The 144,179-nt window shown below is 46.8% G+C and overlaps 1 protein-coding gene across 1 annotated transcript; it reads left to right on the top strand.

The window, feature by feature from the left end:
* Positions 1-67,371: 67,371 nt before the first annotated feature.
* On the top strand, positions 67,372-120,385 carry MRPS22 (mitochondrial ribosomal protein S22). Its single transcript, XM_063915640.1, has 8 exons — positions 67,372-67,537; positions 86,098-86,261; positions 86,887-87,051; positions 89,333-89,476; positions 89,558-89,641; positions 89,712-89,857; positions 90,494-90,596; positions 120,076-120,385. The coding sequence occupies exons 1-8, from the start codon at positions 67,459-67,461 to the stop codon at positions 120,166-120,168; spliced, it is 978 nt and encodes a 325-aa protein (XP_063771710.1). The 5' UTR covers positions 67,372-67,458; the 3' UTR covers positions 120,169-120,385.
* The last annotated feature ends 23,794 nt before the right edge of the window (positions 120,386-144,179 follow it).

The raw sequence follows: 144,179 nt of genomic DNA, 5'->3' as shown, positions 1-144,179 counted from the left end.
TTGATTTTATAGATATTAAAAATATCATAAAGTAATTAATGTATTGAGTACATTCATGTCCTGTTGCCTCAATTTTATTTCATTAGTGCGAGGGATATAATATTTTTTTTGCAGTTTTACATCTGGTTTGTATCAGGTGGAATTTTTTGGCTATATCCACAAGCCAATTTACCTTCGCTGCTTTATGTGATTTTTAGAACATAAGGGTTTTTAGTAAGGTGTATAAATCAATATTTATATTGAAGTTGTTTGTATGTATATGCGAGTCAGGTGTATGTGTGGTTTCATACGTATACCTATACGTGTATATACATATATATATATATATATATATATATATATTTAGTGATTAGCGCCAGACTCAGGTAGTGTTTTCTAAAGATACTCATTTCAGCCTGAGAATGACCTTTGTCAAGGCATATATCTATATATCACTAATTTCTTTGTTCTAGAATCTGCAACTGGAAGCCCAAGTCCATGTAAGGAGGGAATGGGTTATGCGTGTGCATAGGCAATATGGAATTCTTGCCACTGCCAACTGAACATTACTCAGCTGTTGCGGCAAAGTTATTTTGTTAAACTGTCTGGAAAAAAACAGTCCATGACTGCAATAAGCTTTGATAGAAAATCCTTCTTATGCTCAGAGCCGGTCATAGGCATAGGCAAACTAGGCAATTGCCTAGGGCATTTGATATGCCTAGGGGCATCAGCAGCTTCTGCTGATTAAAATGATATGTGGCATGCATATATTCTGTATGTAACATTTCATATACAGATACAGCAACAGTCATACACAGTATATAGGCATGCTGCATATCAGTTTAATCAGCAGAAGCTGTTTGTGCATCCTAGCCACATAGCAATGCAAATAAGATGCATTTTCATAAAAAAAGGTGCCCGACGTTAGCATTGAGGCAAGATTTATGAGGACACGTCTGTATCCAAGTAGAGGCAGAGGACACAGTGTTAGTGGTAGTGTGAGTGCTGTGTGCATGTGAGTGGGTTGGTTGTGCAGTAGTGTTCGGAATATGTGTAAGGAGCATTATGTGTGTCATGTAAAAATGCATTAATAATGTGCAACATATGTGTAAAGGGGCACTATGTGTGTCATGTGTATAAGATCATTAATAATATGCGGCATATGTGTAACAGGGTACTACTGTATCTGTGTCATTATGTGTATAGGGGCACTAATAATGTGCGGCAAATGTGTAGGGGGCACTATGTGTGTCATTATGTGTATAAGGGCAATAATAATGTGCGGCATATGTGTAAGGGACATTATGTGTAAAAGGGCATTAATAAAGGTTGTCATAATGTGTAAGGCACATTATGTTTATAAGGACATTAATGTGTCTCATATGTGTAAGGGGCATTACTGTGTGGAATTGTGTATAAATGCATTACTAATGTGTGGCATTATGTGTATAAGGTGCTCTACTATGTGGCGTTGCATATAGAAAGGGCACTACTGTGTCGCCTAATGTGAATAAAGAGCAATAGGGTGTGGTGTAATGTGAATAAGGAGCAATTCAGTGTGATGTGATGTGAATAAGGTGCTATACTGTGAGGAGTAACGTTTATACGGTAAAGTGATACTACTGTGGGATGTAATATGAATTATGGACACTATCGCATGATAAAATATGAATAAAGTTGCAGTACTGTTTAGCGTAATTGGAATTGGGGTTACTATTGTGTGGCCATGCCCCTTGCCAGCAAAAACACACCCCTTTTTGGGCTGTGCGCCAAATGTGCGAACTGTTCCTATTTAAAATATAGGGGGTACAAACACCAAAATAAGGACTGCTATGGGTGAGGGGTGATGGTGCTGGGAAAGAGGTGCAAGGTCAGAGGCGGAACCAGCGGTGGTGCTAGGGGGCACCAGCCAAAATCCTGCCTAGGGCATCATATTGGTTAAGGCCAGCTCTGCTTATGCTTACAATACTATCTCTTTAAACAGGGCCACTCATGAATTACACAGGTTCTGTGACTGGCTGACTTCAAGCCTGCATTTCATCTGGTTTTAATCAGCCACAGAACCTGTGTGAATTCATTATTACACAGTAACATAGTTAATAAGGTTGAAAAACAGACAAGTTGTCCATCTAGTTCAACCTAATTTTAGATCCTATACTATTCTGTAACTAACCATATCAGGGACGTGCAGTGAGCTAAATAGCTCAGGAGGCACTGGTTAGCACCAGAGCCAGATTTACATGCAACATATGAGCCAAAGCGTACATCTGGGCATTATACACAGGTGCAGCAGTATAATCTCCTGGAAATTTGGCAGGGGGCACTGCCTCCCCTGCCATAGACTTTTTACTCCAGAGTTTTGGCTATAAAAATTATTAGAATAATGCAAAGAAGATATTTCAAACAAATTATTAATATTTTTCATATACTTTATATAGTCAAAACTCTGGCACAAACGTTAGTATGACAGGAAAGGCTCTGCCTCACCTGCCTCACCCCACCGCACGTCACTGAACCATATATACCTGTAGTTATGCAATACAATATTTTTAGATGCTATATCCTTGGATATTTTTTTCAGTTAGAAATTTATCCAACCCATTCTTAAATTTAATGACTGTGTCCGCCATTAAGACCTTCTCTGGTAAAGAATTCCAGATCCTTACTACCCTTACTGTGAAGAACCCCTTCCTTCTTTGGGTATGACATTTTCTCTCCTCTAACCTCAGCGGGTGTCTGCGTGTCCTTTGTAGATATCTCTTAATAAACCGATAGCTCCATGTATTGTCCCTTACTCCCTTTATATTTGTTAATAATGTCTTCTCTTTGACGCCTTTTTTCAAGTGTAAACATATTTAACCTAGTAAGCCTTTGCTCGTATTCCAGTGCCTCAAACCCCTTTATCAATTTTGTAGCTAGTCTCTGAACCCTTTCCAGCTCTAGTATATATTTTTTATAGTGTGGTGCCCAGAACTGTACACAATATAACCTACCCCCAAATCTTGTTCTATTACCGTTTCCCCTATATTCACTCCATTTAATTTGTAGGTTGCATGGTTATTTTTAGTGCCAAAGTGCATGACTTTAAATTTTTCAATGTTAAACCTCATTCTCCATTTAGTTGCCCAAACTTCAATTTTAAGTAAGTCATTCTGTAGGGACTCTGAATCCTTGGCTGAGTTAATTACCCTACATAGTTTGGTATCATCTGCAAAAATTGATACCGTGCTGTCCAGACCTATTCCTAGGTCATTAATAAATATATTGTACAGTAGCGGCCCGAGTACTGACTCTTGTGCTATTCCACTGAATACAGTGGCACAGTTGGAGAACAACTCATTAACCACAACTTGCTGTTCCCTGTTATCTGGCCAATTACTTACCCAAGTACAATTGGTGTTTCCTAGGCCAAGCTCTCTTATTTTGAAAATCAGCCTCTTTTGAGGCACTGTGCTAAATAGACCAAGATAGGTCAAGATATTTGCTCACTTTTTTTCGTAGAACCTAATTAAGTTGTGCTGTTTATACCTATATACCTATATTGATCGCTTGGCCTCTTAATATACAGCAGTGGTTCCCAACCTCAACCCTCAAGTTTTCCCAACATCTCTTGATTTGAGAACTCCAGTCTGTGGAAACAGATAGGATAATTACTGACCCAGCAAAATAGATTAAGGGGTATATTCAATTCCTGTCAGATCCTTTCTGACGGAAAGGATCCGACAGGTCAGTATTCAATAAGCGGCCAAATCCAGCAGTCGGATTTGGCCGTTCCCGACAACTATCACAAGTACCTGGGGAGACAGACGCCGCTCATACCCCGTGCTGTCATCTATTTCTGACCCATCCGGCGGGTGGGTCCTCTAATGCTGAGCGCTGGGGTCCCATCCGTGCAGCTGCTGTCCTGGAATTTCCCGTCACTGACCCACTCCTCTCCTCACCCGTTCCCGCTCCTCTCCTCACCTGCAACACTCCTCTCCTCACCCGTCCCCGCTCCTCTCCTCACCTGTCCCCGCCCCTCTCCTCACCCGTCCCCGCTCCTCTCCTCACATGGTCCCCATCCCCTCCAACCTGTCCCCACTCGCCCTCACGACGTATCCCCACACCCCGTCTCATCTCCCCGGTTCCGACAATGTCAATCCGACTTTAAAAAACGTTGGATTGACATTGTCGGAACCGGTGCCAAAGCTGTAGGATTTGACTGCGGAACCTTTGGATCCGTGGCTAATCCGCAGATCCACATGTTTTCCAACAAGTCGGAATTGCTGACTTGTCGGAAAGGATTGAATAGGTTGGAACAGTTTCCGTCTAAAAAAAGTCGTAAACTGACATCTTTCCGACAAGACAACAGTTTCCTACTACAACTGAATATCTACCTAAAGGGGGGTACACATGGGTAGATGTTTGCTGAGTGACTGCTCAGCACAAATCTCTCCCTCTGCTCAGCACACAGCGTGATATGTGATGAGCAGGGTGGGGGCGCTCACTTCACACTGCAGTGAAGTGAGCAATCTACTAGATTGTGCCTATCTAGTAGCGGCGCGGTGATATCACTATGGATCTAGTCAGATTGCTTAGAAATTAAGCACGGATCTCTCCGTGTGTACCCCCCTTTACTCCCCAGTGCATGATAAAAAAATCCACAAAACATGATATGTTGGTGGTATTTGAGGACTGGAGTTGAGATCCACTTGCCTACACTGAGGACATTGGGCAAAAGTAATCAAACCTTATATCACATTCCTTAAATACAACTTTTGTATTTTCTCCTTTTCCTCAGCCTGCCCACACTCTGCCCTAATCATCTTCCTGAGCCAACCCTCACTATGCCCACTCCACTCCCTGAGCGAGCCTTCACTGTAACTCCTCTCCTTGAACAAGCCCTCACTCTCCCCAACTCCTCTCCCTGAGCCAGCCCTCACTTTCCCCAACTCCTCTCCATGAGCCAACCCTCATTCTGCCGAACTCCTCTCCCTGAGCGTGCTCTCACTCTGCCCTAATCCTCTCCCTGAGCAAGCCCTCACTCTGCCTACTGTAATTCCTCCCCCTGAGCGAGCCCTCACTCTCCCCAACTCCTCTTCCTAAACCAACCCTTACTCTCCCCAACTCCTCTCCCTGAGCCAACCCTCACTCTCCCCAACTCCTCTCCGAGCAAGCCTTCACTTTCCCCAACTTCTCTCCCTGAGCCAACCCTATATCTGCCAAACTTCTCTAACTAAGCCAACCCTAAATCTGCACAATTTATGTCCCTAAACCAGCTCTCACACTGCCCAACTTCTGTCCCTAAGCCAACCTTCACTCTACCAAACTCCTCTCCCTAAGGCAACCGTCACTCTGCCCAACTTCTCTCCCTAGAGCAACCCTAACTCTGCCTCTCTATCAGCCTGTGCCAGATTCTGCTCTTCTACAAAACACAACATCTTGCTTGGGAAATCTATGTGAACATGGGCAAATTGAAAGCCTCCATCAATGATTTTGCTTAACAGGTTGGATATATTGCGCTTTGTAAATGTCTTCATCTGCAATAGGCTCTATTTAAAAATATAAAAAATTATTATTAAAAAGTGTTAGGTTCTCTTTAAGGAAGACATATGACTCCATTTTACACCATATATTGGTTATACTGCCATGGTATTCTCCAGTATATTAAGGATGTGGTTTTGGGCAATCTAACATATCTGGGGCCATGCATACACTGTGGTTCTAGTGTGGACTAACCCCTTAAACACTGCTGCACATTAAGTGTATCTGGGATTTCCTGACAGATAACTGTACAATGGGATTTGTAAGGTGAAAGCCTCAGGGTTTAATGTCAGCTGATCCAGATTCTCTCTGTATTTTTCTTACAGATTTTATCTAAAGAAGAAACACATGGCTGCAAATTGAGCAGAGTCAGAGACTAGCCCAGGTTGTTAGTGTTTCAGGCAGAGGAGATAATGGATCCTGACCTCATTAGCACTAATCTTTATCAACAAGTCGAGGTTTTAAAGATTTCACTAGTAAAAAGAAACATTTGAGTCTGCACCTCGTAGAGATCTAAATAATGAGTGTGGAGAGGGGAATGATCCAATCTCTTTGTATCTGCAGGAAAATGGAGGAAACTCTAATTGGATTAATTGTTTGTAATAAAGGTAATGACTACCATGCCGGAGAACATATCCTGATGTTTGATGTAGCTGCTTTCTTTATATTACATTTACATTCCGTTAATTTAAGTGTTCTTGTTAGTATTCTTATTATATAGCTCTCTCATGATTACCGTTTTCAGCTTTATGATACTACCGTACCATGTTCAGCCACAAATACAAATGAAGTTAGATTTGCAGTATCCCAACATTATAAGCGCACTTTAACTTCCATCCTTCTGTATTCCTTTAGACGGGTCATCATGAAACCAACATTGACAAATTTTCTGTGCATCCATTCTCTTTTCATAAAACCTACTTTAAAAGCATGTTCATTTGTTCCCCTGATTTCCTACTAAACCCTCTACAATATGTCTCCTGCTCTTACTGCATCACATAAACATGCTCTTTTAAAGTATACAATAAGGGGTAAATTGGTATTACCATAACACAGCTATGGGATGCTTTCCTATGTGTGAACACCTGGTTTCTGCCCCAGTCTAAATGACATGCACAGTCAGTGGTGCCGAGAGAGGGGGGGAGAGGGTACAAATTACCCGGGCCCAGGTCTGATGGAGGGGCCCAGTGAGGGTCCAGTAGGGACCCACTTCCCCCCCCCCCCCTCCCCCTTACCTAGCAGCAGCAGATGCAGCTCTTTTCCTCAGCCCATCACACGCCGCTGTGTACTGGCCATGGAGGTGTTTAAAATACTATTCTTTTTCAGTATTTTTTTCTAAGGGTGCACGACCACACCTCCTGTGATTAGGCCACACCCCTTGAAAAGTACCTGGGCCCATCCTGGCTCTCGACTGCCCTGTCCACAGTCTCCTGTAAGCTGCAAGATGTATCCACATCTGGAATTACTCAACACAATTTCACTGTCAGTTTGTGCATTGGCTCCCTATAACGTTCAATGTACTGTTCCAAATCCTAGTTTTAACCTACAAAGCAATCCTGTATCTTCCTACATCTCTTCCCTAATCTCCAGGTGCTCTCCCTAAACAGTTCCATCACTGTATACATGACCTCCTCTACAACTCAATCTATGGACTGGATCCAAATGTTTCCTTCCCCCTCCTGGCCGCGTTCGTGCCAGCCGGCAGTATTCTAATGTTACTGCCGATCGGAGCAACAAATTAATTTCAGCTCGTTACCCCTGGAGGTAGCGAGCTGAAATGCGCGTAAAGAGACTTGTTTGGGTGCCAAACGGGTCTCTTCACGATCGCGCCCATTAGTTTAGTCGGTTTAGGTGCTTTGCGTGCCTAAACCCGACTGTACTAGACGCCATCAGCGCGATAACGGGGGCCATTTGAATAGACGGGAGATAGGGGGCATGTGTACATCTGAATACCCATCTATATGTACTGAACAGTTCTTCATTTTCTTACCCCCTTGGGACACCCCAGAAACTTTGCCAGCCCAAGGTCTTCCACAAAGCCAGGTCTATATTCAGCAATCTGTAGCAACACAGTCTACAGCCCTTGAAGCCTTTAACTAGGATATTGGTTCCTCTTTTAATTAAAAACTTGCTGCCAATCTTCCATTCCTCTCATCCATGTCTGTCCCTTCCCTGTGCAAAATAAATGATATATATATTTATATATATATATATATATATATATAATATATATATATATATATATATATATATAATATCAGTAGATCATTGGGAGATCCCAAGGATCCACATTCCTTGACTTCTGAGAAGGCAGGATATTTGTGGTGATTAAAACATCATCATCCCAGACACGCTCCTAGACGGTTTTTCTTCTATACCTGCTGCCAGCTGGCAGTACATGGGCTGTAGAAATAGTTTTATTTGTAATCACTTCATACCACTTGATATTAATATAACCAGTAAGCCTTAGATGCCTGGCTCACTGCAATATACAGCAACAACAACATATTTCCAAGCCCTAATTCAGTGCTGTCACACTTTCACCTCTAAGTTCAGAATATTAGAACGTAAGCTCTCATGAGCAGGGCCCACTTCGCTTGTGTGCATTTTCTCCACTTACTTATCCCATCATTTACTCCATACTCCCTACATCACACCTATTGGGCAGTACACACGGGGAGAGATGTGTGCTGTGCTGAGTGATCTGGCACAGAGCTCTCAGCGCACATCTCTCCCCTCCGCTCAGCACAGGGAGTGAAATGAGCGATGTGCTAGATTGTGCCTGCGTGCAGACCAATCTAGCACCGGCGATAGCGCCACGCGGGGCCGTGCATTGCTAGTCAGATTTAAGAACGGATCTCTCCGTGTGTACCCCACTTAACACTTGGTTGCTGCCGCCCTGATGCTAATTTGAGTGTTATGCAGTGGCGTAACTACTGCCCCCGCAGTCCTCGCGGTGGCTTGGGGGCGAGGGGCTGCGGGGGCGCCACTGATTTACAGCAGACTGACATGCGGACGAGCATCCGCATGTCAGTCTGCAGTCTCCTTCCCTCCGCCGCTTGTTGGAGGGACACGGAGGGCACACAGCGCGCCTCCCTGTGTCCCTCCTGCTGCATCATCTCCGGCGGCCGCGGGTCTAATAGGGGGAAGTGCCGTCCGTGAGCTCTAATTGGCTCACGAACCGGCACTTCCCCCTAATAGACCCGCGGCCGCCGGAGATGATGCAGCAGGAGGGACACAGGAGAGGCGAGCTGTGCCCTCTGTGTCCCTCCAAAAAGCGACGGCGGGTGGGGGGGGGGTAAATATCTGGCACTGAGGGCATATATGGCACTGGGGGGGGGAGAGGGAGGAATATCTGGCACTGGGGCATTTCTGGCACTGGGGGGAATATCTGGCACTGGGGGCATATCTGGCACTGGGGGGGAATATCTGGCACTGGGGGAATATCTGGCACTGGGGGGGGATATCTGGCACTGGGGCATATATGGCACTGGGGGGGAATATCTGGCACTGGGGGCATATATGGCACTGGGGGAGGGATATCTGGCACTGGGGGCATATATGGCACTGGGGGGGAATATCTGGCACTGGGGGCATATATGGCACTGGGGGGGGATATCTGGCACTGGGGCATATATGGCACTGGGGGGGAATATCTGGCACTGGGGGCATATATGGCACTGGGGGGGAATATCTGGCACTGGGGGCATATATGGCACTGGGGGGGATATCTGGCACTGGGGGCATATATGGCACGGGGGGAATATCTGGCACTGGGGGGGAATATCTGGCACTGGGGGCATATATGGCACGGGGGGAATATCTGGCACTGGGGGGGAATATCTGGCACTGGGGGCATATTTGGCACTGGGGGGGAATATATGGCACTGGGGGCATATCTGGCACTGGGGGGGAATATCTGGCACTGGGGGCATATGTGGCACTGGGGGGGTATATGTGTACCTGGCACATGGGGGGGGGACTTGATAAAGCTAAATATTTATCTTATATATTACCCTTTAAGAGGTCTAAGAACACTGTACGCTATCTACGTAAGAAGTACCGTAAGGGTACGCAAGTTGCGTAACGATCGCTCAACCGTAGTCGAGACGCTCAAGCGTCACGTTCGCTTACGGCCCAGAGATCACAGGCAGGCACGCTATTGCAGACGCTTATAACGTTAAACCTTTATATCTATACCTTTAACAACGAAATATACAGTAAACCTTAGTGTGGTGATAGAGTGTAAATGCAACCTGGTGTAACCTGATTAACTACAAAGCTGCTTGGGCGTCACCGACGCTCAGGGAATACTTAACACTATAAGAAATACACAGATACCTGGGCTTAGGGTCCAAAACCTATTGTATGTATTATGACTATTATACTTGCAAAAGAATCACATTACAAAGCATACACTACAATATAACATAGACTAACTAACCAAATAACTACACAGGAAATACCATACAATACAATACAATACAATCAAGGGAAAATAAGGGAAAAAGAGAGGAGAGAGAGATGGCTTACAATAACATCAAGACAATATGATTGCGGAGAAAACTTACGCACAAGGGGAAACGATCGCAAGCGCCTCTGGACATCCAGCTCCCGATTATCAGCAATGAGAACCGTTTGAAGAGAAGTGAGTGCTGGATGCCACAGGCTTGTCTTATTTATGCTCCACACACAATACAATTCAATGGTCCCTACAATCTCATTGTTCATTGGACACAGGAATTCGGCTTCGCATTATAACAAAAGGTCATAGGTTGATTCATACAGGTGGGCTGTGACTGTTTCCAACTGTTCAGGTGGGTGGGATACTGGGTTTCCCGCCGCATGACTAAGTAAGAACAAATAATAGTAAATGGACATAAACTTCTTATGTCCATAACTATTCGCACGAGCGACTAATCCGCTCCAAACCAACACCGGAATATTGCTATTTAAATACTCTTCCGATGGGTACCAAACACTACTGTATGACCCCTGTTAGACCCTTCGTACAATACAAAGAGGGATCTCTCTGTTCAGGAACATGCTATGTTAACTAAACTTTCCGAATCTATCAAAGGGACCATGATCTACAAAATACATTATTACTGAAAATATGTAACGATCGAGTCGCACGCTACGATCACATAAACTCTACCGTAAATACGCATACCGTGCGCCTGCGGGTGCCCGCGACTGTGAGTATGCGCACGCACGGGAGAGCGTACGCATGCGCAGCACGGACCTGTGTGAGGTGCAAATATGGTAGTGTGCATAGAGATATTTTTCTGACTTTGACAGTCCACCCTTTGGCAGTCAATAATAACTGCCACCTTCTAAAACATTTCAAAAGGAGAAAAATATATGTCAGGGGTTAATTCATTTCCATGGTTGGGTAAGGGAGGAGAGAGGAGTAGGTGGGAAGAGGGTATGACCTAGTGAGATAGCAGAAGCATGTGTGTATGAGTCCATGTTTGGGGGGTCATGTATCATCGTGCCGTACGTGTTGTAAATCAAGCTTCGAGGTATTGCGAAGTATACATGTGAATTCCTTCTTATCCCGTGGTATGGGTCTGTGGATGGGCTGTCAAACTTTACCGAGCTCTTTTCGGCTTTGGTTGTAACAAAATGGGGGAGCACATTTTAGTTGATGATACATGAATGGGGGAGATATGTGACTGCTGATATCTGTGCCTGTATTCCCTATCGACTATGTGTGTCATTACCTGAGGGTTGTAGAGATGAAGATAAAGAACACTTATGGAAAATGCAGTGGTATTCTATGTCAGGTTAATGTACATCTGTCGGTTGAAGTTTTGTTCGGTATCAGTTGAAAGTCGTCTTCTTTGCGCTGTTTTGCCCATTAGGTGCGAGCAAAAAGCTTTGTCAATGCCATTAGATTTACAAAAAAAATGTTGGGCTAGCGTAAGTTTAAGAATTCTAGGGAAACTGGGGATCCATGGCAAAGTTCATCAAATGTCCGTATCTACAGTGGTCAAAACTTCTTCTTTAATCCCTCTGTTGTCTGTATATCGGCTCATCAAATTCCTCGTCCAAGTGGGTCTTTTTACCTTGGAGGAAACGGAAAAACAGGTGAAAGAAACGGACCGTAGAAATCGCATTTTCATCACATCATTGTTTCTACATTTTGGTCGTAAATCAAGTCCATTGGAATTACAGTTTCCTCACTCCTTAAACTCATTACCCTTGTACGATGTTTGCACTTCATTAAAGCCTGACCGCATCTAAATATCAATCCAATCGATATGACAACACCTAAGATACATAGGAGAAACTTCCCAACATCCATTATGACTCCTTGAGCCCAGTCTCCTAAACCAGAGAACCAATTTCGCGGGTTCAACCATGACACCCAACCAGTCAGCTCATTACCTACAGCAGCAAGAGTGAGATTGTGTTTTCGGCGAAATTCCCACTTCAATTGGAGAATATCGTCCATCTTTTGGTCTATGACCTCGACCGGATCCTCGGTGCTATTCGTAATATACGTGCAACACTTCACGCCGTACTGTGTTGCCAATGTAACACAATATCCGCCTGTCACTGCTGTGAGGTAATTAAGAACCATTCTATGCGGCACCAGTTCTGTTTTATAAGCTTGAAGTTCCCTTCCAGTATATCTAAACGTGTCATCATACATTTCAGTGATATTATCTAACAAATTTGCAAGCGCAGAGATGTATCTATAATTCATCACTCCTCGAGCGGTGCGAGTGAAATCTAACGCCACCAGAACCTGAATCCCGGTGGATTCATGGATCAGATCAGAGGCCGGATGCTCTAACCTTTCTGTCAGTTGCCTTTTAACAATGTGCTCGTAATGAGTGTGAGTATAAGGAGCTTGGGCAACACGGTGTATGTCTTTCATTTTGTCATGTGGCACAGTCATTACTTCAGGCAATACTTTTCCAATATAACACAATCCTTCAGAGTTTGGGGCAAGCCACTTGTACGCCTTTCTCCCGCATATGAAATATGCATCATCGGGGAGAACATATGGGACGGAGTAGGACATAACCATATTACACACCTTCCATGTGAAATCTCCTGACCCTAATTCTTCCATCTGCTTAGTACACGTATCAGGTTGTACGATATGTGCACAGTATCCTGGTGATACTTCTCCAACTCTCGTAATTCTATTTCCTAAGGTGTACCTATACCGGAAAGATTTTCCTCTACTGGCTATGTGGCGTACAAGCTCTGTATCTGTAGGCATTCTATCTGCTCTATGCGAAAAGGTCATGGTTTGGTTACTCCATGACACTTCCCAATTTCCCGGCTTTCTGGGATTGGAGATGTTGAAACATAATAGGGACCTATCCACGTGGTATTGGTGGAGCTTTAAACTAGGAGGACTGGAGATGTTAAACCTCCTGTCCACCGGTCTCCCACCACTTAACTCAAGTACCTCCCCTAACGTTAAAGGAAATGGTACTAGCCCTGATTTGCTATGACCCTGAGGTACTTGAGAGCATACCCAACAATCTGTTTTGTTTAGCACATTACCCACTAAGGAGTGATAGTCACTCAATGGATGCCGGTCCATATGGATATTAAAACTGGATTGGCATTTCTTAATGCACCCGTCCTCAATGACATTGTTACAGAGCCTACAGATTCAGTTTTCTTCAGCCAACAATCCTTAAAAGAAAAATGTTTACAGATAACATGGCTGCTGGATCGTTTCCGGTACTCGCCTTTGCTTGGTGATTGGGTTGCTCTTGGAAAACTACGCCTCCATCTTTATCATCAGAACCCATTCCAGAACCTCTCTCGACCTCCATGGTACTCTCACCGAAACAGACTGCTCTGGTCAACATCAGGGTCAACATGAAAATCCATATCACAGTCTCTTGGGGCAAGTCCATCTTACAGGAGGAGAAAAGAAGAAATTTGTGAAGGGGGTATAAGAAAACAGTTTGTGGGGGAGAGAACTTGTTACGATAATAAGTTCTCTCGTCTTGTTGTTCTTCTTGTTCTGCTGTCCTCTCAAAAGGTGCTGTCTCTTCAGTCTTCCAAATGAACATTCTGGTGATGCAATATTCCTTCCTAACCGACGATCTTTCTGTAAGGAGCGAAAATCTGGCATTACCATTGGTCCAACTGAGGGGTGACATACCATCTTTAAACCATAAAAACATGAGTGAGAAGAGAGAGAGAGAGTCAAAAAAACAAAAGAGAGGGAGAACGCTTCATGTGCATAACTCAACAACAAACAACAATAGGAAACGAGAAACGAAGCATTTTTATCAAACATTTTTCAACATTAAGAAAACATTGTTAGCATTATCAGGCTGTCATATCTACGTGTCTAATGGTCTCCTTGAACAGTCCCTCCCCACCAGCACCTGCATTACTCCACTGTTTGTATCTGGCCAGAAATACATTGTGGCGGATAGGTCATGCTGGGGTTTGGTAGACTTCTGCAAGGACCAAGTGGATATGCAATGTGTGAATTCTTACCAATATTCGTCAGAGATGGGGATAGAGAGAGAGAGAAAAACATTTTTCTTCACAAATACATTTACAACGTTTCACCTGGTCATTCCTGTGTCTTTAGTGAATGACCTCCCAATTTATTAACCGTTACCTCAGGCTTACCATCAGTCCTAATAATCACCTTTCCTGACTATATCTCATGGGTGTGGGCCAAAATTCTTCCTGTCTGATCTCTGATTATAATGGTGTGTGTTATAATTTTGCTCATTTCTTGGTCTAGGGGGTCTGACTTTATGTGGGTTATTACAGTTGCTGGCATAATGCCCTTCTCTTCTACAATGATAACAAATCCTTGGCTTTCTCCATGTGCTAGGGGCCTGGGATTCCGGTCGACTTGATGCATCCTCTAGTGCTTGGATGTTCAGTGCCATCAACCGCTCTCCCTGCGCTTCCCTGGTTCTTTGGATATTTCGGTCATGCTCGATAGCGGACTCTCTTAATGCCGCCACCGAGATACCTCTCCAATGTGGTATGGAAGTTTGTACCCTAATTTTTAGTGTGTCTTTTAAGTTGTTCATTAATACGGACACAGCTACCTCTCTGTGGTGTACATTAGTTTCAATGTCATCTATACCAGTGTACCTAGCCATATCCTGCAGAGCCCGGTGAAAATACTCTGATGCGGATTCACCTTCTTTTTGTTTTATTGTAAAGATTTTATTCCACTTTACTACTGTAGGAAAATATTCTTTCAACTGTAGATTGATTCTTTTTACATTATCTTGGTTATACTCGTTTGTTAGTGGCACTTCCTCATCTAGCTTACAATCAGCGATAAATTTCAATGAATCAACATCGGGGGGTAAACATGCCCTCAAAACTGTCCTCCAATCTTTGTTATTTGGCTCTGCAGTGTGTCCTAGCACTCTAATGTATCTTTGACAAGCAACTAAGTCTTTCCTGGGATCAGGAAATTCAGACAGAATTGTTCTTAATTCTGTTCGGGAAAAAGGGCAGTACATGGCGATGTTCCTGACGGGGGTGACTCCTGAAGAGTCAGTTTTCCCATTTGGTACTGCAATTACCCTGACAGGATTAAGTCCAGTAACGTCATTCTGAATTGATTCTACAATATGAGGTACATTTGTTTGTGCGTAATGTATAATACCATACGTACCTGTGGACACGACCTCACCTGACCCTCCGTTAGGGGGTTTGATTACAGTCTTTACCGATTTGGTCGTGTCCACCTGGATGTCTTGTGTGATGGCTGCTGGAAAAGGTGCCGACATCGTTCTGGGCTCGATTTCTTGTTGGTGTTCCTGAGGAAAGTTTAACATGGGGTGCGACTTGCGTGGGTTAATAGTTGTACATTCAACAGTATTACAATTAGCATTGTTACATTTATTACACTTATTCTTATCATCTATACTACAGTTGCTAAGAGCGTTTTTATTGTTCACCCTTGTGCTTTTCTCCGCAACCACAATCCCCTCCATTGCCATGTCTCTCCTCTCAAGATGAAAGTTAGGTATGTAAGTTACATTTCTTTGCATTTCACCTTCCTGTTGCCATAACTGTAAACAATCATAATGCTTGATTCGTCTCTTTGCTGATTTAATGAGACATATCCTTCTCCTTAAATTATGCAACACCTCTGAGTTAAAACTACCTATCCCGGGAAATGGTGCCTTATCCCCCGCAGTCATTCGTGTCCATTCATCACAAAAGGTCTCAGTGTGGGGACCATATTTCCCCCACATTACTAACCGAGCAGACCCTCGGGGTCTGCAAGCCTCTGGAGTCTGAATCCTGACTGCCGACCGTCTCTGTGTTGTGCACTTGGCTGCCATTGTGGACCTCTTTAACACAGAAAAACTTCCTAAAATGCACCAAACACAGAACTTTGTTGGAAATCCTTAAAGCTCTTCCACTGAACTTCTTCTGCTCCGGGTATCTCCGATCCGCCTTCTAGCAGACACGTGTAGCCGTTGCAGGCCCTATCTCTAGAGATTTTCCTGAGAAAATTCCCTTCCTTTTTCTTTACACAAATCACGCTTGCATGTGCTCCCTACAACACGTATGAGGGCAAGATTTACGCATGGATATACGACCTCATATCACGTTGCGTTATTGGTCACACATACAACCGTGCGGTCCAATCGTACCACTTATAGACACTTGTTGCCCATAAATGGTAGGATCATTGGAGTCTCCCTACTGTGCTCCAAAACAGCCAGAGCGTAACACAACGAAAACTTTATCACACTCTGTTGCACGTTTTCACTTCAGGCCGTGCTCATAGATCACACAGATCACAAAGTCCACAAAGCGGGATTTAATACCGTTTTATCACATAGACCACAAAGTCCACAAAGCGGGATTCAATACACTCATACCGTTTTCAACCCACTATCATTCTTATAGTTTTCTGATCAGAAAAATAATTTCCCGTAGTCTGATAGCTCTCCCCAGAGGTATTACAGTAAAGTAAGGTATTTAAACTAAGTTTTGGAAAACTGAAATCAATTTGTGCTATTTATCGCCTTGCGCTATTTACCGCCTGTTAAAATCAACTTGTGGTTTGAGTTACGTGGGCGTACACAGACGCTCCGTTGCATAATATACGCTGCGTGCGTCGGCCTTTGGATTGTGTACGCAAGTCTTTGTTAGAGACACGTGTACGCAAAGCAAAGATCCACCGTAACACAATTTATACTTTTATCAATGTAGATTGATCCTTGATCATCTACCACACAACACACTGACTTCGCCTTATCTCCCAGGCAAAAACTGTGTGTTTGTCTATACTTTAACTATATTACCTCTATTCTTAAACTATGAAATAACGGCAAATCTCTTTTAGCACGTTTATCAACTATAAACCTGGCAAACAGGAGAGTGATATACGAAAATACATAAATGAAAAAGAAATGCAGATATATATGTGTGCGTGCGTGTGTACGCAAGACAGAAAAATAAACAGTTTAAAAGACACTAGCGTTTTGCTCTTACCTCCGGTTCCCGGATTCCTTCAGCACCCTTTACCTAAGCGAAGCAGACGCTTATCCCGTCAGCACTACGAGGGATACAACCTCCCGCCCTTTGCTGATGGATAATGTCTGCTGATCTACCTAGTGCAGATATGTGAAGGACTGGACGGCCCCCAATTGATAAAGCTAAATATTTATCTTATATATTACCCTTTAAGAGGTCTAAGAACACTGTACGCTATCTACGTAAGAAGTACCGTAAGGGTACGCAAGTTGCGTAACGATCGCTCAACCGTAGTCGAGACGCTCAAGCGTCACGTTCGCTTACGGCCCAGAGATCACAGGCAGGCACGCTATTGCAGACGCTTATAACGTTAAACCTTTATATCTATACCTTTAACAACGAAATATACAGTAAACCTTAGTGTGGTGATAGAGTGTAAATGCAACCTGGTGTAACCTGATTAACTACAAAGCTGCTTGGGCGTCACCGACGCTCAGGGAATACTTAACACTATAAGAAATACACAGATACCTGGGCTTAGGGTCCAAAACCTATTGTATGTATTATGACTATTATACTTGCAAAAGAATCACATTACAAAGCATACACTACAATATAACATAGACTAACTAACCAAATAACTACACAGGAAATACCATACAATACAATACAATACAATCAAGGGAAAATAAGGGAAAAAGAGAGGAGAGAGAGATGGCTTACAATAACATCAAGACAATATGATTGCGGAGAAAACTTACGCACAAGGGGAAACGATCGCAAGCGCCTCTGGACATCCAGCTCCCGATTATCAGCAATGAGAACCGTTTGAAGAGAAGTGAGTGCTGGATGCCACAGGCTTGTCTTATTTATGCTCCACACACAATACAATTCAATGGTCCCTACAATCTCATTGTTCATTGGACACAGGAATTCGGCTTCGCATTATAACAAAAGGTCATAGGTTGATTCATACAGGTGGGCTGTGACTGTTTCCAACTGTTCAGGTGGGTGGGATACTGGGTTTCCCGCCGCATGACTAAGTAAGAACAAATAATAGTAAATGGACATAAACTTCTTATGTCCATAACTATTCGCACGAGCGACTAATCCGCTCCAAACCAACACCGGAATATTGCTATTTAAATACTCTTCCGATGGGTACCAAACACTACTGTATGACCCCTGTTAGACCCTTCGTACAATACAAAGAGGGATCTCTCTGTTCAGGAACATGCTATGTTAACTAAACTTTCCGAATCTATCAAAGGGACCATGATCTACAAAATACATTATTACTGAAAATATGTAACGATCGAGTCGCACGCTACGATCACATAAACTCTACCGTAAATACGCATACCGTGCGCCTGCGGGTGCCCGTGACTGTGAGTATGCGCACGCACGGGAGAGCGTACGCATGCGCAGCACGGACCTGTGTGAGGTGCAAATATGGTAGTGTGCATAGAGATATTTTTCTGACTTTGACAGACTATATTTGGCACTGGGGCATGTAAGTATCTGGCACCGTGGGGGAATATCTGGCACTGGGGACATATGTGGCACTGGGAGCACAGCCCTAGCAACAAGGACTACCTCCTAGCAACGAGCATGACACCCAGTGCATGAAACACCTGGCAACGAGCATGACACCCAGTGCATGAAACACCTGGCAACGAGCATGACACCCAGTGCATGAAACCCCTGGCAACGAGCATGACACCCTGAGCATGAAAACCCCTGGCACCGTGCATGGAACCAAGAGCATGAAACCCCTGGCAACGAGCATGACACCCAGTGCATGAAACCCCTGACAACGAGCAGGTAATTGAAAAGTAATTAGAAGCCTTACTGTAGGACTTAATGTGTAATGGGCATTACGGTGTGTGGCATAATGTATCACGGACATTGCGGTGTGTGTCATAATGTGTCACAGGCATTACGGTGTATGGTATACTATATCGCGGGCATTGTGATATGTGGTATAATGTCTCAGGGTCATTGCAGTGTGTGGCATAATGTATCACGGACATTGCGGTGTGTGTCATAATGTGTCAGGCATTACGGTGTGTGGTATACTATATCACGGGCATTGTGGTATGTGGTATAATGTCTCAGGGTCATTGCAGTGTGGCATAATACATAACGGGCATTGCAATGTGTGGCATAGGGTATAACGGGCAGGGCATTGCGGTATGTGTCACAGGCATTACGGTGTATGGTATACTATATCACGGGCATTGTGGTATAATGTCTCAAGGTCATTGCAGTGTGTGGCATAATGTGTCACAGGCATTGTATGTGCTATAATGTATCGGGCATTGCAGTGTGTGGCATAATGTATCACGGACATTGCGGTGTGTCATAATGTGTCACAGACATTGTATGTGCTATAATGTATCAGGGGCATTGCAGTGTGTAGCATAATGTATAACGGGCATTGTGATTCCTGTCATAATATGTCACAGGCATTACGGTGTGTGGCATAATGTGTCACAGACATTACGGTGTGTGGCATAATGTGTCGGGGGCATTACAGTGTGTGCATATTGTGTCGTGCATTATTGTGTGCGGCATAATGTCTAAGGGCCATTGCAGTATGTGGCATAATGTATACTGGGCATTACTATAAGGAGGAAAAATTACAAATAATGTAAGGGGCATGAATCAGGATTATTTTTCTTTCCTGTGGTGGCCAACGTATGGGCGTGCAGGTTGCAAAACTGGGGTATAAGGTAGTATTTTCCTGCAATGACACGCCCCTTTATGTGAAACCACGCCCACTCCAACAAAACCACGCCCCTTTTTTGGCGCGCGCGCCTTCGATGAAGGGGGGGGGGGCGCCGAAGAATTTTTTGGCTTGGGGGAGAAAAATTTCTAGTTATGCCACTGGTGTTATGACCTAAGATACAGCAATGCTATGGCTTATCCTGCAATGTCTTTTGCTGTAATTAATTGTTTTCTTGTTCTGCTCATTTATTTTTATAATTTTGTTGTTTGGTGTTGTTGCCCATAGCAACCAATCAGAATCTATCTATTATCTTCTAGAAGCAGCTAGATAAATATTAAGTAAATCTTACTGGTTGCTATGAGCAACATCACCAGTTCTAAAAAAAAAAACCTCTCACCTTACTAAATTTACCACCTTACTAAATTTACCACTATGAATTCTCCAATCTGGTTCCATTATAATCAGTTTGTTTGGGGCCCATGGTTGTCATAGGCAGGGCCGGTTCTTGTCCTTGCGGCGCCCCGGGCAAAAGTTAGGGGCGTGGCTTAACATGGGGGCGTGGTCAGTCACGCCCCCCATTTGTAGCGCCGCTGAAAAAAAAAAGAAAAAAAAAGTATACTTACTGTACCCCGCTCCTGTTTCCAGACCCTGCAGACCGGCGCCGCTCTTCTCCTCGGATCTATGGGAGAGACGTCAGTCATGACGTCTCTCCCATAGTACAGCATAAGCGCTAGAGGTCAATTATGACCCCTAGCGTCTATGCCACAATGCTGTGCGGTGCGCGATGACGTCATCGCGCACCGCACACCAAAGGTCCTCTCCATGAAGGGAAACTAGACGCTTAGCGTCTGATTCCCTTCAGAGCGGGGGAGGACCAGCGCCACGAAGGGAAACCAGACGCATAGCGTCTGGTTCCCTTCTCACAGCGGGAGGGGGGGCACAGCGGGGGGACACTGCTGGGGCGCACACTGACAGTGGAGGATCTTGCCATGGTGCGGCGCCCTCCGGATGGCGCCGGCGCCCTCCGGAAGGTGGCGCCCCGGGCAAAAGTCCTGCTTGCCCGTGGCAAGATCCGCCACTGGTCATAGGTACAGATTATTATTATTATTCTTTATTTATATGGTGCCACAAGTGTTCCGCAGCACCTAACAAATTATAAAAACAAATGAGCTGAACAAGAAAACAATTAATTACAGCAAAATACATTGCAGGATAAGCCATAGTATATAAGTATTGCTGTATCTTAGGTCACTCAAATTAGCATCAGGGTGGCAGCAGCCAAGTGTTAAGAGGGGTACACATGGAGAGATCCGCCTTACTAAATTTACCCCATATAGGGGGTAATTCCAAGTTGATCGCAGCAGGACATTTTTTAGCAATTGGGCAAAACCATGTGCACTGCAGGGGGGGCAGATATAACATGTGCAGATAGAGTTAGATTTGGGTGGGTTATTTTGTTTCTGTGCAGGGTAAATACTGGCTGCTTTATTTTTACACTGCAATTTAGATTGCAGATTGAACTCACCCCACCCAAATCTCTCTCTCTGCACATGTTATATCTGCCCCTCCTGCAGTGCACATGGTTTTGCCCAATTGCTAACAAAAATCCTGCTGCGATCAACTCAGAATTACCCCCATAGTCTTATAAATGATATGAGGTTCTGTAAATTGTCAGATGCAGAGATCCCATGCCAGTACTCAATCAGGAAATCTTATATATAATATTAGTGATCATTATATCACAGGACACTATTTACCATCAGCATGGCATATTGATAGCTAAACCTAAATCTATCCAGTCCATGCTACAAAACCGTGGGGAGCATAGTCCTATACAAACTGTGTGTCCCTTACTGCTGTAAGGTGCCTCACATATCCCATATAGCGTCACACTTACTACAACTACCCACTGCTACCCTATTAATATTTCTGACATATTCGTATCCCCATTTAATAGAGGCTTATCTGACTTGCCTCATTGTATTCAGCATATACAGTATCTAAATGCGCAAATGCCCACAAAGAAAGTGTATCTTGCTGAATTCCTTACTGTGGCAGCCTGTGCTAAACCTTTCCACTAATGGCTCAGACACTTACCTTACACAGGACACAGGCCCAGATTTATCATGCCTTGGAGAGTGATAAATTTCATGGTGATAAAGTACCAACCACCCATCTCCTAACTGCCATGTTACAGGCTGTGTTTGAAAAATGACAATTAGGACCCGATTGGTTGGTACATTATCATCGTGTTATTTATCACTCTCCAACCACCTTAACAAAGACACCCGGAAGGTGTCAAAACGTGTCGGTAAGAGGAGAGTCTGTAGTTGGACTGAGGACTTTGGACTGACATCGGGACAAGGGCATTATCCGGGGATGCCTGTTGAACTTCTATTCTATGCACTATTGTCTACCGGTGTTTGTAGACACCTCGAGCCGGTGAGGGTCCAATTTGCCTTGTTCCACCTGTTTTTAGGAAATACATTTTTTTATATTTATTGTCCTTTTTGTACCTGAGAAAATAGGATTTTGATAACCTACCGGTAAATCCTTTTCTCCTAGTCCGTAGAGGATGCTGGAGACGACATCAAGACCATGGGGTATAGACGGGATCCGCAGGAGACATGGGCACTCTAAAGAATTTTCAGTGGGTGTGAACTGGCTCCTCCCTCTATGCCCCTCCTCCAGACCTCAGTTGTAGGAACTGTGCCCAGGGAGACTGACATTGCGAGGAAAGAATTACTTAACTAGTGGTGAGATATCTACCAACTCACACCCTCAACCATGCCGCACACAGGCATGAACCAATTGCAACAACATGCTGAAAACCAAGATAACACAACTTGTGTAACTCTAATAACTAAACTGCAGGTAAAGTACGCACTGGGACAGGCGCCCAGCATCCTCTACGGACTAGGAGAAAAGGATTTACCAGTAGGTTATCAAAATTCTATTTTCTCATACGTCCTAGAGGATGCTGGGGACGACATCAAGACCATGGGGTCTATACCAAAGCTCCAGTACAGGCGGGAGAGTGCTGATGACCCTGCAGCACCAATTGAGCAAACTTTAGGTCCTCATCGGCCATGGTGTCAAACTTGTAGAACTTAGCAAATGTGTTTCACCCTGACCAAGTAGCTGCTCGGCAAAGTTGTAATGCCGAGACCCCCCCGGGCGGCCGCCCAGGATGAGCCCACCTTCCTAGTGGAGTGGGCATTTACCGACGTCGGTAACGGCAATCCAGCCATAGTATGAGCTTGCTGAATCGTATTTCTGATCCAACGTGCAATAGTCTGCTTGGAAGCAGGACAGCCAATCTTGTTGTGAGCATACAGGACAAACAGAGCCTCTGTTTTTCGTATACGAGCCGTTCTAGCAACATAGATTTTCAAAGCTCTAACCACATCTAGAGATTTTTAATCAGTGAATGTGTCAGTAACTACTGGCACCACAATAGGTTGGTTTATGTGGAAATATGAAACCACCTTCGGAAGAAAATGTTGTCGAGTCCTCAACTCTGCCCTATCTTCATGGAAGATCAGGTAAGGGCTCTTGTGAGACAAGGCCCCCAACTCAGACACCCGCCTTGCGGATGCCAAAGCCAAAAGCATCACCACTTTCCAAGTGAGAAACTTCAACTATATCTTTTGTAGAGGCTCAAACCAATCCGATTGAAGGAACTGCAATACCACGTTAAGGTCCCATGGTGCCACTGGAGGCACGAATGGAGGCTGGATGTGCAGAACCCCTTTCACGAAGGTCTGAACCTCTGGAAGAGAGGCCAATTGTTTTTGGAAGAACACTGACAAGGCCGAAATCTGGACCTTGATTGAACCCAATCTTAGGCCCGCATCCACACCTGCCTACAGAAAATGGAGAAAACGTCCTAACTGAAACTCTTCTGTAGGAGCCTTCTTGGTTTCACACCAAGATACATATTTTCTCCAAATACGGTGGTAATGTTTAGACGTTACTCCTTTCCTGGCCTGAATAAGAGTGGGGATGACTTCCTTGGGAATACCCTTTCGGGCTAGGATCTGACTCAGCCATGCCGTCAAACGTAGCCGCGGTAAGTCTTGATACACACACGGCCCCTGCTGTAGTAGGTCTTCTCGAGGAGGAAGAGGCCGAGGATCTTCTATGAGCAACTCCTGAAGATCTGGAAACCAAGCCCTCCTTGGCCAGTCTGGGGCAATGACGATTGCTCAAACTCTTGTTCTTCTTATTATTTTGAGAACTTTTGGAATCAGTGGAAGTGGAGGGAAAACATATACCGACCGAAACACCCACTGGGTCACCAGTGCATCCACTGCTACTGCTTGAGGGTCTCTCGACCTGGAACAATATCTCTGAAGCTTCTTGTTTAAACGAGATGCCATCATGTCTACTTGAGGAACTCCCCAAAGACTTGTCACCTCTGCGAAGACTTCTTGGTGGAGGCCCCACTCTCCTGGATGGAGATCGTGTCTGCTGAGGAAGTCTGCTTCCCAGTTGACCACTCCCGGAATGAAAATTGCTGACAGAGCTCTAACATGTCTTTCTGCCCAGAGGAGAATCCTTGTCACCTCTGCCATTGCCGCTCTGCTTTTCGTTCCGCTTCGCCTGTTTATGTACACGACTGCTGTTACACTGTCCGACTGGATCTGCACGGGATGATCTTGAAGAAGATGTACCGCTTGTAGAATGCCGTTGTAAATGTCTCTCAATTCCAGAACGTTTATGTGAAGGCAGGCTTCCTGACTTGACCATTTTCCTTGGAAGCTTTCCCCCTGTGTGACAGCTCCCCAGCCTCGGAGACTTGCATCCGTGGTTATTAGGACCCAGTCGTGAATCCCAAACCTGCGTCCCTCTAGTAGGTGAGAACTGTGTAGCCACCACAGGAGCGAAATCCTGGCTTTGGGGGACAGGATTATTTGCTGGTGCATGTGTAGGTGGGATCCGGACCACTTGTCCAACAGGTCCCACTGGAATACTCTGGCATGAAATCGGCCAAACTGTATGGCCTCGTAGGCCGCTACCATTTTCCCCAACAACCGAATGCATTGATGGATCGACACGCTTGTTGGTTTCAATAGTTGTTTGACCATTTTCTGGATTTCCAGAGCCTTTTCTATTGGAAGAAATACTCTCTGTACTTCTGTGTCCAGAATCATCCCTAAAAAGGACAATCTTGTTGTCGGTTCCAACTGCGACTTTGGAAAATTCATGATCCAACCGTGTTGTTGGAGTATTGACAGGGAGAGTGCAATGTTCTGCACCAACTGTTCCCTGGATCTCACTTTTATCAGGAGATCATCCAGATAAGGAATTATATTGACTCCTTTTTGACGAAGGAGGACCATCATCTCCGCCATCACCTTGGTGAATACCCTCGGTGCCGTGGAGAGTCCGAACGGCAATGTCTGGAACTGGTAATGGCAATCCTGTACTGCGAATCTCAGATAAGCTTGGTGAGGAGGATAAATGGGAACATGCAAGTAAGCATCCTTTATGTCTACTGACACCATGAAGTCCCCCTCCTCCAGACTGGAAATCACTACCCTCAGGGATTCCATCTTGAACTTGAACCTTTTCAGGTAGAGATTCAGATTTTTCAGGTTTAAAATCGGTCTGACCGAGCCGTCCGGCTTCGGAAATACAAAGAGGCTTTAATAAAAACCTTCTTCTTGCTGTGACAAGGGTACCAGGACAATGACCTGATCCTGACATCATTTTTGAATTGCCATTGTTAATGCCTCTCTTCCTGGAAGAGAAGCTGGCAAAGTCGATTTGAAAAATCGGCATGGGGGACGTCTTGAAAATCTAGTTTGTACCCATGGGACACTATTTGTAAGACCCATGGGTCCAGGCCAGATTGAATCCAGATTTGGCTGAAAAGTTTCAGACGTGATCCCACCCGAGCGGACTCCCGCAAGGGAGCCCCAGCGTCATGCTGCAGATTTGGCAGGAGCAGGGGTTGACTTCTGCTCCTGGGATCCTGGAGACGTTGCGGACTTCTTTCCTTTTCCCCTTCCCCTACCTGCCAAGAAGGGGGAACCTTTGGCCTTTTTGTATTTGTTGGGTCGAAAGGACTGCATGTGGGAGTGATGTCTTTTTTTATTTATTTTTTTGGTGCAGGAGCAGAAGGCAAGAATGTCGACTTACCTGCGGTAGCCACCGAGACTGACGCATCCAGCCCATCACCAAACAAGGCCTCACCTTTATACGGGAGAGCCTCCATATTTCTTTTGGAATCTGCATCAGCATTCCACTGGCGAATCCACAACGCCCTCCAAGCCGATACTGCCATGGTAGCGGTTCTTGATCCCAAGAGACCAATATATTTCATGGTTTCTGGTACATACGCAGCAGCGTCTTTGATATGACCTAACGTTAGGAGTATCTCGTCTCCATCTATTGTGTCAATGTCTAATGACAAGTTTTCTGACCACTTTTCAATAGCACTACTCACCCACTCACAGACAATGGTAGGCCTGAGTAGTGTCCCATTGGCCACATCAATAGATCACCTCACTCACTTGCGGTCTGTCGGCTCCTTAAGTGAAGCCATTCCAGGCGCAGGGAGAAACACCTTTTCTCTTTTATGACAGGGCCCTGTCTAAAATGCGGGGTGACTCCCACCTTTTGGAAAAAGGTAAGCTGCCTGAATTCCTTTTGGGAACCTGAAATTTCTTTTCAGGTTAAATCAGACTCCATCCAAGAGACTGTTCAACTCCTGAGGTGGAGGGAAAATTACATTACTTCTTTACTAAAGTAAACCCTCTCCTTGTGGTAAAAGAGGGGGCTTCGTAACTTCTAACACCTCCTTTATAGCTAAAACATGTTTTGAATGCTTTTTGCTAACTTAGAACCTATTCCCCTGGAATCACTAGTGTCGACACAGGAATCAGAGTCTGTGTCGGTATCAGTTTGTACTACTTGTGCAAATGACCCAGAGGGGTCCCTGTGAATCAAAGGCAGAACTATTAAAAATCACATCTTCAACAGATTATATTCAGTTTTCTGTATGAGATTCAGTAGTGATTCACACTTTCATGTAACCTTTCACCCAGTCAGGCTCTTGGTGTCATATTACACCTCTGTGTCTCTAACATGTCTCCCACAGAGGAAGAGTTCACTGCCTCAGACATGTCACATGCACAACCACACCACAGACACTCCGGGTATAGGGGACAGACCCACAGTAAAATCTGTCAGAGGGACACAGATAGGATTTGCCAACTCACAACCCAGCGCCAGTAACACAATGTCTGTGAACACAAAATGCCCACTGACATTGTCTCTGCAGCCTGAGGAGAGAGAAAATGGCGCTGAGCAGTGTGCTGGCTGACTGAGGAGGAAGCTCCCCTCTTCAATGGCGTGTTTCTCCTCAGCTTTTATGAGGTAATTTTTTATACTGGCGGGGGTAAGGACTGTGCATCAGCAACTTATGCCCCTTATTTATGCCAGTTTCCATAGGTTTCATGCTGCCCAGCCCCACCCCCACCCCCCAGCGCCCTGCACCCTGCAGTACCTGTATATGTGTGGGCAGCATGGCGCGCAGCGCTCCCGCCAGCAGCGCGGTACCTTTAGCCATCACTTTCTTGACTGAAGATCTGTCTTCTAACACTCACCTGTCTTCTGACTTCTAGCTCTGTGAGGGGGGTGACGGCGCGCTGTGGGAGTGAGCATCTAGGCATGGCTAGCGTTCAGTTCCCTTCAGGAGCTAATGGTGTACTGTCAGCCAGAAGCAGAGCCATGAAACTCTTTAGGAAGTTGGTTCCTACTTCTGCCCCCTCAGTCCCACGAAGCAGGGAGACTGTTGCCAGCAGTTCTCCCTGAAAATAAAAAACCTAACATAAGTCTTTTCAGAGAAACTAAGTAGAGCTCCTCTGGAGTGCATCCAGTCTGCCTGGGCACAGTTCTAAAACTGAGGTCTGGAGGAGGAGCATAGAGGGAGGAGCCAGTTCACACCCAATGAAAAGTCTTTAGAGTGCCCAAGTCTCCTGTGGATCCCGTCTATACCCCATGGTCTTGATGTCATCCCCAGTATCCTCTAGGACGTATAAGAAATGTGGATGTTGGCATCCTAGAGGCATTGAATCCAAAAATGCGCAGTTGTCTACTTTAGATATGTAGACTGTGCTCACTGGTGAGAGTTCATTTCTTTCGGTCAAATATATCGTCATATATGTGAATAAAAAGAAAGTTTTTACACTATTGGGAGCGTTTCTTCTTCTCTCTGAGGTGGCCTGTTGGGAGTAACCCATAAAGAAGAGGCGGTGGAGCATTTGACTTCCTTGGGCTATATTGTGAGACTTGATTGTCTACTAATCTATGTAGACCATTTCATTGGGTACGAGTTTTTAGAGAAATAAGTTATTGTTTAAATTTGATTACAGTATTATACTATGGTACTGTTTTTATTTCTTTGAGGTACTATGATCCATCAAACCTAAGTTAGGATTTCCGCGCCGGAGGAATTGGTGATATTTTTTTGATTTGATAAATCTGGACCACAGTATCTTATTACATGGTCCATGTTTTTTAAAGAGGAGAGAAGCTAATTTAGCAGCATCACATTGGAATGGGGAGGCAGAGGACACTCAGGGTATAGTAGCCAGTAACATGAAGTGATTGTCTTTGTGATGGAAATGTGTAGACTGCTTTCTGCAACAGTGGTATATGCATCTCCTTAGTAATGGCAATGCCTGCTGCATAGACTGCTGTGCTGCAGCACAGGTGCATGTGTCTCCTTTGTTATGGCAATGCTGGCTACATAGACTGCTGTGCTGCAGCACAGGTGCATGTGTCTCCTTTGTTATGGCAATGCCGGCTACATAGACTGCTGTGCTGCTGCAGACGTGCATGTGTCTCCTTTGTGATGGCAATGCCGGCTGCATAGACTGCTGTACTGCAGCACAGGTGCATGTGTCTCCTTTGTTATGGCAATGCTGGATACATAGACTGCTGTGCTGCAGCACAGGTGCATGTGTCTCCTTTGTTATGGCAATGCTGGCTACATAGACTGCTGTGCTGCAGCACAGGTGCATGTGTCTCCTTTGTTATGGCTATGCTGGCTACATAGACTGCTGTGCTGCAGCACAGGTGCATGTGTCTCCTTTGTTATGGCAATGCTGGCTACATAGACTGCTGTGCTGCAGCACAGGTGCATGTGTCTCCTTTGTTATGGCAATGCTGGCTACATAGACTGCTGTGCTGCAGCACAGGTGCATGTGTCTCCTTTGTTATGGCAATGCCGGCTACATAGACTGCTGTGCTGCTGCAGACGTGCATGTGTCTCCTTTGTGATGGCAATGCCGGCTGCATAGACTGCTGTGCTGCAATAGAGGTGCATGTGTCTCCTTTGTGATGGCTATGCCGCCTGCATAGACTGCTGTGATGCAACAGAGGTGCATGTGTCTCCTTTGTGATGGCAATGCCGGCTGCATAGACTGCTGTGCTGCAATAGAGGTGCATGTGTCTCCTTTGAGATGGCAATGCTAGCTGCACAGACTGCTGTGCTGCAGCACAGGTGCATGTGTCCCCTTTGTGATGGCATTGTCGGCTGCACAGACTGCTGTTGTGAATGCCAAATTGCTTTCTCACAAATATTTAAAATGCCAGCTCTAATATATATTGCAGACGCCAGGCGCATCTTATTACCATATATGATAAAAGTGTGCTGTACATCACAAAAAAACACTGCATCCCATAACAGAAAACAATACACCCACACATTGTCTGAGTTCCAAAGCACATTGATGATTTGTTATTAAAAGGATATGGATTCAATATATATTACAATGTACAGTATACCTATAATTACATGATTACAACTCACACAGTAAGCAGTTAATACATACAGTTACATACAGTTACAGGCCAGCGATACAATTACCATATCTTTCTCATATAAATTTGTCCCTCCATATGACTCTCTCTCTCTCTCTCTGTAAAATCATGCAAGAACTCCATCATCGTCTGGGACCGAAAAGCAACTGCCCTACTGTGTGGTCAGTAATGTGTTATCTAGTTTCTGGGGGAGGGATTCATGATGAGTCACTAGTCTCTTTGTATGTGCTAATCAGGTTCAGCCTTGAAGACATCCAAAGGGGCTGGCCTGAGCTTCCTGTCCACTGTCCTAATAAGAGTGATTTTTTTTAGCTTTCATACATGTAATCATAACTATTTGTTGCAATGTCCCACAACTTCACAACAAGCATCAAATGAATCTACACATCAATCTGGTTGCTTCAATAGTAAACATGACCGGTCTATCTTGTTTCATTCAAATAATACACATACATGACATTACTTCTTTATATATAATTTTAAATCATCATGATGTCTGGCGCTTGATATTATTATAGTTATGTACTGTATGAAATAAGTGTCGAATCCATCTCTGTGGCATGTCCGTGTAAATGCGTGTGTTACCATATATGGCTGTGCTCGCTGCGCGTATTTGCAAGTATAGCGACTTATATGTGTGTAGTTTGTATGTTCTTTTTATGTAATATTTTTGACTTCGACAGTCCACCCTTTGGCAGCAAACAATAACTGCCATCAATTATTAGCATAAGAAAATATATTTCATACCATAATCGGTGACCAAGACACAAGTATGTATGCATTTCGCAAATCAGACACTTGACTATATTTGGGGAAGACAGGGAGGAGGACGAGACATCCTCTATATGCACTCGGCGGTCACGGGACCACTGGTTGGGTGTGGGACAACATTCAACCTATGGAGTATGCTGGGACAGTGCTTTGGCCTATAATGTCTGATTTGCGACGAACATTTCACACATACATGTACCTACGTCTTTGTACACTGATGTTTGGATTCGATTGAGGTTCTGCTGGGTAGATGAAGAAGACACAAACAAATCGTGACAGTGACATAAAATTTTCATGATCTACATATTCCTATAATTTTCTGAACATTGTTTCAATTTCTGGAACGTATGCTAGGTCTGTTTAGTCATTGAACAAGGGTTATAAGTAGTGTCCTTCCTAAATAACATAAACCTTCGGAGTTCGGGGAGAGCCACTCATAAACCTTTCTTCTACATATATTAATGAGCTCTTTATCTGCAATGTGTGAATAGCCATTGTCTGATTGTTACTGATTACCTCTGAACTCCATAACTACTAGAACTTTGATTTTTCTCTGACTTTAACAAACTGATCGGCTAATCCTGGGATCCTATAAGGAAATCACTCCTTCCTCCAGAACCAGTTCCAGTCCCACACTCGACTCCTCACAAAAAAAACCTCGCAAAAATAGAATATCCTGAAAGAAAATGTTTGTCAGCGGGAAAGAGAGAAAAGAGAAATAGAACAAAACAACTCTTGTTCTTAACAAATCAATTACAATGACTGGTCTTTCGGCAATCCTTTAGTACGCTCAGGTAGTGTTCAACAGTGCCGCCTCTCAGTCTTCACGTAACAGAGTCTCTAGTGATACGAGGTTCTCTTTGCCTTGCTGTTTGAACACACAGTTCACTTGGAACACACAGTTAACTTTGCTCTCCACCTTGCTCTTTGAACACATAGTTCACTTGGAACACACAGTTACCAAACTACACAAACTCGATGAATGTGAGCAATAAACTACTTTGTCACGAGTTCTCTCCGGGTCAGCGACCTTCTTGCAGTGGGACGAGTGGACCCAAGTCTCTCTTTCGGCGACCTTTAGTGCTGTCAACAAAACTTGGTATGGTCCTTCCCACCTGTCTATTAGGCAACCTGAGCGTAAGAACAATCACACAGTCTCTTGGTTCACAATCAAGACAGTTAGTATTTGGCATACCAACAATCAACAGTTTCAAGTTCTTTTGTCAAGTTCTCAAATGCTGGCTCATCTCAATAAGGTACTGTACTGTCACCTATTTGGTGTATTTCTGATCACTGTGCGGATCAATCATGACATGAGGTTGTCTTCCAAAAACAACCAAAAAAACACAAATACCAAAACCAAAACAAATTTCGAAGAGCGTGATTCGTTAAGTAAAGATCTGGGAGTGGTTCCGAAGCTACATAATACTAGTGGCAGTATCTATGATCACAATAGTACAATTTCAAGCTTTGCTCCTACTTCTAGGGGTACCATTATCTACACACAAATTTCTGCGCAATTTTTCTTTGTGTTAACCATAGCAGCATCCGTGGCGGCAGGAAATGCCTCTACCCAGTTTGAGAAAACATCAGTGCACACCAATACATAACAATAATTCCTAAAGGGTGTTAACTGTACGAAGTCGACTTGTATTTCCTGAAAAGATCCGTCTGCAGGAGGGATATGGGATGGCTCTGTGGTATTGCTTTACCAATATTCTTCCTCAAGCAAGCAAGACAGGTCATTGCTCTCTTACCTGCATGAGAATAGAATCCTGGCGCACACCAGTAGGCTCTCATCAGCCTGCACCTACCCTCTTTGCCTAGATGAGTCAGACCGTGTTCCACCTCAGCTAGACTTGGAAGGTATGTTCTGGGGGCTGCCCACAGTCCTGAGGACTCCTGGCCATACCCCTTTGTCCTCCAGACTGCCTTTTCCTGTAGGGAACACACATTTTTTTGTATCTTAATTTACTATTGTGTGTTTGCAATGTAGAGTACCATGAGCATAACTCAAAAAAAGAAAAAAAGAAATATCTCTAGAGGAGAGAAAGAAGAAGAAAATGAAAAAGAAAATGTCAGGTTTGCCATTCACCAACAGGCATATCAGTGTCTATACAAAATTTCCCTTCACCAGTATTCCCACTCTCCACCCTTTGTGCATGACAAGGCACACTGCAGTAATACTGGTGTCATCGTGCTGTTGAGATATACTGGGTTCGGGCAGAACTCTGAAGGACCTAGGCATGTGGAGTTTGAACTGTACTTGGGTCCATGTATTGTACCACCCTGTGTGAACGCAAAAGATGAAGAGGAAACTGTAGAGAAACAGAATAGAGGTTGGTGACAGATGAGTTTGTAGAGGTGAAGAAGATTTTATAAAAATTTGACAACTGGATTGGGCACTACGGGGAAGTGATTCTCTACTTGGTCTATACCCCTAAAAAAAAAAATTATGTGTGTCTTATCTCTACTGGGACTATTTCAGCCATCAATCCAGTGTCCTGTCCATCCTAAGTTCATAGGGAACCCGGTATCTGTGAGATAATTTCCTCTACCTGTGATGGACATGCATCTAGAACAGCAGAATGCGACATTAGTCTTCAAGTTTTGTCAAAGGGTAATGTTGCATTTATTTTGTTCGTCCCATTAGCCGAATCTGTGTTTTCTATATGGCTTATGATTCCTTAATATATGTCCCTTGGTCCCGTCTATGTGTTTAATAATGTGGCTTGTGTTTTCTGTGTAGGGGATCTATATTGACTATGTGTCCTACTACTCCTACAATCTCTGGCAAAATGCCCTTCCTTCCTACAAGTGTAACATATTATTGACCATTAGGGATCTGGGGTTTGGACTGATGGGTCTTTCCTGTATGTGCCAGTATACTTACCGTCCTCAACCTCTCCACCTGTTGTTCTCTGAGCCTAGCACTATTCTTGTGATGTTCAATAGCAAACTATCTAAGATTAGCTACTGTGACCCCTTTCCAATTTTGCAAAGAAGTCTGCACCCTGACACTCAATGCCTTATTGAGCCCGTCCATTTGCACAGAGACAGCCACCTCCCATTTGCCAAATTAGTGTTTACCAGTGGTCTTATCCAGATGGAGTTTTCTATTACTGCAAGAGACAAAAAACAAAAAAAATTAACAAGCTTCTAGGTCATGCAAAGTATTCATTCAATCCTTCTCATCCCGTATTAAGGGTCTGTACATGGTCCAACAAACATTTCTGAGCTCATCTTTACTAGGGGCATTACTAGGAATGAATACTTCTTATATGGTAACTGAAAGAAATACCCTGGGGTTACCTTGTCTCTGTCCGCTTTCCTACCGGCAAATACTAATGTGCGGACAGGTTTTTTCTCCATTTCCAATGTTACTTTCTTGATTTTTTTTTTTTACTATATATGTACACGAATGATACCATACTTACCTATTCCACTGGTCTCAGCTACTTCCCCCACAGGCTACTGCTCTTCTTTTACCAGTTGGATACTCCTCTGGGTGCATGAGAAATGGCTGAAAATGATCAGGTCACCTTCTCCTCCTAAATAAAACTTCAACATTCATTAGTACATATATAGGTTACAGTCATATTTTTCATATTTTCTATAGTTTGTATGCTGGCCGTAACTGCTTCCACATCTACATATGGCGGTGTACTTGCATTCTTTTTTTTTTTTCCTACTTGTTTAATGTTGCTACAAGTTCAAACAGTTCTTATATTTCCATTCTTGTCTTATTTGACTTTGGTTAAACATACCACCTGCAATACCTTAGGATCAAACTCACCAACCCCTCTTGCTGCCACAGGTTTAAACAATTTGTATGTCTGACCCTTTGTTTTTGGGATTTAAGAAGACATATTTTACTGCTTAAGTTCTGCAGTACCTCTGGTTCAAAGCTGCCCACCCTAGGGAATGGTTCCCTATCTTTGTCAGTCATACGTTCCCATTCAGACAAAAAGTCTACAGCGTGTGGACCATATTTCCCACACATAATACTTTTTCCTTTAAACTTCGCTGACCCCCTGGGCCGCGACTCTTCAACCTGAACCCTGGTTAAACGTCCCTTACTTGAGCAACTGGCTCCCATAATTGTGGGCCTTTTCCCACAAACACCAAAATACTCAACATAAGGTGACAGTGAAAGTTCTCCGAGCGCTCTTCACCCGCTCACGCCCACGTTGGCCAGTACTACCATACACTGTCAATAGCGAAGGCAATGTACCCAACTTAGGGCCCCTATTGACCTATATTTACTGGAAGTTTTTAGGAATAACTTACCCTTTCCAGTAAAGTATCTGTCGTTGGAGATTTTCCTGAGAGAGACCAGCGAAAACTCCCTATGCGCTTTATTATACACAAATAACGCTTGCGTATGCTCTATACAGCGCTAATGATACCGCGATTTTACGCAAAAGCTCGTAAAAATGATATCACGTTGCGCTATATATCGCACCCACAAACGTGCGGTCCAATCGCACAGCATATAGGTACTTGTTACTTATCTGCCGTACGACCACTGGAATCGAATCACAAGCTGCGAAACCTCAGCCGGAGCGTATCAAAAACTATATGGGTCACAACACAATTCACAATTCCCTACCATGCTCCTGTGTAAGTCTCCTCACGACTTACGTATTAAACCTTATACTAACGTGAGTCAGCCGCCTCACGCCACCAAGCCTCCACTCACTCGGTGTACCACACGACGGGATCCCGAATTCCCTGGGTTCGAATATCCACTCACTCCTACGTTCGCTCACTGAAATACACTTTGGTTTTTCTGTACAGAAAATTTTAATTCATTCAGATAGGCAGCTTTACCCCAGAGGCAATACAGTTTTTAAACTAAATTTTTTTTATACTAATCTGCTTTTGAAATCCGATAGTTATGTGCTATTGTATTAAATGTCTACTATCCCACCTTTGAACTAAACAACACTATTGTGTAATTTGTACTCAGCGCCCGCATTCTTACGCACTTTGCGCAAACACGCGACCGTGCGTGTCTCTTACGCTGCGTGCGCAGTTCTTTACTTTGTCCGAGACACGTGTACAAAACCCTGCGTCCACAATAAAACAAATGACACAGCTCTATAAATGTGAACAATACTAATTACTATTGCCCAATAGACACAACTTGTTCTGTATAAACTTTTATGCAGACCTGCGTTTGTGTCTTTACGCTTACTTCCTTAAAATACTGTTATTTCAAATTTACCTATATAGCAACAAATGTATCCTATTTCACACAGATCTATAATGACTCTAGCAATAATCAATAATTCAAATGATATGATTCAGATTGGATAGCTATCTTGCAGAACATACACTGATATAAATATACACATAATTATAATAATATTATACATATGTACCATTCACTGGTCTCCTATGAGACTCATTTACCCATTCAGTGCTTCTAATTTGCATATCAAAGCTATGTGCTTTTGCCTGCCTGTAAAAGTGGTTTTTCACTGCTAAGAAAAAGCAGTTACACAGGTTCATTTGCATTTCAATGGCTATCTTATAGCAAGCAGATTCTAAAAGTCTTGGAAGGAAAAAGAGGGGGAAAAAACCCAAATCCCTTTCTTTCCTTTTTCTATCTGTGCAATTTCTCAAACCAAGCCAAGCATCTGTCTCACCATTTACTCTCATTAGGCCCAATTAAAACTATTTGTAATTGACAATGGCATGGGTTAAATAAATGCATTGATAACTCATAAATGGTGTTTGATGTGACCAAGGAAAGCTGATTGTTCTGAGCAGAATGAAAATCAGCTATTTAGAAAATGACCTTCCTAAGATGGCCACTGCTCCTCCCTCTTCCACATCCATGAGGATTACACAAAATGGTGGACAGGCCATGTGGTTAGTCCAAAATGGAGGACAGACCATGCGGCTTCCTTTGTCACAAAGAAATCACATTTTACAAGCACCAGAAGTTATTTTAGGCCTGAGTTAAAAAAAAACTATATCAAGGCTATGCAGCAACTTTTTAATGTACTTTTAACCCTACTTAACAGATAAGCAATCCAATCTGAATCAAACACAATATGACTTATTTGAACTTTGTTTTGCAACAATAAAAATACATTTTAGCATCTTAAATATTATGAGAAACGCACTGTCCCTTGGAATTTCATATCATTGTCTTACTGATAACACAACAATACACGTGGATGTTATTTTCATCAGCGTCGCGATGCGTCCATCGGATCCGGTCAATTACAGACGCGTTTGTAATGTACAGTGCATCATTAAGACCCTAATATCCCGTAAGAGCCCCCATCTGTGAATGCCAAATTGCTTTCTCACAAATATTTAAAATGCCCGCACTAATATATATTGCAGACGCCAGGCGCATCTTATTACCATATACGATAAAAGTGCACTGTACATCGCAAAACACAGCATCCCATAAGAGAAAACAATACACCCACACATTATCTGGGTTCCAAAGCTCATTGATGTATATATCTATTATTAAAAGGATATGTATTCAATATATATTACAATGTACAGTATACCTATAATTACATGATTACAACTCACACAGTAAGCAGTTAATACATACAGTTACAGGCCAGCGATACAATTACCATATCTTTCTCATATAGATTTGTCCCTCCATATGACTCTCTCTCTCTCTCTGTAAAATCATGCAAGAACTCCATCATCGTCTGGGACCGAAAAGCAACTGCCCTACTGTGTGGTCAGTAATGTGTTATCTAGTTTCTTGGGGAGGGATTCATGATGAGTCACTAGTCTCTTTGTATGTGCTAATCAGGTTCAGCCTTGAAGACATCCAAAGGGGCTGGCCTGAGCTTCCTGTCCACTGTCCTAATAAGAGTGATTTTTTTTAGCTTTCATACATGTAATAATAACTATTTGTTGCGATGTCCCACAACTTCACAACAAGCATCAAATGAATCTACACATCAATCTGGTTGCTTCAATAGTAAACATGACCGGTCTATCTTGTTTCGTTCAAATAATACACATACATGACATTACTTCATTATATATAATTTTAAATCATCATGATGTCTGGCGCTTGATATTATTATAGTTATGTACTGTATGAAATAAGTGTCGAATTCATCTCTGTGGCATGTCCGTGTAAATGCGTGTGTTACCATATATGGCTGTGCTCGCTGCGCGTATTTGCAAGTATAGCGACTTATATGTGTGTAGTTTGTATGTTCTTTTTATGTAATATTTTTGACTTCGACACTGTGCTGCAACAGAGGTGCATGTGTCTCCTTTGTGATGACAATGCCACCTGCATAGACTGCTGTGCTGCAACAGAGGTACATGTGTCTCCTTTGTGATGACAATGCCACCTGCATAGACTGCTGTGCTGCAACAGAGGTGCATGTGTCTCCTTTGTGATGGCAGTGCCGCCTGCATAGACTGCTGTGCTGCAGCAAAGGGTATGTGACTCCTTTGTGATGGCAATGCCAGCTGCATAGACTGCTGTGCTCCAGCAGAGGTGCATGTGTCCCCTGTGTGATGGCATTGTCGGCTGCACAGACTGCTGTGCTGCAGCAGAGGTGCATGTGTCTCCTTTGTGATGACAATGCCACCTGCATAGACTGCTGTGCTGCAGCAGAGGTGCATGTGTCCCCTTTGTGATGGCATTGTCGGCTGCACAGACTGCTGTGCTGCAACAGAGGTGCATGTGTCTCCTTTGTGATGACAATGGGTGTAGTACGGCTGACTGGCGGTCTTCTGACCGCCAGGCAGCTTACCGACGCCGGGATCCCGGCAGGGAGGGGCGAGTGCAGCAAGCCCCTTGCGGGCTCGCTGCGCTCGCCACGCTGCGGGCTCGGTGGCGACCTGTGGTTGCCACGGGTTCTATTCCCACTCTATGGGTGTCGTGGACACCCACGAGTGGAAATAGTCCCTGTTGGTCGGCATGCCGACCATCGGGACAGTGACCCGTCGGGCTGGTGGAGGAGGTCATGTGACTGTCGGTCAGCTGACCGGTGGTCACATGAATACCACCCGATGACAATGCCACCTGCATAGACTGCTGTGCTGCAACAGAGGTGCATGTGTCTCCTTTGTGATGGCAATGCCGCCTGCATATACTGCTGTATTACAGCAGAGGTGCATGTGTCTACTTTGTGATGGCATTGTCGTCTGCACAGACTGCTGTGTGTAAAAATATATTTTTTTTTTATCCACCTCAACAGCCTTTCAGATGCCAGCACTGGGATGCTTGTTTTGTGGTAGGATAAATATTACATCACAAATGTACTTTTCTGTTTTTGACCTACTGCTTCTTATCAGTGCCGTAACTAGACATTTTAGCGCTGTGTGCAAAAAAATAGCATCTGCGCCCCCTCCCCGCAAATATAAAACCGGGCCAATGCGCGCGCCAAAATATAGGAGCGTGGCTTTATGGGGAAGGGGCGTGTCCACATAGCTCCCTTTTACACAGTGCGGCAGGTAGAGTCCACTTTTACACATTAGTCAGGTATTGTACTCAGTATGGCATGTAGAGTCCCGTTTTACACATTACAGCAGCAGAGTCCCGTTTTACACATTACAGCAGCAGAGTCACGTTTTACACATTACAGCAGCAGAGTCCCGTTTTACACATTACAGCAGCAGAGTCCCATTTTACACATTATAGCAGCAGAGTCACCCTTTGTTACATATTACAGCAACAGAGAGTGAGAGTGTGTGTGTGTGAGTCTCAAGTCACCTGTTAGGGCGATACGGCATCCAGGACTACCAGGCGCAGACACTCATTTACTGGCGCTCAGAGTCCCCTCTCCAGTGCTCAGGCTGCGGCGGGTGTCACAGTAGAGGCAGCAGCGGCTCCTGTACGGCACCAGGCGGCTGAAGGAGCGCTCTCTCCACTTCAGAGGTGGCAGCGGCGGGTCTCCCTGGCGGCATCAGTAGAGGCAGCAGCGGCTCCTATACGGGACCAGGTGGCTGAAGGAGCGCTCCCTCTCCATTTCAAAGGTGGCGGCGGAGCTCACAGCCAGAATGACCGCACAAAGGGTAACACCAAATGGCGCGCTCCCCGTCGCTTACAGAGGCAGGCACCAGCGCAGTGGAAATTTCACTACTCCATCACTGACCAAAACAGCCGCAGGTAGGGGCGTGCTGCCAGATGGTGAGCCTTCACTGCACTTGCGCTGTGTGCAAGGCACCATCGCCACACACCTAGTTACGGCCCTGCTTCTTATAACCAGTGGATGATGGGACAGGGACATGGGAAAATAGAGCATCCCCTACCTTGCTGAGACAGCTGTGTGCAGTTCACGGTTGCTCTGCATAGAAATCAGTGGAAATACTGAACACATATTTGCATAGGCTCTAAAATTGTGACCCAGTCCACATGGTCCTTCTGGCTTTTTAGGTCTGACAACCTTGTCTCTTTTCTCCAACTACAAAGGGCTGTGCACGTGGTATACTCTATATAAGTAGGAAATGAATAATAGTAGCAATACAGCAACTCTTGCAATCTAGCTGGACTAATATGCCGTACTTAGCCTTTAATTCCATAGGAGTGATTCAAATATTTGAAAAGTCAGTTGGGAGTCTGTTTTTGTCCTATCTAATAGACAAGAAAAAACAAACACCCAACCGACTTTTCAAACATTTGAATTCTACCCCGTGTCAAATTTTTATTTTCTTGTAGATCAGTGTTTCCCAACCTTGGTCCTCAAGGCATAGTAACAATCCATGTTTTAGTGCTATCCATGCTTGAGTACAGATGGTTAAATCAAAATAACAGGTGCTAATTAAGTCACCTGTGGTCCATTATGGCTATCCTTAAAACCTGGACTGTTATGGGCCCTACACACTGGCCGACATGACTGCACAATATGAACGATCTCGTTCATTAATGAACGAGATAACGTTCATATCGTGCAGTGTGGAGGCTCCAGCGATGAACGATGCGCGGCCCCGCGCTCGTTCATCGCTGGTCCCCCGTCGACTGTACATGCAGGCCAATATGGACGATCTCGTCCATATTTGCCTGCACATCAATGCAGCCGGGTGACGGGGGGAGTGAAGAAACTTCACTCCCCCCGTCACTGCCCCCCGCCGCCGGGTCGCCCGTCGGCCGTATCCGCCGTTGGGCAGCTCGGCGGCAGATCGCCCAGTGTGTAGGGCCTATTAATGTTCCTTGACTGTGGTTGGGAACCCCTGCTATATAGAGTGTAAGCTTGTGAGCAGAGCCCTCACTCCTGTCTATTTGTTATTACCCAGTCTAATTTTATTACCGTTTCATTCCCTATTGCTGGTGCTCATAAATAAAAGTTAATAAATAAATACATAAATAAATACAGCAACAGGGAACAGTAAGATTAAGGGAGGTATTCAATGACCTGCGCTCATTGATCATGGGTAATTGTGTCGCAGGTGGCTATTCAGTTAGCCCCGATAACCTGATGCAGCGTATCAGGAATTTTATTTCACCTGCCTCAGGCAGGTGAAACCTAATCATAGAAAACAGCAAACGGGGCTGTTTCTAGCGAAAACACATGTTTCACTGAACCTCTGTGTTTTTTCGAGCAGCCAAATTGGATAGCCAGAAAAAAATATATCGGAGAAACATAAAAAATAAATAAATCGATGTTTATTCTCACCTAACTGAATACACCCTTCAGAGATGGAAATAACTCAATATCAGTAGGAGAGAGACCTAAGAAAAGAACATCTAAAGCTGGGTACACATTAGATGACCAGCAATCTTGCCGATGGTTGGGGCGATTTTTCCCTCACTCTGGTGCACACTAGCCAATGCAATGAACGATGGAATGATCCCTCATTCTGTCCTTCATTACAATGCATGTCACCACAAACGACATCTTCAGATTGAGCTGCATGCACGGCCAATCTGTAGATGCAATGGAAGACGCCGCAGGAACACGCACTAGTGAGTACACACTGGACAGCTTGAACGATTTGACGTTCCGTACCGTCAGAATTGGGCAAATCTTTCAAAATATCATTTAGTGCAGTGGTTCTCAAACTGTGTGCCTAGGAACCCTGGGGTAACCTGGATTGGTGGTTCAGGACTAGTTCAAATCAGTTATGGTAAATGTAATAGGCAAAACCAGTGCTGGTGGCTGCCAGTCATAAAATATGTGGACAAAGAGAAGCAAAACTTGTCCCTCACCTCACAATTGAACGTAAGGATGACATATGCACAATTTACTTTAATATTTATTTCAAAATTATTCAATAAGAAACTTTTGACCTAGGGGTGCCGTGAAAAACATTCTTATATTTTAGGGCACTGGTCTAGTGTGTACCAAGCTTTAGGCAGGAAAAAAAAAAGAAAGATACTGTAACACAGAAAATAGGATTTTAATTACCTACCGGTAAATCCTTTCCTCGTAGTCCGTAAAGGATGCTGGAGTCCACATTAGTACCATGGGGTATAGACGGGTCCACTAGGAGCCACTGGCACTTTAAGAGTTTGAGAGTGTGGGCTGGCTCCTCCTTCTATGCCCTCCTACCAGACTCAGTCTAGAAACTGTGCCCGAGGAGACGGACAATGTCGAGAGAAGGATTTTACACAGATAGTGGCGAGATTCACACCAGCTCACACACAAGGCAAACCAAGCTAACTAGCCTGAAACATCAGAAACGGCTGAACAATATTACTTAACAAGTAACAAAACACAAAGGAAAAACTAGAAAAGCGCTGACAGACTGAACAATAACTAAAATTCAATTAATTTTATTAAAATATAAAATGCATAAAAAGACTGTCCCTAAACCACTTTTACTGGCTCAGTTAAAGAAAGACCGAACAGTGAATCCTAATAAATCCCTGTCGTATTTTGCTATTAGCAGGCAATAATTACCACCACTCACAACACTATTCAATGCAATTTTTAACAGAAAAAATGTTTACCAATATATGCAGCAGATATTAATATACTCCATACAACAAGATGTTTTAGAAATACCGATTGGCAACAAAGTAGATGAATAGTCCTTAAATGGATAACTGTTGCAGTATTAGTTCCTGTAACCCAAATGGTTACAAATTAAAGAGATTGTCTGCAGATAATATAGCAAATGTTCCAATGGCTAGTTGTTAGTTTGCCAAGCAGGTGAAATTAATATGCATGCATAATTAGGCTGTATTGCAGGGTTAGAATTAGTAATCGCTGTTAGGCATGGCCATGCTGTTATATAGCAAATAGTTTTACCGCGTCCTCCCTCTGGTAAACGGGCTCCTATCCACTCCCGGCTCTGGTGCTCCACAACCTTGTAACAAGCCTGACTGATGAAGCCGCCGATGTGCTGAATTGCTTTAAGGCGGGGAAACGCGTCTCATATCGACTGTGACCCGAGACCCGTACTGGTATTGTCTTTCTACACCACGTGAATCCTCTTCTGTTTCTGGGACCATCCGCAACTCCGGATAAGGCTTGTTACAAGGTCGTAGAGCACCAGAGCCGGGACGTAAGGGAAATTAAACTTACATAAAAACTATATACTGTACTATATATCCGAATATAAACATGTTCATGTCACTAAACGAGGGGTTCTATAGATGGCAACTCAAAAATGTGAGCCTTTAAGTAGGTCTTCATCCTCATTATGAAACACTATTGTAAACTACCTGTTTATCATATTTTGTAGAAATGAAAAGTATTTATCATGTGGCAAAGGTTTGGTATGTACAGGAGAGTTGTACAGTATATTGAGTATGGGCTATGTACACGGTCCCCATCCACTAGTGAGACATATCCATACCTCCCAACTGTCCCGTTTTTTTGGGACTGTCCCGCTGTCCCACCCGCGGGCCACAGTGTCCCACGGTGGGGGAGGGGGGGCAGTTGGGAGTCTCCCGCACTCGCTGCTCAGAGCAGCGGTGAATAGCAGAGCGCTGGGCATGCCCCCAAAGTTACGAAAACCGGGGGCTTGGCTCGCAATTATTATTATTATTATTATTATTATCCTTTATTTATATGGCGCCACAAGGGTTCCGCAGCGCCCAATTACAGAGTACATAATCAAAACAGGAAAACAGTGACTTACAGTTTATGACAATTTAGGACAAGTACAGGGTAACTAAGCATAACTACACCAGTAAATGACAGAGAAGTTCCAGGTGGCCAAAAAACTGCTTGATTTGGGCAGTTGAGGATTATTAAAGTAAGAAAAGGATAAGCACATGAGGGAAGAGGGCCCTACTCGTGAGAGCTTACAATCTAAGGCTTGCAATCGCGGCACTCCTGCAAAGCCACGCCCCCTTTCCGGAGGCCACACCCTCTTTACCAGCAATGTCCCTCTTTGACGCCCACCAAAGTTGGGAGGTATGCATATCTGAACTGAAAGTCAGATCCGATTTTCCCCCGACCTTCCCAGCAGATTCCCGGGAGTCCTGCAATTACGATTTGCAACTGAGTGGGGTTTTCTTTACATCTGATGAATCTCATCCAATTTGTACAAATGCATTTCGATGTGCACCATCTCCTCCGATTGTGATAAATATTCATAGCAGCCACTCCGATCCGAGGAGCACGGGAACGCACCTCATATCGGAGTCAGAGGAAAATGACATGCGATGTGACACTTTTCATCCGATTCATCAAACAGAAAGCTCGGAATCGGATGAAAATTGGTCATATCGCACTAGTGGATGGGGGCCATTACACTCATGCTCCATCTTACACTATAAATACTCTTATACAATGTTTTTCATAGTTATCAATGATTCACCCTTTTCAGTATATCCAAGCTGTACTCACCATTCAGCACATCACACCGCACAGAACACAGGCACATGAAAAGCACTATTTCTATACTGTAACTCCCTAACAGTTACAATTTAGTACAAATAATAGTTAAGTTAAAGTCGGCTGTAGAGTATGGTACTTAAAGGGAGAAAAAAAAACCCTACATTATTATTTCAATACTGAATCATAGGTCATATAAGCTTAATCCTGGTCACGGGCCGAAGCAGATTAAGGACCTCTGAATTAAAGACTAATGTAAAGCACATGTGAATGTGTGCTTTGTGTAGTGACAAACCTCTTATCTACGCACTACCTCTTGTACTAGATATAGGATACGAGCTTACCAGCCGCGTTTCTGCCCTATGGCTGTTCCATGACTGTGTGCAGGTAGAAGATCTAATACGGTTTAGAAAACACAATATAAATGTTATATAACAAACAGAAAAGAAGAGGGGGCAGTTTGAAAAAAGAAAAAGTTCATAACTACTGATAGATATATATATATATATATATATATATAAAACATGTATAATCCTGCACTCGCATCAAGAATTTAAAGACAACGGTGGGGTGCTCCTAGTGGAAATCTCCATAAAATGGTAGACCCACAATATTTAGACAAGAGTCCAGCAGTGTGGAGGTGCACTCATCCGATCAAATGATTTCCCACTAGTTCACTTTTTCACAATAGCTTTATTTCAGTCGAGATTAGGTTTATTTAGTCACTAAATAAGCCTAATCTCGACTGAAATAAAGCTATTGTGAAAAAGTGAACTAGTGGGAAATCATTTGATCGGATGAGTGCACCTCCACACTGCTGGACTCTTGTATATATATATATATATATATATATATATATATATACCAACAAATATAAAACCACAGCACTCACCACCCCAGAAGCGGGGTGCAGTGTCTGCCCTCACCACTCATAGGGTGGGGTGCATGTAGCCCATGGCCACCTACTTAAATATATACAAACAGAAAGTTCAGCACTCACCAAAGCAAGCTCACTTATTTTCACAACATCATGATGTTGTGAAAATAAGTGAGCTTGCTTTGGTGAGTGCTGAACTTTCTGTTTGTATGTATATATATATATATATATATATATATTATTATTATTTTATTATTATTATTATTTTTGATTAAAAATTGCAACTTGATCCTATTTCTTATATATTAACCTCCTATGTAGTTTACATTTGTTTCTGGACACATTTCCCTTATCATAGGTGTTGATATTTTAGTAAATACAATAAAGAAAAATTTACAAGTTACAAAAATAGTTCCAGAATACACTAGAATGCATTATTTTCCATAGTTAACCATTTCAACGTTAATGGAGCTCCTTATCGCACAGTGATTGAAGCAAAATGATCTGAATTTTTTTGGGGTCACATTAATACAGTGTGCAATAAATATAAAGGTTACATAAATGTTATTTAAAATAAGGGTCTATTTACTAAAGGTACAAAACACATTCACCCGAGATAGAGCTCATCTCCATCAAGAAAACATCCACAGACTATTGAGGAATGGTTATGCCAGTACAGAACAGCGTAGCAGGGATAACCCATAGGAAAAGATGTTTCATATATATATATATATGGTATTTCATCATTGCCCTTATTATCTACTTTCATGTATGTGTTGAAATATAGGCCCTCATTCCGAGTTGTTCGCTCGGTAAAAATCTTCGCATCGCAGCGATTTTCCGCTTAATGCGCATGCGCAATGTCCGCACTGCGACTGCGCCAAGTAAATTTGCTATGTAGTTAGGAATTTTACTCACGGCTTCTTCATCGTTCCGGCGATCGTAATGTGATTGACAGGAAATGGGTGTTACTGGGCGGAAACAGGCCGTTTTATGGGCGTGTGGGTAAAAACGCTACCGTTTCCGGAAAAAACGCAGGAGTGGCCGGAGAAACGGAGGAGTGTCTGGGCGAATGCTGGGTGTGTTTGTGACGTCAAACCAGGAACGACAAGCGCTGAACTGATCGCATATGCCGAGTAAGTCTGGAGCTACTCAGAAACTGCTACGAGGTGTGTAATCGCAATATTGCGAATACATCGTTCGCAATTTTAAGATGCTAAGATTCACTCCCAGTAGGCGGCGGCTTAGCATGAGCAAATCTGCTAAAATCCGCTTGCGAGCGAACAACTCGGAATGAGGGCCATAGTTATATCATTTTTATAATGATTTTGCTTTTCCCCAGCAGCTCCAGACTTATTAATTTTGACTTTCTCTCTCTCTCTCTCTGGGGCCCATTTATCATTGATGAATATGCGATGCGATCTTGGTGCGATTTTAGCACCCAGGATCACATTGAAATAAGCGTTCATATCGGCTGGATGTATTATCCAACAACCGCAGGGACAGCGGCTCCGAAAGGTCCCCATCCCTGCGATGTGCTATGAGGGATGCTGGGGAGATATTGGTAAATCTGGCATCATCGCATTCCCTAAAGAAACCTATGGGATATGCAGCTGCCGGTGGTGGGAATGGAGAAACTGCAGCAGGTATTGGAGATATCTGCTGCAGTCTATCTTACATACATTCCAGGGATACTTAATATTTGCGGCTAACCCCCCAAAACGGGTGTTTTCGGGGAAACATCAGCTAATACTATTTGATAAATGTGCCCCTCTCTCTCCACAACGTCTAATTAAATGAAGGGCTTCATGGCACTGAACACATGTATATTCTTACAAGGAACACAGGGTGTGAGTCAGAGGTGTACGCTAACGTACTTGCAGCTGCAATCCCGTACGCTGATACTGTGCGATAATCTGCAACTGTCTCAGCGGGCAGGCTTTGTATTGAGAAGCCCAATGCTGGCTTTGCTAATCTCTGCAACTGCGTACAAAGTGTAGCGCGATCGCAGATACGGTGATAATCAGCCTTCTGAGAGACCCTACGGTCACACAGAATGGGCGCATGTACCGAGATTCCAGAGTCTGTGTAGGGATCGCAGATTTTTTGCCACCACTCCTTAATGGTCCCTTCCTATCACTTTGCAAATGAATCCTCACTGTGAGCAACTACAGTAATGGACTGTGACGCATGCGCGGTGCAACTAAGACACATCGGCTGATAATCACTCATCAGTGAAGACATCGCCCTAGTGTACAACTATTAATTTATTATTATTACCAGTTATTTATATAGCGCAGACCATTTTATTCACCTTTATACATATTCAGAATAGATTAATGCCTATGTTACATAGAATTCTGCAATTTTCTCTTAGAACCAATGCAACAACACTGACAACACTGCATCCACTAGCAACCCGCAGTACCCTTGTAGCTGACTGGCCGGATATATACATCCGATAAAGCGCACAGATTATATCATCAATGGGTGACATTTATTAAAGCTGCTCTATAAATATTTCACCATTTATCCTGCTGCGATTGAGAGAACTCTTTTCAAATCTTATCAATAGATTAGAAATTGTGAAGAACTAGATAAGCAATTGGTTCAAATAATTTACATGTTGATAAAACATTAGAAGTCTTAATGTCTGTCAGACGTGAGACTCCATGAATGTTCCTATAAGCCCCAGGAAATCTATTTGTATTTCTTTCTTCATGTTTTCCTCTGTCATCCTGGAGCTGTCATTCATCATAAAGGCAAAAGGACTGTAAATCAGTGAAGAAAGCGCAGCTCTCCTGAAGACACAAATGTGTGAGGCACCTACCTGAGGGCTGATGAGGTCACTGTCAAAGGAAACACTTACACCAAAATCCGATTTCAGGTGGCTCATAACAAGCTAATGAGAGGAGAGGAGATAAGTGAAGATTCTGACACATTTGGAAGGGGCTCTGCTGAGTCTTTGGTGAGGGAACAGTGACATCTGGTGGGGATTATGTGTCATTATGTTTCATACCAGTTTTCTGCAACTGTTTTTTGTTTTGTTTTTTAAAGCAAGTAACCAATAGTAAATGTTCCATCGTTTTGAGACCCATAGTGTTACCTGGGGTTTATGTGTGGTATAATGTGAATTGGGGGCACTACAGCATGTCCACAGGAAAGAGGGGCATCGCCTCATGACACAACCCTGTTTTCATCATTTTGGGAGTGTGCCCAGTGCTCAGCAAGCAGCTGGGCAGCTCCCTGGCTCCCCTCCCTACACTGTTTAGATGCCGCACAGCATCTACTCAGGGATCACTTGCTGCTTTGCAGAATAAATCAGTGGTGATCAAAGGCTCAGTTGGAAGGTATGATACATTGTGTTTAACATATTTGTGATGCTGGCAATATTTACACATTATACTTTTGAAGGAATACATATGTTCTACCAGCAGACGTAATTCCCGATATCAGTATAGCAACAGGGCATCCCGTCTGTTGGAATCCTGGCAGCGAGTCTTCTTGCTGGCTTGCCGCACTTCATATTCCCACTTGGTTGGTGGCATGGACCCACCAACCGAGAGGAAATAACCTGCTTTCAGAAATTGTGGGGCCCGGGGCTGACACAATAGGCAATGCTTTCCTTGGGGTCAGAGGTCGGTGGAACTACAGCAGGAGTGGACCATCAATTAGTGCAAATATATATATATATATATATATATATATATATATATATATATAGCAAAAAAGGAGAGTGACTCACTGATTGACTCATCACGAAATCTCTTAAACCACAAGGCCTACAATCTTGAAACTTGGCAGGTAGCTTCTCCTTAGGTCCCAGGTGCTTGCTAATAACCGGTTTTACAAATGTCACTGCCCATCCACGGAAAACACCAAAAATGGATGTGTGTGTGTATGTATGTATGTATGTATGTATGTATGTATGTATGTATCAGCATAACTCTGGAATACCTGGAGCAATTTACACCAATCTTGGTACACATATGACTTACAATCTGGGAATAAACACTGTGGGGGTAAGACACCCCTAGCCCCCCTAGGGGTGGGACAGCAGCACGGAGTACATCAGGAGACAGCATAAATCCGGAATGCCTGGACCAATTGACACCACACTTGGTACACATATGACTTACAATCTGGGAACAAACACTGTGCAGGTAAGACACCCCTAGCACCCCTAGGGGTTAGGTAGGAGATGCATGATATGTGAGGCAGGACAGGCTGCATGTGAGAGGGGCAGTGACATGATGTCAGGAGGGGAATGGAGGTAGCACGAGCACACACACTGAGAGTTATATAGTGGAAGTAGCAGGATCCCCACAGCAGCACAAAGTATATCAGGAGATGCATAATGTGCTGCGCCATATAAGAAACTGTAAATAAATCGATCATTCACAGGGGCACTGACATGATGTGAGAAGGGGAATGGAGGCAGCAAGAAGCCACAGACTGAGAGTTGAATAGTGGGAAGAGCAGGGTCCCTTGGGGGACCAAAAGGGGATCTGGCCACTACACAAAGTAGGGTCAGGAAAGCAGGATATGCCTATATTCTAGATCTCCAACCAACGTCAATTAACGAACAACTATAATTCTAATTTACCATCCTCATCTCGTAGCGAAGCACAGGTATTCAGCTAGTGCAGAAATATAGGAGAGAAACTGCTGTAAATTCACACACAAAATCAGAATCTATACTAAATACATAGGGAAAGCCAAATCAATTCTACATATAGAAATATATAAGAAAAGCTGGATCCACATGGGGGGGTTTAACGGCAGGGCAGCTTTCCTCTGATGGCAGCCGTGAGCAGGTGGGACACATTACACTTTGTGCCCTGAGATATGGCTCACCTGCTTGGAGCCCTGGAAGTAGATCTGGCAGGTCGGTGGGTTTGGAGTGTTGCTGTCCTCCAGTCTGTCCAAGTCTCTCCTGTTGTTCCAGGGAGAGGTAGTTCCAGCAAACATGGCCTGGTCCCCATCCTCCCCCTCTCCTGGCTCTTGTTTCTCATTCCCTGTCTCGTCCGCAGAGAGGAGGGCCTGGGTGGCAGCGGTGTGGATTGACCATGGGCCACCAGCTGGTTGCAGCTGATGCACTGGTAGGCAGCCATGGAGAGACAGCATAGATGGCATTTAGCCACTGTGAGCTCGCATACCAATAGCCAATTAGAAGTTGCTGATGTGGCTGCTCCTGATTACTGACAATCTGTGAGCTCTGATTGGCTAGTGGCCGGCACCAAATACAAAATGCTATCAGTGCTGTCTCTTCATGGATGCTGTCAGTGCACCACCTGCAACCAACTGGCGGTCTGTCGCCAATCTCCACCAGGGCCCCGTCTCTGTCCGGGCCCGGGACTCTAGCCCCGGCAGTCCCCTCTTAATGGGGTCCATGGCCATAGGGTACACACACCAAAGCAGTGACCACCATACAGAACACACAGAATGGCAGTGATCACCATAGTGTACACAGCATCGCAGTGACCGCCATACAGTACGCCACAGCAATAGACTGTATTGCCTCTACAAGGGGACTAGTGGTAGTAAAATGTTTCATCTGGACAATGGTGAACCACGGTTGCCCCTCCCATCTGCCTACCCCTCCTCAACTCCTAAATTCTTAGAGCCCAGCACCCAGAAAAAGCTTCAGAGTGGCCCTGCACTGACTGGTGCCCCTCCCAGACAGGAGCCATTTTAAAGACTTCTTCAGCAGGAACCCCTCCTGGCTATTTCTGCTATTATTATAACACCATCCTGTGCCTTGGGTTGTTATTATTATTAACATTTATTTATATAGCACTAACATATTCTGTCATGTTTTACAATTCACAGAGAGCTGATGAACAGGGAAAGCTTGTTTTAAGAAGTCCTCCCTGCGCATCAGCCTGCTGTTGTTGTGCAGCTGTTCAGGTATTGACGGTAGGAGCCAGGGGTGGGCCCCCATCTCTCTGCAAGGGCCCGGGACTCCAGTCCCCACAGTCCCCCCCCCCGGTGGCAGCCCTGTGCAGGGGTGCCATGGATTGGTGGTCCAGGACCAATTCAAATTGTTTATGTTCAATGTAATAGGTAATACCAGTGCTGGTGGCTGCCAATCATAAAATACGTCGACAAACAGAAGCAAATCTTGTCCATCACCACAACTGAACCTAAGGATGACATAGAAACACAATTTATTTAATTTAACATTTCTTTTTAAATTTCTAAGTAATAAACTTTTGGCCTAGGGGTGCCGTTAAAAAATTTCTGATACTCTAGGGCATACTTGCCGATATTGCTGCCCCCTCTTCCGGACGGGGGCAGCCATCGTCGGTGTGTAGGGGTGCGTGTCCAGTAGTGAGGGCGCGTGTCCAGGGACTGGCTGCATGCAAACGTCATTGTGCTGCGCCCCACGCTATTCAGTGCCGAGGAAACGGGCACTGGAGAGCAGGGGGGCGGAGCTACAATGACGCGATAAATCGCGTCATCGGATCCCCCTCGGACCGCCCACTGGTGCTCCGTCGTGGTCAGCCAAAGGGGGGATGTGGGAGCTGGCGGCGGATGCGGGACACTTGCCGACCTTTCCAGAGGGCCGGAAGCGCCACGCGATTTTCGGGCGCCCCCCGGCCAAGTATGCACTAGGGTGCCGTGATTCAAAAACGTTTGGGAACCACTGCTATATAGGATAAAACCTATTGCAAATAACAGTGGAACATTTACTAGTATTAGTAGTAATAATAATCAATCATCATCATCAACATCAACATCATCAACAATAACATACAGTTGTGCCCATAAGTTTACATACCCTAGCAGAATTTGTGATTTTCTGCCCATTTGTCAGAGAATATGAATAATAACTCACAAACTTTTCTTTCACTCATGGTTAGTGGTTGGGTAATGCCATTTATTGTCAAACAACTGTGTTTACTCTTTTTAAATCATAATGACAAAAGAAACTACCCAAATGACCCTGATCAAAAGTTTACATACCCTGGAGATTTTGGCCTGATAACATGCACACAAGTTGACACAAACGGGTTTGAATGACTAAAGGTAACCATCCTCACCTGTGATCTGTTTGCATGTAATCAGTGTGTGTGTATAAAAGGTCAGTGAGTTTCTGGACTCCTGAAAGACCCTTGCATCTTTCATCCAGTGCTGCACTAACGTGTCTGGATTCTGAGTCATGGGGAAAGCAAAAGAATTGTCAAAGGATCTGCGGGAAAAGGTAATTGAACTGTATAAAACAGAAAATGGATATAAAAAGATATCCAAGCAATTGAGAATGCCAATCAGCAGTGTTCAAACTTTAATTAAGAAGTGGGAAATGAGGTATTCTGTGGAAACCAAATCACGGTCAGGTAGACCAACAAAAATGTCAGACATACCTGCCAGGAAAATTGTTCGGGATGCAAAGAAAAATCCACAAATAACTTCAGCTGAAATACAGGACTCTCTGAAAAAAAAGTGGTGTGGTTGTTTCAAGATGCACAATAAGGAGGCATTTGAAGAAAAATTGGCTGCATGGTCGAGTCGCCAGAAGAAAGCCATTACTACGCAAATGCCACAAAGCATCCCGCTTACAATACTCCAAACAGCACAGAGAGAAGCCTCAAAACTTCTGGAACAAAGTCATTTGGAGTGATGAGACCAAAATTGAACTTTTTGGCCACAGCCATAAACATTACATTTGGAGAGGAGTCAACAAGGCCTATGATGAAAGGTACACCATTCCTACTGTGAAACACGGAGGTGGATCGCTGATGTTTTGGGGATGTGTGAGCTACAAAGGCACTGGAAACTTGGTCAAAATTGATGGCAAGATGAATGCAGCATGTTATCAGAAAATACTGGAGGAAAATTTGCACTCATCAGCCTGGAAGCTGCGCATGGGACGTACTTGGACGTTCCAACATGACAATGATCCAAAACACAAGGCCAAGTCGACCTGTCATTGGCTACAGCAGAATAAAGTGAAGGTTCTGGAGTGGCCATCTTAGGGTGTGTACACACGGTGAGATCCTTGCTATGCCCGATTTTTACTTGCGATTTCCCTTGAACTCCCCGGAGACCAGATAGCACAGATTTTGACTAACTTTTCTTGAGATATGGACTATGTGTGCTTACGATTTTGGCTTATGTGAGATTTTGGCTTATGTGAGATGTCATTGATATGTGAGATGAACTAGATAGTACACCGATCCAGCAATGATTGACTTGCCTGCACAGTCTATCTTTTCTTGCGATGCCGACCTGGCGGGACCGCGCATCGGGATCGCAAGGTAACTTTTCTTGCGATTTTGACTATATTTTGACACGGTGAGAAAATATCTCACCGTGTGTACACACCCGGGTGTGTACACACGGTGAGATAAATCTGTGAGATTTTGACTATATAGCATACCTCCCAACATGTCCCTCTCCAGGAGGGACACAATGCTCTGCTTCTGGACTTTTCTCTTAATTAAGATTGCTGGCACCTGTGTTGAACAGGTTAATGGATAAGAAAGGTGTTTCAGCACAGGTGATGGCAAACGTAAATTAAGAGAAAAGTCCAGGAATAGAGCATTCTGTCCCTCCTGGAGAGGGTCATGTTGGGAGGTATGATATAGTCAAAATCTTATGAAAAGTTAGTGCATATCTCATGGTGCTAGGCAGCTTGCGATACAGATTCGATCCCGATGCGCGCTCCCGTGGGTCGGTATCGTAAGGCTAGATAGACTGTGCAGGCAAATCAATCTTGACTATCTAGTGTACAATCTAGTACAAAGTATAGTCAAAATTGGCACTTAGTCAAAATCGTACATAGACAAAATCTCAAGCACAGATAGTCAAAATCTGTACAATCTGTGCTATCTGGGCTCTGGGGGAGTTCAAGAGAAATCTCATAGTCAAAATCGAACATAGCAGGGATCTCACCGTGTGTACACACCCATAGTCTCCTGACCTCAATATCATTGAGCCACTCTGGGGAGATCTCAAACGTGCAGTTCATGCAAGACAGCCCAAGAATTTACAGGAACTGGAGGCTTTTTGCCAAGAAGAATGGGCAGCTTTACCATCTGAGAAAATAAAGAGCCTCATCCACAACTACCACAAAAGACTTCAAGCTGTCATTGATGTTAAAGGGGGCAATACACGGTATTAAGAACTGGGGTATGTAAACTTTTGATCAGGGTCATTTGGGTAGTTTCTTTTGTCATTATGATTGAAAAAGAGTAAACACAGTTGTTTGACAATAAATGGCTTCACCCAACCACTAACCATGAGTGAAAGAACAGTTTGTGAGTTATCATTCATATTCCCTGACAAATGGCCAGAAAATCACAAATTCTCTTAGGGTATGTAAACTAATGAGCACAACTAAATAAAGCAATATGTGTAAGAGTCCCTTAGGCTTCATCACTGGTCACAAACATTACTAAATGTCACACATTAACCATTTACTTAAATTGAACACTTAACAAATCCCCTCTTGCGCTATAAATGATATGGTATGGCTAAGAGTTCAATCAATCAAATTTATTATTCCATATATTTTATATATTTTAATACATAAAATATATATATATATATATATATATATATATATATATATATCACAGATAAACAACTTGACCGGTCAATAAAATCACTAACACTGTATATTCATATATAATATTATAAACTTCCTAAGGAGGTGGATCTAGGCATACTCTGTGCACAGAAAAATATAATGTTATACTGGTAAAGATAAAACTCAGTCCGTATATTGAATTCAAAAAATCAAATACCAGCTGTAATTTGAACCCATGTAACAAATAATAAGAATTTACTTACCGATAATTCTATTTCTCGTAGTCCGTAGTGGATGCTGGGAACTCCGTAAGGACCATGGGGAATAGCGGCTCCGCAGGAGACTGGGCACAAAAGTAAAGCTTTAGGACTACCTGGTGTGCCTTGGCTCCTCCCCCTATGACCCTCCTCCAAGCCTCAGTTAGGATACTGTGCCCGGACGAGCGTACACAATAAGGAAGGATTTTGAATCCCGGGTAAGACTCATACCAGCCACACCAATCACACCGTACAACTTGTGATCTGAACCCAGTTAACAGCATGATAACAGAGGAGCCTCTGGAAAGATGGCTCACAACAACAATAACCCGATTTAGTTAACAATAACTATGTACAAGTATTGCAGACAATCCGCACTTGGGATGGGCGCCCAGCATCCACTACGGACTACGAGAAATAGAATTATCGGTAAGTAAATTCTTATTTTCTCTGACGTCCTAGTGGATGCTGGGAACTCCGTAAGGACCATGGGGATTATACCAAAGCTCCCAAACGGGCGGGAGAGTGCGGATGACTCTGCAGCACAGAATGAGAGAACTCCAGGTCCTCATCAGCCAGGGTATCAAATTTGTAGAATTTAGCAAACGTGTTTGCCCCTGACCAAGTAGCTGCTCGGCAAAGTTGTAAAGCCGAGACTCCTCGGGCAGCCGCCTAAGATGAGCCCACCTTCCTTGTTGAATGGGCTTTTACAGATTTTGGCAGTGGCAGGCCTGCCACAGAATGTGCAAGCTGAATTGTACTACAAATCCCACGAGCAATAGTCTGCTTAGAAGCAGGAGCACCCAGCTTGTTGGGTGCATACAGGATAAACAGGGAGTCAGATTTTCTGACTCCAGCCGTCCTGGAAACATATATTTTCAGGGCCCTGACAACGTCCAGCAACTTGGAGTCCTCCAAGTCCCTAGTAGCCGCAGGCACCACAATAGGCTGGTTCAGGTGAAACGCTGAAACCACCTTAGGGAGAAATTGTGGACGAGTCCTCAATTCTGCCCTGTCCGTATGAAAAATCAGGTAAGGGCTTTTATATGATAAAGCCGCCAATTCTGACACGCGCCTGGCCGAAGCCAGGGCCAACAGTATGACCACTTTCCATGTGAGATATTTCAAATCCACAGATTTAAGCGGTTCAAACCAATGTGATTTTAGGAACCCCAAAACTACATTGAGATCCCAAGGTGCCACTGGAGGCACAAAAGGAGGCTGTATATGCAGCACCCCCTTGACAAACGTCTGAACTTCAGGAACTGAAGCCAGTTCTTTCTGGAAGAAAATCGACAGGGCCGAAATCTGAACCTTAATGGATCCTAATTTTAGGCCCATAGACACTCCTGTTTGCAGGAAATGCAGGAATCGACCCAGTTGAAATTCCTCCGTTGGGGCCTTCCTGGCCTCGCACCACGCAACATATTTCCGCCAAATGCGGTGATAATGCTTTGCGGTCACATCCTTCCTGGCTTTGATCAGGGTAGGAATGACTTCTTCCGGAATGCCTTTTTCCTTCAGGATCCGGCGTTCAACCGCCATGCCGTCAAACGCAGCCGCGGTAAGTCTTGGAACAGACAGGGTCCTTGCTGGAGCAGGTCCCTTCTTAGAGGTAGAGGCCACGGGTCCTCTGTGAGCATCTCTTGAAGTTCCGGGTACCAAGTCCTTCTTGGCCAATCCGGAGCCACGAGTATAGTTCTTACTCCTCTCCGTCTTATAATTCTCAGTACCTTGGGTATGAGAGGCAGAGGAGGGAAAAACATACACTGACTGGTACACCCATGGTGTTACCAGAGCGTCCACAGCTATTGCCTGAGGGTCCCTTGACCTGGCGCAATACCTGTCCAATTTTTTGTTGAGGCGGGACGCCATCATGTCCACCTTTGTTTTTTTCCAACGGTTTACAATCATGTGGAAGACTTCTGGGTGAAGTCCCCACTCTCCCGGGTGGAGGTCGTGCCTGCTGAGGAAGTCTGCTTCCCAGATGTCCACTCCCGGAATGAACACTGCTGACAGTGCTATCACATGATTTTCAGCCCAGCGAAGAATCCTTGCAGCTTCTGCCATTGCCCTCCTGCTTCTTGTGCCGCCCTGTCTGTTCACGTGGGCGACTGCCGTGATGTTGTCCGACTGGATCAGCACCGGCTGACCTTGAAGCAGAGGTCTTGCTTGGCTTAGGGCATTGTAAATGGCCCTCAGCTCCAGGATATTTATGTGAAGTGATGTCTCCAGGCTTGACCACAAGCCCTGGAAATTTCTTCCCTGTGTGACTGCTCCCCAGCCTCGCAGGCTGGCATCCGTGGTCACCAGGACCCAGTCCTGAATGCCGAATCTGCGGCCCTCTAGAAGATGAGCACTCTGCAACCACCACAGGAGAAACACCCTTGTCTTTGGTGACAGGGTTATCCGCTGATGCATCTGAAGATGCGATCCGGACCATTTGTCCAGCAGGTCCCACTGGAAAGTTCTTGCGTGGAATCTGCCGAAAGGGATTGCTTCGTAGGAAGCCACCATTTTTCCCAGGACCCTTGTGCATTGATGCACTGACACTTGGCCTGGTTTTAGGAGGTTTCTGACTAGTTCGGATAACTCCCTGGCTTTCTCCTCCAGGAGAAACACCTTTTTCTGGACTGTGTCCAGGATCATCCCTAGGAATAGAAGACGTGTCGTCGGGATCAGCTGCGATTTTGGAATATTGAGAATCCAACCGTGCTGCCGCAACACTACTTGAGATAGTGCTACCCCGACTACCAATTGTTCCCTGGATCTTGCCCTTATCAGGAGACCGTCCAAGTACGGGATAACTAAAACTCCCTTCCTTCGAAGGAGTATCATCATTTCGGCCATTACCTTGGTAAAGACCCGGAGTGCCGTGGACAAACCAAACGGCAGCGTCTGAAACTGATAGTGACAGTTCTGTACCACAAACCTGAGGTATCCTTGGTGAGAAGGGTAAATTGGGACATGGAGGTAAGCCTCCTTGATGTCCAAAGACACCATATAATCCCCTTCTTCCAAGTTCGCAATCACCGCTCTGAGTGACTCCATCTTGAATTTGAACCTGTGTATGTAAGTGTTCAAGGATTTCAGATTTAAAATAGGTCTCACCGAGCCGTCCGGCTTCGGTACCACAAACAGCGTGGAATAATACCCCTGTCCCTGTTGCAGGAGGGGTATCTTGATTATCACCTGCTGGGAATACAGCTTGTGAATGGCTTCCAATACCGCCTCCCTGTCGGAGGGAGACGTCGGTAAAGCAGACTTTAGGGGAGTGCCTGAGTCCGCTTGTAAAGCCCCAGCGTCATGCTGAGGACTTGGCAGAAAACGAGAGAGGGCTTCTGTTCCTGGGAACTGGCTGTTTGCTGCAGCCTTTTTCCTCTCCCTCTGCCACGGGGCAGAAATGAGGAGCCTTTTGCCCGCTTGCCCTTATGGGGCCGAAAGGACTGCGCCTGATAATACGGCGTCTTCTTAAGTTGAGAGGCTACCTGGGGTAAAAATGTGGATTTCCCAGCAGTTGCCGTGGCCACCAGGTCTGATAGACCTACCCCAAATAACGCCTCCCCTTTGTAAGGCAATACTTCCATATGCCTTTTGGAATCAGCATCACCTGACCACTGCCTCGTCCATAACCCTCTTCTGGCAGAAAATGACAGCGCACTTACTCTTGATGCCAGTCGGCAAATATCCCTCTGTGCATCACGCATATATAGAAATGCATCTTTCAAATGCTCTATAGTCAGTAATATACTGTCCCTATCTAGGGTATCAATATTGTCAGTCAGGGAATCCGACCAAGCCACCCCAGCACTGCACATCCAGGCTGAGGCGATTGCTGGTCGCAGTATAACACCCGTGTGAGTGTATATACATTTTAGGATATTCTCCTGCTTTCTGTCAGCAGGTTCCTTAAGGGCGGCCCTATCAGGAGACGGTAGTGCCACCTGTTTTGACAAACGTGTGAGCGCTTTATTTATTATGATGCTAATAACCTTTTAGGAATTATCAGTGTTTTATCGGGGGAAACCCACGCTTCATCACACACTTCATTTAATTCCTCAGATGCAGGAAAAACTACATGCAGTTTTTTCTCACCAAACATAATACCCTTTTTAGGGGTACTTGTATTATCAGAAATATGTAAAACATTTTTCATAGCATCAATCATGTAACGTATGGCCCTACTGGAAGTCACATTCGTCTCTTCATCGTCGACACTGGAGTCAGTATCCGTGTCGGCGTCTGTATCTGCCATCTGAGGTAACGGGCGTTTTAGAGCCCCTGATGGCTTTTGAGACGCCTAGACAGGCACGAGCTGAGTAGCCGGCTGTCTCATGTCATCAACCATCTTTTGTAAAGAGCTGACACTGTCACGTAATTCCTTCCATAAGCTCAGCCACTCAGGTGTCGACTCCCTAGGGGGTGACATCTCCATTACAGGCAATTGCTCCGCCTCCACACCATTTTCCTCCTCATACATGTCGACACAATCGTACCGACACACAGCACACACACAGGGAATGCTCTGATAGAGGACAGGACCCCACTAGCCCTTTGGGGAGACAGAGGGAGAGTATGCCAGCACACACCAGAGCGCTATATATATACAGGGATAACCTTATAGAAGTGTTTTTCCCCTTATAGCTGCTGTTTTATTTATACTGCGCCTAATTAGTGCCCCCCTCTCTTGTTTTACCCTTTTCTGTAGTGCAGGACTGCAGGGGAGAGTCAGGGAGACGTCCTTCCAGCGAAGCTGTGAGGGAAAATGGCGCCTGTGTGCTGAGGAGATAGGCTCCGCCCCCTTCTCGGCTGACTTTTCTCCCGCTTTTTGCTGTATTCTGGCAGGGGTTAAAATACATCCATATAGCCCTGGGGGTTATATGTGATGTATTTTTGCCAGCCAAGGTGTTTCTATTGCTGCTCAGGGCGCCCCCCCCCAGCGCCCTGCACCCTCAGTGACCGGAGTGTGAAGTGTGCCTGAGGAGCAATGGCGCACAGCTGCAGTGCTGTGCGCTACCTTGGTAAAGACTGATGTCTTCTGCCGCCGATTTTCCGGACCTCTTCTTGCTTCTGGCTCTGTAAGGGGGCCGGCGGCGCGGCTCTGGGACCGGACTCCGAGGCTGGGCCTGTGTTCGGTCCCTCTGGAGCTAATGGTGTCCAGTAGCCAAGAAGCCCAAGCTGGCTGCAAGCAGGCAGGTTCGCTTCTTCTCCCCTTAGTCCCTCGATGCAGTGCCAGCAGGTCTCACTGAAAATAAAAAACCTAAAACTAAACTTTTACTAAGAAACTCGGGAGAGCCTCCTAGAATGCACCCTTCTCGGCCGGGCACAAAAATCTAACTGAGGCTTGGAGGAGGGTCATAGGGGGAGGAGCCAGTGCACACCAGGTAGTCCTAAAGCTTTAATTTTGTGCCCAGTCTCCTGCGGAGCCGCTATTCCCCATGGTCCTTACGGAGTTCCCAGCATCCACTAGGACGTCAGAGAAAGTATCCTTGAGAGTTACTTTGTATTGGAGTTCCTCAATGAGTTGCCGCTCAGCAAAGAAGAATAATAATGTTAAAAGAAACCGCTCCACACTGGAGCCTTACGTGTGGCTTCCACCTGTAATATTAGCACGGGAGAGTCCCAATGACAGACGAGGCGGTCTCGGGCTGCGGGAACCGGCACCTGCGCTGGCGCCTACTGTGCTGATTACCCGACTTCCAAGCTCTGTGAGTCCACACCTCTATGTGCCGTCTGCAAGCACCACAGTCGCGGTCTCTCTCCTCCCGATTTTCGTCTGTCTAGAGACAGTGACGCAGGATGGCAATGCGGTTCTGGGTTCCAAAGCTGGTACAGGGGTCCAATATTCTGCTTCTGACGCGTTTCGCTCCTCTCACGGGGGCTTTATCAAAGATAAAGCCCCCCGTGAGAGGAGCGAAACGCGTCAAAAGATAAAGCCCCCCGTGAGAGGAGCGAAACGCGTCAGTAGCAGAATATTGGACCCCTGTACCAGCTTTGGAACCCAGAACCGCATTGCCATCCTGCGTCACTGTCTCTAGACAGACGAAAATCGGGAGGAGAGAGACCGCGACTGTGGTGCTTGCAGACGGCACATAGAGGTGTGGACTCACAGAGCTTGGAAGTCGGGTAATCAGCACAGCAGGCGCCAGCGCAGGTGCCGGTTCCCGCAGCCCGAGACCGCCTCGTCTGTCATTGGGACTCTCCCGTGCTAATATTACAGGTGGAAGCCACACGTAAGGCTCCAGTGTGGAGCGGTTTCTTTTAACATTATTCTTCTTCTTTGCTGAGCGGCAACTCATTGAGGAACTCCAATACAAAGTAACTCTCAAGGATACTATTTGTTACATGGGTTCAAATTACAGCTGGTATTTGATTTTTTAAATTCAATATACGGACTGAGTTTTATCTTTACCATTATAACATTATATTTTTCTGTGCACAAAATATGCCTAGATCCACCTCCTTAGGAAGTTTATAATATTATATATGAATATACAGTGTTAGTGATTTTATTGACCGGTCAAGTTGTTTATCTGTGAAATAAATAAATATATATATATATATATATATATATATATATAATTTTTTTTTTTTTATGTATTAAAATATATAAAATATATGTAATAATAAAATAAGAATTTACTTACCGATAATTCTATTTCTCATAGTCCGTAGTGGATGCTGGGGACTCCGTAAGGACCATGGGGAATAGCGGCTCCGCAGGAGACTGGGCACAAAGTAAAAAGCTTTAGGACTACCTGGTGTGCACTGGCTCCTCCCCCTATGACCCTCCTCCAAGCCTCAGTTAGGATACTGTGCCCGGACGAGCGTACACAATAAGGAAGGATTTTGAATCCCGGGTAAGACTCAAACCAGCCACACCAATCACACCGTACAACTTGTGATCTGAACCCAGTTAACAGCATGATAACAAAGGAGCCTCTGAAAAGATGGCTCACAACAATAATAACCCGATTTTTGTAACAATAACTATGTACAAGTATTGCAGACAATCCGCACTTGGGATGGGCGCCCAGCATCCACTACGGACTATGAGAAATAGAATTATCGGTAAGTAAATTCTTATTTTCTCTAACGTCCTAAGTGGATGCTGGGGACTCCGTAAGGACCATGGGGATTATACCAAAGCTCCCAAACGGGCGGGAGAGTGCGGATGACTCTGCAGCACCGAATGAGAGAACTCCAGGTCCTCCTCAGCCAGGGTATCAAATTTGTAGAATTTAGCAAACGTGTTTGCCCCTGACCAAGTAGCTGCTCGGCAAAGTTGTAAAGCCGAGACCCCTCGGGCAGCCGCCCAAGATGAGCCCACTTTCCGTGTGGAATGGGCTTTTACAGATTTTGGCTGTGGCAGGCCTGCCATAGAATGTGCAAGCTGAATTGTACTACAAATCCAACGAGCAATCGTCTGCTTAGAAGCAGGAGCACCCAGCTTGTTGGGTGCATACAGGATAAACAGCGAGTCAGATTTTCTGACTCCAGCCGTCCTGGAAACATATATTTTCAGGGCCCTGACTACGTCTAGCAACTTGGAATCCTCCAAGTCCCTAGTAGCCGCAGGCACCACAATAGGCTGGTTTAAGTGAAATGCTGAAACCACCTTAGGAAGAAATTGAGGCCGAGTCCTCAATTCTGCCCTATCCGTATGAAAAATTAGGTAAGGGCTTTTATAGGATAAAGCCGCCAATTCTGATACACGCCTGGCTGAAGCCAGGGCTAACATCATTACCACTTTCCATGTGAGATATTTTAAGTCCACAGTGGTGAGTGGTTCAAACCAATGTGATTTTAGGAATCCCAAAACTACATTGAGATCCCAAGGTGCCACTGGAGGCACAAAAGGAGGCTGTATATGCAGTACCCCCTTGACAAACGTCTGAACTTCAGGAACTGAAGCTAGTTCTTTTTGGAAGAATATTGACAGGGCCGAAATTTGAACCTTAATGGACCCTAATTTTAGGCCCATAGACAGTCCTGTTTGCAGGAAATGCAGGAAACGACCCAGTTGAAATTCCTCTGTAGGGGCCTTCCTGGCCTCACACCACGCAACATATTTACGCCAAATACGGTGATAATGTTGCACAGTTACATCCTTCCTGGCTTTGATCAGGGTAGGGATGACTTCATCCGGAATGCCTTTTTCCTTCAGGATCCGGCGTTCAACCGCCATGCCGTCAAACGCAGCCGCGGTAAGTCTTGAAACAGACATGGTCCCTGCTGGAGCAGGTCCTTTCTTAGAGGTAGAGGCCACGGGTCTTCCGTGAGCATCTCTTGAAGTTCCGGGTACCAAGTCCTTCTTGGCCAATCCGGAGCCACGAGTATAGTCTTTACTCCTCTCCTTCTTATGATTCTCAATACCTTGGGTATGAGAGGCAGAGGAGGGAACACATACACTGATCGGTACACCCACGGTGTTACCAGAGCGTCCACAGCTATTGCCTGAGGGTCCCTTGACCTGGCGCAATATCTGTCCAGTTTTTTGTTGAGGCGGGACGCCATCATGTCCACCTTTGGTTTTTCCCAACGGTTCACAATCATGTGGAAGACTTCTGGGTGAAGTCCCCACTCCCCCGGGTGGAGATCGTGTCTGCTGAGGAAGTCTGCTTCCCAGTTGTCCACTCCCGGAATGAACACTGCTGACAGTGCTATCACATGATTTTCCGCCCAGCGAAGAATCCTTGCAACTTCCGTCATTGCCCTCCTGCTTCTTGTGCCGCCCTGTCTGTTTACGTGGGCGACTGCCGTGATGTTGTCCGACTGGATCAACACCGACTGACCCTGAAGCAGAGGCCTTGCCTGACTTAGGGCATTGTAAATGGCCCTTAGTTCCAGGATATTTATGTGAAGTGACGTTTCCATGCTTGACCACAAGCCCTGGAATTTTTTTCCCTGTGTGACTGCTCCCCAGCCTCTCAGGCTGGCATCCGTGGTCACCAGGACCCAATCCTGAATGACGAATCTGCGGCCCTCTAGGAGATGAGCACTCTGTAACCACCACAGGAGAGACACCCTTGTCCTTGGAGACAGGGTTATCCGCTGATGCATTTGAAGATGCGATCCGGACCATTTGTCCAGCAGATCCCACTGAAAAGTTCTTGCGTGGAATCTGCCGAATGGAATCGCTGCGTAAGAAGCCACCATCTTTCCCAGGACCTTTGTGCATTGATGCACTGACACCTGGCCTGGTCTTAGGAGGTTCCTGACTAGGTCGGATAACTCCCTTGCTTTCTCCTCCGGGAGAAACACCTTTTTCTGTACTGTGTCCAGAATCATCCCTAGGAACAGCAGACGTGTCGTCGGAATCAGCTGCAATTTGGGAATATTTAGAATCCAACCGTGCTGTCGTAGTACTATTTGAGATAGTGCTACTCCGACCTCTAACTGTTCTCTGGACCTTGCCCTTATCAGGAGATCGTCCAAGTAAGGGATAATTAAGACGCCTTTTCTTCGAAGAAGAATCATCATTTCGGCCATTACCTTGGTAAAGACCCGGGGTGCCGTGGACAATCCAAACGGCAGCGTCTGAAACTGATAATGACAGTTCTGTACCACAAACCTGAGGTACCTTTGGTGAGAAGGGCAAATTGGGACATGGAGGTAAGCATCCTTGATGTCCAGAGACACCATATAGTCCCCTTCTTCCAGGTTCGCTATCACTGCTCTGAGTGACTCCATCTTGAACTTGAACCTTCTTATGTAAGTGTTCAAGGATTTCAGATTTAAAATGGATCTCACCGAGCCGTCCGGCTTCGGTACCACAAACAGCGTGGAATAATACCCCTTTCCCTGTTGTAGGAGGGGTACCTTGATTATCACCTGCTGGGAATACAGCTTGTGAATGGCTTCCAATATCGCCTCCCTGTCGGGGGGAGACGTTGGTAAAGCAGACTTCAGGAACCGGCGAGGGGGAGACGTCTCGAATTCCAATTTGTACCCCTGAGATACTACCTGCAGGATCCAGGGGTCCACTTGCGAGTGAGCCCACTGCGCGCTGAAAATCTTGAGACGGGCCCCCACCGTGCCTGAGTCCGCTTGTAAGGCCCCAGCGTCATGCTGAGGACTTGGCAGAAGCGGGGGAGGGCTTCTGTTCGTGGGAAGAGGCTGTCTGCTGCAGTCTTTTTCCCCTTCCTCTGCCCCGGGGCAGATATGAGTGGCCTTTTGCCCGCTTGCCCTTATGGGGACGAAAGGACTGAGTCTGAAAAGACGGTATCTTTTTCTGCTGCGAGGTGACTTGGGGTAGAAAGGTGGATTTCCCGGCCGTTGCCGTGGTCACCAAGTCCGATAGACCGACCCCAAATAACTCCTCCCCTTTATACGGCAATACTTCCATATGCCGTTTGGAATCCGCATCCCCTGACCACTGTCGCGTCCATAATCCTCTTCTGGCAGAAATGGACATCGCACTTACTCTTGATGCCAGAGTGCAAATATCCCTCTGTGCATCTCGCATATATAGAAACGCATCTTTTAAACGCTCTATAGTCAATAATATATTGTCCCTGTCCAGGGTATCAATATTTTCAGTCAGGGAATCCGACCAAGCCACCCCAGCACTGCACATCCAGGCTGAGGCGATTGCTGGTCGCAGTATAATACCAGTATGTGTGTATATACTTTTTAGGACATTTTCCAGCTTCCTATCAGCTGGTTCCTTGAGGGCGGCCGTATCAGGAGACGGTAACGCCACTTGTTTTGATAAGCGTGTGAGCGCCTTATCCACCCTAGGGGGTGTTTCCCAGCGCGCCCTAACCTCTGGCGGGAAAGGGTATAATGCCAATAATTTTTTAGAAATTAGCAGTTTTTTATCGGGGGAAACCCACGCTTCATCACACACCTCATTTAATTCATCTGATTCAGGAAAAACTACGGGTAGTTTTTTCACACCCCACATAATACCCTTTTTTGTGGTACTTGTAGTATCAGAAATGTTCAAAACCTCCTTCATTGCCGTGATCATGTAACGTGTAGCCCTACTGGAAAATACGTTTGTTTCTTCACCGTCGACACTGGAGTCAGTGTCCGTGTCTGTGTCTGTATCGACCTGATGTAACGGGCGCTTTAGAGCCCCTGACGGTGTTTGAGACGCCTGTATTAACTGATTATCCGGCTGTCTCATGTCGTCAACAGACTTTTGTAAAGTGCTGACACTATCACGTAATTCTTTCCATAAGATCATCCAGTCAGCTGTCGACTCCCTAGAGGGTGACATCACTAACACAGGCAATTGCTCCGCCTCCACACCATTTTCCTCCTCATACATGTCGACACAACGTACCGACACACCGCACACACACAGGGAATGCTCTGATAGAGGACAGGACCCCACTAGCCCTTTGGGGAGACAGAGGGAGAGTTTGCCAGCACACACCAGAGCGCTATATATATATACAGGGATAACCTTATATAAGTGTTTTTCCCCAATATAGCTGCTGTATATCTTTATATGCCAATTTTATGCCCCCCCTCTCTTGTTTTACCCTGTTTCTGTAGTGCAGGACTGCAGGGGAGAGTCAGGGAGCCTTCCTCCAACGGAGCTGTGAGGAAAAAATGGCGCCAGTGTGCTGAGGAGATAGGCTCCGCCCCCTTTTCGGCGGCCTTTCTCCCGCTTTTTTATTATAATTTAGGCAGGGGTTAAATACATCCATATAGCCCAGGAGCTATATGTGATGTATTTTTAGCCAAAAAAAGGTATTTCTATTGCGTCTCAGGGCGCCCCCCCCCAGCGCCCTGCACCCTCAGTGACCGGAGTGTGAAGTGTGCTGAGAGCAATGGCGCACAGCTGCGGTGCTGTGCGCTACCTTAATGAAGACAGGACGTCTTCTGCCGCCGATTTTCCGGACTCTTCAGTCTTCTGGCTCTGTAAGGGGGACGGCGGCGCGGCTCCGGGACCCATCCATGGCTGGGCCTGTGATCGTCTCTCTGGAGCTAATGTCCAGTAGCCTAAGAAGCCCAATCCACTCTGCACGCAGGTGAGTTCGCTTCTTCTCCCCTTAGTCCCTCGATGCAGTGAGCCTGTTGCCAGCAGGTCTCACTGAAAATAAAAAACCTACTTTAAACTTTTTCTCTAAGCAGCTCAGGAGAGCCACCTAGATTGCACACTTCTCGTTCGGGCACAAAATCTTAACTGAGGCTTGGAGGAGGGTCATAGGGGGAGGAGCCAGTGCACACCAGGTAGTCCTAAAGCTTTTTACTTTGTGCCCAGTCTCCTGCGGAGCCGCTATTCCCCATGGTCCTTACGGAGTCCCCAGCATCCACTTAGGACGTTAGAGAAATTTGATTTATTGAACTCTTAGCCATACCATATCATTTATAGCGCAAGAGGGGATTTGTTAAGTGTTCTCTGGTTATTGGTACTTGGGATTTCCAAGTGCCGGTTCTTTTTGACCAAGTCAAGCTCTCTCCTGCAGCATAAATATAAAATAATTTTTATCTTTTAATACTAATATTTGATCACCAGGACATGGTGATGATTTACTAGCGCCTGGTTATACTTCTTTTTACATTTACTTAAATTGTCTACTTCTGTGTTTTCCATTTGTAACAGTAATTTACCCTCTCCTGTGCTTTTTTTGTCTCTGGCTGAGCCTGTGACTGGCAAACAGATCCTCCGGACTCACTGCGCAGGCGGCCTTTCCTGTCTGCGGGGAACTACAACTCCCGGCACGCCTTGCGGCACATGTCCGCTGTGCAACCCGCTGTAGTCGGGCGCATCTTCCAGTGTCACCGCAGACATGGCCGCCCGCATAGCATGGCTTATCCGGAGGGCTCGTCTAGAGAGGGTCACCGGCCGGCGGAGCCTATGTGCTGGAGGTTAGATTCGTGACTCAGTAACCATTAGCCGGGAGGATGATTGCTGAGCTGTTGCGCAGTGTGGTTGGTTATGTGCGGTATAGGCGCCGTGTCTGTAGCATGCCCCATATATACACGCTTCCCACAGGTGTACATGATTCCTGCACATAGAGGTGTACCGTGCATGCTTGGCATCCTACCTCTGTGCTGTCAGTGAAACCAGCTGCATACATGTAGTGTGCACTGCTGCTGCATGATCTGGGTGCTGCTGGCTGAGAGCAGGGCACGCTAATGTTACTCTTACACACACTGCTGTATAAGCCTTATATCCTCTCTTTTATTTATTTCTTTTTTTTATCACATTTTTTATTAATTACTTTTACACTTCAGTATACCCTCTAATAAATGTATTGCACTGTAGATCTGACACACAGGATGACACATGCATGACCTTGCCAAAGTCACCAGCTTATTCCTTGTTATAATAAAACAAAACAATGCAAATAATATAACATAGACAAGCCGTACTGGTAGGTTCACCTAACACATACGCTGCCTGTGTACAATGGAACTATTCTCGCTCCAGACGTATTATACCCCTTTCACATCTCCAGTGCCGGATCCCACCCGGGAATTGGAAACGGGTCCTTCCCGGGTGGTATTCGGCATTGGAGACTCTCCTACCCTTTTCGCTGGCTTCCCGACCTGGCATGGGGGCGGAGGTGGAAGCGGCACTGGGAGATGAGCTCATCTCCGCATCGCCTCTCCCTATTCAACCCAGGAATAACACTGCTTATAACCTGGGTTGAATTACCGGGTCAGGCGACCCGGGAATTCGGACTTGACGCTTTCTCACCGCACACTGACCCGTGTCGACTCGGCAATATGCTGGGTCGATACCGGGTTATTTGTGCGTGTGAAAGGGGTATTACTTATACCGCTTTCAGATCGCAAACCGAGATCCGGCCCGGCTTGGACCCTTTAACATTGCAGTTTTGACCTGGGTTATTCCCAGGTTGGTGCCTTTCACACTGAACCCGGGTTACCCATATTAAACACTGTGATGTGATCTAAAATTGTCTTTTCTCTAACGTCCTAGAGGATGCTGGGACTCCGTAAGGACCATGGGGAATAGACGGGCTCCGCAGGAGACATGGGCACTTTAAGAAAGACTTTAGACTCTGGGTGTGCACTGGCTCCTCCCTCTATGCCCCTCCTCCAGACCTCAGTTTTAGACTGTGCCCAGAGGAAGATGGGTGCACTGCAGGGAGCTCTCCTGAGTTTCCTGCTAAGAAAGCATTTTGTTAGGTTTTTTTCTTATTTTCAGGGAGCTCTGCTGGCAACAGACTCCCTGCATCGAGGGACTGAGGAGAGAGGAGCAGACCTACTTTAATGATAGGCTCTGCTTCTCAGCTACTGGACACCATTAGCTCCAGAGGGAGTGGAACACAGGTTCGTCCTGGGCGTTCATCCCAGAGCCACGCCGCCGTTCTCCTCACAGAACCGGAAGAAACGAAGAAAGAAGACTACTGAGGTGGCAGAAGCCCTCGGGTGCTTCACTGAGGTAACGCACAGCACTGCAGCTGTGCGTCATTGCTCCCATACACCTCACACACTCCGGTCACTGTAAGGGTGCAGGGCGCAGGGGGGGCGCCCTGGGCAGCAATAGAATACCTCTCCTATGGCAAATGACTATATACATGTACAGGTGGCAGGGCCGGCTCCAGGCCTACTAGCACCCTGAGCGAGAAAATGTAAAAGTGCCCCCCCCCCATGCGCGCGCTCCTGGAAAAGTGGGCGTGGCCTCCTGTAAAAAGTGGGCGTGGTCTCGTCCCCCAGCAGTGTCAGCTACACATGACATGCCCTCCAGCAGTGCCAGCTACACGTGATAGTGTTCACTTTTTAGGGCAGGTTGCTGATCACAGGGAGGGCACATTTTTAAGTTAGGTGGGCAAAATGATGTACATACTGTAATGCTTGTTGTTCCCATTTCCACACGCTAAAGCATGGACAGTGCGCGCAAAAATTTAGGGGAGTTACTTCGTGGGGAAGGTGCGTAGCCACATTATAGTGGCAATTCACATTACACCACACAGTAGTGCAGCTAATACACATTGCACCAGGTAGAACCTCCTATAAGAGCACGTTAGACACATTGCGCCAGGTAGAGCACTGAGACACACTGCCCAGCCACAGACGCCTAGCGGGAACACTACATGATATTCCCCCCAGCAGTGCCAGCTACACATGACATGCCCCCCAGCAGTGCCAGCTACACGTGACATGACCCCCAGCAGTGCCAGCTACATAAATGGCCACACAGTTCCAGATGGATAAATGCCCCCACAGAGCCAGATATGCCCCCACGGAGCCAGAAATGCCCCCACGGAGCCAGATATGCCCCCACGGAGCCAGATATGCCCCCACGGAGCCAGAAATGCCTCCACAGGGCATCTCAGCCCGCGCCTGCCCAAGCGTCTCAGAGGCCATCAGGGGCTCAAAAACGCCCGCTACCTCAGATGGCAGACACAGATGTCGACTCGGAGTCTGACTCCAGTGTAGACGAGGATGAGACAAATGTACAGTCCACAAGGGCCATCCGATGCATGATTACGGCAATGAAAAATGTGTTGCACATTTCTGACATTAACCCGGTTACCACTAAAAAGGGTATTATGTTTGGGGAGAAAAAGCAGCCAGTGACTTTTCCCCCATCTGATGAGTTAAATGAATTGTGTGAAGAAGCGTGGTGTTCCCCAGATAAGAAATTAGTGATTTCTAAGCGGTTACTAATGGCGTACCCTTTCCCGCCAACGGACAGGTTGTGTTGGGAAACATCCCCTAGGGTGGACAAGGCGCTCACACGCTTATCAAAAAAGGTGGCACTGCCGTCTCAGGATACGGCCGCCTTAAAGGAGCCTGCAGATAGAAAGTAGGAGGCTATCCTGAAGTCTGTGTATACACACTCAGGTACTATACTGAGACCTGCTATTGCTTCAGCATGGATGTGTAGTGCTGCAGCAGCATGGTCTGATTCCCTGTCAGATAACATTGATACCCTGGACAGGGATACTATTTTGCTAACCATAGAGCATATTAAAGACGTAGTCTTATATATGAGGGATGCACAGAGGGACATTTGCCGGCTGGCATCTAGAATTAATGCAATGTCCATTTCTGCCAGGAGAGTATTATGGACTCGGCAGTGGACAGGTGATGCTGATTCTAAAAGGCACATGGAAGTTTTGCCTTATAAAGGTGAGAAATTGTTTGGGGACGGTCTCTCGGACCTCGTATCCACAGCAACAGCTGGGAAGTCGACTTTTTTACCTCAGGTTCCCTCACAGCCTAAGAAAGCACCGTATTATCAAGTACAGTCCTTTCGGCCTCAGAAAGGCAAGCGGGTCAGAGGCGCGTCCTTTCTGCCCAGAGGCAGGGGTAGAGGGAAAAAGCTGCACCAGACAGCCAGTTCCCAGGAACAAAAATCCTCCGCTGCTTCCACTAAGTCCACCGCATGACGCTGGGGCTCCACAGGTGGAGCCAGGTGCGGTGGGGGGCCCGTTTCCGGAACTTCAGCGACCAGTGGGTTCGCTCACAGGTGGATCTCTGGGTTCTGCAAGTGGTATCTCAGGGATACAAGCTGGAGTTCGAGGCGTCTCCCCCTCGCCGTTACCTCAAATCAGCCTTGCCAGCTACTCCCAAGGAAAAGGAGGTAGTACTGGCGGCAATTCACAAGCTGTACCTTCAGCAGGTGATAATCGAAGTTCCCCTCCTTCAACAGGGATGGGGTTACTATTCCACAATGTTTGTGGTACCGAAACCAGATGGTTCGGTGAGACCCATTCTAAATTTGAAATCCTTGAACACTTATATAAGGAAGTTCAAGTTCAAAATGGAATCGATGATGATACTCCTTCGAAAGAAGGGAGTTATAATTCTCCCGTACTTGGACGATCTCCTTATAAAGGCAAGGTCCAAGGAGCAGTTGTTGGTCGGAGTAGCACTATCTCGGGAAGAGCTACAACAGCACGGCTGGATTCTGAATATCCCAAAGTCGCAGCTGGTTCCTACGACGCGTCTGCTGTTCTTGGGCATGATTCTGGACACAGAACAGAAGATGGTGTTTCTCCCGGAGGAGAAGGCCAAGGAGTTGTCATCTCTGGTCAGAGACCTCCTGAAACCAAAACAGGTGTAGGTGCATCACTGCACGCGAGTCCTGGGAAAGATGGTAGCTTCTTACGATGCAATTCCCTTCGGCAGGTTCCATGCAAGGATCTTTCAGTGGGATCTGTTAGACAAGTGGTCCGGATCGCATCTTCAGATGCATCGGCTGATCACCCTGTCCCCGAGGGCCAGGGTGTCTCTGCTGTGGTGGCTGCAGAGTGCTCATCTTCTCGAGGGCCGCAGATTCGGCATTCAGGACTGGGTCCTGGTGACCACGGATGCAAGCCTCCGAGGCTGGGGAGCAGTCACTCAGGGAAGAAACTTCCAAGGACAATGTTCGAGTCAGGAGACTTCCCTACACATAAATATTCTGGAACTAAGGGCCATTTACAATGCCCTAAGTCAAGCAGAACCCCTGTTTCAAAACCAGCCGGTGCTGATTCAGTCAGACAGCATCACGGCTGTCGCCCATGTAAACCGACAGGGCGGCACAAGAAGCAGGATGGCGATGGCAGAAGCCACAAGGATTCTCCGATGGGCGGAGAATCACGTGCTAGCACTGTCAGCAGTGTTCGTTCCGGGTGTGGACAACTGGGAAGCAGACTTCCTCAGCAGGCACGACCTCCACCCGGGAGAGTGGGGACTTCATCCAGAAGTCTTCCAGCTGATTGTAAATCGTTGGGAAAGGCCACAGGTGGACATGATGGCGTCCCGCCTCAACAAAAAGCTAAAAAGATATTGCGCCAGGTCAAGGGACCCTCAGGCGATAGCTGTGGACGCTCTAGTGACACCGTGGGTGTACCAGTCGGTTTATGTGTTCCCTCCTCTTCCTCTCATACCAAAGGTACTGAGGATAATAAGAAAGAGAGGAGTAAGAACTATACTCATCGTTCCGGATTGGCCAAGAAGAACTTGGTACCCGGAACTACGAGAAATGATCTCAGAGGACCCTTGGCCTCTGCCACTCCGACAGGACCTGCTACAGCAGGGGCCCTGTCTGTTCCAAGACTTACCGCGGCTGCGTTTGACGGCATGGCGGTTGAACGCCGGATCCTAATTGAAAAGGACATTCCAGTTGAAGTCATCCCTACGCTGATAAAAGCTAGGAAGGATGTGACAGCAAAACATTATCACCGCATATGGCGAAAATATGTTGCTTGGTGTGAGGCCATGAAGGCCCCAACAGAGGAATTTCAGCTGGGTCGATTTCTGCACTTCCTACAGTCAGGAGTGACTATGGGCCTAAAATTGGGATCCATTAAAGTCCAGATTTCGGCCCTGTCTATTTTCTTTCAAAAAGAACTGGCTTCACTGCCTGAAGTTCAGACGTTTGTTAAGGGAGTGCTGCATATTCAGCCCCCTTTTGTGCCTCCAGTGGCACCTTGGGATCTCAACGTAGTGTAGGATTTCCTAAAATCACATATGTTTGAGCCACTTCAGACCGTGGAGTTGAAGTATCTCACGTGGAAGGTAGTCATGCTGTTGGCCTTGGCCTCAGCTAGGCGTGTGTCAGAATTGGCGGCTTTGTCCTGTAAAAGCCCATATCTGATTTTCCATATGGACAGGGCAGAATTGAGGACTCGTCCCCAATTTCTCCCAAAGGTGGTATCAGCGTTTCATTTGAACCAACCTATTGTGGTGCCTGCGGCTACTCGGGACTTGGAGGATTCCAAGTTGCTGGACGTAGTCCGGGCCCTGAAAATCTATGTTTCCAGGATGGCTAGAGTCAGAAAAACTGACTCGCTGTTTATCCTGCATGCACCCAACAAGCTGGGTGCTCCTGCTTCAAAGCAGACTATTGCTCGCTGGATCTGTAGCACGATTCAACTTGCACATTCTACGGCTGGACTGCCGCATCCTAAATCAGTAAAAGCCCATTCCACGGGGAAGGTGGGCTCTTCTTGGGCGGCTGCCCGAGGGGTCTCGGCTTTACAACTTTGCCGAGCTGCTACTTGGTCGGGATCAAACACTTTTGCAAAATTCTACAAGTTTGATACCCTGGCTGAGGAGGACCTTGAGTTTGCTCATTCGGTGCTGCAGAGTCATCCGCACTCTCCCGCCCGTTTGGGAGCTTTGGTGTAATCCCCATGGTCCTTACGGAGTACCCAGCATCCACTAGGACGTCAGAGAAAATAAGAATTTACTCACCGGTAATTCTATTTCTCGTAGTCCGTAGTGGATGCTGGGAGCCCGTCCCAAGGCCCTCATTCCGAGTTGTTCGCTCGCAAGCTGCTTTTAGCAGCTTTGCACACGCTAAGCCGCCGCCTACTGGGAGTGAATCTTAGCATAGTAAAATTGCGAACGAAAGATTCTCAAAATTGCGATTACACACCTCTTAGCAGTTTCTGAGTAGCTTCAAACTTACTCGGCATCTGCGATCAGTTCAGTGCTTGTCGTTCCTGGTTTGACGTCACAAACACACCCAGTGTTCGCCCAGACACTCCTCCGTTTCTTCAGCCACTCCCGCGTTTTTCCCAGAAACGGTAGCGTTTTTTCACACACACCCATAAAACGGCCAGTTTCTGCCCAGAAACACCCACTTCCTGTCAATCACATTACGATCACCAGAACGAAGAAAAAACCGTGAGTAAAATTCCTAACTGCATAGCAAATTTACTTGGCGCAGTCGCACTGCGGACATTGCGCATGCGCATTCGCGACTAATCGCTCCGTTGCGAAAAAAAAATAACGAGCAAACAACTCGGAATGACCCCCCAAGTGCGGATTTTCTGCAATACTTGTTTATAGTTATTGCTTAACTAAGGGTTATTGTTCTGAGCCATCTGTTGAATGAGGCTCAGTTGTTATTCAAACTGTTAACTGGGTATAGTTATCACAAGTTGTACGGTGTGATTGGTGTGGCTGGTATGAGTCTTACCCTGGATTCCAAATCCTTTCCTAGTAATGTCAGCTCTTCCGGGCACAGTTTCCCTAACTGAGGTCTGGAGGAGGGGCATAGAGGGAGGAGCCAGTGCACACCAGATATAGTACCTAATCTTTCTTTTAAGAGTGCCCAGTCTCCTGCGGAGCCCGTCTATTCCCCATGGTCCTTACGGAGTACCCAGCATCCACTACGGACTACGAGAAATAGAATTACCGGTGAGTACATTCTTATTTTTTACCTTATGTTCCCCCACAACATACTAAGAAGGCACCTCATTACCAAATGCAGTCCTTTCGTTCAAATAAAAGCAAAAAGGTACGGGGATCGTCCTTTCTTGCCAGAGGTAAAGGCAAGGGAAAAAAGCTGCACACAGCTAGTTCCCAGGAGCAGAAGTCCCCCCCTACGTCTGCAAAATCCACCGCATGACGCCGAGACTTCCCTGGGGGGGCCAGATCAAGTGGGGGCACGTCTTCGATTTTTCAGCCACTTCTGGGTTCACTCACAGGTGGATCCCTGGGCAATAGAGATTGTTTCTCAGGGATACAGGCTGGAATTCGAAGAGATGCCTCCTCGCCGGTTTTTCAAATCGGCTCTGCCAGCTTCTCCGTCAGAAAGGGAGTTAGTGTTAACTGCAATTAAAAAATTGTACCTGCAACAGGTGATAGTCAAGGTTCCTCTTCTCCAGCAAGGAAAGGGGTATTACTCAACCCTGTTTGTGGTTCTGAAACCTGACGGTTCGGTCAGACCCATTTTGAATCTGAAATCCCTGAACCTGTACTTGAAAAAGTTCAAGTTCAAGATGGAATCGCTCGGAGCGGTCATCGCCAGCCTGGAGGGGGGGGAATTGGATGGTTTCCCTGGACATAAAGGATGCTTACCTTCATGTTCCGATTTTTCTTCCTCACCAGGTGTTCCTGAGATTTGCGGTACAGGACTGTCATTACCAATTTCAGACGTTGCCATTTGGGCTTTCCACGGCCCCGAGAATTTTCACCAAGGTAATAGCGGAAAGGATGGTACTCCTGCTCAAGCAGGGTGTCACAATTATCCCATTCTTGGACGTTCACCTCATAAAGGCGAGATCTCGAGAGAAGTTACTGGACAGCGTGTCACTGTCAGTGAGGACGTTGCAACAGCACGGCTGGATTCTCAATATTCCGAAGTCCCAGCTGGTTCCTACAACGCGTCTGACCTTTTTGGGCCTGATTCTGGACACAGAACAGAAAAAGGTTTTTCTTCCGATGGAAAAGGCTCAGGAGCTCATAGCCCTGGTCAGGAACCTATTAAAGCCAAAAAAGGTTTCAATGCTTCACTGCACCCGTGTCCGGGGGAAGATGGTGGCATCGTACGAGGCCATCCCCTTCGGCAGGTTCAATGCGAGGACTTTTCAATGGGACCTACTGGACAAATGGTCCGGGTCTCATTTACAAATGCATCAAAGGATCACCCTGTCTCCCAGAGCCAGGATATCTCTCCTGTGGTGGCTGCACAGTGCTTACCTCCTGGAAGGCCGCAGTTTCGGCATTCAGGACTGGATCCTGGTGACCACGGACGCGAGCCTCCGAGTTTGGGGAGCAGTCACACAGGGAAGAAATTTCCAAGGACTTTGGTCAAGTCAAGAGACTTGTCTTCACATCAACATCCTGGTACTAAGGGCCATATACAACGCCCTGCGTCAAGTGGATATCTTACTTCGCAATCGACCAGTTCTGATCCAGTCAGACAACTTCACCGCAGTAGCTCATGTAAACCGCCAAGGCGGCACAAGGAGCAAAGTGGCAATGGCGGAAGCCACCAGAATTCTTCGCTGGGCGGAGAATCATGTAAGCGCTCTGTCAGCAGTGTTCATTCCGGGAGTGGACAACTGGGAAGCATACTTCCTCAGCAGACACGATCTGCATCCGAGAGAGTGGGGACTTCCTCAGGAAGTCTCTGCGCACATTGCAAGTCGGTGGGGACTACCCCAAATAGACATGATGGCATCCCGTCTCAACAAAAAGCTACAAAGGTATTGCGCCAGGTCAAGAGACCCTCAGGCGGTAGCTGTGGACGCCCTAGTGACACCGTGGGTGTTCCAGTCGGTATATGTGCTTCATCCTCTTTCTCTCATACCCAAGGTGTTGAGGATAATAAGACAAAGAGGAGTGAGAACAATTCTCATTGTTCCAGATTGGCCACGAAGGACCTGGTATCCGGATCTGCAAGAAATGCTCACAGAAGATCCGTGGCCTCTTCCTCTAAGGCAGGACCTGTTACAACAAGGTCCCTGTCTGTTCCAAGACTTACCGCGGCTGCGTTTGACGGCATGGCGGTTGAACACCGGATCCTAGCGGAAAAAGGTATTCCGGATGAGGTCATTCCTACGCTAATAAAGGCTAGGAAGGACGTGACGTCTAAACATTATCACCGAATATGGCGAAAATATATTTCTTGGTGTGAGGCCAGGAATGCTCCTACGGCAGTGGTTCCCAAACTGTGTGCCGTGGCACCCTGGGGTGCCGCGGGACACTTGCAGGGGTGCCTCGGGTTGGTGCTCCAGGGCCAATTCAAAATATTTATTATCCATGTAATAGGAAAAACTAGTACTTGTGGCTGCCAGTCATAAAATATGTGTACAAACAGAAGCAAATCTTGTCCCTCACCACATAACTGAACCTAAGTATGACATATAAACATAATTTACTTAATTTAATATTTTTTATACATTTCCCAATTAGAAACTTTTGGACTAGGGGTGCCGTGATAAAAATTCTGTTACTCTAGGGCGCCGTGATTCAAAAATGTTTGGGAACCACTGTCCTACGGAATAATTCCATCTAGGCCGTTTTCTTCACTTCCTACAAACTGGAGTGAATTTGGGCCTAAAATTAGGCTACATTAAAGTTCAGATTTCGGCCTTATCCATTTTCTTTCAAAAGGAATTGGCCTCGTTACCTGAAGTACAGACTTTTGTGAAGGGAGTACTGCATATTCAGCCTCCTTTTGTACCTCCGGTGGCGCCTTGGGACCTTAACGTGGTGTTAAGTTTCCTTAAGTCACATTGGTTTGAACCACTTAAAACAGTGGAGGTGAAATTTCTTACTTGGAAGGTGGTCATGTTGTTATCCTTGGCTTCGGCTAGGCGAGTTTCGGAATTGGCGGCTTTATCACATAAAAGCCCCTATCTGGTTTTCCATATGGATAGAGCGGAGTTGCGGACCCGTCCTCAATTCCTACCTAAGGTGGTCTCATCCTTTCATATGAACCAACCTATTGTCGTGCCTGTGGCTACACATGACTTGGAGGATTCCGAGTCCCTTGATGTGGTCATGGCTTTGAAAATTTACGTGGCCAGAACGGCTAGGATCAGAAAAACAGAAGCACTGTTTGTCCTGTATGCAGCCAACAAGGTTGGCGGACCTGCTTCAAAGCATACTATTGCTCGCTGGATCTGTAACACGATTCAGCAGGCGCATTCTACGGCAGAATTGCCGTTACCAAAATCGGTTAAGGCCCATTCCACTAGGAAGGTGGGCTCATCTTGGGCGGCTGCCCGAGGGGTCTCGGCACTACAGCTGTGCCGAGCTGCTACTTGGTCGGGGTCAAACACCTTTGCAAAGTTCTAAAAGTTTGATACCCTGGCTGATGAGGACCTCCTGTTTGCTCAATCGGTGCTGCAGAGTCATCCGCACTCTTCCGCCCGTTTGGGAGCTTTGGTATAATCCCCATGGTCCTTACAGAGTCCCAGCATCCTCTAGGACGTTAGAGAAAATAAGATTTTACACTTACCGGTAAATCTATTTCTCGTAGTCCGTAGAGGATGCTGGGCGCCCGTCCCAAGTGCGGACTTCTTCTGCAAGACTTGTATATAGTTATTGCTTACATAAGGGTTATATTATAGTTCATCGGTTTGGACCGAGACTCTGTTGTTTGTTCATACTGTTAACTGGGTAGTTTATCACAGGTTATATGGTGTTATTGGTGTGGCTGGAAATCCTTTCCTCGTACTGTCCATCTCCTCTGGGCACAATTTCTCTAACTGAGGTCTGGAGGAGGGGCATAGAGGGAGGAGCCAGTGCACACCCAGAGTCTAAAGTCTTTCTTAAAGTGCCCATGTCTCCTGCGGAGCCCGTCTATTCCCCATGGTCCTTACGGATTCCCAGCATCCTCTACGGACTACGAGAAATAGATTCACCGGTAAGTGTAAAATCTTATTTTCTGGCTCACGTTGATGAGGTTTCAAAAGAAATAATAGGAGGGGCTGGGGACTGCTCTGAGCTGACACATAAACAGCCAATCAGCACCTTTTTCTGAGGATATCCCGGGACAGAGGCTTTCACACTGCACAACGAACTGCGTCTGACACGTGTTTAACCCCCTTCATTTAACCTGGGTTGAAATGCCGGGTTGCTTGACCTGCGATATTCACTTTGGTGCTTTCACACTGCACCTCGACCCGGCAATAAGCCGGGTTATTGATGCGATATGAAAGCGGTATTATACTCCTTTTCCACTTAAAACCCAGGTCCGACCCAGGTAACTGAACATGGGTTTCAAGCAGTGTGACAGTACCGTTCACACTGAAGGCTGCGCCCGGGTTAGTGGCGGGTGTTCACTCTTACAGCGCTTGGAGATGACATAGATAAGCCGGCTCTAACAGGTCGGATGACCCTGTTACCCGTTTACCCTGCAGCCTTAACCCCTTTTCCACTGAGCCGCGACCTGGGTAGATCCAGCAATAACCTTGGTTATTGCGGCAGTGGAAAAGGGGTATTAGTAAAATAATAAGGATTATTGTCTGCCTGGTACGGGATTCCAAAGGAATTGAGAGTTGATTCATGGTACCTGTAATAGGTTTTAGAATGTTCTATATGCAGTCCGTTTACTTCATTACTAGCGTAGCTAAGACGTCTATTGCTTAGCAGCACTGCTTCTTCTCTGCTGTGTAGTAGTAGTAGTAGTAGTAGTGTATCTGAATAAATTCCCTGACACACTGTCGTCAGTAAATAGATACAAGTCGGTAACATCAAGAACCAGTGATTTGGGGCAGTGAAAGTTACATGATCTTAATATCCTGTCTAGAAATATTGGTATAATGTGGGATGTAAGTTTGTAATCTAGGTTATTGTCAGTTACACAGGTTTTCTATGTAGATATCTATATAAGTAACAGTGGAGTAAAATCTTTAGCATTTGACTAAAAGACAAAATACCCCAGGAAAGCGCTGTATGACACAGATTTACATGTTGCTTTCTCATAACATAAATTATATATTTGTTATTTTGTTTTCTCTAACGTCCTAGTGGATGCTGGGGACTCAGAAAGGACCATGGGGAATAGCGGCTCCGCAGGAGACTGGGCACAAAAGTAAAAGCTTTAGGACTACCTGGTGTGCACTGGCTCCTCCCCCTATGACCCTCCTCCAAGCCTCAGTTAGATTTTTGTGCCCGAACGAGAAGGGTGCAGTCTAGGTGGCTCTCCTGAGCTGCTTAGAAAAAAGTTTAGTTTTAGGTTTTTTATTTTCAGTGAGACCTGCTGGCAACAGGCTCACTGCACCGAGGGACTAAGGGGAGAAGAAGCGAACTCACCTGCGTGCAGAGTGGATTGGGCTTCTTAGGCTACTGGACATTAGCTCCAGAGGGACGATCACAGGCCCAGCCATGGATGGGTCCCAGAGCCGCGCCGCCGTCCCCCTTACAGAGCCAGAAGACTGAAGAGGTCCGGAAAATCGGCGGCAGAAGACGTCCTGTCTTCAATAAGGTAGCGCACAGCACCGCAGCTGTGCGCCATTGCTCTCAGCACACTTCACACTCCGGTCACTGAGGGTGCAGGGCGCTGGGGGGGGGCGCCCTGAGACGCAATAAAAACACCTTTTTTGGCAAAAAATACATCACATATAGCTCCTGGGCTATATGGATGCATTTAACCCCTGCCAATTTTTCCATAAAAAAGCGGGAGAAAGGCCGCCGAAAAGGGGGCGGAGCCTATCTCCTCAGCACACTGGCGCCATTTTTTCCTCACAGCTCCGTTGGAGGAAGGCTCCCTGACTCTCCCCTGCAGTCCTGAACTACAGAAACAGGGTAAAACAAGAGAGGGGGGGCACTAATTTGGCAGATAAATATATATTGCAGCTATATCAGGGAAAAACACTTATATAAGGTTATCCCTATATATATATAGCGCTCTGGTGTGTGCTGGCAAACTCTCCCTCTGTCTCCCCAAAGGGCTAGTGGGGTCCTGTCCTCTGTCAGAGCATTCCCTGTGTGTGTGCTGTGTGTCGGTACGTTGTGTCGACATGTATGAGGAGGAAAATGGTGTGGAGGCGGAGCAATTGCCTGTGTTAGTGATGTCACCCCCTAGGGAGTCGACACCTGACTGGATGGTCTTATGGAAAGAATTACGTGATAGTGTCAGCACTTTACAAAAGACTGTTGACGACATGAGACAGCCGGCAAATCAGTTAATACCTGTACAGGCGTCTCAAACACCGTCAGGGGCTCTAAAACGCCCGTTACCTCAGGTCGATACAGACACGGACACTGACTCCAGTGTCGACGGTGAGGAAACAAACGTATTTTCCAGTAGGGCCACACGTTACATGATCACGGCAATGAAGGAGGTTTTGAACATTTCTGATACTACAAGTACCACAAAAAAGGGTATTATGTGGGGTGTGAAAAAACTACCCGTAGTTTTTCCTGAATCAGATGAATTAAATGAGGTGTGTGATGAAGCGTGGGTTTCCCCCGATAAAAAACTGCTAATTTCTAAAAAATTATTGGCATTATACCCTTTCCCGCCAGAGGTTAGGGCACGTTGGGAAACACCCCCTAGGGTAGATAAGGCGCTCACACGCTTATCAAAACAAGTGGCGTTACCGTCTCCTGATACGGCCGCCCTCAAGGAACCAGCTGATAGGAAGCTGGAAAATATCCTAAAAAGTATATACACACATACTGGTATTATACTGCGACCAGCAATCGCCTCAGCCTGGATGTGCAGTGCTGGGGTGGCTTGGTCGGATTCCCTGACTGAAAATATTGATACCCTGGACAGGGACAATATATTATTGACTATAGAGCATTTAAAGGATGCATTTCTATATATGCGAGATGCACAGAGGGATATTTGCACTCTGGCATCAAGAGTAAGTGCGATGTCCATTTCTGCCAGAAGAGGGTTATGGACGCGACAGTGGTCAGGTGATGCGGATTCCAAACGGCATATGGAAGTATTGCCGTATAAAGGGGAGGAGTTATTTGGGGTCGGTCTATCGGACCTGGTGGCCACGGCAACGGCTGGGAAATCCACCTTTTTACCCCAGGTCACCTCTCAGCAGAAAAAGATACCGTCTTTTCAGGCTCAGTCCTTTCGTCCCCATAAGGGCAAGCGGGCAAAAGGCCACTCATATCTGCCCCGGGGCAGAGGAAGGGGAAAAAGACTGCAGCAGACAGCCTCTTCCCACGGACAGAAGCCCTCCCCCGCTTCTGCCAAGTCCTCAGCATGACGCTGGGGCCTTACAAGCGGACTCAGGCACGGTGGGGGCCCGTCTCAAGAATTTCAGCGCGCAGTGGGCTCACTCGCAAGTGGACCCCTGGATCCTGCAGGTAGTATCTCAGGGGTACAAATTGGAATTCGAGACGTCTCCCCCTCGCCGGTTCCTGAAGTCTGCTTTACCAACGTCTCCCCCCGACAGGGAGGCGGTATTGGAAGCCATTCACAAGCTGTATTCCCAGCAGGTGATAATCAAGGTACCCCTCCTACAACAGGGAAAGGGGTATTATTCCACGCTGTTTGTGGTACCGAAGCCGGACGGCTCGGTGAGACCCATTTTAAATCTGAAATCCTTGAACACTTACATAAAAAGGTTCAAGTTCAAGATGGAGTCACTCAGAGCAGTGATAGCGAACCTGGAAGAAGGGGACTATATGGTGTCTCTGGACATCAAGGATGCTTACCTCCATGTCCCAATTTACCCTTCTCACCAAGGGTACCTCAGGTTTGTTGTACAGAACTGTCACTATCAGTTTCAGACGCTGCCGTTTGGATTGTCCACGGCACCCTGGGTCTTTACCAAGGTAATGGCCGAAATGATGATTCTTCTTCAAAGAAAAGGCGTCTTAATTATCCCTTACTTGGACGATCTCCTGATAAGGGCAAGGTCCAGAGAACAGTTAGAGGTCGGAGTAGCACTATCTCAAGTAGTACTACGACAGCACGGATGGATTCTAAATATTCCAAAATCGCAGCTGATTCCGACGACACGTCTGCTGTTCCTAGGGATGATTCTGGACACAGTACAGAAAAAGGTGTTTCTCCCGGAGGAGAAAGCCAGGGAGTTATCCGACCTAGTCAGGAACCTCCTAAGACCAGGCCAAGTGTCAGTGCATCAATGCACAAGGGTCCTGGGAAAGATGGTGGCTTCTTACGAAGCGATTCCATTCGGCAGATTCCACGCAAGAACTTTTCAGTGGGATCTGCTGGACAAATGGTCCGGATTGCATCTTCAAATGCATCAGCGGATAACCCTGTCTCCAAGGACAAGGGTGTCTCTCCTGTGGTGGTTACAGAGTGCTCATCTCCTAGAGGGCCGCAGATTCGGCATTCAGGATTGGGTCCTGGTGACCACGGATGCCAGCCTGAGAGGCTGGGGAGCAGTCACACAGGGAAAAAATTTCCAGGGCTTGTGGTCAAGCATGGAAACGTCACTTTACATAAATATCCTGGAACTAAGGGCCATTTACAATGCCCTAAGTCAGGCAAGGCCTCTGCTTCAGGGTCAGCCGGTGTTGATCCAGTCGGGCAACATCACGGCAGTCGCCCACGTAAACAGACAGGGCGGCACAAGAAGCAGGAGGGCAATGACGGAAGTTGCAAGGATTCTTCGCTGGGCGGAAAATCATGTGATAGCACTGTCAGCAGTGTTCATTCCGGGAGTGGACAACTGGGAAGCAGACTTCCTCAGCAGACATGATCTTCACCCGGGGGAGTGGGGACTTCACCCAGAAGTCTTCCACATGATTGTGAACCGTTGGGAAAAACCAAAGGTGGACATGATGGCGTCCCGCCTCAACAAAAAACTGGACAGATATTGCGCCAGGTCAAGGGACCCTCAGGCAATAGCTGTGGACGCTCTGGTAACACCGTGGGTGTACCAGTCAGTATATGTGTTCCCTCCTCTGCCTCTCATACCCAAGGTACTGAGAATCATAAGAAGGAGAGGAGTAAAGACTATACTCGTGGCTCCGGATTGGCCAAGAAGGACTTGGTACCCGGAAATTCAAGAGATGCTCACGGAAGACCCGTGGCCTCTACCTCTAAGAAAGGACGTGCTCCAGCAGGGACCATGTCTGTTCCAAGACTTACCGCGGCTGCGTTTGACGGCATGGCGGTTGAACGCCGGATCCTGAAGGAAAAAGGCATTCCGGATGAAGTTATCCCTACCCTGATCAAAGCCAGGAAGGATGTAACTGTGCAACATTATCACCGTATTTGGCGTAAATATGTTGCGTGGTGTGAGGCCAGGAAGGCCCCTACAGAGGAATTTCAACTGGGTCGATTCCTGCATTTCCTGCAAACAGGACTGTCTATGGGCCTCAAATTAGGGTCCATTAAGGTTCAAATTTCGGCCCTGTCGATATTCTTCCAAAAAGAACTAGCTTCAGTTCCTGAAGTTCAGACGTTTGTCAAGGGGGTACTGCATATACAGCCTCCTTTTGTGCCTCCAGTGGCACCTTGGGATCTCAATGTAGTTTTGGGATTCCTAAAATCACATTGGTTTGAACCACTCACCACTGTGGATTTAAAATATCTCACATGGAAAGTGGTAATGCTGTTAGCCCTGGCTTCAGCCAGGCGTGTATCAGAATTGGCGGCTTTATCCTATAAAAGCCCTTACCTAATTTTTCATACGGACAGGGCAGAATTGAGGACTCGTCCTCAATTTCTCCCTAAGGTGGTTTCAGCATTTTACTTAAACCAGCCTATTGTGGTGCCTGCGGCTACTAGGGACTTGGAGGATTCCAAGTTGCTGGACGTAGTCAGGGCCCTGAAAATATATGTTTCCAGGACGGCTGGAGTCAGAAAATCTGACTCGCTGTTTATCCTGTATGCACCCAACAAGCTGGGTGCCCCTGCTTCTAAGCAGACGATTGCTCGTTGGATTTGTAGTACAATTCAGCTTGCACATTCTGTGGCAGGCCTGCCACAGCCAAAATCTGTAAAAGCCCATTCCACACGGAAAGTGGGCTCATCTTGGGCGGCTGCCCGAGGGGTCTCGGCTTTACAACTTTGCCAAGCAGCTACTTGGTCAGGGGCAAATACGTGTGCAAAATTCTACAAATTTGATACCCTGGCTGAGGAGGACCTGGAGTTCTCTCATTCGGTGCTGCAGAGTCATCCGCACTCTCCCGCCCGTTTGGGAGCTTTGGTATAATCCCCATGGTCCTTTCGGAGTCCCCAGCATCCACTAGGACGTTAGAGAAAATAAGAATTTACTTACCGATAATTCTATTTCTCATAGTCCGTAGTGGATGCTGGGCGCCCATCCCAAGTGCGGATTGTCTGCAATACTTGTACATAGTTATTGTTACAAAAATCGGGTTATTATTGTTGTGAGCCATCTTTTCAGAGGCTCCTCTGTTATCATGCTGTTAACTGGGTTCAAATCACAAGTTGTACGGTGTGATTGGTGTGGCTGGTATGAGTCTTACCCGGGATTCAAAATCCTTCCTTATTGTGTACGCTCGTCCGGGCACAGTATCCTAACTGAGGCTTGGAGGAGGGTCATAGGGGGAGGAGCCAGTGCACACCAGGTAGTCCTAAAGCTTTTACTTTTGTGCCCAGTCTCCTGCGGAGCCGCTATTCCCCATGGTCCTTTCGGAGTCCCCAGCATCCACTACGGACTATGAGAAATAGAATTATCGGTAAGTAAATTCTTATTTTATCGTGTGTTATATATTGCAGTCATCATACTTCTGCCTGTTCTGTTATGTAGTCTATAACAAATCAGTCCTTTTCTCACTATGGACGCAAGCAAAGCTCTCATCCATGTATTTGCCATTTCCCACCTGGACTACTGCAACCTTATTTCTTGCTATCCTCTCACCACTTCAATCTACCCTTGTTGCTACTGCCCCACTCATTTGCATCTCCTGCAGCTCTCTGTCGGCCTCTGCCCATTACCTTACTGGCTCCCCATCAACCTCAGTGCCGTGTTTAAACTCCTTACAAAGCCCTTAGTCATGCCACTCCCCCCTACATCTCCAACCTCTCTAATTCCCTCTCCGTGCTTCCACTGACCGCCATCTCACCTCAACTCTGGTCTCCTCTCACACCCGCACTCCAAATTTCCCCTGTGCTGCAACACTATTCTGGCACGTATCCACATCTTCAGTCAGTCTCACCTCTTCACTATCAGTCCTCCTCACATCTGAGTATCTGGACAGACTCTTTGGGGTGATTTGTGACCTGGTCAGCATCATTTTGAGCAAATTACCTCATTATTGAGGCTACTTTAGTTGTGATATTTGTTTTTTTCTGTCATTTTTCCCAGCTCCCGCCTCCCCTCCGGCCAAATTACCCACATTCACAGATCGAGAGGTGCAGAGTATTCTGAAGAAGATAACGGGTCTGAATTTGGACAAAGTGTTCCAGCCGGCCAAGCAGGAATCCAAACCACCCACTTACAAGCTAATGACACAGCAGCAGTATGAAGAGGTAGGTTGGTTATAGGGACATTAAAAGAAACAAACCTCTTTAGTAATACACTTACCTGTGCTTCTCCTCACTGTCCAGTCTCCACTGACAAACCTATTGATATATTAGATCTCCAGCCAGTTGACTTGGGTTTTTTTTTACTGGCCACACCTCTTCTTGCAACGCCACCGTCCCGTGCACTGGTCTACAGTGTAGACTTTATTTACAGGTGCATGGTTATAAAAACCCAAGTGTGCACCTTACAGGAATGTGTAGCTTTACACACATACAGTTTATATGTATATGACATGCAGTCAAATGGTTCTGAATGTCGACAGCTTTATTCATAATGTTGACATGTTTTAAATGCCAGCATATCTACATTATGAATGTATCAGTATTGGGTAGATAGTATTGTCAGTATTCACGCCGGCATCTAAACTGATCCATGGAACTGACAGTTGTCTATTTCAGACTGTGCTCTATGACATTGCTTGCTCAGTTTATGTCCCTGAGTAGCATGTATGCTTTATTCTGGCACACCAAGCAACATAGGTAATGTATATTTTCATTTGATCTCCAGACATTACAATGCAGTGCTAATCCTACATTCCCTGTTAATCCTATTAAACATTTTCCTGTCCAGGCTGTCCGGAGCGCTGCAGAGCTTGCCGAGCAATACCTGGAGATGCCACCGATGCTTAGCGAGCGCACACCTATAGATGAAACCTTGGCTGTGGATGAGATCCTTTCTGGTACAGAAACTGCCAAATTAGTGTTCACTGACATCACGTACAGTACACCGCATCATGTGAGTACATGTAGGTTGTATACGGACACAAGCAGCAAGGTCACTATAGATGTATACCCCTTATATAGTCATGTGGAAAATCTGTGGTTCTACTTTCACCATTTCTAGCATCATCTTGTCTTCACCAGTAGTTACATCTCTATACATCTAATTTCATGTAACATATAACAGGGCTCATTTTACGATTCTTTATTCAGCAAAGTGTAAGCAGACATTAAAAACCTATATGTAAAAAACTAAGTACAATGCAAAGTAGTCACTTTCTTACATAATTTGTGATGAGGGTTGGCCCCTTGGCTTTGAATCGTGGCTTCAGTTCATTAATGTTTGTGGGCATTTGTTTATACACCAGTCCTGTAAGCATCACGCAGGGATTGGCATTTGGCATTTTGTTGTTTCAGTTATTCAGGGGTCTATTCATGAAGCAGTGAAAAGGGTAGAGAAGTGAACCAGTGGAGAAGTTGCCCATGGCAACCAATCGGCATTGACGAAATATTTATAGTTTTCATACTATACAGTTGTACGGAGCAGCTGATTGGTTGCCATGGGCAACTTCTCCACAGGCTCCCTTCTCCACTCTTTTCACTGCTTCATGAATAGACCACTCCGTTTGATTGTGTGATTAGGATCATGGTCCAGTTTCAGGCAAGCATCATTTGTTGGAGAAGTGGTCTCACAGTTCGTGGTGTTCTCAGTGCTTGCAAGGTGTCCAGATCTTGTGACTGCAAAATTACCCGACTTCATCACAGACCTGCTATGAGGTTCTTGTAATGACATTTAGGAGTCGTTCCTATTAGCCATGAGTTTGTGCTGCTGTTTACCATACTTACTGTACATCTGGAGTCTCAGGTTTTTGTTCACAGCCACATAGTGCATACAAAATTATGGGGAAAAATTGGGCCATGAGGTGTCCGAAACATGGTGCTGTTGCGATGGTAATTCACCCTCCTCGTACTTAATTGGATTGACCCCATACTGTTTTGGTTTCCCCAAGCATGGTGTTATGTGTTTTGACTTCCAACAACTGTACTTTGTTCCACAGGACATTGTTCCAGAAGCCTTATGTTTTTGTCCGTGCAGCTTTACAAATATAAGTTGTTCTGTGGATTTTGTTTCTTTGAGAGGAGTATTCTGACGACAATCTTCCATGAAGCTGTAACTGTTTAGGCTTTTGCCGGAGGCCTATAGATCCCAAACTGTAGCTTTTGGGTTTTCAAGCATAATACGGTTTTATCTTTGGTTAAATTTGTTGGGACATGAACTTCTGTAAAGTCTGCAGTTGTTGTCATTGTTCAGTATCTGAAGGTTTTCATCACTGTAAAATTATGATTTGGGTTGTAATTAAAGCAGAGGGTGGCGGCACCATCTCTGCCACGGTGGCAACAGTATTTGGCTTGCAGAGTGCAGTTTGTAGAGTCGCTCAGCTACCTGGTCCCAGACCATCCCTGATGATGGGGGCAGCCCAAGGTGCATTGGTGCCATGCTACTGCTCTGGATTTGGGCATGGACTTCTAACCCCTTCCAGATTAATGGGCAGCCACAGTAGCTTTTCTGAGATCACTGCAGACTTCTTTTCCAATTGGCATGGAGAGAACCTGAATGCTTTAGGCCGAGTTACCAGTTTTGCTTAGAAGTAGAGTTGGTAGAACTTCCTAATGGTCACATAATGAAGTGAACTTATTGACCCACCTCAAATCACCTTCTCTATTGCTATGGGAGCAGTAAGGTGTGCTTGCTTTCTCACACATGGTTTTTTTCATGTTGCCTTTTTTTTTCTCTTGAATAAATAAGGACAAAGTAAAACCTGTCATTTGTCACATGACATTAGATATATATAAATATATAAAAAATATTTTCCAGGGGTGTCTCCTAATAGCAGGAGGTGTGGCCACATACCCTTAGAAAAAAAGTATTTAAAGAGCCGCAAAGTCCCTCAGCCAAGGGCAAATCCAGAGGGTAGGGTGGTCAATGTGAATTATGATTGTGTCAGTGCCCCCCCCCCCCCCCTTCATGCTAGGGAGAGAGGCAGTTACCGCTGCTGACAGGTAGGGGGGGTGGTGACGGAACCCCCATCTTGGCGGCCATGCCCATTAATACAGGATGATGATTTTGAATGAATGATCCCAATTTTGTGTGCTGTCAGTGTGATAATACAGAGTATTGAGTTAGTAGATTTTACTGGGAATGCTAATGGCAGTTGGATGTGGCTCCTGTTTGGTTTAGCACCTTCACATCCTGCTCATACCACATTACTGAATGGCACATCTTCTGTCGATCCTAGGAAAGATTTATTGTAGTAAGGGAGCCGAATGGTGTCCTGCGGAAAGCCACCTGGGAAGAGAGAGACCGAATGATCCAAGTGTATTTCCCCCGTCAAGGTCGTAAAATATTCCACCCGCCTGTCTTTCGAGAGGAAAACATGAAGGTGAATATAAACAGATTCTGCTGCTGCTGTCTGTCTGTCCTGCGTCATGAACGGCAAGTAATGGTCTTGTTTTCATTGCAGCGTCTTTTTCAAGAAGATCGACATGAGGAGCTTCTAAACCGTTGCATTGTGCAGTATGAGCCAGATTCTGCTGAATACATTAAGGTATGTCTCCGTTACACAGCATGTGGTGCCCGTAGTGTCAGTACAACCCTTAATACTTGTCTTTTCGTAGATAAGAGACCATACGTTTGAGGACATCAACAGGCAGAGAAAGTATCATTTGCTTCGTTCCACACGCCACTTTGGCGGTATGGCGTGGCACCTATGTTCTAATAAGAACATTGATGGACTTCTTATAGATATGCTTCAAAGAGATTTGTAAGTTTCTAAATGACTTTAAAAAAAAAAAATATTCTTATCGGTATTACTATACGGCTATAGTGACTTCTGTGCCTGCCTACCTACTGCAAATAACTACTTTAGACACAGGAATGAGGGGATTATCATCCAGTCTACTGAAGAGGGCTTTATGCATAGTTAAAATCCACTTTGATTGTGTCAGCTATCGGAGTCACGCTTTGGAGTATGTTAAATATCCCCATTTCAATAGCTATGGAGACATTGGTAGTCATTAATAAATTGTGATATTTTAGTTTCATCATGAATAGACCCCATAGTCCAGTGCTTCTCAATTCCTTTCATCAGAATGCAATAACAGTGCATGCTTTCCATATCTCCTTATTTGGAGCACAGCTACTGACTGGCACAATAATGCACAGCTGTTTATTATTTCACTTGTGATTCTTTGAAGACCTGGAAAACATGCTCTGTTAGTGTGTCCCCAGGACTGGATCTGACACGCACTGCATTAGTCTACCACTGACGCTAAGTAGTGCCACGTGTATGTAACCTAAGAAATCTTCATTATTCAATGGGTGGTTCTAGTGATCTATTTTGTGTAGTGTCCCGACTTTGTTACAAGTGTTGTCAAGACATTGTGTGTGCTTATTTTAGGCTAGAGGATGCAGTCTGTTTGGTGAGACTATATCACATGATGCATCCGGATACAGCGTGTGCAAAAGAGTCACAGGGGGCTGATGACCGAGAACTTATCAAGGTGATGTACATTATTATCAAGGAACATACAAGCAGTATCATGGTATTTGTTAAGTTATAATTTAATGGAGTAGCACAGCTGATCACAACGAAAACCATGTACAGACCGTGACTAAAGAAGGAAACACCACCATAAGCCATGTAACGTGGAGCTGGATCACCACATGTACGTCTGTAAGCACAATGGCATTGAGTATGCCCATATCTGGAAATGTGCAGGATGGGTGCACTATCCCTTTTCTCCTTCATCTACTAGGGGACACTGGAGAGCAGTTACAGTGGGGATGTAGTAGGCAGTAACTGGGAGCTGGCACTTTACATTTTTTCAATGTGACTAGCTCCTCCCGTACTATGTCCCCCCTCCAAGCCAGTCTTTTATTTGTGCCCAAGGGAGCTGGTCACTCTTGGGTTTCTCTTAGAATTTTTTTTTTCTCTTATTTTCTTTCATTCAGAACAGACTGGCAGCTTCTGCCTCTGCCAGTCTGCATCGTTGGAGCTTCCGGCAGGGATCCATCGCAGCTGCTTGCGGCTTGGGCTAGATCCCTGGGCTGTGGAGACACTGGCTCTCCGGAGACTGACCAGACACCGCTGCTTGTGGCACGTGTCTGGGTCGCTCCTTCAGCCACACGCCCGGCAGCGCGGCAGTGGTGAGTATAAGCCCCGGCCGCGGTTAGCAGGCGACGGGGTTTACACTGGGCTATCTCCATTTAGCGTCCGCTAGCGCCGCTAAGTTTGAATTAGGCGCCATAGCGGGGGGGAGGGGGGGGCGGAGCTTACTCCTGGCTCTCAGTTCCCGGTGCCTGAGTGCGCGCTGGCGGCCATTTTACAGGATGTGACGCTACAGGCTCTGTAGCAACAACGGAGTTTCCAGCACAGCCCCAGGCACTGTGAGCAGTTCGGTGGGGTGTTTGTGAGTCAGTTTGGGGACGTGTGAGGCCCCTGTTAATTATTATAAGAACGTGCCTCTCGCTGCACAATATAGTGCAGGGTTTACAGGGTGGGTGTGACTGCTCTCCCTTACTATCCCCCCTTCTGTCTGTTGTTATTACTGTTTTCCTGTTTAACACTGTGTGTGTGTGTGAGTTGTGTGAAAGTGCTGACATAGCAGGAAAAGGTTCCAAAGCAGCACAGAAGGTTTTCACATGTCAGAAGTGTGCTGCAAAATTCACACAGGGACAGTCAAAAAATTCCCTGTTATGTGAGGATTGTGAGTCTGAACCCATCTGTTCAGCCCTCACCGCAGCTGCAGGACGCTCCTGTTGGAATACTCAGTTTACGGAGGTAATGTCTCTGTTGACCTGGAGGCTTCTCGTCAAAATAGAGAAACTTCCAGGTTCCAACAGCTTGTCCTGATCCCTGAGCCTGAACCAGCATGGGCTCGGTCCCTGGCAAGATCTGTTGAGGGGCTCTCTAAGACAATGATCCCCTCCCAAACCTCATCCTTCATTTCCCCTCCACAGGTTTTCAAAAAGAGGTTGTTAGCCTCAGTGTTACATGACTCTGATGATGATATACATCTATTGGAGGAGGCGGTAGATGTACAGGATTCTGATGACGATCAGGTTTATGAGGTCTCTGAACCAGTGGCTCAGGGTATTGAGGCGCTTATTACAGCCATTTGTTTGGTATTATGGGTAGAAGAGACGGAACAGGACATTTCACGTCCTTCCAGGTTCGACACCAACCGAAAACTGGCAGCGACCTTTCCGGTTTCGGATGAATTGGATGCGCTCCTGACAGCAGCCTGGAAACATCCGGATGCAAAGTTTCAGGTATTGAAAAAATGTTTGTCTTCCTACCCTTTTCCCGCAGATAGCAGAAAGTGATATGAGCCCCCTCCAATTGTAGACCCCTCGGTGTCTCGTCTGCCGGTTCCTGGAGCAACCTCACTGAAGGAACCGTCAGACAGAAAGTTGGAGACTACCTTGAAGACGTTTTACTCGGCAACGGGAGTTTTGCATCGCCCGGCGCAGGTAGGTTGTTGGGTCAACAAGGCTACAGAAGCCTGGGCGGAACAATTGTCCTCTGGTTTGCGTGACGATTTGCCTCAGGATCAACTGATACCTTTGGCAGAACATATTCGCGAATCAGCTTTATATCTTTGTGAAGCCTCCAAGGACATCTGTATCCTCGGAGCCAGAATTTCCGCTTTGGCGCTATCGGCCCGAAAAGCTCTCTGGCTACGACAGTGGCAGGCGGATACTGAATCCAAGAGGGCAGCAGAGACGTTGCCCTTTACGGGAGAAGTCCTGTTCGGGAAGGATCTTGATGCCTGGATTTCTCAAGCCACTGGGGGTAAGTCGACTTATCTTCCCACTGCTGCTCCAGCTCGACGGACCTATACGGGTCCTTCCTTTCGGTCCTTTCGTGCCCCTTCCAGGTTTCGAGGCCATGCCAGAGGAGGAGCTCCCATCACCCGTGGCTCTCGAGGTAGAGGCAGATGTACAACAGCCTCGACCCAGCCAGATGGTAAGTCTTCCACCACACCCACCGCATGACAGGCTTCCCTCCCACCTGGGGGATCCCAGGGTGGGAGCTCGTTTGTGGGATTTCAGGGAGGCCTGGGTACAATCCTGTCCAGATGCTTGGGTCAGGGATCTCATCACCTACGGTTACAAACTCGATTTTCAAATCCAACCTCCTCAACGTTTCTTCACCACGGGTTTGCCAGTTTCCGACGACAGGAGGGTCGTCTTGCAGGCAGCGTTCCAGAAACTTCTGTCCGCAAGTGTGCTGATCTCTATTCCCTCACAACATCGGAAACGGCTATTACTCAAGCCTGTTTCTCGTACCGAAGCCAGACAGCTTAGCCAAACCAATTCTGAACTTAAAGGATCTCAATCCCTTTTTGAGGATATTCAAATTCAAGATGGAGTCCCTTCAGTCTGTTATTGTCAGTTTGGAGCAAAACGAGTTTATGGCGTCCTTGGACATCAAGGATGCCTACTTGCATGTTCCCATTTGGCCTCCGCATCAGGCTTTTCTCCGTTTCGCGATACAGGATGCTCATTTACAATTCCAGGCCCTTCCGTTTGGTCTCTCTTCTGCTCCCAGAGTGTTCACAAAGGTCATGGCAGTCATGATGGCCCTACTTTGAGTGCAGGGAGTGACGATTGTCCCCTATCTGGACAATCTGCTGCTGAAGGCCCACTCTGCAGACCTGTTGCTTCAGAATATTCAGATAACCCAGGACCTTCTGATTCGGCACGGATGGTTCCTGAACTTCCCGAAGTCTCAATTATGCCCCATGCAACAGTTACTGTTCTTGGGGATGATTCTCGACACGGTACGTCAGAAGGTTTTTTTCTTCCTCAGGTCAAGATCCTCTCTCTTCCGACGTTTGTGAGGTTGGTCCTTCGACCCCGTTGGGTATCGGTGTATCTGTGTATTCGCCTTCTGGGGAAGATGGTAGTGGCGTTCGAAGCACTTCCCTACGGCCGGTTCCACTCTCGACCTTTCCAGCTGTCTCTCCTACATCAGTGGTCGGGGTCTCATCTATTTCTTCATCAGGGCGGCAGACGCGGCGATGAGAGAGGTCACCAACAGCCTCCTCTGGGCAGAGGAAAACGCTCTGGCCTTGTTGGCAATCTTCATTCCAGGGGTAGACAATTGGGAAGCTGATTATCTCAGCCGCCAGGACATGCACCCGGGAGAGTGGACACTCAATCCCCAGGTGTTTCGTCAGCTGGTCCGCCGGTGGGGAAGACCACAGATCGACCTCATGGCGTCCCGCCTGAACCATCAACTGCCTCTTTACGACTCTCGGACGAGAGACCTGGCAGCAGCAGCCGTGGGTGCCCTCACGGCTCCTTGGAACTTCCAGTTCGTTTATGTCTTTCCTCCTTTCCCATTACTGCCTCGGGTTCTGCAACGCATAAAGAGAGAAAACGCGCTTGTCCTCCTGGTGACTCCAGATTGGCCGCACAGGACTTGGTACTCTGCCCTACGCCTGTTGTCAGTAGCGGAACCTTGGCCCCTGCCGCTATGGGACGATCTACTACAACAGGGTCCTTTTTCTTTATCCAGATTTACGCAGGCTACGTTTGACGACGTGGCTGTTGAGAAGGCCATCTTGAGAAGGAAGGGGATTCCTTGTACAGTTATACTTACTATGCTCTGTCAGTCACAACTTCTCACTATTACCGCATTTGGAAAGCTTATGTGGCCTGGTGTGAACAACAACAGTTTTCCACTTCTATTTTTCACTTAGCCCACCTCCTTCGTTTTCTACAGGCGGGTTTCTTGGCAGGGCTGAGACTGGGTTCATTAAAGGTTCAGGTCTCTGCCCTTTCGGTTTTCTTCCAAAAAAATTTGCCTTGCTGCCGTAAGTTTAGACCTTCTTTCAGGGGGTTCTCCGCATTCAACCTCCCTTTCGCCCTCCGATGGCACCATGGGACCTCAACCTGGTCCTCTCTTTTCTACAGTCTCTGTTATTTGAGCCTTTGAAGTCGATGGAGATGAAGTATCTCACCTGGATAGTGGTCCTTCTGCTGGCTCTGGCTTCGGCCAGACAGGTGTCTGAACTTGGGGCTCTCTCTCGCCTACCTCCTTACCTGGTGTTCCATGAAGATAGAGCTGAGCTTCGTACTCGGATGTCGTTTCTCCCGAAGGTGGTGTCCGATTTTCACATCAATCAACCACTTGTGGTTCCGGCCCTTTCGGCGGATTCACCGGATGCCAAGTCTTTGGATGTTGTCAGGGCGCTCAAGATCTATGTTGCTAGGACTTCTGCTATTTGAAAGTCTGATTCCTTGTTTGTTCTGTACGATGCTGCCCGTGTCGGCTTCCAAGCAGACATTGGCCCGATGGATTCGTCTGACCATCAGACAAGCTTATGTGGTGGTTTCTCGGGAACCTCCATCTTCCATTTTAGCGCCCTTTACGCGCTCATGACTACTTTATGTTGCGCTGCCAGTTGGTCGGGCTGACATACATTTGTCAAGTTTTACAGGTTTGATACTTTTGCGGCCTCTGCATCGCAGTTTGGCCGAGCGGTTTTGCCGGACTCTCAGCGCTCTCCCACCTGTCATGGGAGCTCTGGGACATCCCCACTGTAACTGCTCTCCATTGTCCCCTAGTGGATGAAGGAGAAATCAGGATTTTGGTACTTCCCAATAAATCCCTTTCTCCGTTTCCACAGGGGACACTGGACGCCAACCCAGCGCTGTTTATCCTCCTACTTCGTTTCTCTGTTTGCTTGTCCCTATGTGACTGCTAGTTTTGTTCCTGTTCACCTTCACTACAGTTGTTGGTTCCCAAGTTTCCTTGGTGCTATCCTGTTTTTGGTAACTTCTGTACCTCCTCTACTTTTAAGTTGGTTTTCTTCCAGCTCTCCTCGGGCACAGTTTTAATAGACTGGCTTGGAGGGGGGACATAGTAGGGGAGGAGCTAGTCACATTGAAAAAAATTAAAGTGCCAGCTCCCAGTTACTACCTACTATATCTTCACTGTAACTGCTCTCCAGTGTCCCCTGTGGAATCGGAAAAAGGGATTTATCGGTAACTACCAAAATCCTGATTTCCACAATATTCACCAACATGCAATATGAATGAACATGATCACTCGGTAGCATTAGGTAATGATTACTATTGACACTGCCTTGAAAAACAGCCAGGAAAATACACCCCACCATGTCATTGGTACCTGCAGAGCCCTGTACTACTGTTAAGAAACACTGGGGGCTCTAGAGATCTTTAGGTTGACACCACATGCATTTATCTGAAAACGGTGCAAAATCAGACCAGATTACCTTTATGTGCTATGCAGTATTCTGTTGCACCACTGCATACTGTAACTAGGTGTGAGCCACTACACATAGCGCTGCAGGATAGGAGGCCTGTTGGCAGCACTTGTCCATTACATGTTTTAAGTACTTTGACTTGCAGCTTACCCCCTTTTTTGAAGCCCAGCATCTCCTTGATCACCCCTGTCTCCTTCCTCAACCCCTTCCATCCCTAATACCTATACAACATTCATGATCTTACTTTGAGAGCTCTTTGTTATTCATTCACACTGTCCTTTATTACATTTCAAGATGCTGACATACCCAGGATTCATACCCACTGCATGTGACATTGCAGTCAGACACACTCTATTCGTTGAGCTATCTGCCCTTACATAGAAACCTAGAGATTTCTAACTATTTGAAATTTTCAATACTTAAATTACCAATAAATTGGATGCAGCTTTCAACATTTTAAAAAAGTAATTAGCAGCTCAGCAGCTCTTCCAACAAACCTATGAGGTGGCTGCCTAATGTTGTTTTTGTTTTTTGTTGTTTTTTTGGGGGGGAGGGGGGGGATCGCCAGTAGCCCTAATCCCTAATCCCCAGCTTTCCTTTCTATATAATTATTTTGGGTTGTATTTTTTATCTGCGTGGTAACCTACAAATATTAGACAGCTTTATTTTTACACTGCAATTTAGATTTCAGTTTGAACACCTCACCCAAATTGAAATCTGTCTGAACATAATACATCTGCCCCATCTGCAATGCAACATGGTTTAGCCCAGTTGCTTGGTTTTTTGCTTTACTAGGAGATATATATAATATAGTTTATTTTTTTATCTTACAAAAAGGGGGAAAAAGGAACAAGCTCAGCGCTGTATAATTTTGATGTTTAGATTGGGTCCTCTGCTTCTGTTTGGTGTCCCTCAGATTGGCTGGGAAAAAATGTTCAGGTCGTAGCACCTTGTGCGGCACACAGGACAAACACTGTTCATCTGTAGCCATTGTGTCAGGCAAGGGACGTGGAAGGTATGGTGGCAGGATGCTTCAGCCATTTCCATTCCAACTTCAAGGTTAGACATCCAGATGGTACAGTACTCTACGTCCTCTCCTTCTGCAACAGTGTGTCTGCTGTAGGTGGGAATACTGGGCAGAATGGGCCTCAGGATGTTTTTCAGCCTCAGGAGTGCTGCCCTCAGTGCAGCTGCCCAATTTTCACTGGTGCTGGGCTGATTTCTTCCTCTTCCTGTTGATGGGCCAGCACTTTCTCTTCCCAATGATGGTGCCATTCATCCTGATGATGGGCCAGCTCTTCCTCTTCCTGATGATGGTCCACCATTGGATGGTCTGCGGCGTCCTGACCTCTTACTGATGTTATGGCTTGCGCCTCCATTTACAAGCAGCTGGGCTAACTCCCTTCAACTCATTGTATCTGGTGACCGTAGAAATAAAAAAAAATAAAAAAATGAAGAGGGGGGCAAGAGCAGGGCTGCCTCACCTATAGCTCCCAGTCAGTCAGGAGCAGGCTGAGAGAGAAGGGCCCTGAGAGGAGCAGGGCATGCTGGAACTTAAAGAAAGAAAAACGGCTGCGCTTGGGGTGTTGCAAATGGGTATAAATCATGGAGAGTTGACAGTCTTCTATATAAAATTGTTTATTATAATGTAAAATACATCAACAACAAATAAAGTTAACCATATATAAAAAAATAAATAACTATACTCTAAAACACCGTTGTATAAACACACAGTATCAATCAAAGCTTGTATATAGTATTCCCCTGATTCAGGGTGTAATGGGCCCTACTCACTGGCCGAGGTGCCCGACGGCCGATACGGCCGACGAGCGACCCGGCGGCGGGGGGGGCAGTGACGGGGGGAGTGAAGTTTCTTCACTCCCCCCGTCACCCGGCTCCATAGACGTGCAGGCAAATATGGACGAGATCGTCCATATTGGCCTGCATGCACAGCCGACAGGAGACCAGCGATGAACGAGCGCGGGGACGCGCATCGTTCATCGCTTAAGTCTCCACACTGAAAGATATGAACGAGATCTCGTTCATTTATGAACGAGATCGTTCATATCTTTCAAAATATCGGCCAGTGTGTAGGGCCCATAAGATTGTTACTCTTTGAGATTGTAACAATAATGTAACTAAATAGTTACAATTTTACTCTCTGCAGTGTATTGTGGCTAAAAATATGTAGAAGCAACAGAACTTTTTCTCCAGTAATCGGAGAAGGAGGAAGGGCCCAGCGGTCAAATATACAATGAACAGTATACAATATACAATATTACCTCTCCTAGGGGCTGGTATTACCGAGCGTCCTCGGCAAAGTCCTGTATAAAGCCCACAGTGTGATGCTAAGGAGAGAAATTCAATAAAGGAATGATTATCCAAGCTTGCTCCTTAATCTGTAAGTCCCGGATGCAGGACAATTGCCTGTGTATTCCCTTGGGCTGGTGGAAATCCTTTTAATGCCCTAAGCGTAGGGAATACCACATCTTCCAAGACGTCAGAGGAGCACACGCTGTGGCCGCTAATTGCGGAGGAGATTCACAGGTGTAGCATTAGCCGGAGCCGTTGCTGGCACTGGATTGTAGCAGACTAAAGCGCTGTCCCACGGCCGAATAGCCGTTTAGATGATACAAGCTGGCGTTGTCTCACAGCCAGATATTACCGTCAGATGATACGGGCTGGCGTTGTCCCACTGCCAGACACAGCCGTCAGATGATACAGGCTGGCGATGTCCTGCGGCCAGTTGCAGCCGTCAGACAATGTAGGCTGGTGCCGTGCAGAGACCGCAATAGAGCCACCGTGCAGACAAAAGAACTCTCCGCTGTAAGCAAGTTCCTTAGAGCTATAGTGCCGGTGAATCAGAGTAGGAAGGGAGGAGTCTTGAAAAACTATAGTGTACACAGGCTTGCATGAGATACCTTGCATAAAACCTGAAGACGTGTCTGGAAGTTTTATCAATAAAAATAGTGTATTCCTAAGGCTTCCTGAATGCAACACCTGCCCACCTCAGATAATGCAGTGTCATATAATCTGGTTGCTCATTAATGTACTGCCTTGATACAACCAAATATTCCAAAAGTTCCCATAGCATTATGTCTGAGAACGTAAGATGCATAGAAACACATACCTGATAAATAACTTTACAGAATAATTAAACAGCGGAAGTGAGTGCAACTGCAGCTTCTCCTGATGCAGTTCACTAACTGCACCCCTGCCCTGTCACACTGCCTACCAACACAAAGTACAGTAATATTGACAGGACACCGCCGCAACACAACAGCCTCCTTTTGTCCCTCCTCCGGCCGGACGGCATCCTCTTAATCACAGCGATTGAGCAGCAGCTCACTAAAGAGTCAGAATGACTCACTACAAAGCCGCCGGCTGGCTGCGGGTCCCTTCACAGACGCACTGACATCGCAGCTCACCCCCATGCCCAGAGCTGCAGCAACAGAAAGTTTCCTACGTGGACATGGCTGTATCTGTAAGTTACGGGGATGCGTTCGCCCTAATCGCCCCCCCTAAATATGGCTCTGCCTACAACAATGAGATATTGTGGCGATGGGACCCAAGTATAAGCACATAATGCATTTATGTTTCATATACACCTTATACACACAGCCTGAAGGTCATTTTAGCTAATATTTCTCTGACGTCCTAGTGGATGCTGGGAACTCCGTAAGGACCATGGGAATAGACGGGCTCCGCAGGAGACTGGGCACTCTAAAAGAAAGATTAGGTACTATCTGGTGTGCACTGGCTCCTCCCTCTATGCCCCTCCTCCAGACCTCAGTTAGATTTCTGTGCCCGGCCGAGCTGGATGCACACTAGGGGCTCTCCTGAGCTCCTAGAAAGAAAGTATATGTTAGGTTTTTTATTTTACAGTGAGACCTGCTGGCAACAGGCTCACTGCAACGAGGGACTAAGGGAAGAAGAAGCGAACCTACCTGCTTGCAGCTAGCTTGGGCTTCTTAGGCTACTGGACACCATTAGCTCCAGAGGGATCGACCGCAGGACCCGTCCTTGGTGTTCGTTCCCGGAGCCGCGCCGCTGTCCCCCTTACAGAGCCAGAAGCATGAAGATGGTCCGGAAAATCGGCGGCAGAAGACTTCAGTCTTCACCAAGGTAGCGCACAGCACTGCAGCTGTGCGCCATTGCTCCTCATACACACTTCACACTCCGGTCACTGAGGGTGCAGGGCGCTGGGGGGGGGGGGGGGGGCGCCCTGAGCAGCAATAAAAACACCTTGGCTGGCAAAATAATCACAATATATAGCCCCAGAGGCTATATATGTGATTATTACCCCTGCCAGAATCCATAAAAAAGAGGGAGAAAAGTCAGCGAAAAAGGGGCGGAGCTATCTCCCTCGGCACACTGGCGCCATTTTCTCTTCACAGTGTAGCTGGAAGACAGCTCCCCAGGCTCTCCCCTGTAGTTTTCAGGCTCAAAGGGTTAAAAAGAGAGGGGGGGCACTAAATTTAGGCGCAATATTGTTTATACAAGCAGCTATTGGGGAAAATTCACTCAGTGATAGTGTTTATCCCTACATTATATAGCGCTCTGGTGTGTGCTGGCATACTCTCTCTCTCTGTCTCCCCAAAGGGCTGTGTGGGGTCCTGTCCTCAGTCAGAGCATTCCCTGTGTGTGTGCGGTGTGTCGGTACGGCTGTGTCGACATGTTTGAAGAGGAGGCTTATGTGGAGGCGGAGCAGATGCCGATAAATGGGATGTCGCCCCCTGTGGGGCCGACACCAGAGTGGATGGATAGGTGGAAGGTATTAACCGACAGTGTCAACTCCTTACATAAAAGGCTGGATGACGTAACAGCTGTGGGACAGCCGGCTTCTCAGCCCGCGCCTGCCCAGGCGTCTCAAAGGCCATCGGGCTCAAAAAACGCCCGTTACCTCAGATGGCAGACACAGGTGTCGACACGGAGTCTGACTCCAGTGTCGACGAGGTTGAGACATATACACAATCCACTAGGAACATCCGTTGCATGATCTCGGCAATAAAAATTGTGTTACACATTTCTGACATTAACCCAAGTACCACATAAAAGGGGTTTTATGTTTGGGGAGAAAAAGCAGCCGGTGTTTTGTTCCCCCATCAGATGAGTGAATGAAGTGTGTGAAGAAGCGTGGGTTCCCCCGATAAGAAACTGGTAATTTCAAAAAAATTACTGCTGGCGTACCCTTTCCCGCCAGAGGATAGGTCACGTTGGGAGATATCCCCTAGGGTGGATAAGGCGCTCACACGTTTGTCATAAAAGGTGGCACTGCCGTCTTAGGATACGGCCACTTTGAAGGAGCCTGCTGATAAAAAGCAGGAGGCTATCCTGAAGTCTGTATATAAACACTCAGGTATTATACTGAGACCTGCAATTGCCTCAGCATGAATAGTGCTGCTACAGCAGGGTCTGATACCCTGTCAGATAATATTAATACCTAGACAGGGAGAATATGGTGCTAACATAGAGCATATTAAAGACGTAGTCTTATATATGAGGGATGCACAGAGGGATATTTGCCGGCTGGCGTCCAGAATTAATGCAAGGTCCATTCTGCCAGGAGGGTATTAGAGACCCGGCAGTGGACAGGTGATGTTGACTTTAAAAGGCACATGGAGATTATGCCTTATAAGGGTGAGGAATTGTTTGGGGATGGTCTCTGGGACCTTGTATCCACAGCAATAGCTGGGAAGAAAAATTTCTACCTCAGGTTTCCTCACACCCTAAGAAAGCACTGTATTATCGGGTACAGTCCTTTCGGCTTCAGAAAAGCAAGGGGGCCAAAGGCGCTTCCTTTCTGCACAAGGGAAGAAGGAAAAAGCTGCACAGACAGCCAGTTCCCAGGATCAAAAATCTTCCCCCGCTTCCTCTGAGTCCACAGCATGACGCTGGGGCTCCACAGACAGGTGCGGTGGGGGCGCGTCTCGGGAACTTCAGGGACCAGTGGGCTTGCCCACAGGTGAATCACTGGGTTCTGCAAGTAGTATCACAGGGATACAAGCTGGAGTTCGAGGCGACTCCCCCTCGCCGTTACCTCACATCAGCCTTGCCTGCTGCCCTCGGATATAGGGAGTTAGTACTGGCGGCAATTCACGAGCTGTACTTCCAGCAGGTGAAATCAAGGTACCCCTCCTTCAACAAGGCCGGGGTTACTATTCCAAAAATGTTGTGGTACCGAAACCAGACGGTTCGGTGAGACCCATTCTAAAATTGAAATCCTTGAACACTTATATACGAAGGTTCAAGTTCAAAATGAAATCGCTCAGGGCGATTATTGCAAGCCTGGAGAATTTCAGGGTATCACTGGACATCAAGGATGCTTACCTGCATGTCCCTATTTACCCTCCTCACCAGGAGTACCTCAAAATTGTGGTACAGAATTGTCATTACCAATTCCAGACGTTGCCGTTGGTCTGTCCCCGGCACCGAGGGTATTACCAAGGTAATGGCCGAAAGAATTATCCAGTACTTGGACAATCTCCTTATAAAGGCAAGGTCCAGGGAACAGTTGTTTGTCAGAGTAGCACTATCTCGGGAAGTGCTACAACAGCACGGCTGGATTCTGAATATTCCAAAGTCGCAGCTGGTTCCTACGACGCATCTACTGTTCCTGGGGATGGTTCTGGACACAGAACAGAAAAAAGTGTTTCTCCCGCAAGAGAAAGCCAAGGAGCTGTCATCTCTAGTCAGAGGCCTCCTGAAACCAAAACAGGTGTCGGTGCATCACTGCACGCGAGTCCTGGAAAAAATGGTAGCTTCCTACGAAGCAGTTCCATTCGGCAGGTTCCATGCAAGAACTTTTCAGTGGGACCTCTTGGACGGGATCGCATCTTCAGATGCATCGGCTGATAACCCTGTCTCCAAGGACCAGGGTGTCTCTGCTGTGGTGGCTGCAGAGTGCTCATCTTCTAGAGAGCCGCAGATTCGGCATACAGGACTGGGTCCTGGTGATCACGGATGCCAGCCTTCGAGGCTGGGGGGCAGTCACACAGGGAAAAAAATTTCCAAGGACTTTGGTCAAGTCAGGAGTCGTCCCTACACATAAATATTCTGGAACTGAGGGCCATTTACAATGCCCTAAGTCAGGCAAGACCTCTGCTTCAAAACCAGCCGGTACTGATCCAATCAGACAACATCACGGCAGTCGCCCATGTAAACCGACAGGGCGGCACAAGAAGCAGGATGGCGTGGCAGAAGCCACAAGGATTCTCCGATGGGCGGAAAATCACGTCTTAGCACTGTCAGCAGTGTTCATTCCGGGAGTGGACAACTGGGAAGCAGACTTCCTCAGCAGACACGACCTACACCCGGGAGAGTGGGGACTTCATCCAGAAGTCTTCAAACTGTTGGTAAACCGTTGGGAAAGGCCACAGGTGGACATGATGGCGTCCCACCTCAACAAAAAGCTAAAGAGATATTGCGCCAGGTCAAGGGACCCTCAGACGATAGCTGTGGACGCTCTAGTGACACCGTGGGTGTACCAGTCGGTTTATGTGTTCCCTCCTCTGCCTCTCATACCAAAGGTACTGAGAATAATAAGAAGGCGAGGAGTAAGAACGATACTCATGGTTCCGGATTGGCCAAGAAGAGCTTGGTACCCAGAACTTCAAGAAATGATATCAGAGGACCCATGGCCTCTACCGCTCAGACAGGATCTGTTACAGCAGGGGCCCTGTCTGTTCCAAGACTTCCCGCGGCTGCGTTTGACGGCATGGCGGTTGAATTCCGGATCCTAAAGGAAAAGGGCATTCCGGAGGAAGTCATTCCTACGCTGATAAAAGCCAGGAAAGAAGTAACCGCAAACCATTATCACCGTATTTGGCGAAAATATGTTGCGTGGTGTGAGGCCAGGAAGGCCCCTACAGAGGAATTTCAGCTGGGTCGTTTTTCTGCACTTCCTACAGTCGGGAGTGACTATGGGCCTAAAAATTGGGTTCCATTAAGGTCCAGATTTCGGCTCTGTCGATTTTCTTCCAGAAAGAACTGGCTTCACTGCCTGAAGTTCAGACATTTGTAAAGGGAGTGCTACATATTCAGCCCCTTTTGTGCCTCCTTTGGCACCTTGGGATCTCAACGTGGTGTTGAGTTTCCTGAAATCACATTGGTTTGAGCCACTTAAAACTGTGGATCTGAAATATCTCACGGGGAAAAAAGTGGTCATGTTATTGGCCTTGGCTTCGTCCAGGCGTGTGTCAGAATTGGCAGCTTTGTCATGTAAAAGCCCTTATCTGATTTTCCATATGGATAGGGCAGAATTGAGGACTCGTCCCCAGTTTCTCCCTAAGGTGGTATCAGCTTTTCACTTGAACCAACCTATTGTAGTGCCTGCGGCTACTAGGGGCTTGGAAGATTCCAAGTTACTGGACGTAGTCAGGGCCTTGAAAATTTATGTTTCCAGGACGGCTGGAGTCAGGAAAACTGACTCGTTTTTTATCCTGTAGGCACCCAACAAACTAGGTGCTCCTGCTTCTGAGCAGACTATTGCTCGCTGGATTTGTAGCACAATTCAGCTGGCGCATTCTGCGGCTGGATTGCCGCATCCTAAATCAGTAAAAGCCCATTCCACAAGGAAAGTGGGCTCATCTTGGGCGGCTGCCCGAGGGGTCTCGGCTTTACAACTTTGCCGAGCTGCAACTTGGTCAGGGGCAAACACGTTTGCTAAATTCTACAAATTTGATACCCTGGCTGAGGAGGACCTTGAGTTCTCTCATTCGGTGCTGCAGAGTCATCCGCACTCTCCCGCCCGTTTGGGAGCTTTGGTATAATCCCCATGGTCCTTACGGAGTTCCCAGCATCCACTAGGACGTCAGAGAAAATAAGATTTTACTCACCGGTAAATCTATTTCTCGTAGTCCGTAGTGGATGCTGGGCGCCCATCCCAAGTGCGGATTGTCTGCAATACTTGTATATAGTTATTGCCTAACTAAAGGGTTATTGTTGAGCCATCTGTTGAGAGGCTCAGTTATATTTCATACTGTTAACTGGGTATAGTATCACGAGTTATACGGTGTGATTGGTGTGGCTGGTATGAGTCTTACCCGGGATTCAAAATCCTTCCTTATTGTGTCAGCTATTCCGGGCACAGTATCCTAACTGATGTCTGGAGGAGGGGCATAGAGGGAGGAGCCAGTGCACACCAGATAGTACCTAATCTTTCTTTTAGAGTGCCCAGTCTCCTGCGGAGCCCGTCTATTCCCATGGTCCTTACGGAGTTCCCAGCATCCACTACGGACTACGAGAAATAGATTTACCGGTGAGTAAAATCTTATTTTTTAATAACTTTGTGCATTAAACAAAGTGTGTCTACATTCACACAATTCATTTATGTTCCATATACACCTTATACACACAGCCTGAAGGTCATTTAATACAATATTTTTAATATTTCTCTTATATCCACTAGGGGACACTGGAGTCTTATACAGTATGGGTGTGAAGCTTGCAACCGGAGGTGTGGCACAATCTAAAAATTAGCATTGTCTGCACAGCCGGCTCCTCCCCCTTCACATCCCTCCTCCCTCAGTTTGAAAAATTGTGCCTAGGAGGTGCAAGTACAGATAGGAGCTCCTGCTCCATTTCAAAAATGAGACTGAGTCAACCTAATGAAAAGGGGGACAAAAGTCTTAAGAATAGAGAGACAATGGTCCCTAATAAAGGGGATCTGCATCTCTCTACAGGAGATCCAGAGCAGCAGAGCAGGCAGAGTGAGTACTGGTTGTACAAAAGGGCCCTAGTTTAAAAGTACCTGCAGTCTGCATATATCTCCAATGGCCGAGAGTGTTACATAACAAACTGCTGTCGTGCCCCTCTCCTCCCTAACACTGATGTCCCCCCTTTCAGAATTAAAAAGCTCTGGGGTGCTGGGATTATTCCTCCCGGCTCCCAGCTTATGCAGAGATGCGGCAGCAGCGTTCAGACCAGCGTGTCCCCTGCTTGCCCCCCTTCCTCCGCCAGCTCATACACAGTGCGCTCAGCAGCAGCGCGGGATAATCAAAGCAGCCGCAGCCCTCCAATACTCGCCCCGTCCACCGACACGCAGCGAGAGATACACAGAGCGCTTAGCACAGCGGCGCAGGAGACCTCTAGCCTCCCAGTAAATTAAAGCAGGTAACTCCGCGCTCAACAAGAGCGGGGGAGAGTGTTACATATGCGGCGGAGGGTGACTCTCAGCAGAGGCGTCTCACTGTGGGACGCGCTGCAAGGTCAGGGCAGAGCCGCAACGACGGGTGCTCCAACGTTTACAGACGTGGAGCAGTTTAGCTAACAAGCATGGGACAGTAAGGGGGCTCCAGCGGCCACAGAGCGCTGGTAGAGGTTAAATGATGTTGCTTAAATTTTTCAAAGGCGGACATTTTTATAGAAATAAAAGGCGCCAAACCTAGATAACAGATCACGCCCCTCTTAGTGGGGACATGATAAAAAATTTAACCAGTCAAAACAGAGGTAGGGATCTTATTTAAAATAGATGACTTGCTCCCTCTACTGATAAGAAATCTAGCCAGTTAAAAGTGATGGTAGGGTAATGGCTCCCTCTTCTGGTGAATAGTTGTCTCTGCTGCAAAGGATCCTCCAGTATTTTAATCATGCATTTTATGCTTTATATTTTCAAGGACTTCTATTTAAAAGTTCCTGAGAAAATAAAAGGAAGCGACTGAACATCAACCCCGATGATCAAAGCTGAATCACAGTTGGGTGTGCGAGGGTTGTAAGAAGGCTGGTGTAATCATATAGTTTTTGTAAAGTTTTTTGTTTTGTTTTTAGCAATATATATATTTAGATAACCCAGCCAGGTAAGGTTTACCTTTGCTTCCACCATCCATACGGTCTTTCTCTTCCTAATTTAAAGGGTGAAAGTACCTGTGAGTGTTCGGTATGTGTGTGTGTGCTGTTTCAGTGTAAAGCACCAGCCTAGAACACTAGAACAGATTACGTTTGCACAAAAGGTAATATGAACGTTAAAAGCTCTGGGGTGTGCGATCCATGTTGTAAATGACAAAGACGCTCAACCCGAGAGCTGTACTCCATCTGGTTTATGGGAATGGCGGAATCCCGCAAACAGCATTCAAAATGAGCTGTAGGATCTTTTTCCAAGAAAATGGAGGAAGTTTCAGATCAAATTAACCCCACCTACACAGGCAGTTTAAGAAAAAAGTCCGTAAGGCGGTTATGAGACCCCTCCACATCCTACAGGAGGAGTGGGAAGGTTTTGGTAATTGAAGTCCTAAACTTCAAAGAGAAAGAAGTTAAGGAACCAGAGAGGTTTGATTTATCGAATTTAAAAAAAAAAAAGGATAAGATACTGCTGTCTGCAGTTTTTCCAATTGCTCAATCTCTCCAGCTCAGATGGGGGTAGCATGGAAGCAGCCTGATAAATGCTTTCACGTTCCAGGGCAGACTGGTTAGTTCAGTTGGTAGAGTGCAGGTCTACACTATCTAGGCCTATCATAAGCTATTTTACCTATACCAGTGGAAGGTAAATTACTTGAAACTATTTGGGCCAGCAGGTGCATCACAGGCCTACAATATCAGTGCTTGGGTAAACAAGGCCATAGTAGCATGGACTGGATATATTGTACAGGCTATTGAAAGGAGAATAGCCAACAGGACATTGCTCACCTAGCGGAGCATGTTCGAGAGTCGGCTACATATATGCGCCAGGCTTCAAAGGAAGCTAGCAAAATAGCGTCACACATCGGTATCTGCCATATCGGCTAGACGGATTATGTGACTCAGACAATGACAGATGGACTCTGACGCCAAGTAAGTTGTAGAGGCTTTTCTCTTTGGTGGAGAAAGGTTAGTTGGCCCTGAGTTTGACAAGTGGATTTCACATACAAAACAGACGAGTTCCTCTCCACAGGTTAGAATAGGTTACTCAGGTCGAGTGGTAATTCAGTTAGAGTCCTTTCGAGTCAAACTAGGACAATCTCTTGGAATCAAAGGTAGAGATCGTTCCCAGAAACCAAAATGCAAGACCTCAAGCTGGCTGATAGAACCGGGGCATGACGGTCTCCCAGCTCACCTGGGGTTCCCCTGGTGGATGCAAAGGTGGTTAGATGACTTTTCAAGCGCCATCACAGTCAGTTCTTTACTACAAGGTTGCCTCGGTGCCCTCAGAAGGAGAAGGCATTAAACAGGGTAATTCAGGAATTACCACACAAGGGTAATTCTGCCAGTCCCGGATTCTCGAGGACAAACAAGGTTTTCTTCAAATCTTTTGGCCGTACCAAGGCAGGACGGGTCGGTCTGACCAATCCTCAATTTACCAGTTTTAATCCAGTTTCTAACAGTTTCCAGATTCAAAATGAAATCAATCCAGTCGGTCATAGCAAGGAAGAGTTCAGGGTGTCTATGGACATGAAGGATGCATACCTTCAGGTTCCAATTTGGACCCCTCACCAAGCCTACTTGCGTTTTGCACAAAAAAAAAAACCACTACCAGTTCAAGGTAAATAAGGGTCGCAGGTTTGAGAGCGTTTGGTACTACGATAGTACCTTACCTGGAGATCTGCTGATCATGGCCCCTTTGCAGGAACAGCTGATCTGAGATGCTCAGATGGCTCATCAGCTTCTTATTCAACTTGGCTGGATTGTCACCTTCAAGAAATCCAACCTGCTACCGACGCAGAGGGTTCAGTTTCTAGGTCTCATATTGAACTCATTACAATTGAGGAGGTCTGTACCAGAGAACAACATCCAGGGCATAAGGAAGCTGGTGGATCAGGTATTATGACACCGAACGGTGTCCTTACATCTATGAGTACAGTTTCTCGGGAAGATGGTGGCGTCTTTCGAGACACTACAGTATGGCAGTCTTGACTCCAGACCTTTCCTAAGCCTCATTGCTCAGGTAACAAATTTGCACGGGCCTCTAAATCGCAGACTCGGGCAGTCAGGTACAGGTCCGTACTTCGCTAATTTGGTGGTCATTACACAAGAAATCTCGCATCAGACAGGAGATTCGGTATTTAGAATTGGTGGACCCTTACAACGGATGCCAGTCTCAGAGTTTGGGGTGCCATTCTAGTGGAACATCAGTTTCAGGGCAGTTGGACGCCACGAGAGAGTTCTACCCATAAATATTTTCAAACTAAGAGCAGTTTACAATGCTCTTCCCTTAACCGGAGACCTAGTAATGGGTCAACACGTAAAGACAGGGTCACGACGTCGGCTTACATAAACCGTAAGAGCAGGATGGCATTAAAGGAGGCCACAAAGATCCTGTTGTGGGCAGAAAGGCGAAACATCATCCTCTCGGCAGTGTTCATTCCAAGGTGGAACACTGGGAAGCAGATTATCTCAGTCGCCAGGACATGCATACGGTAGAGTGATGCCTACATCCACGAATTTTCGACAGGGTGGTGAGGATATGGGGTCTACCTCAAGTGGACCTAATGGCGTCTCTGCAAAACCATCAGCTGCCCGGATATGTGTCCAGGACAAGCGATCCAGCAGCAGAAGGAGTGGATGCATTGAAACTTCCTTGGTGTTACGGAAGGGTTTACATTTGTCCACCTTCCCCACTCATACCCAGGGTTCTGAAAAGGGTGAAACGAGAATGAGTGTGGGCAATTCTATTCGCACCAGATTTGCGCCGCAGGAGTTGGTACTCAGACATGCGGGGATTACTAGCGGAGGATCCTTGGCGGTTACCTCAGAAAGTGGACCTGCTGTCTTAGGGACCGTTCCTACCTCCAGACCTCAACAGGCTGCGTTTAATGACGTGGTTACTGAAACCCGAATCTTAAGAAACAGAGGAATACCAAGAACGGCCTTTCCTATGATGATTGCCGCTAGGAAGCCGGTCACAGCCATGCACTACTACAGGATTTGGAAGAAGTACATAGTCTGGTGTAAGGAACATGGGTGGAATTCGTCGAACTTCCACTTATCCAGACTTTTACTTTTCCTTCAGGCCGGTCTAAATGGAGGACTGCGGCTGGGCTCCCTGACGTTTCAAATTTCGGCTCTCTCCATCCTATTTCAACAGCGGTTAGCATCCTTGCAACGGGTTCCAACCTTTTTCCAGGGGGTTCTGAGGATACAACTCCCTTTTTCGTTCTCCCACTGCGCCGTGGGACTTAACTTTGGTGTTGGAATTTTTGAGATCACCAACCTTTGAGCCGTTAGCAAGAACAGACCTGAAATATCTCTCTTAGAGGGTTGCGTTATACTTGCCTTGGCTTAGGCCAGGAGGGTTTCTGAGTTGGGAGCCTTATCATGTAAGAGTCCCTTTTTGATTTTCATGTGGATAGGGCAGAACTCCGTACAAGAGCAGATTTCCTTCCTAAGGTTGTTTCGGGGTTTCACGTAAACCAACCACTGGTGATACCATTTTTCCAGGGAATCGCAGATGGGGACGTGTCCTTGGATGTTGTCCGAGCTTTGCGGGTATACGTGCAAGTTACGTCGTCCTTCAGAAAGTCGGACCATTTGTTTGTTCTTTATGATGGGCCAAAGCAGGGTTGGCCAACATCTAAGCAGTCTGGGTTTAGCTGGATTGGACTGGCCAGTCGGCAAGCTTATATTTCCTGTGGAAAACAGGTTCCGGTTCAGACGGGTGCTCATACCACCAGATCAGTGGGTGCCTCATGGGCGCCTGCCAGAGGTGCTTACTTTACTCAACTTTGCGGAGCGGCGAAGTGGTCCTCAGTCTACACGTTCGCGAACTTTTACAAGTTTGGTAACTTTGCGTCCGGAGACTTTAAGTTCGGACGTTTAGTTTTGTGGGCCACTGACAGCACTCCCTCCCTGGGGGATAACTTTGGGACGTCCCCTACTGTATAAGACTCCAGTGTCCCCTAGTGGATGAAAGAGAAAAGAGGATTTTGGTACTTACTGATAAATCCATTTCTCTGAATCCTCTAGGGGACACTGGACACCCGCCTCGGTGCTGTCAGCCTGCTGGGTTCACACTTGTGACTCGCATGGTTAGTCCCTGGACTTTGACGAACAAGGTCATAGGATCAAATATCATTGGGGCTCTATGCCTACTATGGATTTTACACAGTTGTACAAACAGCGTTAGTTTTTCAGTTAAGAGTTCTTGGGTGCTGTTTGGTAGGTTGTACGGTTCGGTTCCTCGCCATGTGCTCATGTATCATGTCCTATTCTCTCAGTCAAATTTTCCAAACTGAGGGAGGAGGGATGTGAAGGGGGAGGAGCCGGCTGTGCAGATAATGCTAATTTTTAGATTGTGCCACACCTCCGGTTTCAAGCTTCACACCCCTACTGTATAAGACTCCAGTGTCCCCTAGAGGATTCAGAGAAATGGATTTATCGGTAAGTACCAAAATCCTCTTTTTTGTGTATTAAACAAAGTTTGTGTACATTGAGCCATCAGAAAACAAAGGTTTCACTATCTCACTCTCCAAAAATTCCGTATTTTGAAATATTTAGATATGGGATACTCAACCTGTATATCTATCTGTCTGTGTTCGCATGTTCCCCATATTATATATTGGCACAGAAAAGCAATATTACTGTGTGCGGAGTTAATAGATGTTAGTAGACTAATCTTTCACGCAGTATCTCCATTCTCCATTCCTCAATGTGACCACAGTATATGCATAAGAATATAAAAAAGAGGACGTATGGTAGTGAAGTACGATTACATTAAATATAATGAACAATAGAAATGAACATAATTTGATTTAACAACAACTCACATATCATAGATTGCCTGGCTGGAATCCTCTGCATTTTGAATACCGCACTTGCTGCTTATCACCTGTATTCACCTGGTCATCTGTCTGATAATTGCACCACTCAAGGCAGCTAGTTCCAGGTGATTCTATGCACTAGGGGGAGATAGTCGTAGCCACTATCCCCCTGAGTCTTAGCCGCAACCCCAGGCAAGTTAGGTTAGGGGGCAAGGGAGGTGTAAAATAATTACCTCAGCCCCTGTCGGCATTTGCATGGCAGAGATGCCGGTGTCTGTCATGTGACCCCATATCACACCTCATATAACAAACAATATAAACACTAAGGTGGAGCCTATAGTGTTGTAAGTCTTCTAATCCTTCATTGGGCAAAATTGGTATATAATGGGGGTCATTCAGTTGCAGTAGGAGTTGCTTACATAGAAGAAAGCGATAACACTAATATGGTAACGCAGCAGGAGGCGTCACAACGCCTGCATGCATTACTGATCCAAGCTGCATCCTAGGATGCAGTATCAGATCCTCTCCAACACTATCAGCTGGCTGCCTGACACGTGGGGTCACACAAGCCGGCCACCACAGCTGCAACCTAGAGGCCAGGAAATCTCCATCCTCTGACGGAGATCCAGGCCTATTCCCCTATCAGCAACAACGGTGACATGCCTGAGAAAAGGGGGCCATCGCCACCCCCTCTCCTCCCCTAAATGGCATCAGACTGTCAATCACTGGTAGCCTGATGCCGCTAAGCGTCCGTCATCCCAGGACCCATCCACGCATGCACAGAACGGGTCCTGAATATGCGCAAGGTACTGGCAACCCGGTAAAAATAATTGTTACTTTGCTACGTATGTAGAAACTCCAACCACATACATAAAAAAAAAAAATATATATATATATATATATATATATATATAATATACACTGCTCAAAAAAATGAAGGGAACACTAAAATAACATCCTAGATCTGAATGAATGAAATATTCTTATTAAATACTTTGTTCTTTACATAGTTGAATGTGCTGACAACAAAATCACACAAAAATTATCAATGGAAATCAAATTTATTAACCCATGGAGGTCTGGATTTGGAGTCGCACTCAAAATTAAAGTGGAAAAACACACTACAGGCTGATCCAACTTTGATGTAATGTCCTTAAAACAAGTAAAAATGAGGCTCAGTAGTGTCTGTGGCCTCCTCGTGCCTGTATGACCTCCCTACTGTTAGGTTCCTGGTGCTCAAAACAAGGAAGATGTAATGAAGCGAGTCCAGAGCACCAGGACGTAATACTGGATTTGGTGAAATGGAACGGGAATAGCCCCTGGCACCCTACCTCCGTTGTTTTACCCGTGTTGTCAATTCACGCTTGCAGGACTATGGTTTCTTGGGCCCATGGCAGCCGCGTTTGAAGGGCGGATTAGGTCTACCCAACTCCGATGCCCCCTCAGGTCTTAAAGAGAGACAAAGCGTGAACTGAGACAGGGAAATAACAAGGGGCCCTCTAACTGAAACAACCAAAGCCAGGGGCTACTAACTAGGCTAAAACTAAATGTATGTGCGGCTTGCCGCCAAAGGAAAAGAACAACAAAGGAAATGCTGACCACACGCCGACACAATACTTTTGTGTACCGGCGGTGACAGCATAAGCAGAACCCTCTGCAAAACACCAGTGACAGATACAACCAAGGAATACAGCGGCCTAGGCCGACGTACGCGGCAAAGCCGCTACTCACGGAACCGGTACAAATACTGGCAAACGGACAGGAACCCCCAATGCTGCCGACACAGACTCTCAGAACTGGAGGACAGGCAGAATCCCAAACGACAGACCGGTGGACACCAAGAAGCCAGAAACTCGACCAGGCATAGGCAAAGCCACAGGACTTCTGGACAGGAACGCTTCACGGCAGGACACGGGATCAGACACAGGGACTGACACAGGAATCGACACAGGAAGCAGCTAGACAGACACTGCTAGACAGGAGCTCAGGAACTGGCAGGAACAAGCTCAGAACTCAAGCACTCTGGAAGACTGGAAACCTAGAAATATCACCAGCGTCTGTGAATTGCACTCAGCCAGCATATAACAGAGAGGCCTAATTAATTATGTCATGCAGCTGCCCTGTTGCATGACTCCAAACTGACAAGATGCAATTAGCAGCCAGGTGAGGCTGAACACATGGGAACAAGCTGCAATTACACAGACTCACCACCGGCAGCAAACAAGAGTATTCTAAAACAGAGCAACGGGAAATCCTGGCCTGCAAGACAACTTATAAACATAAAATAGGAATGAACCACTACCTGTGGTTCATAACAGTATCCTCTCCTTAAGGGTGAGATCCGAGCACCCCATGACACCCACGGGGAACATAAACAGAAGTATAACATAAAATACATTACCAAAATGAAACATAGGAATGAGCCACAGCCGTGGCTCATAACACCTACAACGCCTGGGCATGCTCCTGATGAGGTGGCCTGGACAGTCTGTGGTGCAGCGTGGCGTTGGTGGATGGAGAGAGACATGATGTCCCAGATGTGCTCAGTTGGATTCAGGTCTGGGGAACGGGCGGGCCAGTCCATAGCATCAATGCCTTCGTCTTGCAGGAACTGCTGACGCACTCCAGCCACATGAGGTCTAGCATTGTCTTGCATTAGGAGGAACCCAGGGCCAACCGCACCAGCATATGGTCTCACAAGGGGTCTGAGGATCTCATCTCGGTACCTAATGGTAGGCAGGTTACCTCTGGCGAGCACATGGAGGGCTGTGCGGCCCCCCAAAAAAATGCTACCCCACACTATTACTGACCCACTGCCAAACCGGTCATGCTGGAGTGTGTTGCAGGCAGCAGAACATTCTCCCTGGCGTCTCCAGACTCTGTCACGTGCTCAGTGAGAACCTGCTTTCATCTGTGAAGAGCACAGGGCGCCAGTGGCGAATTTGCCAATCCTTGGTGTTCTCTGGCAAATGCCAAACGTCCTGCACGGTGTTGGGCTGTAAGCACAACCCCCACCTGTGGATGTCGGGCCCTCATATTACCCTCATGGAGTCTGTTTCTGATCGTTTGAGTAGACACATGCACATTTGTGGCTTGCTGGAGGTCATTTTGTAGGGCTCTGGCAGTGCTCCTCCTGTTCCTCCTTGCACAAAGGCGGAGGTAGCGGTCCTGCTGCTGGGTTGTTGCCCTCCTACGGCCTCCTTCACGTCTCCTGATGTACTGGCCTGTTTCCTGGTAGCGCCTCCATGCTCTGGACACTACGCTGACAGACACAGCAAACCTTCTTGCCACAGCTCGCATTGATGTGCCATCCTGGATGAGCTGCACTACCTGAACCACTTGTGTGGGTTGTAGACTCCGTCTCATGCTACCACTAGAGTGAAAGCACCGCCAGCTTTCAAAAGTGACCAAAACATCAGCCAGAAAGCATAGGAGCTGAGAAGTGGTCTGTGGTCACCACCTGCAGAACAACTCCTTTATTGGGGGTGTCTTGCTAATTGCCTATAATTTCCACCTGTTGTCTATTCCATTTGTACAACAGCATGTGAAATTGATTGTCAATCAGTGTTGCTTCCTAAGTGACTTGGAGTTACATTGTGTTGTTTGTGTTCCCTTTATTTTTTTGAGCAGTGTATGTATGTGTGTATATATATATATATATATATATATATATATATATATACACACACATATATATGTGTGTGTGTGTGTATATATATATATATATATATATATATATAATAGCCCTATTCTGTGACCTTGTGATTCATTTGCTAACGCTGGGCGGAGTTACAACACTGGGCGGAGTTAGTCAAATGAGTCACAGAGATCTGGCCAAATCTACAGGAGACTAGGAGCAGAAGCAGATAGCATGGGCATTGGGCATGGCACAGGCAGGGGTGCATACCTCCCAGCTTAACGCAGGAGCTTTCTCCAGGCAGAAGGAGGGAAATACACTCGGCGAAAAGGGGGCGTGGCTTCACGGGAGGGCCCCGTTTTCGTCAGTGAGGGAGCATGCCCAGCGCTCTGTGAGCTGCTGGCATGCTCCCAGGGGCTGATTATGAGTCCGGGGGGCACAGGGCACTTGTGACAGGGGAGCCCTATCTCATTGCTGTGCCTGCTGTGGGTTGGGGGCGTGGCCTAATCGCGTCCGGGCAGCCACGCCCCCTTATGCAAATTTCGTTTTTTCTTTTTTTTTATGGGATTTTGGCCCCTCAGCTAGGGCTAAATCCAGAGGAGGTGGTCGCTCCCCCTACACACCCGCACAGGGAGAAGAAAGCACGGAGACTGCTGCCTCCCTGCAACACCACAGACCTGCCAATACGCAGCAGCGTGTGCTGACTGTAGCACAATGCTGCTGTTGCTGGCAGGACGGGGGAGCTTCTGAGCTGGAACAGAGCTACTCGAGCCAGGGGGCCCCCTAAAACTGTGGGGCCAACGGTACGTACCCTCTGCCCCCCCCCCCCTTAATCCGGCTCTGCTGCTGGGACCCCCCCTTAATCCGTACCCCCTGATGCCCCCTCTCCCTCTGTCTCCACTATTCACCGCTGCACTGCTAAGCAGAACAGCGAGTACAGGAGCTTTCCAACTGACCCCCCCCATCCCCCCCACCACCGCGGGACACTGCGACCCGCGGGTGGGACAGCGGGACAGACCCCAAAAAATGGGACTGTCCCGCGAAAATCGGGACATTTGGGAGGTATGGGGGTGTGTGAGGGGTATGTCATACAGACAGACGGGCACCGGCTCACTGTGTGCTTGACCCCCCACATCGGCATACTCAGCATGGTCTCTTTGGTGCGGAGGAGCGTCACTTTCTGGCACACTCCACGCTTCTTAGCTGCAGTTTAGTGAAGCACCTGCCGCTGTGCAGGTTCCGTACTGCCTCTGTTATCTCCAGCCCCAGCAACCCCACCGCTAGCTGCAGCACTGCCACCCGCAGTGAGGTGCGCCCAGCTCCTTCACACACTTTAGCTGGCGGGTAGCGCTGCAGAAATCCGAGCTGCTTGCAGGCTCTGGCCCACTCTTCCCTCCAGCCGCAGCGTCTCCTGGGAGCTAACCAGTCACTCCCAGTCTTTCCTTACCACAGTGCCCGGAAGCCGTGAGGTCCGCGCCACGTGCATGCTATGACCCCCTCCTCCCTCCAGCCGCAGCATCTCCTGGGGGCTCATTTCCAGTCTCACCTTACCACAGTGCCCGGCAGCTGCGCGAGGTCTGCGGTGTGTGACTGAGGAGGGGGGGAGGGATGCGGACGGGCAGAGGAAGCAGGAATCCAGCCTGAGAGAGTCAGCCATGCCAAGTCTCCAGCAGCAGCAGATCCCAACAGGTTGGAGTGGAACAGCAGCAGCCAGCAGCAGTGACTCCGGTAAGACACATCTGTCTGTCACCACTGTTTGGTCCCTAATACCAATCTCTCCCGTGCCCTGTGTTCTGTCATGTCCCTGTCACCCCTGGCCTTGCCCTGCCACCCTTATCCTGGCCCTTTCACCCTTATCCTGGCCCTGTCACCCTTATCCTGTCCCTATCATTTCTGTCCTGGCCCCGTCACCCCTGTCCTGGCCCCGTCACCCCTGTCCTGGCACCATCACCCCTGTTCTGACCCTGTCACCACTGTCCTGGCCCCGTCAACCCTGTTCTGACCCTGTCACCCCTGTCCTGGCCCTGTTACTGCATACCCTCCAACTACCTTTTATGGCATATACAGTACCCGCAGCGCCTCCAGACCTCTCCCCAATGCACCACACCTCCACACCTTCCCCTCCACCACATGCGGCACTCCACCCCTCCCCCACATGCTGTGCCTCCAGACCCCCTACACCACCCGTGGCTCCCACTCCTCCACCCCTTCACCACCCACAGCACCTCCAGGCCCCTTCCACCATTCACCCCCCTTATATGTCTCCCCCCACACCTGCCCCCCTCCACCCGCAGCATCTGCAGACACCCTCCTCCATCAGCGGTCCCCCCCTCACCCACCCCTCCCCCACCAATGGCACCCCCGCACCTGCCCCTCCACCACCTGCAGCACCTCCGGACCTCCTTTCCCATCCGCCGCAACACCCGTACCTGCCCCTACCCTACCCATGGTGCCTGCGGTCCCCTACCCCACCCCCGGCACTCCCGTCCCTTCCCATCCCACAGCACCTTCGGAACCCTTCATCCATCCACAACATCCCCACACCTGCCCCTCTCCCACCCGTGGCACCCCTGCCCCTCCCCCACCTTCAGTGCCTCCGGACCCCTCCCCCATCTGCATCCCCCACTCCTCTGCCCCTCCCCCACGCGCAGCACCTCCCGAACCTTCCCCATCCGGGCCCCACCCCCACTTCTGTCTCCCCTCCACCCGCAGCATCTACAGACACCATCCGCAGTCCCACCCGCACCCGCTACATTCTGTACATCGTGCCCTGCAGGTGCTGTTCACGCCGTCGCAAGGGGCTGCGCCTCCTTCACCATCGCACGCCCTTTCATTGTGCAATATTTAACCACTAACAAAGGAATGCAGGTAATACTCCATATAATACAAATATTGAACCCCAGAAAGGCATGCAAGGGTTAAGGGGGCGTAGCCCCTTGCGACGGTGTGAAGAGCGCCCGTAGGGCGCGATGAAGCACCTAGTATATATATATATATATATATATATATATATATATATATATATATATATATATACACACACACAAATATAGCAAGCTACAGACACTCTAGTGCTTGGTTTTCAAGTAAATATATATATATATATATATACACACACATACACAGTATATAGTATACTCCAGGATTAACACTGCCGAAAATGAAATATCATTGAAACTTTGTCTAAGCACTGCATTGTGATGCTTGTTATAAGCCTGTGAGTGAAGCAACTGGAGTATGCTGTTTATTCCTATGGGTATGTGAGGGCACAGCGCCCATGATCTCAGTAACTGGAGTTCCGATATTACAAATATAGATATAGTGGTGCTTGAAAGTTTCTGAATCCTTTAGAATTTTCTTTATTTCTCCTGAAATGTGGCCTAAAATGACCTCAGATTGTCACACAAGTCCTAAAAGTAGATAAAAAGAGAACACATCAAACAAATGAGACAAGAAATTAGACGTGCTCATGTTTTTATTGCGGAAAATTATCCAATATCACATATCTGTGAGTGACAAAATGATGTGACCCTTTGCTTTCAGTATCTGGTATGATCCCCTTGTGCACCAATAACTGCATGTAATGTTTTCGGTTATTTTTGATTAGTCCTGAACATCGGCTTGGAGGAATTTTACCTCATTCCTCCGTACAAAACAGCTTCACCTCTGTTATGTTGGTGGGTTTCCTCCCATGAACTGCTCGCTTCAGGTCCTTTCACAACATTTTGATTGGATAAAGGTCAGGACTTTGACTTGGCCATTCCAAAACTTAAAATTCATTCTTTTACCATTCTTTGGTTGAATGACTTGTGTGCTTTGGGTCATTGTCTTGCTGCATGACCCACGTTCTCTTGAGGTGCAGCTAGTGGACAGATGTCCTGACATTTTCCCTTAGAATATTTTGGTATAATTCAGAATTCATTGTCCCATCAATGATGGCAAGTCTTCCTGGGCCAGATGCAGCAAAACAGGCACAAACCATGATTTCACCACCACCGTGTTTCACAGATGGTATGAGGTTTCTATGCTGGAATGCAGTGTTCTCCTTTCTCCAAACACCGTTAGGTAGCTACTTGTTGTCACATTGGTAACCAGGCAGCGCTGCAGCGTCTCATCCCTTGGAACGCTCCGGCCCTCCCAGCTTCCCCTTCTGTGTCCAATGTTATTTGCCTGAGCCACGCCTGCGCATATGCACAGGCTTTCTAAATGCTTGGTGTCCCTCATTTATACAGGGTGTTTTTGGTCACTTTTTGTACATAAAGGAGATTGAGTAGGTTTTATTGTTACATAACTTTAGTAATACAATAGATTTTTCAGGTATTCTATAACTGCAGTATAGCTGGCTTAGTAGTTCTGCTGTTTCAGTGCTGACTTGTATTATAACCACATCCACCGCTCCTGTGATGACTGCAATTTATCATTTCAATCTTTGCAGCTGTTTGTGAAAATGGAGGCACAGAAACCAGGATATATAGAACTAGCTCTGCAAGCATATCCTATAACAACAAGTGGTGCGGCTTCTTCATGACAGGACTGATTGAGTTATCTGGCATCACTTCAGTTTCATGAAGCGGTCTGTCAGACCAGGAACAGCATCATCTAAGTGTGTTACTCTGCAGCACCAAAATCTAATTCTCCTATCTGTGATTCTAAGGGTGCTGATGGACACTCAATCATTTGTTCCCTGCTGTTGTAATATAGTACCTGCATCATTTCTTTCTAAATAAAGGTCTAATAAAACCCAACAGTACTGGTTGTTTTATTGTAACCTTCTATAAGCTTCTCTCACTTGCATAATTATGTGATAAGAGTATTTTGCACATCTTTCTCCATAGCTGCAGGGACATAGCATAAACTAAGTTGCAATCCTAGCAGGCAAGTCAAAAATGAATTCTCCCAATGATCTTTTTGTTCCCCTGTCCCTCCTCTGTGTATCTAATGGCAAAGAGACAAGAAAATTAAGCAGAGAAGATAAGATCACAGCAAACCTAAAAATCCCTTTCGGTCTATCAGCATTTGCAGCGCAAGCCGCACTGAACCGCCGGAGGAATGCCTGACAACAATAACCACTGGGAGAGGAAGTATACCCTTTCCTATGTCCTTTGTAAAGAACACACAGGACGTGAAGGAACTCAGATGGGGCATCCTGCTGGACCACAGATATGGTCGAGCAGAGCAGTGTGACCAGTTGAGTAGGGTCTCCAAACCTTGAGATGAGATCTACTATTCTGTGAAATGGGCAATTGAAATGACAAGAGACGGGGGTGTGGCCTGATAGCAGACCCGAATAGATGTGTTTAGCTGGAGCTCCTGCCTGGGGAATATATTTACTCCATTTAACCTGCTCCCTGGTGATCTGGGGTACACTCTCCAGCATATTGGAGATCCCCTGCATCGATAGGGGTGAACTGAGGAGCAGAAGACAGTGTTATACACCTATATAAACTGCGGCCTACCACCCCCTCAGAAGCCGGGGCCTCAATCTGTGCAGGGACCCACAGCTAAAGGTACTCAGCCCCACCCCTGTTATACCCTCTGGCTTTCCCTGCCACCCCTGGGTCTGCCCACGGCTGTGAGAGGGTACCTGCTGTGCCGTGCACCGCTTCTGAAGCATCCCGAGACTGCGGCCTACTGCACCTCCGGAAGCCGGGGACTAAAGTTGCGGGACTGCCCGGAGACGAGCCCTAGAAGCGCGGCCCAACGGAAGCTCCTGACAACTGGGAAACGTCTCCCCCACCTACCGCGGCCCTCCCTGCTGCCTCCACACCTCCGTGTGATCCCCCCAGAGACCCGCCGACCGCAATCCACGTGTAGTACCGTCCGCGGCATCCTCCGGCGGCCCGCGGCCTGCACATCCTCCAGAGACCGGGACCTGGAGCTCGGAGGCTCCCCATCGCGGACCTCCAGGAGACACGAGTGGCGGCTGCTTGGGACCCGGACAGTGTACACTGGTCCCCGCACCCCCTCACCACCCCTCCTGCAGCTCTGGCCAGGCTCTAATCTGCAACATCCCCAGAAGGCCTCTCTGCTCCCTGTGTTGCAGCAGCCATTATCCTCTCTCCGCTGGTCAGTTGTTAGAGGGGAATCACCCTGCCGCTGCATGAGCCCTGTCCTGCCTGGCCTGCACTGAAGGGAACCCCGGAACCAAGTGATAATAACCATCGTCGCTGGTACCGCACACTGAGGGTCAGCTGCATTAGAGTTGCAAACTCCGAGCCACCAGCTGCTGTCTCTCCCCCCCTGATACAGTGTGATCCACGCCTGCCCCAGCCTGCAGGGAATCAAGCCTCTGGATACCGACATTTCGGTGCGGCTACTGTCCCTCGCACACCACCCGGGACAATGACCTAATACTGCAATTTGTCCTATCTGGACCGTGACAATTCTTTTAATACCTAACACGCCTTTCTATTTAACCTACATCCACTAAGCAACGTCTGTGTCTCCCTTCTTTTTAGTTTTTGTTTTTTCATTTTTATCTACTCGCCTATCCTATCAGTCCACAATGGCGCAAAAAAATAAAAAAAATTCGCAGGCCCCCACAAATTTTTTTGGGACAAAAGCCAAAGGCCCATCCACTCCTGCATTGCTCACGGACTCTCCTTCCTCCCCCTGTTCATCAGAGACGGGTATAGATCCACAGATCCAAGCAGTTATGACAAGCTTACTTGAGGGGGTCCAATCTGCCTTTAAGCAAGAACTCTCTACAGCTATTGCCGATTTCAAATCTGACCTTACGGCTCTTGGCAACCGCACGGACGCACTCGAATCCAAGACAGACGACCTATGCCGCTCTCAGCAACGCCTAGACTCTGAACTTTCTAGACTCCACGATGAGATGGAGGAACTCAAAGAACGGCAAGAAGATCAGGAGAATCGTTCCCGTCGAAATAATTTACGTATCCGCAATATAGCGGAATCGATTCTCAGCTCGACCCTACCGTCCTTTCTGAAAGATTTTTTTCAACACGTATTGCCTGACCTTTCTGATAGCGACTGTCTATGCGACAGGGCACACAGAGCGCTCCGAGCGAAACCAGCTCCCTCACAACCGCCCAGAGATGTCATAGTGCGTCTACACTATTTTCGCTCAAAGGAACGGATCCTAATGTCTGTCCGAGACTCCCCAGTGATTGACTTCCGGGATATGCAACTGCAGGTCTTCCAAGATCTAGCCCCGTCTACTATTCAGAAACGCCGTGATCTCCAGCCCGTTACTAGGATTTTACGGCAACATCATATACGATACAGATGGGGATTCCCCTTTATGCTGCAGATTACGGTGAACAACTCCACCCACTCCGTTAAAACCTTAGCTCAGGGTCAGGATTTGTTGGCTAAGCTGGACCTCCTCCCTGTACCGCCACCTGATAGCGAGACTGCCTCTCTCTCAGATCCACGACACCCTCGGATCCCACCGCCTGATTGGACAAGGGTGACCCGTCATCGCAGCGGCACTACTGACCCTACCTGATCCTAGTAGACTCTCTTGACTACAACAAGATAGTTCTCATTACTTTAGAGATATGTCTCCTCCTTAAATGTTCTTTGTTGGCAGGTGGGGGCCATAGCCCCCATCTTACCTTTTTCACTCAACTGTTATTGGTTATTACATGGTTAATCGGGCTTTGATATAAGCTATATGTTGAGCCTAGCCCTATGATATTGGGCGGAGCTGGCTTTGCTTACCCCGATATTCCCTAGTCTTATTATTTCTCCCCCATTGCCTCCCCCATCTACCCCCGTACCCCTCCCCTTTTTTATTTCCCCCCCCCCCCCCCCCCCCCTTTTCTTCCCTTTTTTTTTTTTTTTTTTTTTTAATTTTTTATTTTCTCTTTTTCTTTTATTACGACACAGTACGTTTTTCTTCATCTTTTGTGTGTGTTCCGAGTTATGTAGCTGAATTTTCGGCTGTTGCCGATATAACTGTTGCGGTCCAGAGGGACCTTGTTTTCTGCTCCCACTACCCCCGTGCTCCCTTTATCTGTGATTAAGTATATAATGTTTATTATTTGTATAGCGGTCCTCGACTGGGACCCTATGTTTCAGGGTTCTTTCCCGTATGGGTTCTCTATAACTCTCTCTTCCCCTACATCTCTACTCCTTGTTTCCTGCTGTCTCTTTTCTCTTTCCTTCTTTCCTCCTCCCCGGGATGGGTCTCTGCTGATTCTCTTCCATTCTCTGGTATCACATGGCACTTAAGTTGTTCTCTGTAAATGTTAACGGGCTTAATTCTCCCAAGAAGCGTACAGTGATGTTATCCGCCTGCAGGAGGGAAAAGGCTGACATAGTCTTCCTTCAGGAGACCCACCTCACTGGCACACACTCTCGACTCCAAGGTAAACAGTTTTCACAAACCTTTTTTGCTTCTGCCGACTGTAAAAAATGGGGGGTGGCTATACTGATTCACCGTAGTATCCCATTTGTACATACCGCAACAATAGCTGACCCCGCAGGCAGGTATGTTATGGTAATTGGCACGCTTCGCACAGAAACTCTAACACTTGTGTCTGTATATGCCCCGAACCAAGACCAATCACGCTTTTTCCGCACACTCTTTCAGCGCCTTAACAGAGTAGCGCAGGGCCACATCATTTTAGGTGGGGATTTTAATACCGTGATTGATCCCCTCTTAGATAAATCTAACCCTCCAAAGAATAAGAAGGAAGCAACCCCGACGGAGGCCTCTCTCACATTGATTTCCTCCCTGGCACAGCTTAATCTGAGAGATACCTGGCGTCTTAAACACTCCACTGCTAGGGATTATACTCACTTCTCTGCACCTCACCAACATTACTCTCGGATCGATATGATCCAAGTGTCTCAATCACTCACGACAATGATTTCTGACGCAGGTATCACCCCTTGTTCATGGACAGACCATGCGGGGGTCTACATCCTCATAGAAATCTATAGAACCCCTAATAAAACACGTAAATGGCGTCTAGATGACACCCTTCTTACACATTCATCCACTCTTCTAGACACCAAATCAACCTTGGAATTTTTTTTCAAGGAAAACGCCTCCCCAGAAGTCTCTCCTAGTCTAGTCTGGGAAGCGCACAAAGCCACTATCCGTGGTCACTTCATGTCCAAGGCTTCTGCAATACGTAAGAAAGCAGCACAAGAAATCTCCGCACTAGAATCAAAAATCTCTGCGCTCTTAACCCAACACAAAATCACCCCAAGCGACTCCCTACGCTCCCAGATTGATAGCCTCAGAGGTCAGTTAAACGCCCTTTTATCGCGACGCGCAGCTGCTATATTACAGAAGCTCCGTCAGAAATTTTATGACAAAGCGGATAAAATTGACAGTCTCTTGGCCAACAAATTGAGAAGCAAGCGTGCTACGGGAATGATAGAAAAACTTCACTCCAATACACTGAATATACCCACCTATGACCCAAGACAGATGGTAGAAGAATTTCGAGAGTTTTATAGCTCCCTATATAACCTTCCTGCCCCCCCTCTCTCCTCTGATGGTCCAGAGGGTATATGCTCATACCTATTAAACACCCCCCTGCCACGTCTGACAGAGAGACAGATCTCTCTTCTTAACGAGTCTATCTCGCTGGAAGAGACAGTTGCCGCTATCAAATCCATGCGTTCATCAGCCGCACCTGGCCCAGATGGCTTCACCGCCCAGTATTACAAAACTTTCCACGCAGAACTGGCCCCTTATCTCACCTCCCTCTTTAATAAAGTTTTAGAGGGGGCATCGTTTGCGCCGGCAACTGTGCATGCTGACATTATCGTGATCCCGAAACCGGAGAGAGATCCCACACAATGTTCCAATTATCGCCCAATATCATTACTAAATGTTGATCTTAAGATTTACGCAAAAATCTTGGCCAATCGACTAGCCCCCCTACTTACACAATTGATACACCCTGACCAAGTGGGCTTTATTCCTGGCCGACAAGCCTCCGATAATACCAGGAGAGCTATAAATCTGATATGTTCTATCCATAAACAAAAATTACCCTCACTGTTACTAGCACTGGATGCCGAGAAGGCATTTGACAGGATATCTTGGTCCTTCACCTTCTCGGTACTCCGAAAGATGGGCTTTTCTGGCAAATTTCTGGAAGGTGTCTCTGCGCTCTATAGATCCCCTACTGCCACGGTCTCTGTCAACCGCCTCACCTCCGCCGTTTTCGGAATCGCTAATGGCACCAGACAGGGATGCCCGCTCTCCCCCCTATTATTTGCCCTGGTCATGGAACCACTGGCGGCAAGGATCCGAACTAATACAGATATTGCTGGAGTGCGGATAGGCCAGTCTGAGCATAAAATTGCATTGTATGCGGACGATGTCCTCTTATCCCTAGGATCCCCGACTCAATCGCTGCAGCCACTTCTCTCTGAAATTGACCTCTACTCTAAGCACTCAGGCTACAAAATCAATGCGAGTAAAACCGAAGTATTGAATTTTTATATTCCTGGCCCGGTTAAACTCTCTTTAGAAAAATCCTTCCCATTTCAGTGGCACAAACAAAAGATTAAATATTTAGGCATTTTCCTAACACATAGCCACCACCAACTATATCAGGCTAATTTCCCTAGACTTTTAGACCGCATCAAATCGGATATGTCCTCTTGGTCCGGCCTTTTTATCTCTTGGATAGGTAGAGTGAATTCAGTGAAGATGAACGTGCTCCCTCGGATACTATACCTATTCCAAACTCTCCCGATATTTATCCCCCCATCTACCTTCAAATTCCTACAGTTTCACACATCACAATTTATATGGGCGAATAAACGTCCCCGAGTCAGACTGAAACTATTACAGCGCCCCTCATGCAGTGGCGGTTTGGGCATCCCAGATTTTAGAAGATACTACCTAGCAGCGCAGCTCTCACACTGTGTGCAATGGTGTAACCCAGAGTCACAGAGGGTCTGGGTATCTATAGAAGCAGCTGAATTGGGTCTTTCTACCCTCTCTTCTCTTCTTTGGCTCCCGAGATCCCGCCGCCCTAAAAACGTGGCCTCTCACCCTTTGGTATCTCGCTCACTGACGATCTGGGACTTTGCCAATAAAAAATACAACTTGGCCCCGACCCCCTCCCCCATCATCCCTGTATTACACAACCCAGCATTTACCCCTGGTACACACAAATCACTATTTGCCCCTTGGCAAGATAGAGGTATTTTATATTTAAATGATATCACCAAAGACACTAGTTTTCCTCAGTTTTCCCAGATCCAGGAAGATATTGATATCCCGTCCAAATATTTTTACCAATATCTACAACTTCGGCACTTTCACTCCGCAATGGGCCACACCCTCTCTAGCAGACCTCTGACCACGTTCGAAGCGGTGTGTTTCAGACGTCACTCAACCAAAGGTTTGACATCCCTCTTATATGCCGCCCTTGACGGAGAATCACCCTCTCAGCGTGACCCACACGAGAGAGCATGGGAACTGGATCTGGGTTTGGCCTTAGATAATGAGGAATGGACCGAGGTCTGGGGTAACGCCGCATCTAGCTCCATTTGTGTCCGAATCAAAGAAAACGTTTACAAATTATTATATAGATGGTACTATGTACCATCTCGCCTAAGCAAAATGTACCCGGATACGTCGGATAGATGCTGGAGAGGATGTGGTGCAGAGGGCTCTTTCCTACATATATGGTGGTCGTGCCCTAAAATTGTAAATGTTTGGAGAGAGGTGATTGATCTCATTACCAATATATTACAGATTCCCATCCCTAATGACCCTAAATACATTCTTCTCCCCCTAAACTTGCCAACGCTATCAAGTCACCAAAATAAACTACTGCGGCATATAGCTTCGGCAATGACATGTCAACTGGCCGCGGATTGGAAAAACCCCACCCCACCTTCCATGCAGTCTATAATTACCCGCATATGGTACGTTTATCGCATGGACTATATGACTGGTATCATTAATTGCTCCTCCAAGTCATTTGATAAAATATGGGGTCCTTGGCTGACTACACAACACGCCCCTTCTCCTTTCAACTAATACCCCATGTTATACCTGATGGAACCCTCCCGGGGATCCCAATCTACTATACTCTACCTGTCTATATCTTCCTCTTTCTCTTCTCCCTCTATTTCTCTTTTCATATCTTATCTTATACTATTTCTCAGTATTAGTCGGTTTGATTTCTGGCCGACTGCTATTCTATATGTCTCACTATACCCACTCTCAGGGTCAAAAATGGATCATCTTTCCCTGATTTTCTACGTTTGTACCAACTGTTAGGTTATACCTGCACTGTATTACGCTATAATTGCCATTTGTTGGTTTCTGTTTGCTGACTATGATCTCAAGAATAAAAATTACATTTAAAAAAAAAAAAAAAAGAAATGACAAGAGACTTGTTCCCAAATACAAATGTCATTTTGAATGGAGCAGATGTGGAATTACATCATGGTGCTACATCTAGGGTTAAAAACTATTCTTACCACACTCTTGTAATACCACATGGTAGTGCGCAGGTTGGCCACAAGTTAGATATTTCTGTTGGGCAAATCTTATAGATGGTATGAAGGTACTATGGAAAAAGAAAGCGTAAGGTCCAAGGGATTGGGCTAGCAAGTTGTGGGACTGCTAAATAATATAATAAAATAGTGATCAGTGTATAGTAAAATTCCAATTTAATAGTACTTTTCCATTGGGACAAGTGGAGGAACTTTACCAATCCTACGAATATTACTTACCTACTGTATCTGACCACGGCTCACCATACCACATATTGAGAGAACCAGAATATATAATATTTTTAGCTTGAGTTAGGTACTTTAGCTTAGTGCCACTGCATGTGACCTCTAGCCTTCACTCACTGGACTGCTAGAGAACATCTCTAATAGTACAGAGTGGTATATTCCTGCTCTCATGCATTTATCCCATAAAGTAGTGTGTTATTTTAAGTATTTCATGTAACTATCATTAAATTGGTATTATTGTGCTATACACTGGACACTATCTATTTCTATTTCATCCACTAGGGGACACTGGAGTCCTATACAGTAGGGGTGTGAAGCCTTGAACCGGAGGTGTGGCACAATCTTAAATTAGCATTGTCTGCACAACCGGCTCCTCCCCCTTCACATCCCTCTCCCTCAGTTTGAAAAATTGTGCTGGAGGCACAACAGCGTGGAGCACTGAGCTCCTGACAGAAAAATCTAAAAGGGGCTGCGTAACCCTAATAAAGGGGGTACAAAGCTGCCTGATAGCAGAGAGACAAAGATCCCTATTGAAGGGACCTGCATCTCTCCACAGGAGATCCTCAAAGAACAACTAATAGTGAGTACTGGTACAGGCTTAGGCTAGGGTCTTCCAGTACTAAAAGGTTTTTATTTTTTTTATTTTTTTTTATTTTATTTAAGTAGAAAAAGAATCTCTCTAAACCCTCTAGTATAGCTTGCTATAAAAAAAAACCCCTTTATACATCAGGGAAGGGCAAGCGACGGTGAGCGGCGCGTGGGACCCTTAGTGCGGCGCGAAAATCAGTCTGTCTTCCCTGTAAGCAGGGGGGGACGGCAAGCGGCACTACACAGTATAGAGACCCACGGCCGGAGAGGAAGCACGGGCGCCGCTACGGCAGGCGGACCCTCGCGCGCGCCAGCCGGCGGCTCCAGGGCGCGCTGCATAACTACAGAGACCCACGGGCGGCGGAGAAGAGCACAGGCGCCGGAGAAGAGCACAGGCGCCGCTAGGGGAGACGGACCCGTCGCGCGCACAAGCCGGCGGGTCCGGAGCGGGCTGTATAGCGGCCAGTAAGAAATAAACATAAATGTGAATAACAGTGCAGCAGGCCAGTTTTTTTATATGAACTTACGCAATGGGGGCCATGTTGCTTCGCTTTGGCGCCAGGCTGAGGTGAGGGACGGGTCCTCCCCCTCCCCCCTCCAGTAGTGTACACAGGGGAAAGTTTAAGGATAAAGGAATTAACTCCCCCTGCTGCACGGCCTGGATAGTGCAGGCATTAAGATAGTAGAGAGAGAGTTAGACAACAGCTCCCTCTGCTGGTGAAATGTATATTTACAATGAGAATCTCCTGAAAAGTAACAAACTTTACAAATTATATTTTCAAGGGACGTCTCTTTCAAAGATCCCGGAGAAAATACACAGAAGCAAGCCAACTCTAACATCGTAGCTGATTTACAGTTGGGGTGTGAGGTTTGCGAGTTGGCTGGTGTTTTATTTTTATTTACTTTTGGCCTGTTCCTTTTATAAAAAAAGGGGACAGTTAATTCCAGCCGGATCCAATACCTTCGCTTCCGTCATCTTCCAGTCTTTCTCTTCCTAGTTTAAAGGGTGAAAGCGCTGCGTAATACCCTGATAAGGGGTTTTAAAAAAAAAAAGAAAAAAAAGAAAAACAACATGTCTAAGGCTACCAAGACCTCAAAGACCTGCTATGTTTGTACGAAATGTAACAAGAAGAGCACGCGGGTTGGCAGCTCCGGGGTGTGCGACTCCTGCTTAGACAAGGACGCTCCACCTGGGAGCAGTGCTCTGGCTAAGGCATGGGAGGACAACCTTGCTAATAGAATCTCCAAGGAAATGGCAGAATCCCGCAAACAGCAATCGGAATGGGCTGCGGGATTCTCAAAGACAATGGAGGAATTTCTCATCAAGTTAACGCCGCCCGCACACGCTGAGATGACTGTGCGCAAAGCTGTTAAAAGAACTCTTCCTATTATACCAGAATCTGAGGAGGAAGAGGGTTTTCTTCTGGATACGGAAGAAGGTGAGTTAATTGAACCCAACCTAGACGCCGATTTTCCTGAAGAAGACTCGGCGATCTCGGGTCTGGATTCCTTAATTGACGCAGTAAAGGACATCCTAAGTTTTAAGGAAGAGGAAGTCCGGGAGCCAGAAGATTTCGATCTGTTTGAATCCCAGAAACCGCGTTCAGCAGCGTTCCCCATTCCTAAATCCCTCCAATCTCAGATGGAGGAGGCTTGGAAACAACCGGACAAACGTTTTCAATTTCCGAAACGTTTTCAGGTAACTTACCCCCTACCTAAGGGTGTAATGGACAAGTGGGAGTCTCCACCGGTAGTGGATGCTTCACTAGGTAGATTGTCAAAGAAGACAATCTTGCCAATTCCTAACGTAACTACTTTAAAAGATGCGTCCGACAGAAAAGTTGACACGGCGTTAAATCAATGTTTGTAGCAGCAGGTGCAGCGCAGAGACCTGCGATAGTCTGTGCTTGGGTCAACAAGGCCATGGGTGCATGGTCCGGCCGTATTGTACAAGCTATTGAGGAGGAAAATAGCTTAGAAGAGATTACACAGCTGGCGGAACACATTCGAGAATCTGCTTCATATTTGTGTCAAGCTTCTAAGGATATTAGCAGAATAGCATCGCGCATATCTGCATCGGCCATATCAGCTAGAAGGATTTTATGGCTCAGAGAATGGCAAGGTGACTCTGACACCAAGAAAGCGGTAGAATCCATTCCCTTTGGGGGTGACATGCTGTTCGGACCAGAATTGGACAAGTGGATTTCGCAGGCTACAGCGGGGAAGTCCACTTTTCTGCCTACTCCTTATACGAGAACCGCTCCACAGACTAGGAGAGGTTATTCGGGACCATCGTTTACTTCATTTAGATCACAGTCCTTTCGAGCCCGAGGTAGGGGGTTCGGTGCACAAGCACGTGGGGTCAGAGGTAGAGGCCGCTCGCAAGCAGCAACCAGAAAGCAGGATAAACCTGCTGACAAGACCGTGGCATGACGGCCTCCCAGCTCACCTGGGGTCCCCCTTGGTGGGAGGCCGACTGGAAGGTTTTCAGGACATCTGGGCCAAAACCTCACCAGAGCTTTGGGTGAACAACTTAATCTCTCAGGGATACAAACGAATTTCAACAGAGGCCTCACAGTCAATTTTTTACAACAGGATTGCCTCAGTGCCCTCAAAAAGCAAGGGCACTACGGTCAGCAATTCAAAAATTACTACAAGCAGAGGTCATTATTCCGGTTCCCGCTTCTCAGAGAGGAACGGGGTTCTATTCCAATCTTTTTGTCGTGCCAAAACCAGACGGGACGGTCAGACCAATACTCAATTTAAAAGTTTTCAACCAGTTTTTAAGAGTCTACAGATTCAAGATGGAATCAATCCAATCAGTTATTGCAGGCTTAGAACCAAGCGAGTTCATGGTATCCATGGACATAAAGGATGCATATCGGCATATCCCGATCTGGTCTCCTCACCAGGCTTACTTACGGTTCGCACTGGTGGCGGAGCACTACCAATTCCGGGCCTTGCCGTTCGGTCTAGCGTCAGCCCCAAGAATTTTCACAAAGATCATGGCGATCATGGTGGCAGGACTGAGACTGTTGGGGGTCACGATTATACCTTATCTGGACGATTTACTGATCAAAGCTCCATCTCAGAATCGACTGCTCAAGGATGTTCAGACATCCCATCAATTTCTAATTCAACATGGATGGATTGTCAATTTCCAAAAGTCCAACCTCATACCGACTCAGCGGATTCAATTCCTCGGTCTCATCTTGGACACGGTCCTATTACGTGTGTTCCTACCAGAGAACAAGGTACAGGACCTACAGAGATTAGTGGCTCAGGTACTGAGGACGCAGACCGTTTCTCTGCACCTCTGTGTGCAACTTCTCGGGAAGATGGTGGCGTCGTTCGAAGCTCTCCAGTACGGCAGACTTCATTCCCGACCATTCCAAATGAACCTCATTGGTCAGGGAGCAGGCTCGCACTGGCTTCTCCATCGGAGAATTCGACTTCAACCACAAGTACGGGTCTCCTTGATATGGTGGTCTTTACACAAGAACCTTACAGCCGGCAAGAAATGCGGCATTTGGGATTGGAAGATCTTGACGACGGACGCCAGTCTCAGAGGTTGGGGAGCCGTCCTAGACGACCATCAGTTTCAGGGACGGTGGACTCTACAGGAAAGCAAATTACCCATAAATATCCTCGAACTAAGAGCAGTCTACAATGCCCTTCTCTTAGCAGAAGACCTAGTCATGAATCAGAACATCAGGATTCAGTCAGACAATGTCACGACGACGGCTTACATAAACCGTCAAGGAGGAACAAAGAGCAGGATGGCGTTAAAGGAGGCCACAAAGATATTGTTGTGGGCAGAAAGAAGAGACATCATTCTCTCCGCAGTGTTCATTCCAGGTGTGGAGAACTGGGAAGCAGATTACCTCAGTCGCCAGGACATGCATCCGGGGGAGTGGTGCCTTCATCCACGGATTTTCAACATGATTGTGAGAAGATGGGGTCTACCTCAGGTGGACCTAATGGCGTCTCGACAAAACCATCAACTGCCCAGATATGTGTCAAGAACGCGAGACCCAGCAGCAGAAGGAGTGGACGCATTAACACTTCCGTGGTGTTACAGAAGGGTTTACATATTTCCACCATTCCCACTCATACCCAGGGTTCTGAAAAGAGTAAAGCGGGAACGAGTGTGGGTTATTCTAATCGCACCAGATTGGCCCCGCAGGAGTTGGTACACCGACCTGCGAGGGTTACTTGCGGAAGATCCTTGGAGGTTACCTCAGAGAGAGGACCTGCTATCTCAGGGACCGTTCCTGCACCCCGACCTAAACAGGCTGCGTTTGACGGCGTGGCTATTGAAACCCGGATCTTAAGAAACAGAGGGATCCCACGAACGGCCATTCCTACAATGATTGCCGCTAGGAAGCCGGTCACAGCCAGGCACTACTACAGGATCTGGAGACGGTACATGGCTTGGTGTCAGGAACGGGGATGGAATTCATCAAACTTCCATTTATCGCGACTTCTACTGTTCCTTCAGGCCGGTCTAGAGGGAGGACTCAGATTGGGTTCTTTGAAGGTTCAGATTTCGGCTCTCTCCATTCTTTTTCAACAGCGGCTAGCATCCTTGCCAGAGATTCAAACCTTTTTACAGGGGGTTCTGAGGATTCAACCCCCTTTTCGTCCTCCCACGGCACCATGTGGGACTTAGGTTTGGTGTTAGAATATTTGAAGTCACCGATTTTTGAGCCGTTGACAAGTACAGACCTGAAATATCTTTCTTGGAAGGTCACGTTATTACTTGCCTTGGCTTCGGCTAGGCGGGTTTCTGAGTTGGGAGCCTTATCCTGTAAGAGTCCTTTCTTAGTTTTTCATGAGGATAGGGCGGAACTCCGTACAAGAGCAGACTTCCTTCCGAAGGTGGTGTCGGGGTTTCATGTAAACCAGCCAATAGTGGTCCCATCTTTCCAGGATCTTACAGATGAGGACGTGTCATTGGATGTTGTCCGAGCTTTACGGGTATACGTACAGGTTACGTCATCTTTCAGAAAGTCGGACCATTTGTTTGTTCTTTATGATGGGCCAAAGAAGGGTTGGCCGGCCTCTAAGCAGACTTTGTCCAGATGGATTAGACTTGCCATTCGGCAGGCTTATATTTCCTGTGGCAAAGAGGTGCCGGTTCAGACGGGTGCTCATACTACCCGATCAGTGGGTGCCTCGTGGGCGGCTGCCAGGGGTGCTTCCACTACTCAACTTTGCAGAGCGGCAACGTGGTCTTCAGCCCACACGTTCGCGAAATTTTACAAGTTTGATACTTTTGCGTCCGGAGAATCTAAGTTCGGACGTTTAGTTTTGCAGGCCACCGACAGCACTCCCTCCCTGGGGGAAAACTTTGGGACGTCCCCTACTGTATAGGACTCCAGTGTCCCCTAGTGGATGAAAGAGAAAAGAGGATTTTGGTACTTACCGATAAATCCATTTCTCTGAATCCTCTAGGGGACACTGGACGCCCGCCTCGGTGCTGTCAACCTGCTGTGTTCAAAGTTCGTGTTAAAACAGTTCGTGCAAACAGCGTTAGTTATTCGGTTAAGAGTTCTTGGCCGCTGTTTGATATGTTGTACGGTTCGGTTCCTCGCCATGGGCTATAGTGTCATGTCCTATTCTCTCAGTCAAATTTTTCAAACTGAGGGATGAGGGATGTGAAGGGGGAGGAGCCGGCTGTGCAGACAATGCTAATTTAAGATTGTGCCACACCTCCGGTTCAAGGCTTCACACCCCTACTGTATAGGACTCCAGTGTCCCCTAGAGGATTTAGAGAAATGGATTTATCGGTAAGTACCAAAATCCTCTTTTTATCTTACTATTCATTTAGTAGTCCTGCCACTCACTTGTCTGATCCCTTAGACTTACAGTAGCACTACTTTATTTTACATTTGTGCCTTTTGGGAATTGCCAGTTTCTTTCTGTTAACAGTTGTTCTCAAGCTTTCTGCTATTGGTAATACCATTTATACAGAGCCCCTGTATTATTTTTTGCATAGTTCTTATAGAGTTACTCAGTCCCTACCTTGCCAGAATTAGTAGGTGGGAAAAGCACTCCACAGGCTGCTCCGAAAGACTCCTGGGGGAAATTATGTATATGGCATTTCTCTTGCGTCCCAGAGGATGCTGGCGTTCCATTTAGTACCATGGGGTATAGACACGTCCTTTGGGAGCCATGGGCACTTTAAGAGTTTAATAGTGTGGGCTGGCTCCTCTCTCTATGCCTCTCCTACCAGACTCAGTTTAGAAAATGTGCCCGGAGGAGCCGGTCACAGCTAGGGGAGCTCTTAGGAGTTTTTCTAGTTTTATTATTTTCTGAGTTTGTTAGATTACAGGAAGGCTGCTGGCAACAGCCTCCATGCTTTGTGGGATTTAGGGGTGGGAGTTTGAACCAACTCTAGAAGTACATGGTTCTCTATCTCCACTGACAGGACACTGAGGGTGCTGATCGCAAGCCCACGAGGCGACCGCTCACTCCCGCAGCACAGCCGCCACCCCCTAACAGAGCCAGAAGAAAGAAGAGTGGTGAGTATAGCGCCGGCGGCCCGGGTGGGAGCGCAGCTCTAACAAGCTGCGTTCAGGCAGGCTCAGCAACACACTATGTGGGCGCTTGAGGGGCGTTCTGGGCCAGCGCAATTCACCCTTAACTGGTCACTTGGCTAACGGGCTAATCCCTGCTGAGAGCAACAAACACCTCAGGCCAGTATAAACAACTTAGTGCGGGAATACGCGCACCAAGGTGCGGGGCTTTCTCTCAGAACGGATCCAGCACACACCCGCGCCATTTTCTCCCTGCAGAGACACTGCCCTCCAGATAACTCCAGCTATACCTCTGCGGTACCAGGGTGTTATAGTCCGGGGGGTCGGGGGCGGGGAGTGTGGTAAAAGTACTAACTACCCTGTTAAGGTCAGTCAGCGCTGGGCTTTTGTCATAATAACTGCCTACTGGGGCACTGTGTGGCTGGCGCCTTATATTCTGGGACTCTCTGGGGGAAACTGTCTGACATTTTCCTGTGTGTGTGTAAGTGTGTATATCTCACGTTACCATGTCTCAGGACTCTGTGTCCTGTGCTGCAGAGTGTGTATCTTCTTCTGAAGAGTCTATTCCATGTACTCAGGACTGCAATGTGCTTTCCCAGCCCTCTGAATCTGAACCCCCATGGATGGATTCTTTAAGGGGTATGATATCCCAGATTACAACAAGGATGTGGCATACTGAGAGAGAAAATCTGTGGAGGGTTTGACATACTCAACCCCCACTGCTGCGTCTCAGCCCTCCCTACGTACCCACAGAAACGTACACTTGCCCAGATAATGCAAGTTGACACTGATACCGACTCTGATACAGGGGACGGTGATGGGGATTTGCGGAGGGGGGGGGGGGGGGGTGCGCATCGCTTGCTAAGGGGGTGCAACTAATGATTGAAACCATTAGGGATATTTTACATATTTCTGAGAAAGTACCTGACCTGAGCAGGTAGAGGAATCTTATTTTACAGAAAGTAAGAAATCCTCGCTTACCTTCCCGGCTTCTAAGGAATTTAAACTCTTTGTTTGAAAAATCCTGGGAAAACCCAGAGAAAAAATTCCAGATCCCAAAAAGGGTTTTCCTTGCTTTCCTTTTTCCTGAAGATGACAGAAAAAAGTGGGAAAACCCCCCTATAGTAGACGCTTCTTTATCTAGGTTGTCAAAAAAGGTGGTTTTACCTGTCCCTGGTTCAACCACATTAAAAGAGCCGGCTGACCGCAAGATTGAGACTACGTTCAAATCACTATACACAGCTACAGGCGTAGCTTTAAGGCCCACCATTGCTTGTGCGTGGATTTCTAAGGCCATAGTAAAGTGGTCAGGTACGTTACTAGAGGATTTTGATACTATGGATAGGAGTGACATTGAATTGTTTTTGCGTCACATACAGGATCTGCAGGTTTCATGGTGTAGGCCATGAAAGATCTTGGCATGCTGAATGCAAGGGCTACTTCCATGGACTTCCAATGGACTTCGGATGCAGAATCAAAGAAAAGTGTGGAGAACCTACCCTTCACAGGTCAGGCTCTGTTTGGGGATGCATTGGATGCGTGGATCTCCACAGCAACTGCGGGTAAGTCAACCTTTCTTCCCTCAGCAGCACCACCGGCTAGGAAATCTTATCCTACGTCTACACTGCAGTCCTTTCAGACCACAAAAGTTAAAAAGTCCGAACCCCCTTCCACTTTCTTTAGAGAAGGTCAGGGAAAATCCAGAAAACCTGCACCAACAGGTTCTCAGGAACAGAAACCAGGTTCTGCTTCCTCTAAGTCTTCAGCATGATGGTGGGGGCAAGGCTAAAGGATTTCAGTCACATCTGGGCATCATCATGCCTAGACCCCTGGGTAAACGAGATTATTTCTCAGGGGTACAGACTGGAGTTTCAAGTGCTCCCACCTCACAGATTTTTCAAATCAGGCTTACCAGCTTCGCTGACAGAAAGTGCTATCCTACAGGAAGCCATTCAAAAATGTATTCAAGCAAATATCATTGTTCCAGTTCCACCTCACCTACAACACAAGGGTTATTACTCAAACCTGTTTGTGGTACTGAAACCGGACGGTTCGGTGAGGCCGATATAAAACCTAAAGTCATTGAACCCCTACTTGAGGGGATTCAAGATGGAGTCTCTGAGAGCGGTGATCTCAGGTCTGGAGGAGGGGGAATTCCTGGTATCCCTGGATATCAAGGATGCGTACATTCACGTTCCGATCTGGCCGCCTCACCAGGCTTATCTAAGATTTGCGCTGCTGGACTGTCACTATCAGTACCAGGCGCTGCCATTTGGCCTCTCCACAGCACCGAGGGTGTTCACCAAGGTCATGGCAGAGATGATGCTACTCCTCCGCAAGCAGGGAGTGAACATAATTCCATATCTGGACTATCTGCTGATAAAAGCATCTTCCAGAGAGAAGCTGTTACAGAGCATTAATCTCTCAACTCGACTACTCCAGGATCATGGGTGGATCCTGAACCTTCCAAAGTCACATTTGGAGCCGACAAGGAGACTGTCCTTCCTGGGGATGATTCTCGACACGGAAGTGCAGAGGGTGTTTCTACCAGTGGAGAAAGCGTTGGTGATCCAATCAATGGTCCGGGATGTCCTGAAGCCAGCCCGAGTATCGGTTCATCAGTGCATTCGCCTTCTGAGGAAGATGGTTGCCTCCTACGAGGCTCTACAGTACGGAAGATTCCATGCACAGTCCTTCCAACTGGATCTCCTGGACAAATGGTCGGGATCACATCTTCCCATGCACCAGCAGATACGCCTGTCGCCAAAAGCCAGAATTTCACTCCTCTGGTGGCTGCAAACTTCTCACCTTCTCGAGGGCCACAGGTTGGGGATTCAGAATTGGATCCTTCTAACCACGGATGCAAGCTTCAGAGGTTGGGGAGCAGTCACCCAAGGGAAAAACTTCCAAGGAAAGTGGTCAAGTCTGGAATCCATCCTTCCGATAAACATTCTGAAACTAAGGGCCGTATACAACGGCCTTCTGCAAGCGGCACATCTTCTGCAAGATTAGGCCATTCAGGTTCAGTCGGACAATGTAACGACAGTGTCCTACATAAACCGACAGGGCAGAACGAAGAGCAGAGCGGCAATGTCAGAGGTAACAAGAATCCTCCTATGGGCAGAAAAGCACGCGGTGATGATGTCCGCTATCTTCATTCCGGGGGTGGACAACTGGGAAGCGGACTTCCTCAGCAGACACGATCTCCATCCAGGGGAATGGGACCTCTACCCGGAGGTGTTCGCAGAGGTGACAAGCCGATGGGGTGTCCCTCAGATAGACATGATGGCCTCTCGCTTCAACAGGAAGCTTCGGAGGTACTATTCCAGGTCGAGAGACCCGGCAAGAAGTGACGGTGGACGCCATGGTAACTCCGTGGGTGTTCCACTCAGTGTATGTGTTCCCTCCACTTCCACTCATCCCAAGGATTCTCAAACTAATAAAAAGAACAAGAGTTCAGGCGATTCTCATTGCTACGGACTGGCCAAGAAGGGCTTGGTACGACGCGGATCTTCTGAAATTACTCCTGGAGGATCTGAGGCCTCTTCCTCTTTGTGAGGACCTTCTTCAACAGGGGCTGTTCACTTATCAAGACTTACCGCAGCTACGTTTGATGGCATGGAGGTTGAATGCCAGATCTTAGCTTGGAAGGGCATTCCGAGAAAGGTCATTCCTACCCTGATACAGGCTAGGAAGAGAGTAACGTCTAAACATTACCATCGGATTTGGAAAAAGTGTCTTGGTGTGAATCCAAGAAGTTTACTACGGTGGAGTTTCAACTTGGGACGGTTTCTCCTCTTTCTACAAGCAGGTACGGCTGTGGGCCTACGCTTAGGCTCCATAAAAGTGCAGATTTCGGCCTTGTCCATTTTCTTCCAGAAACAATTGGCTGCTCTCCCTGAGGTTCAGATATTCTTGAAAGGGGTTCTGCACATGCAACCTCCCTTTGTGCCTCCCACGGCACCTTGGGATCTTAATGTGGTGCTGCAGTTCCTGCACTCGCATTGGTTCGAGCCTTTACAGTAGGTGGATGTCAAGTTTCTTACTTGTAAGGCGGTCACACTATTGACATTGGCATCTGCTAGACGTGTGTCAGAATTGGGGGCATTGTCATGCAAGAGCCCCTACTTGATTTTCCATGAAGATAGAGCTGAGCTCAGAATGCGTCAGCAATTTCTTCCAAAGGTGGTGTCAGCTTTTCATATCAACCAACCTATTGTGGTGCCAGTGGCTACTGACTCCTCAATTACCTCAAAGTCCTTGGATGTTGTGAGGACTTTGAAAATATATGTGAAGAGAACTTCTCGTCACAGGAAGTCTGACACTCTGTTTGTCCTCTATGATCCCAACAAGGCTGGGTGTCCTGCTTCTAAGCAGACAATTTCTCGCTGGATAAGGTGTACTATCCAGCATGCTTATTCTACGGCAGGCTTGCCGTGTCCAAAATCTGTTAAGGCCCACTCTACTCGTAAAGTGGGTTCTTCCTGGGTGGCTGCCCGGGGTCTCTCGGCTTTACAGATTTGCAGAGCAGCTACTTGGTCAGGGTCGAACACGTTTGTTAAGTTCTACAAGTTCGATACTTTGACCAAACTTTAGGTCCTCAGAGGCCAATCTGTTCTGCAGGAACCTCAGCACTCTCCCTCCTGTACTGGGAGCTTTGGTACATCCCTATGGTACTAAATGGAACCCCAGCATCCTCTAGGACGTAAGAGAAAATAGGATTTTAATTACCTACCGGTAAATCCTTTTCTCGTAGTCCGTAGAGGATGCTGGGCGCCCGCCCAGTGCTTCGTATTCCTGCATTGTTACTTGGTTAAGTATTGTTGGTTCAGTCATTGCTGAATCGTTTCAAGTTGGTTAGCTTGGCTTTCCTTTTGTTATGTGTGAGCTGGTGTGAATCTCACCACTATCTGTGTATTTCCTTCTCTCGAAGTATGTCCGTCTCCTCGGGCACAGTTTCTAGACTGGTAGGAGGGGCATAGAGGGAGGAGCCATCCCACACTATTAAACTCTTAAAGTGCCCATGTCTCCCAAAGGACCCATCTATACCCCATGGGATTAAATGGAACGCCAGCATCATCTACGGACTACAAGAAAAGGATTTACCGGTAGGTAATTAAAATCCTATTTTTTCAAAGCAGCAGAATCTGGATTTAAAGGGCAATAATAAAACAAAATGCGCCTGGTTTGTATTTAATATATTGGCCTCTGTTGGGGGTCTCCACCAATCCATGGGGCAGTGCGCCCAGTTGGCTCTCCTCCCAGCTCCCCTCCGCCGGTGGCACAGCAGTTCCGTCTGTAGAGGACTGTGGGGCGGCGCTGAGGCCAAGGGAATAGGGATTCCAGCAGCTTTCCAATGTCGGCATAGGCTGCAGCTGCTGCTCGACGCGGGAGGGACTAGTGGGTGGGCGGATAGAGGCGGAACACTTTGACCCCTGAGCGTGGCTCCCTACTTATGGCATATGTACTTTTTCAAAAAGGGTGGGTCCCTGGTATGTTCTCCACTGGGATTGGCTACAGGTTTAAATTAATAAACCAGCTTGAGAGAGAGAGGGCAATACATAAATCGGAGTGTGTGTATAGTTAGCTTAGTTGGAGACCATCCAAACAGGCCCTTATAAATTAATGAAATGGGAGTCAACAGAAAGTGGATACCAGGAGCACTGCCTGTCCACATTATCTGACCCCCGGGACTCACCACCACCTCGGCTGTAGTGTCTGTAGCAGCTCCTAGAAAGCGTGAGTGAAGCACAGCAGTCTAGGCAGGGGAGTTACTAGCGGGATGTAGCTGCACCTGGTGTCTGACACATCCGGAGGCACACCCCCAGGCCTTTGAGTGACAGCTCTAATATATTGGAAAGGACTAACACTGGGGCAGTGATAAGTTGAAGGTGATCGCACCAGCCAATCATTGCAGATTTGAAAAATGACAGGAGCTGATTGGAAGGTTGTTATCACCTTCCACTTATCACTTCTCCGGGCTTAATACATCTGCCCCACTGTGTCGTGGGGATTTGGAAGGCTGCTTGATTCTTCCTTGCTGAAAACTCACTGCAGGTGGAGGAGATGGCTGTCCTTAAATCAGTTACACTAGGATTTTTACTGTTGATAGTTAACCTAGTAATTAGAGTTATAATGTTATGACAACTTCACTGCGCTACTTCTTGGGATTTAGGCAGTAACATATATTATGGGTACTTTGCCTTATGTGAATGTATGCTTCAAAGAGTCTGTGGTATATGTTTGCATTATGATTTATGGGGTTATTCAGAGTTGTTAACAAACCAAAAAAGTTAGTAATTGGGGAAAACTATGTTGCACCGCAGGTGGGGCCGATGTAACGTGCAGAGAGAGTTAGATTTGGGTGGGGTGCGTTCAAACTGTAAATTGTGATGCAAAATTAAGCAGTCAGTATTTACCCTGCACAGAAACAGCATAACCAACCCAAATCTAACTCTCTCTGCATGTTACATCTGCCCCACCTGCAGTGCACATGGTTTTGCCAAATAGCTTTTTTGGTTTGCTAATAAATCTGAATAACTCCCTTAGAATCTTATTTAAAGTCTATTCACTGCTGTTATTACTGAACATATGCAAAAAAATACCAACAAAAAAAACCCCCAAACACTCCTTCTGTGGTTCTATACAAACAGTGCTACACTTTTTCCATAGAGAATTTAGGTAGCTGTCTGTATTGGCTAAAATTGTCTTCCTCTCTTATTATGGAGAAGCCAAACAAGTGTTCCATAAACAGTCACTTTTTCAAAGGAAGAGAAGTATTAGAACTCGAGGACATACACTGAAACTGGAGGGAGGCAGGTTCAGGGGAAATTTAAGGAAATCTTACTTCACAGAAAGGGTAGTGGACAAGTGGAATAGCCTCCCATCAGAGGTGGTAGATGCTAAGACTGTAGTGCAATTTAAACATGCTTGGGATAGGCATAGGACTATCCTTACAAAGAATCAAGGTTCAAAAAGGGTTGAGCTTACGTAAAGGATAAAAAAGGGGCAGACTAGATGGGCCAAGTGGTTCTTATCTGCCGTCAAATTCTATGTTTCTATACGTGCACTAAGGAGCTAATTCAGTAAGGATAGCAAATTCTTCTAATCAGCAGAATTTTCTAGCCTTTTCCTAGCATGCTGGGGGCCACCCATCGCTAGGCAAGGCCGCCCAGCATGCTGACCGGAGCTTCCCCCCCCCCCTTCAACAAGCAGAAATTGCGAGTGATCGCAATTTCTGCTTGTTGGCTAGGCTGTGCCTGCAGGAGACTCGCCACCTTCTCCCTGATCACGGCGGCTGCTTGTGATGTCACGCCCGCCCCCCCGCGCGCGCATAAAGTGGTGATGTCTGGGCCAGGACTATGGCTGAGCCCATAGGTGAATAATATGTTACCCTGTACACAATCTCCTAATTTGTCTGACCATGTGGTAGAGCATAGATGGGCTCTACATACGGGATGTTGTCCTGCAAAAATAGCAACATCTCAGAATAGTAGCGTCAGATCCCAGGGTGTCGTTGGCGCCACAAAGGGAGGCTGGATGTGCAGAACCCCTTTCAAAAAGGTCTGAACCTCAGGGAGGACAGACAATTGTTTTTGGAAGAAAATGGATAAAGCTGAGATCTGGACCTTGATGGAGCCCAATCTCAGGCCCATATCCACACCTGCTTGCAGGAAAAGGAGAAAACGTCCCAGTTGAAACTCCACCGCAGGAAATTTCTTGGATTCACACCAAGACACACATTTTTTCCAAATTCGATGGTAATGTGTAGACTTTACCCCCTTCCTAGCCTGTATCAGGGTAGGAATAACCTCGCTCGGAATACCCTTCCGAGCTAAGATCTGGCGCTCAACCACCATGCCGTCAAACGTAGCCGTGGTAAATCTTGAAAAGCGAACGGCCCCTGCAATAGAAGATCCTCTCGAAGAGGTAGGGGCCTTGGATCTTCCAGCAGTAGATCCAGCAGATCCGCATACCAAGCCCTCCTTGGCCAGTCCGGAGCAATGAGGATTGCCAGAACCTTTGTTCTTTTTATAAGTTGTAGAACTTTTGGAATTAGAGGAAGTGGAGGGAAAACATACACTGACGTGAACACCCACGGTGCTACTAGTGCGTCCACCGGCACTGCCTGTGGGTCTCTCGACCTGGAATAGTATCTCCGCAGCTTCTTGTTGAGGCGGGAGGCCATCATGTCTATGTGAGGAACCCCCCACCAACCGGTTAACTCCTCGAACACCTCCGGGTGGAGGCCCTACTCTCCTGGATGGAGATCATGTATGCTGAGTAAGTTCGCTTCCCAGTTGTCTACTCCCGGAATGAAGATTGCCGACATCGCTACCGCGTGCCTTTCTGCCCAGAGGAGGATTTTTGTCACCTCTGACATTGCAGCCCTGCTCTTCGTTCCGCCTTGTCGGTTTATGTAGGCCACTGTGGTCACTTCGGAATGCACCTGAACAGCCTGACCCTGCAGATGGTGTGCTACTTCAAGAAGGCCGTTGTATATGGCTCTTAGCTCCAGGATGTTTGTCGGGAGAAGGGATTCTTGACTTGACCACCTTTCTTGGAAGGTTTCCCCCTGAGCGACTGCTACCCAACCTCTTAGACTTGCATCCGTGGTTAGAAGGATCCAGTCCTGAACTCCGAACCTTCAGCCCTTCAGAAGGTGTGGTAGTTGAAGCCACCAGAGGAGCGAAATCCTGGCTTTTGGTGA

The sequence above is a fragment of the Pseudophryne corroboree genome, chromosome 4 (assembly GCF_028390025.1).
Source record: "Pseudophryne corroboree isolate aPseCor3 chromosome 4, aPseCor3.hap2, whole genome shotgun sequence".
NCBI lineage: Eukaryota > Metazoa > Chordata > Amphibia > Anura > Myobatrachidae > Pseudophryne > Pseudophryne corroboree.
Note: the sequence above shows the minus strand (reverse complement) of the source record. Positions and strands in the feature narration are given on the sequence as shown.

What these genes read in the sequence shown, in the direction of transcription:
- MRPS22 (XM_063915640.1), top strand. Translation starts at nt 67,459, where the DNA reads ATGGCCGCCCGCATAGCATGGCTTATCCGGAGGGCTCGTCTAGAGAGG. An exon ending in CACAGCAGCAGTATGAAGAG is followed by an intron (nt 86,262 to 86,886) that starts GTAGGTTGGTTA and finishes TTTCCTGTCCAG; the next exon opens with GCTGTCCGGAGCGCTGCAGA. An exon ending in ATGACCGAGAACTTATCAAG is followed by an intron (nt 90,597 to 120,075) that starts GTGATGTACATT and finishes CAATCTTTGCAG; the next exon opens with CTGTTTGTGAAAATGGAGGC.